At 43.7% G+C, this 144,179-nt stretch overlaps 1 protein-coding gene across 1 annotated transcript; it reads right to left on the bottom strand.

The window, feature by feature from the left end:
• Positions 1-78,726: 78,726 nt before the first annotated feature.
• Ets1 (ETS proto-oncogene 1, transcription factor) lies at positions 78,727-143,110 on the bottom strand. The gene is made up of 8 exons (XM_036193755.1): positions 142,689-143,110; positions 110,803-110,922; positions 109,118-109,318; positions 106,404-106,481; positions 105,246-105,494; positions 100,598-100,858; positions 83,745-83,863; positions 78,727-82,362 (listed from the first exon to the last, which is right to left on the bottom strand). Exons 1-8 carry the CDS (start codon positions 142,768-142,770, stop codon positions 82,147-82,149), a joined length of 1,326 nt encoding a protein of 441 aa, XP_036049648.1. The 5' UTR covers positions 142,771-143,110; the 3' UTR covers positions 78,727-82,146.
• Positions 143,111-144,179: the final 1,069 nt, after the last annotated feature.

Raw genomic sequence — 144,179 nt, 5'->3', positions numbered from 1 at the left:
GCTTGCTGCTTCTGCTGCTCCAGGGTCCTCAGACACACTCTGAGAAAATGAGTCTTCTTGGAAGTCACTCCAGCCCTGCACATGACATCACCACACTCTGAGTTCTGTATCTTTGTCTAATCTCAGCCTTAGTTCTAGTTCAGTTCATTTCTGGAGGAAAATCCAGTATTCGATGCTCCCATAGAGCCTTTGTACTACATGCACAAGTCTACTTACTCCCTCTTTCTTTTTCTTTCTTTTTAATGATTTTTATATTTATTTTACAAGTATGAGTGTTTACTTGAATATAGGTAGGTATGGATGTCTGTGCACTATGTTTGTGCTTGAAGAGACCAGAAGAAGGTATTGGATCCCTTAGGACTGAAGTTCAGACTTGTTTGCTGCCATATAAGTGATAAGATATTTCTTTACTTCTTTGTAAGTTGCTTTTGTGTAAAGGTACACTCCATAAAAACAGGGTCCAGGAACACACAATGAACTATATATATATGGTTCATTTACATTTATATATATATATATATTTACACATATGTAATTATATGTATGTATCACATAGGCATGATGTACATATATTATAATATACAATAATATACACATAATGAGCAGTAACTTTCATGCTATAAACAAACACAGCTGCAGTTCCCTGAGATAATAAATATATTCTGGTGTTGACAATATACTAAAGCTCACATACAGGGACAAATTCTCCACAGTCTTTCACAAGTGCTGGGCGAGCCGTAATAATGCTGAAACAGCTCTGTCCTGTCTGCCTGCATTTGTGAACATCAGGCAGGCACACAGTTCCTTTCCCACTGCCCTCCCTCTCGTTTTACAGCCTTGTTTAGATTGGAGTTCTGGTGAAACAGAGGCCTAGTGCAGTGACCCTGCTCCGTACCTGCAGTCACCCTGCCCTTCTTATCTACAGCACTGTGTTTTCAATCTCCACAAGACTGGCAATATTTTCCCACCGGCCATGGAATGAGAAAAACAGCTCAGTGAAAAGTGATCCGAGTTCAGCACAGTCTGCCCTGACAGGAACTGCCAGCAACGGCAGACAACCTGAGCATCTGCACTCTGGATATTTTCCCTCCTTAAAGTCAGACTGACTCCTGACTCTGGCCCCAGCCTTCGTGCCTGCACTATGCCCCATCCTTCCCACCTTCCCACTCACCCCTCTTTCTTCTGGTGCATTAATTCATATAACATGCATGTTAATCATCTGTGAGGCTGGATGCTGAGGACAGAAAAGCTAACACACAATCCTTCCGCTGTTGCTGCCTAGACTGAGCTCTATCTCTTCCAAGCAGCCTCTCAGGTGTTCACAGCGCCACCTCTCACTTCTGGCCTTCCACGGCAGTTCCTGTGCACCACAGTTTAGCTTGCCGTCATCTCTTTCATGTATGCTACGGTTTCATGGTTTCGTGTGTGTTATTTGTAGCTTCTCAATTGTTTTGGCACTCTTCTCTTTTTCTTTGTTCCTTTTGGAGGCAAGATTTCTATGTGTAGTCCTGTGTAGCCCTGGCTGTCAGGAAACTCACTCTATAGACCAGGTTGGCCTTGAATTTACAGAGATCCGCCTGCCTCTGCCTCTGGAGTGCTGGGATGAAAGGTGTGTGCCGCCACTGCCAGGCTAAGGAAACTTCTAAACTGAAAGACCACACCCATTGTTCCTGAAATATTTCCTTAATGACCCCTAAAATAACCACAAAAGGGGTCCCTGACCTACCTACCCAATACTTCTTGGTCATTAATTTTGTTGTGATTTCCTGATACAAGCTTCTGGCTGGCCTGGAATTCACTCTGTAGACCAGGAGATCTGCTTCTTGAGTGGTAAGACCGAAGGCGAGTGCTACCATGTATGTGCAGTATGGTGTTTTGTTTTGTTTTGTTTTTTGTTTGTTTGTTTGTTTGGTTGGTTGGGGTTTTGTTGTTGTTGTTTTCTGTTGTTCAATATGAGTCATTCGGAATGAAGGTTGCTTTGGTCTCAAATAAAGGCTCCTCAGGAAAAAAAGAGGAAGAAAATTGTATTCTATCTCTCTTTTGCTATAAACAATTCAGAATGTCCCATCAACTCTGACCCACATGATTGAGTTGGGGAAGTAGAGGCAGCAGTGGCAAGAACACACAGCTGACAGAGTTCTAATGTCAGGAAGCGTCTCTGGGCTCTGCCAGTTTGAAGACTAATGAATCTAGCAGGTTGAGTTCCTTTGCCACATGTGTGCTCTGACATTCCAAGACCCGGAGGTCAGGATGAGCCCATGTGAGCGGCCTGCTGTCACTTGAGAGTGACAAAAGCCAGCCAGACTGCAGAAGCTGGCCAGGGGCAGGACCAAGTTTCTTGGGGGTCTGGTCAGGCATCAGAGAGAGGCCCGGAATGGGATTGGAAGAAGAAAGGAGGCCTCTCTGTCTTGACCCTGAGTGGGAACAAGGTGAAAGGGGGGATGCCTGGGCCAAGGCAGTGACCCAGGAGACCTGAGCAGAAGTAAAAACAGATGCGAAACAGAAGCTGTCCATGTCCGGGGAACATGGGGTCTGCCCTGAAGGAGATGACCCTGAGGAAGATACACTTTTGTTGATGTGTCTTGCTGGAACTGGCACTCAACAATGAAAGCTGGACAGCCACAGGCCTGGAGAGCTGCCCAGAGCACACAAAACACTTTGTCCCTCTAAGTGAACAGGGAAAGGAAGGAATGCACCCTGTACTGTGGAGCCTGGAGGAGTGGCCCTTCCCATCACTCATCCACTTGACACACAGACACCATGCTCATTATCCACGCCAGGTCCTAGAGACTCAAATTATGCCAGACACACTCTTTGGCCTCAGATTGCATATTAATCACCCATCCCAGTGCTAATCCAAGAACTCAAAGTCACCATCACTGTCTCCTGTGTGCGGATGATAATGTAGGTTGGAGCAGGGGGTTGAACCTCTGCCAGGGGAGCCAAAGCAGCCTGACCTCAGCCCCAGATGATCCCATCCTTTGAATTTCTTGATAACGGGTCACAGACTAAGTTTTGCTTCTGGGCAGTAGAAGGGCATCAGGCAACTTCTAAGAAACACAAGGATCCCACTGAAAGGCCTGCAGGCCTTCTTTTCTGTTTTTTCTCCTTACACCAACCCACACAGCCATTCCTGGGCAGGCACACCCCTGAACTCAGTGTTCCTTCTATAAAAAAAAAAATCCTCACCAGATGTGACTGTTGATTCCCAAGGCCCCCAAGAGATACCCCAGCTCTCATGCCAAAATCAGCAGAGTATTCCCAGCTGGGATCTAGGGGGATCTGAATGTGGAGCCTTAGTGTTTAAAATATGTATTTCCAGTGCACTATCTCATAATCCCCATGTAATGACCCCCATGGTGATGAGGAAATTGAGGTTAAAAGAGTTGAAGTTGTTTACTCCAGAGCCGCTACACAATTAAGTAACAAAGTTCATTATCAAATGGAGGCTGGATCCCTCTCATGTCTCCATCTGTAGGCACACTTAGTTCTTCCTTGGGCTGCTTTCTTTGCTCTGGAGAACCTCTACAGATTGCCAGTGAAATACCACTGCAAAACCACCTCTGTGAAGCCTTTTGTGAACGTCTTTTCCTCCAATGAGTTATTCTTCAGTTCAGAGGACCCTCCTCGTCTGATAGAAGTATACTGGCCGAAGCATCTTTGAACACACAGATATGCTATCTTTAGTTTCACATGACCGTCCACTTCACCACTGCATGTGTGTGTGTGTGTGTGTGTGTGTGTGTGTGTGTGTGTGTGTGTGTGTATTTTGTCTGTACTTTTTTTTTCTACCCTAGGATCTAGTCCCCAAGGCAGATACACAACTAGTGCTTAATAAGCATTTCTGGAATCCAGGTCCCTTCTGCTCCAAATCCCAGGTACTTTCCACTAATAGCAGATTTCCTTCCTATTCCCTACAACCCCTCAATAGTTGAGCTAGATCAAATAGAAACCCTTATTTATGAGGTATACATTGAAACTGGGTAACAAATTCCTTACATACTCTATTTTCCTACACCTCCATACTCATGAAAAGTTTAACTTATAAATTAGGCCTACTAACAATACTAACTAATAGCAAAAAAAAAAAAAAGACTAATAATAACAATAGACTACAATAGATGCTATTTTAAACATATGAATTGTTTGTTTACTTCTAGGAACTTTCCATTTAGTCATTTTGGACCTTGGTTGATTACAAGTGACTTAAACTTTCAAAAGCAAAGTGTGGATAAGGAGGGACTCCTGAATTCATTCTTACCGACATCACTCATCAGCCCAAGTACAATTGTGTCTTCTCCCCAGGGACTTCTTTAACACATGAGGGCCTTGGTGAAAACTTAAATAGAAAACAGCATAACAACATTCCCAATGTCACACACTGTATATTAACTTCATTAACAGAAATATTGACCACTATATGTTCTGTGTCATCTGCCTCCATGAAAAGTTTTAAGGCCCCCCAATGAAACTCAGAATGCTCATCCTCCAATGATTCCTGCAGCAGAGCAATAAAGGATGAGGAGAGAGCACCCTACTTTTCCCTACTTCTGCCCTGTCTCCCTGGTCCAAAAGTTAAGCTCCACTTACCAGCCTGCCCCTGTGAAGAACAGTACCCTGGCCACCCTTGATGCCTATGAGGTGTACGTGATCTACCTCCCAGGGAAAACACTCTAGGAAGAAGCCTGGAGACACCCTAGAAATATGCCAGCAGCCATCTGGACAAGGAATTCTGCGATCACAAGTACCCAAAGTGTGACTTGGAAAATGTAGCTGGCCGGAGTTCCTGGAAGATAATCAGATCTGGTCTGTGAAGCCATACCGTTGCCAACCCTGGGGTGTGCTGACTTCCCTTTCTCTTAAATTCACAGTCCAGCCAAAGCCAATCTCATTTGGACGTAACCAGCAAGGTATGGCTCACACTCTTGCTTCGCTTATGATGGAGCTGAATTCTTACAATTTCCCCATTCCTATTGTCCCCATGATCCAGCCTGTTTGTCCGGGGGGCTGCGTGAGGAAAACGCTGGTTAGATTCCGTTTATCTCACTGTCCCCTGTTGCTGAGATAGTAGATCTGAGGAGAGAGGGAATGTCAAGTACCAGCAGCCTGGGCCTGCAGTCTGGTTTTCCACTGTTTTCCCTGATAAAAGAAAAGAGAAGGGGAGGGGAGCAGTGAAAAACCAAACCAAACAAAATATATGTTTCTATCCTTGCCTCTGAGTTTCCATTTGGTTTGGGGGCAAAAGGCAAAGAAAGCACTATGAATTCAGTCATCAACATGGTGAAAAACCAGCTGCGCAGGGCTCCGGGTGCCCTTTGGCGCTGCCTCCAAGTTAACAACAACAACAAAAAATTGTTTAACCCCCTTCCTGACAAATCATATGTAAAGTTCAGGAGAGTTCTTCTTGACATAGACTAAAAACAAGTGTCGGCAGTGACTCTATGGAGTGGACACGGGGCTGAGTGTGGGCTGGGCCTCCCTCTAGTTGGACCATCGTTCTTCTCCGCCTTCCGTCTAGAGCCAACAAAGCAGGACATGGGAGAGATGCACCCAACGTGAATAGGAATGGAAGCCGTGAGCAGTTCACTCCAGAATGCACTTATCTCCTGAACATTCTCCCAAGCACCCCGAGCTTCCTGTTACAACTTAATTGTTCTGTTGAATTCACTGGATTGTTTTTAAAACATATTTTGAAACTTTCACTAACCAAACTCCTAAGACTTTGCCAACCTCTGAGTCATTTTTGGTCAGATGGTCACTGCTGAGATCTTAGAGACCAATTCCCTTCCCTTGTGAACAGCAGCTCTAAAAGATATTTGTGGGGTGCTGCCTGTAGTCTCTCAGTCATATCAGAACATTCTAAATCAGTCCATGAATGTGAGAAGATCAAAATGGAAACGTGGATGATTTTACAAAATGACTACGTTGCTTTTTGGCTGCCTCTTGCTTTCCTGTGGACGGTCCTTTAGTTCGGCTTGGACACAGTGAGGGCCCCTTCCTTTGCCACAGTTTCCTCAGACAGACAAAGGCTGTAGATGTCCTCATTTGGACACTCAAAATTTGCTGTCACGTCCTCCTTCAATATCTGAGTGTCCTCATCTGTTCCATTGCTGCCTTGACGATGGACTTGCTAAGAGGAGCTCCTGATTCTCAAAACATCGGTTTCTTCTTCTGGGGGTGGAGCTGATTTGAAGGGAAATGAATCTTCTATCTGCAGAAGTTCTTGTTCACTGGTCCGGGTACAAAAGAAAGCAGAAGATGGGCACAAGAAGAACTGATTGACAAGTAGTAGTAGGTTAGTTCCTAGGCCAGGCCAGTTTGGGGATTGCTAGAATATTTCTTAGAGAAATTAACGTCACAACTATTTAAAACAATGACTCCTAAAATACCTTGTATCTTTTGACTATGTTATATCACAGAGCAGGAGGTAGAGGTAGAGGGGGGGTATTCATAATAAGGAAACTGAAATTTGAGTTGGGTCTGGAAAATATATTTTTCTACAATTGTATGTCTACAGTTAGATAATAGGAATATAGCCAGGAGAAATAACTTGACCCAGGAACAGAGAGGCAGCAACAGTTGAGCTATTATTAAGAGAGAAAATAAGTAGAATTTTATGAAATTCAAATCTTGTCTTTCACCAAGCCATAACTTATATGAAAAGAAGTTGTATAGGTGTTTTTGCTCATTATACAATCCCTCCTACTGAATCTAAGTAATTAAAAATTCTGTTTGCTATGCCCAGCCCTGGCTGTTCTCTTCCTCCCAAAATGACTTTTCGTATGTGCAGTCACACACACACACACACACACACACACACACACACACACACACCAGTCTGACATTATTTACTAGTATATTGAGTTCTTTGGCCATATTAAGAGAGAAGTTTCCTGAGGATAGAGGACAGCAAGCATCTCTTATCCAACTCAATCAGCTCAATCAGCTTCATGTACAAGTATATTTGTAATAAATATTTGGTCTCTGGAAGGGAATGAGATCAATGGGTAGGGTTACAACAATGTATATAAAAAACTTTCCTCAAAACATCTTAGATTTATATTCACAACTTTATTCCCAAATACAAAGAAAATGTGGGAAGGTGGGATAATTCAATGTCTAAATGCAAGGGCATATGAAGGAAAATAAGAAATATTTAGTGTCTATTGAATACTTATACTTTACTTATACGCGTTTCATTTTATTTACCTGAGAAATCTCTCATATACTATTCAAGAACACTTAGGTTCATAAAGGTACAGTTCCTTCAAAAGATACACAGATGCCAAGTCTGCAGGGTTCCAGCATCTTCAATGTCCCAGCCTCTGAGTTTTGCTCAAATGCTTCCTAGGAATCTGAGTCATGTTTCATTTTACTAAAATGAAATTCCAAAAGTGCTCTTTTAAAATGAAACGTTTTCTCTCCATTCACAAGAAGGGAAAAGAGAAAGAGAGAGAGGAGAGAAAACTTCCTCTGACCAATGGAAAAATAATCCAAAGCTCGACTTGCTGGCAAGGGGCCCAATGGTGTAGGCCAGGCTGTGAAAGAGAAGGAGACAGATTCTCATGGAAAGCAACCACTCCACCCACTCATATTTGTGTTTCTCTGAGGTTAACCCAGGGCCCCACCACTGCCGCCTGCACATCGCTTCAGTGACTGTTCCCACCATCAGCATGCAGATAGTGGAGGGTGGAGGCATTAGAATCTTATCACCCCTATTAAAAGATAAAACCCCCAACTCAAACCTTATCAATATAAGCTTCATGCACACCAGTCAGTGCTTACAAGGGAAGCAGACAGCATGTTTCTGATCATGGTTCAAGTGGGATCCAGGCAGCATTTGCCCAGCCAGCATGGCCTTGAAAGAGCTAATTAAAACCAGAGCAGACTGCTTTGTTTTGATACTAGCCAGACCTTCTTTTGAGGAAATATATGGTAATAAAATGGATGAAATGGGGGGGGGGTAAAAAGAATTAAATCAGCAATCTTTTTTCAGAGTCGACCAAATGTTTTGTGAAAAATCCTTGTTGCTTCTCCATAGATGGTTTACAGTCAATTTGTTATCCCAGCCCTCGGTGCTCATCTTCCATTCACTCATTCGTTCATTCATTCACTCATTCACTCACTCATTCACTCACTCTTTCACTCACTCTTTCACTCAATGAGTAGTTTTGGAATGCCTCCAAAACGTTGTCCTCTATTAGTCACTGAAATAGAAACTTCCGTTAAACAGAGTCCCTCTTCCTAAGGACAGGAGAGGACCGAGGGAGCTTAGGAGAATACTTTGGACAGAGACTATCCTACCCTTCAAGCTTCAGCTCACTCCACAGGTGCTCTTCTCTCTCCACACACACTATGCTTTACAATCATGTTAGTGACTCACAACCTCACAATTGCCCACCCTTCCCCTTGCCAGCAGGGATTCTTCACTTTCTTCTTTTGATATACGCCTGCTCTTCTGTTCTCTCTTCCATTCAATTCTCACCCATCCTTTGAGATTCTCAGGTGTCGATTTACTCAAAAGCCAACAATAATATCTTCCCCACTGTGAGTTATATGCTGTCCAATCCCTGTGAACCCCTCAAATTCCAAAGACCTAAGATTACATTGTAATTTTCTGTACATTTTCCTCCTCTGCTATACCAAGAAAGCTAAGAAAGAAATAGACCATGTTACAATTATTTTGCCACTTACCATAGTATACAGCATAATAGGTATTCAACAAAAGTAAGAGAAAGGGCCTATTTTTGTGCAAAGTATGACAGATGCAGTGGAGGAGGAGGTCAGCTTGGAGAACGAGGACTAGAAAAAAAACCAGAGAAGCCTTTATAGAAAAGACACTGATGGAAATCTTGAAGAATTGGTATGAAAACTTAGTTCGCTCCAAGGGAGTCTTCCTGGGGGAACAAACCACTCTTAAGAGTAGGCCTATGTCTAGCAGTAGATGGCCAACACAAAATGAACTCAGCAGCATCTTTAGAGGTTCCTTGTCTCAAATGTTGTGTCAGGGCATGTTTTTCTGACCTGACAGTTCCTTTGAGTATGTACCATGGTTTCTAGTATTGTATTTTAATGTTTCCTGTGTGTGAACATGTGTGTTTCTCTTCTGTCTATATGTTTCTTGTGACATTTCTTTGGTTCTTTTCTTCTTTTAGTTTAGTTTTAGTTTGTTTAGTCCTATTCCAAGTTGTTTGTTTTGTTTTATCTTATTTTATGTTATTATTATTATTTCTTAGATGTCTGTTTGTTTTTTAAAGAGAGACAGAGAGGCTGTGGATCTGGAAGGGAGAGAAGTAGGAAGGAACTAGGAGGAGTTGAGAGATGGGAAACCATACTCAGAATATACATCATAGAAAAAAATCCATTTAAAATAAAAGAAAAAGAAGATGGGAGAATAAGCAAATTAAATCAAATTAAAAGAATTAGCATAAGAGGTCAGAAAGCAGATTTCAGCTGTCACAGCTGGCTGTGCTCTGGGGTTAGTGCTGCTCTAAACCTACAGTAGAGAAGCTGTTCCTCTTCTTGTAGGGGACAATGGCTAATACAGGACTCAAAACTGCTCAAAGTGTGGAGAATCAGTGACTATGGAACCTTTGCTCTAAATGGAACATCTCTATGCCCCTCTTCTACCATGAGGCTCCAGGAACATCATGGAAGAGGCGACAGAAAGAATGTGAGAGCCAGAGGTTAGGGAGGAGTGCTGCAAAAGAGTGTCCTCTGAGCATCACACCCTTGTGCTCATGAACTCACTGCAGCTATAGTCACCTGCAAAAGACTTGCACAAGGTTCCAGCAGTTACCACTTCATTACAATAGGGGAGGATCTTATGAGGCCCCACCCCTCACTGAAGAGCTATGAGGGTTGTTTTTTCAAGAAAAGAGATCAAAGAAGGAGAGGGATAATTGGGAAAGAGGGTTGCCACAAGAGTGGCAGGGAGAAAGAGGGTAATAAAAGGGTGAAAAGGGCCCAAACGGCGTATTCGTATATGAAATTGTCAAAGAATAAAATAAAATAAGAACACAATACACACTACTAAAATAAAAAAAAAAGAATTAGTGACTTCACAGATGTACAAATTCAAGAAAAAAGCATTTCCAGGCAAAGGAACCAGGAGATGCAAAATCAAAAAGAAGAAATGAGCATTCAAAGGAGTGTCAGTATCGTGACACAGCTGGAGTATAGGTTTGCTGTGTCAAGTTGCCTGGGATAATGGCCAGTACAAATTATTTCTGGGTATGAGGGTGTTTCTGGGCAAGATTGACATTAATTCAGCAAACTGTTTGCAGAATGTCTAACCTTGCCAGTGCAGCCAGGCATCATCCCATCCACTGAGACTTCTGTAGAACAAAAAGGCAGAGGGAAAGCCAACCGCCCTCTCAACTTCTCCAGATCCTCAGGCCTTTGGACTGTGAAACTTGACTCTGAATCTCATCTCCATCCCAGGTCTCAGGACTTCAGAGTCAGACATGCTTTGCAGATCTCTAGATTACATAAGGTATATGCTGGCATACATGTCATAATACACCCATTTTATTGATCTCCATATATTCCATTGCTTCCCTTTCTTTGGAGACATCTGACTGATAAGTGCATAAGTCATCAAGTGGTTAAATATCAAAAGATGAGGTTGAAGCAATCTACGTGGAGTTGGCCAGGGGCTTTGTACACAAATAGAAGTTTGTCTTGATCTGAGAGATATGCAGTGAAGGCCATATTATTTATTTTCTCTCACTGAAAGTATCTGCACATAAGATAATTCTCTCAAGACACTAAAACCACAACACAGTATGAATAGTAACTGTAGTGTTGCACACCAAATCTGCATGATTTCACATTGATCAGTGGCTTTTTTCATATCTCTTCTTGATTCTAACAACATAGGTCATGGAGGAACTTAGAAAACAGCAAACAAGCAAAAATCAGTTTTTAGATAGTGGCTCATCAGATCCTTCATTCTTTGCGCAAGCATGTTTCAAAAATAATTATCTTTACTGGTCATTCCTGTGTGTGTGTGTGTGTGTGTGTGTGTGTGTGTGTGTGTGTGTGTGAGAGAGAGAGAGAGAGAGAGAGAGAGAGAGAGAGAGAGAGAGAGAGAGGCCTAGTTAAGCTAACCAGGCCATTGAAAACCCACACTCTCTGGATCCCTAGTCTTATCATTTGTTTTCACTAATATATATTTTTATTTTTTTTATTATTATTAAATTTTATAATTTAATTTAATTTTAAATATCAGCCACAGATTCTCCTGTCCTCCTTCCTCCTGTCCTTCCCCCAATCCACTCCCCATTCCCATCTTCTCCAGGGCAAGGACTCCCCTGGAGATTCAGCTCAGCTTGGTAGATTCAGTCCAGGCAGGTCCAGTCCCCTCCTCCCTTCACCCAGGCTGAGGAAAGTGTCTCAGCATAGGCCCCAGGCTCCAAAAAGGCAGCTCGTACACTAAGGACAGGTCCTGGTCTACTGCCTGGGAGCCTCCCAAACAGTTCAAGCCAATCAACTGTCTCACTTATCCAGAGGGCCTGATCCAGTTGAGGGCTTCTCAGCTATTGGTTCATAGTTCATGTGTTTGGCTATTTGTCCCTGTGCTTTTTCCAATCATGGTCTCAATATCTCTTGCTCATACAGTGCCTCTTCTCTCTCGATGATTGGACTCCCAGAGCCCCACCTTGGGCCTGGCTGTGGATCTCTGCATCTGCTTCCATCAGTCACCGGATGAGAGTTCTATCATGACAGTAGGGTGTTTGGCCATCTGATCACCAGACTAGGTCAGTTTGGGCTTTCTCTTGACCATGGCCAGTAGTCTACAGTGGAGGTATCTTTGTGGATTTCTGGGGACCTCTCTAGCACTTTGCTTCTTCCTATTCTCATGTGGTCTTCATTTATCATGGTCTGTTATTCCTTGTTCTCCCTCTCTGTTCTTGATCCAGCTGGGATCTCCTGCTCCCCTAAACTCTCTTTCCCTCAACCCTTGCCCTTCATTACCTCCACCCTCAAGTCCAGTTTGCTCATGTAGATCTCATCCATTTCTCTGTCGTTGGGGGATCCCTGTGTTTTTCTTAGGGTCCTGTTTTCTAGGTAGCCTTCCTGGAGTTGTGAGTAGCAGTCTAGTCATCCTTTGTTTTATATCTTGTTTTCACTAATATATTATTTATTTAAAATTATATGCTTCAAAATCTTGCAAAGTGACACATTCTTCTCTGGCTTGCCTTTTGTTCTCAAACTCCATTTATCACAATCCATTTGAAAGAATAAGAGACTGCATGAGACAGACATCAAAGTCACCATCAGTAAATGTCATCCTGGTAAATGAAAGATGGACATACTTTCAAGAGAGATGTGAGTCCCTCTGCCGTGTTGGTGAAGAACATTAGACAAACAAATCCTTGGGGAAAGCATGGAGGTGTGGGGCTGGGCACAGTCTGCTAATGTGGTGACCACTGATGGACAGCAGCCAGCTGGCAGCAGAGGCTCAGGTCTAGAGGGAGCAAATGCTCACACTCCATTTGAACTCTGCAGGGACATCCAGCTCATTGTGTTGTCACAGGCACGGCTAATCAAGTCTTTCTCTGCTGGCTGAACTTTCAACACGTCTTCCATTGGTGATTTCTCACTCAGTCTTCCGGTTAGGATTGCTCAACATACTTGTGATATTCTGGCATCTTGAAAACCAATCCGAATAAATAATCATATGTTTATAAGACTAATTGTAGGAGTCATTAGAGAAATGAATGTGGACAAAAATCCGAGTGAGATACCATTTCATTTTCACTAGAATTACTGGAATGGAAAGTTCAGATAATGAGTTTTGCTGAGGTGGGGTAGAGAAACTGCAGCCATCATACATCATCAACAGTAATGCAAAATGAGGGAAATAATTAGGAAAAATCTGCAAGATCCTCAGAAGTTTGAGTCGACTTCTAAAATGATCCAACGATTAGGTAAATCCCTAAGAGAAGTAAAAACCTACAGAGGAAATGCTGAAACCAAGAAAATTTAAGAGATACACAGTGAAAAATTTGGGTGAAAACAAAACCATACACACACACACACACACACACACACACACACACACACACACGTGCGCACACCAGCACGCACACAGGCACACACATAAGCTTTTATCCTTTCTCAGAACTTTTGTTTACATTATATCATAATGCCATGTTAAGCAGTTTTCTGAGACATAAATAAGGACCTGTAATGTGACAAACCACCAAATAAACTATCACCAAAGACCTAAAGGTGATATTAATGATGCAAGTAACTTATGAAATTTGATTCAAAACCTCCAAATCGGTTTCTTCACAAACTGCTGTGTTTACCTAAGAAAAGTTTACCAGGTTTGGCAAGCTTACTAAATATTTTGTATGATTCTCTGGGTAGCTTCAAGAAACTCTGATCCAAGTCATAAAGAGCTAAATAAAAATAAAAGAAGAAGAAAGAAAGGAAGGAAGGAAGGAAGGAAGGAAGGAAGGAAGGAAGGAAGGAAGGAAAGAAAGAAAGAAAGAAAGAAAGAAAGAAAGAAAGAAAGAAAGAAAGAAAGAAAGACAATTCAGTAAACAGTTCTGATCACACACATGGACCACTGAGTGCAGCATAAACCAAAATCTGATTGGTTGACTCAGATTGATGTCATTTCCATGAATCAAAACTAAGAATCCCTGAAAGAAGCTAGGCACAATGGTGCATGCCTTTAATACCAATAATAGAGAGGCAGAGGCAGTGGATCTCTACATATTCAAGGCCAGTCTGGTCTACATGGTGAATTCCAGGCCAACTAGGGATACACAATGAGAACCTGTCTCAATACAAACAAGCAAGCAAACAAAAAAGAATTCTCAAAAGACCCAGACCAAAGTTCAAAATCAATCAGAAGGACACTTGTAGAGAGCTGTCTCCCTGGTGTTCCAAGATCCCAGTCAGCTCTCAGAACAGCCTGCTTTGGTTAGAACAACATGTGTCTTGGATTTTCCACTGGCCCTGTTTATACATATTCCTCCAGAATATTTATTATAGCGTCCCGCCTTGTAGTCAGAAGGTTTCTGCTTTGAACAGTGAGTTATAAAATGGTTAGCCTAGTCATATGGACTATGCTCGCACATTTAACATTCAACACACAGTGAGCTGTTTTCACACAGGCCTGTGCTCAAGATTTAAAAGTGAGTGTTAAGCAAACCCAGTTCCATTCTACCAAAGGCATTGCAATTCAAGTAACAAAAATCTGTGTGGCTCTCAGCCTCACTCTGGAGCAGACACTGGATGATTTCAGAAGAATTATTTAGCCTCTTGGATCTATTCATATTAACTAAGAAATGGAAATATTTGTTGGAGTCTCACAAGGTGGGAAATAATGACCTATGGAATCATTAGACCAGAGCATTAGGTAGAAACTGAGTAAATAAGTAAATACTGACTAGGATGATAACCAGTTGATGGTTGTCCAAATAAAGATAAGTTGCCTTTAATTCCCACCTCTAACTCATCTTGTTTGGATTGAGTCAACAGACTGAAACTGAAATTGCATGCTGTATTTTTTTATTGTGTTTTGTTGCACAAAGACTGTCTCTAACACTAAAGGTGTGTTTACATAGTCCATATCACTGCAAATAGCACTTAGTCAGTATAACATGCCCTCACAAAAAATATGCCTTTAGCATAATGCACATACATATATATATATATATATATATATATATATATATATATATATATATATACTTGGCCCATATTTTGTATATACACACACAAATACACACATACATGTCACTCTCACTTACCGTTAAGTTTTTGATCTTGAATGATGTCAGTTGTATAAACAAATGTAGAATCAATTAACTTTTGGCAAGTATAACGTATCTTGGTGTCTGGGATGAGTAGCTGGTCACCATTCATTCTTCATTACAACCCAGTGTACTGAATATTCTAGTTCTCTTCAGGCAGGTGAGCTAACTAAGTTTAGAAATAAGACAAATTACCCAATGACACAGCAATCATAAAGGAACTAAGTCAAGTTTGAACTCCAAGCCAACACCACAAGTTCACTGTTTACAAGCTATGCCAGCCACATGGCTGCTGAGAACAGCATCTACAATGAGGTAGCCACCAGATGAACTATGCATATTTTTCATATTGAAATAGTTAAACCTCTTGTTATAAGAATGCTCTGTAATAAAAAGATGCTTTCTTCTCCATGTACTATTCTATTGCAGATCTTCAGAAGCCTGGATCTATTTTTAATTCTTTATGTTTTTCTGGTGACTAAATTCCTATATAATTAAAAGAAGAAAAGCAAGAAAAAAGAAGGCAAATATTCCTTGGAATTTCTTTCATGCTCTGTTCCCAGCCTGTGTGTGTATTTCTTGGTGTGTTTTTCAAAGGTTGCATTGACTCAGCAACAGGCTAGCCAATTCCGTGACAGCTCATCTCTGGTTTCTATTAACTGTGATTAATGTCAGGGATTGTGTTTATGCTCTGAGTCTACACACCAGTTAGGGGCTCAGGGAATTTGGTTCCGGCTTGTATTTAAAAAAAAAAAAAAAAAGTATGGGGGCGGGATGTGTGGACCAGAAGGAGCCAAGCAAGGAGGCCAGAGCTTTGGAACTTGTACTAGCAGTGATGGGAAGGATGATGGGCAGCAGGAAGAGGGATACTTCAATCCTGAATTCTCCATGCAAAGTGTACCCTTCCCTGCTCTTGATGCCTGCCAGACTCTATCCTGGACACTCTTAAAAACTGATAGAAGTATGAGGTAAAAGCTGTGCCCTTGCCAGATCAGCAGGAGGTCACCACAATCATTCAATTAATAAATAAAACCCTCTGCAATCCAAGGGTTCATTAGAATCAACACTCAGAGTGGGAGGATAGGGTGTTAGGGGATAAATGAATTGCTGAGAGACTGCTTGGAAGGGCACCAAGCTTTGGGACTGTTTTCTCAGGACTGGATTTATTTAATAATTAAATCTTGAGGTTGGTATAGACCTTGCAGGTCACCTAGTCAAGCCTCCACTCCATGTTTGAGTGTCTTGTAGCACATCTCACCAAAGATCATGTCTGGTTAATTTCAGGCATGAAGGACTCATCACTTCCTAAGGTATCACAGTCAATTTTGAGGCATCTCTAACTACTGGACAAACCGTCATTCATGTATTTGATAAATATTTATTAAATGCTAAGTGCCCCAGCTCTATTCATAATGGGAAAAAAATAAATAAACAACAGAAAACAAAATTCCCTATAATTTTGGAGTTTCCTTTCCTAACATTAAGCCCCAATATTGCTCTTACAGCTCTTCTTCATCCCCACTAAACTGCTTGTGAGCCACTGAGTTCTTTCAGTGGCTGTGGAAAAAGTCCTTATTATTGTCTTATGTAAGTATCAGAAGACAATGAACAGGAGGACTCTTTTTGGTCCTGTCTTTTCATTTCCCCCAGTTTTCCTTAGTTACCTGTTTTTGAGGTTCTTGGCTACCCTGGCTCCCGTGTGTGTGTGTGTGTGTGTGTGTGTGTGTGTGTGTGTGTGTAAAAATACTATGATTTGTTGAAGTTCCTTTTAAAATTCAGTGCTAAACAATTAGTAAGATCTTCCAAATGAGTTCTGACCAAAACAGAACACAGCAGGATGGTCGGTGCCTGCTCTGGTTCTTAGGTGTCCAATAGTGCAATGCAAGTCTACCATGTTGTTCTGACACCACCCATCACTACTGACTCATATGGCGCTCTCTGCTTGCTTTTCCAACCTTGTGATGCTAAAATACTTACTCAAGTTGGAAATAGGTCCACATTAGCCATTAGCTGGCAACAACCAAAGCATGTTTGAGAAGCTCTTGAAAGAAAAAAAATTGGGATTCCTTGAAAAGGTGAAATTTTTATCATCCTAAAGACAAGTGTGCCAAGAGCCCAGCAGTATTCTCCACTGAGTAAAAAGTCAAGGATCCTAATAAAAATGTGAAGTTTGTGCCTCAGCTGGTGCGTCTGGAGAAAATAAAGCAAAGGTAGCTGCATCTGACATAGAGCCTATAATAATTAAGCTAAAAACATCTTGAGTATTATTTGCAATCAGCCTTTTATATGCATGAATTCCACATCCACTAATGAGGATAGAAAACATGCCAAAAAATACTGCATCTGTACTGAACATGTGCAGATATTTCTATTGTCATCCTTCCCTAAACAATACCCCATAACAAGTATTTACATAGTACTTATATCAGATTATATATTTCAAGGAATCTGTGAGACAAAACATGCAAGACAAAAGGATTGTGTGAGGCATATGCAAATACAGTGCCATCTTCTATAAGGGACTTGAACATATGTGGGTTTTAGTATCAGCTGGAGATCCCGAACCAATTCTCCAGACACAGTGAGTGACAACTGCATGTCACTTCATTCCATCTTCACAACATTTTGAGGGCTCTGCAGTATCTTAATTTGGGGGTTGAACAAAAATAACACAAACAGTAATATCTTCATGTTCAGATATATTTTAAAGGTAAAATAATTCAGGTTAGTGGGCTTGAAAGCCTATATACCTGACCACAATCATCATATGATTTCCCATCTCTCTTGCTAGATGAGAATAATGCGCTTTAAGAGGGAAGGAGACACACCCAAATACATTATTCCTGCCAAATTCTCTTGGAAAAGTTCATTGCTAAACAAACTTTTAAATAAGCCAAAAAAAAAAAAAAAAAGGAAGGTGCTCCAGAGTCCATTTGTTCTGGAGCCACCTCTCTCTCAGGCTCTGGGGAGTAGCTAAGCTCTCTAAGATCCTGACAGGAAAGGTCCTCCTGATTCCAACCTGCAGAATTATGATTATGCCAACCTTAGAAATCAATGGATGCCAGAGAGACGGCTCAGTGGTTGAGAGTATTTGCTGTGTGTACAAGCAGGGGAAGCTGATTGGAATCCCAACACCCATGTAAATATCTGGGTATGGCTCACTTGCCTGCAACCTCAGCACCACAGTAGGCAGACACAAAAAAAGCCAAAAACAGAATCCCTCTTGTTTTCTCTCTGTTTATAGGAAGCTGTTTCTTTCTCTCCATTTATTTCCTATTCATGAGACCTCATGTTGCCTTTCTTTTTATCATGTTGATTCTGTCTCTGTCTCTCCATCCTATACTCACTATGTATTTACAAGGAAATAATTAGACCATAGAACAATAAATTAGAATTAGACATTTTCTGGAAGTTTTGTATTTGATTTACCAAGATGCCCTATGACCAAATCACTGCCTATAGGTGTATGTTATGAATAGATAAACAGCACCAGGTTTCTCAAGCACTTAAAAGTTTAGATAAATTTTCTACTTTCTTTTCTCTTTTATATCTAATTAAATGGAGGATTCAAGGACCTTTCTTAAAGTGTGTCTGCTGTCCCAATACAGGCAACATTCAACATTCACTGGACTCAATAGGGTATAGAAAAGATAACATGATGTTGGAGGGGAGATGTATTTGGGGGATCCCAGGGGGAGTGGAAGAAAGGGAATGGAGAGTAGATATGTTCAAGATATATTCTAAAAAATGCATGAAATTTTCAAAGAAAGGAAAAAATTTAAATTTCAAAAAAAAAAAAAAAACAGACTTCAGAAAGCTAGGTTTTTAAATAAATGTGGATCTGAATTAAATTCATGTCCCCAAAGAGTTGGTACCACAGATATTGACTTATGCAGTATTTTTATATCCTTGGGTTAAACATTAGATACAGAGCTGTAATCTTATGGTGCTGATCTATCACTGTCAAAGTCCCTAAAACATAATGATAAAATGGATTAAATATAATTCCTATAGAGGTCTATAACCACTGACTCATAAATTCACTCAGAGAATCAATGTGTTTTTCCACTCAAAATTTCTCCAGTTTATGTCTAAGTTAGATGGTAAAAATGCTCTTTTTTATTATTTTATAATTAATTTAATTTTACATATCAGCCATGGATTTCCCTCTTCCCATCCCCCAGCCTTCCCGCCCCCAATCCACCCCCATTCACACCTCCTCTAAGGCAAGGTCTCCCCTGGGGATTCAGCTCAACCTGGTAGATTCAGTTGAGGCAGGTCTAGTCCCCTCCTCCTTGCACCAAGGCTGAGCAAAATGTCTCAGCATAGGCCTGAGGTTCCAAAAAGTCAGCTCATGCACTAAGGATAGGTCCCAGTCCTACTGCCTGGGGGCCTCCTAAATAGTTCAAGCTAACCAACTGTGTCACTTATCCAGAGAGCCTGATCCAGTTCCATGGTGGCTCCTCAGCTATTGGTTCACAGTTCATGTGTTTCCACTAGTTTGGCTATTTGCCCCGGTGCTTTTTCCAATCATGGTCTCAATATCTCTTGCTCATATAATCACTCCTCTCTCTCTCTAGATTGGACTACTGGAGCTCCACCTAGGACTTGGCCTTGGATCTCTGCATCTGCTTCCATCAGTCACTGGATGAGAGTTCTATCATGACAGTTAGGGTGTTTGGCCATCCGATCACCAGAGTAGGTCAGTTTGGGCTTTCTCTTGACCATGGCCAGTAGTCTACAGTGGACGTATCTCTGTGGATTTCTGGGGATCTCTCTAGCACTCTGCTTCTTCCTATTCCCATGGGGTCTTCATTCATCATGGTATCTCCCTCCCCATTCTCCCACTCTGTTCTTGATCCAGCTAGGATCTCCCGCTCCCCTAAGCTCTCTTTCCCCCGACCCTTGCCCTCTATTATCCCCCCACCCTCAGTTTGCTCATGTAGAGCTCATCCATTTCTCTGTTGTTGGGCAATCCCTTTGTCTTTCTTAGGGTCCTCTTGACTAGGTAGCCTCCCTGGAGTTGTGAGATGCAGTCTGGTTATCCTTTTCTTTACATCTAGTATTCACTTATGAGTGAGTACATACCATGTTTGTCTTTCTGAGTCTGGGTTACCTCAAGCAGTATGTTTTTTTTTTTTTTTTTCCTAGTTCCATCCATTTGCCTGCAAGCCTCATGATGTCATCGATTTTCTCTGCTGAGTTGTACTCCATTGTGTATATGACCACATTTTCTTTATCCATTCTTCAGTTGAAGGGCATCTAGGTTGTTTCCAGGTTCTAGCTATTACAAATAATGCTGCTATGAACATAGTTGAGCATGTGTCCTTGTCTATGATTGAGCATTCCTTGGGTATATGCTCTTAACATGGCCGGGCAGTAGTGGCGCACGCCTTTAACCCCAGCACTCAGGAGGCAGAGCCAAGTGGATCTCTGTAAATTTGAGGCAAGTCTGATCTACAGAGCAAGATCCAGGACAGGCACCAAAACTATACAGAGAAACCTTGTCTCAAAACAAAACAAAACAAACAAAAGCATTCTTAACTATCTTGAAAATAGCATTATAAATCATCCTTTAGAGTCCTAATCCAAGGAACAGGCCTCATACAGGACGAAATAGCCATGGGAAGTTCACTGCAGACCCAAAAACCTGCTGGTTCCTGCAAAGACCACTTAGTGCTGGCAGACTTGCAGATAATCTTCGAGCAGGAGACAGGTGTCTTCAAGGCTTCATCAGAATTCAGTCTGGTCTGAGAAGCACAGTTGATGATTACAGCCAGGAGGTGATCAAGTAACTCACAGCTGGTTTCAGCTGGAGTCATCCAGAACTTGCACCTATAATCAACAGAGCTCAAGTTTACTGCAAGGTAAGAATGGACAGATCAAGAAGCTATAAGAGGCCTTGTGACAAGTGTTGTGAGAAATGGACAAAGAACAAGAAGAGGAACTTTCAAAGTCAGTTCTGGACAAAAACGATTGAGAAAACAACAGGTCTTGAGTGACAGACTGGTTTTAGAATACTGCGTAATGGAGAAGGCCGCTCCGTGCAGACAGCGACTGAACTGTGTAAAACGTCTAAAGAGTTAAAGAATGTACAAGGGGTGTGAGGAGATGACAGGACCAAGTATAGATCACTCCACAGACTGGATTAAAGTTTATTCCATGTGCACGTTTTTAAAGCACAGTATTTTGTTGGTTTTTACCTTTTATTTGCTTTTTAATGTGCAGGCATGTTTTGCCTACATGTATTTCTGGACACCATGTGTGTGTCTGGTACTCTCCCAGACCAAAAGAGGTGGTTAGATCCCATAGAGCTGGAGTTACAGACAGTTGTGAGCCACCATGTGCAATCTGGTGTTAAACCAGGTCCTCTGCAGTAGCATCCAATGCTCTTAACTGCTGAGCCATCTCTCTAGCTTCAAAGGTTCAATTTTTAAAAATAATCTTCCTATATAGAGGACATACAGAATTAGACGTATAAATCTTCTTCCTCCTTTTTGGGCCACTGGAAGAAAGAGAATATGCTTTATAGTTTCCATATCTTCAGAACATCAAGAACAGAATCTGGTTTAGGGAAAACTATCAGTAAAATCTAGCAACCATGGGTCTCAGCAATTTGAAGATAATAAAAGCACGAGTCTAGTCTTTACAACTAGTGGAAAAGGCAGAGTCAAAAACAGATGAGGGGCTGGGGAGATTCCTCAGTAGTTAAGAATGCTTGTGTATGAGGACAGAGTTCAGATCTCCAGGACCCTATAAATTCTGATTGAGTATGTATCAGCCTGTCTGTAATTCCAGCTGATTAGAGAAACTAGACATATTGAAGCACTCTGGGTATGATTGAGAGAGTCTGACTCAATGAATATTGTAGAAGAGACATCAAGGATGATTCTAGACATAGGCTGTGTGGCCTATGTCTGTATATACACACTCCCACACATGCAAGCCTGCACACTCACACCACACACACACACACACACACACACACACATACACACACACACACACACACACACACACACACACACACACACACACAATATCAGGTAGGGGGAGACAGACGAGTTCAATGTCATTAGAAAACGATAGCATTATTCACTGGATGCTTGAAGCATGGAGGGGCACTAAATATTTATGCTCAACAAATAGTTGTGGCCTGAGTGTGTGGGAGTGTCTGGGGATCTAAGGCTGGCATGCGACACACAAATAACGAGTGTGATGGTGAAGAGACCACCTAGAATCACTGCGTTTATGAGATCCCTTGGCCCTACTGTTGTTTAGCTCTAAGAATCCCAGCTAGCAAAACTTCTCAGAATGTTTTGTTTTGTTTTACAATGTTGGGAACTAAATGAACATATTTTCTAAGTTTAAATGCTGAGGACCTAGCTTTAAGCTGAGTGCTCTTAGTACTTCTCTGGTCCTCCTGTTCCCGTTCCTGTTGCCGGTGTGTCCTGGAGTATAGTAAGTGTTCTATAAACTTCCAAGCACCAACCACTTCTCTTTCACAGAACAGAAGGGGGGGGGGGCTCACTGAGAAGACCTCAGACTGTCCACCTGCAGCAGCCTCACCTGGTCATTACAGAGACTCTGCCCTCTGGCAAGACTCTAAGAGCTTGCTCTGTACCCTTAGACAGCTATGCCCCCGTCTCCCACTGCTCCTGGCTCACAAGAGAAAGAGACTTCTGTGCTGTGTCTCCTGTTATCTGGTCTGTTTTAAAAAATGAGTGTAGAATAGCCAAAACCTCCCTCCAGGGGAAGCCCTCATGGGCTATTTTAATTGTGTGATGAATGGAGCCCTGCTGAACTACCTTCATAAATCAACTGGATAGTGCTTGGTATTTCAGAATAGAACACGAAGTCAGAGACAGGGGCTCTGAACATCACCTTAAAAGACAGAAAGGAAAAGGGAAGAGAGAGACAAAGAGAGACAGAGAGAGACAGAGAGAGACAGAGAGAGACAGAGAGAGAGAACCACAATGAAGCCTCAGAAAGAGACTTAAGACTTAACTGGCTGCCCCCACCCCCTCAAAAAAATGGAGAGGCATAGAAACTTCTTTCTCAGACCCTGGTTATTGTTGGCAAGCATCAGGGGACCTCCCATGATGTCCACCAGAAAAAATAAAAAGGATGAGAGTTCTCTGGTGTTTTCTTTTTAATTAGGGTTATTTATAGGGTTGAGATTGCTGTGTGTATATGTGTGCATTTCCCTTCCCCGTGGTCATCGTCAGCTCTTTTGGCTACCCCGTTACAGAAACAGAAACACAACCTCCTCACTTCTGGTGAGAGCTCCCCTGAGAAGTCAGCAGCCTCTGCTGAGTCAGGTAGATGTTGAGCTGAGTCTTAAGAAGCAAGATCCTAGGACTCTTGCCTCTTTTGACCCAGGCAAGAATGAACTGTGGACCTGTCTTGGATGCCTCTGTGAAGGAAGTCTCTTGAGTCTGCCTGGACTGTGATTCCAGGAATCTCAAGAGACAGGGCAAAGACTGCACAGAAGTCTCCCAATGAAGCAGCAGAGCCTGGAAACTAAAGGAAACACCTGTGAGCAAAGCTACTCAATGCTGAGGTCCCCTCCCAGGTTCTCCAAATTCGAAGGAAGGAAGGAGGAAGCCCTGGGTGGGGGAGGGGTGCTACAGCTGACTACAAGGAGATGGAAGCACAGGCTGTGAGTCCTGTTGGAGGGAAAGCCTGGGCAGGTCACTTCACTTCTCTGGACCCTGGTCTGTCTGTCTTCTCTCTCTCTCTCTCTCTCTCTCTCTCTCTCTCTCTCTCTCTCTCTCTCTTCCTCCCTCCCTCCCTCCCTCCTTCTCTTTCTATTTCAGTGCTTCTCTGTGTAGCCCTAGCTGTCCTGGAACTCACTCTGTAGACCAGGCTGGCCTTGAACTCACAGAGATCTACCTGCCTCTGCCTCCCGAGTGCTGGGATTAAAGGTATGCGCCACGGGTCTCTTTAGCTGTAAATTGAAGCTGCTCGAACTCATGCACATCAGGAGTATTTGGTGTTCTGTGACTCAAGGAGATCTGTGAAGAATATTCTGGCTCACATGCTATTTCTTCTGAGCATTCTCAGCCCAGGCTTTAGATTTCTCAGGAGCCCTATGCCCAGCAGCCTATCGAGAGGTGCATGCTTCTAAGAACCGGGAGAGAGGAAGCAATAGTGCCCTGTGATTCTGTTCTGCTCACATGTTCTGCAAATGTGAAGACACTCTGGAGAGGGCCCCCTACACACCTCTGTCCATTAGCTAACAAATACTTTCTCTTGCCTCAAAGTGAAAAAAACACATATTGCCACAGCAATTGTCTATTTTTAAGGCTTCATAGACAAGGCTTCATGTATAATGATTTCTTCTCAGTGAGATTTGATTGTTGGTCATTTACCCAAACCATTAGGGTAAAAATCATAAAGATGGAGTGAGAAGGTGGTGTGGTCATCTACATGAAAAAGTCCTGGGGTCCACATAGCATAATGGCTTCTTTTCCACATCCTAATCTTGATCATCTTGGTTGTTTAACAGCCTCTAGGGTTGGGGATTTAGCTGAGTGGTAGAGCGCTTGCCTAGCAAGCACAAGGCCCTGGGTTCGATCCTCAGCTCAAAAAAACAAAACAAAACAAACAAACAAACAGCTTCTAAATGCCACTTGGGCAGCAGTGGACAGGAAGAAGAAAGGTGAATGATCAGAGTGGAAGGATCTCAGTCAGAAGTCCTTGCCTCCTTTACGGTCCCCACCTGGCCCCTCTCTCTTTCCCCTCTTGTGTGGCTCTCCCAGAACCTCTTAGCTAGCACACCGTCCATTCCGTTTCTAAGCAATCATTTTCCAAAGCAGACAGATATGTCGACTCCATATACTTACACAGACTACACGTTTCTCACTACCCTGTCAACTGTAGGCAGAACTTCATTCTGTTTGCTTCCTTCAAGCTCTTCCAAAGAGAAAGATGATGCAATAGAGGCAGACTACCTTTCCAGAGACCAGACAACCAACAACTGAGTGTTCTGATGTGGAACAAGGCTGTGGAGATGTTGAAGAAAGATCAGGAAGTCAGCTGTTAATCTACTCATATGAACTGCATGTACAGCTTTTTGTGAGGTACGGAGAGCCCCCTAACTCCCGATGTCATTCCCCAGGAACTTGTCCTTGCCTGCCAGTGTGCTTCAGGCCCTTGCTAACTTGGCTGTGGTCCCCATATGCTGAGAAAGTCATTCTGGAAGAGGGGAGCTGTTATCAATGCCTCAATTTGCATACTCATCAATTTCAAAGTCACAGCCCACCCTACTCTGACAGATGTTGTCTGACCCCAAACAATTTAGGGACCCACACTGGCATGGCATTTTGCATCCCCCCCAAAAAAAAACCCATGAAAATAAAATCCCTCATCTTTGAAAGATTTGCTCAAACAACCTCACAGTAATTTTTCAACCATTAGTCCATAGAAAGCTTACAAATCCCTTCTGACACTAGAGAAGGTCATTAATGATAAGAACTACACAAAGGAATTCAGTACTAAAACTCTGGAATTTGACCCAAATTTTAACACTTGGCAGCCTGGTTTCATTTAAGGTCAGCCTTATGTTTTTTGGATTATCTTTCAACTCGCCTGATATGAGAATGGTTCCTTTATTTAGCCAAACAGATGGAAGAGCTTTATTCCAAAAAGCACAGAAATTCACTGTCTATACATATCTAGAGACTCCTGTTCCCAGACAAGTGACCCCTGAACACCACACTAATACTCTGAACAGAAGATCTGAGCAGAAACTCCATTGCCTTTCCCCATCTAGAACAGTTCTAGAATGTGCCCTGGGGCATTTCCACCCCAAAACCTCTGTTTATGTTTTCTATACTTTTGACTCCCAGGAAGTTGGGTGTTCCATTCACCCCTCCCTATTCATAACACAGATTTCTATTAACATATATTCTTCTTTTTCCAACCCCCTTTGCTCAAGACTTCCTATATTTCTATGTCCACATCTGGCATAAGCAAGACTTTTTAAATTTGTCACTTCCTAGTTTTCTAGAAGAGGACAGATTCTGCCAATTCTGGCGATTCCCCTCATTTTTTCTGTCACTGCCTCAGAAGAGCAAAGTTTAGGGAAATATTAACAAATCGCTTTTGCTAACCCTAAATTAGCAAGAAGATCCGCTCCATGAACTAATGTCGTTCCAAGCTGTCTCCATAATGCTTCTGTCTGATTTCACTTCACCCACATGTGAGTACTTTCTGGTTTTTAGCTTCTTTGCTTCTGTGTTAACATCTGTCCTTGATCTGTTACCCTACGTCCATCCTAGCTTTCGATCTCTACAGAAGGGTGAGGCGGTGAGATGAAGGGAGGGGTAAGGTAAGGTGGTGAGATGAAGGGAGGGGTGAGGTAAGGTGGTGAGATGAAGGGAGGGGTGAGGCAAAGGGTAGGCAGTCATTAAAAGAGTTCCCCGGCTTATTTTTCCACTAGCTTCCTGTTCTCTGGGAATCTTATATCTTCTGAGATACCTTGCTACCAAAGGGGAGTAACGTTAAACACTCAGTCTGTGACTCAGCCCCTCCACTTCATGTTTCGTGACTTTATGACTGCTTGAGACACGGTACACTCATTCTTCTATTCTTAACCAAAATACTAAACTGTTGCTTAGATCTGGGCCCAAGTCCAACCATTGAGAGATAAAGAACTTACTTGAAAGATATGTGAGTCAGCATCTAATAGAAGATGATAGCATTATTTCTCACCATGTAAGTCATATCCCGTTCTCGCTAGCTATGATTATATTAATAATCTCTGGCAAATGAGATAACTTCTAATGCTCAGCTTACTTCAAGACAAAAATATTAGATACATCTACCTTAATGTAATTTTTTAGAGTGGCAATGCTGTTGAGATTATAATGGCATTTTGTCTGTGGAATGCTATAGCCATTCAAGTGAATTTTCCTAATCTTTCATTTTCATTTAGTCCCCTTTATACCATCACTTGGTCACAATGGCCACCTCACAATGACCTATTATCACTTACAAAACCAAATATGATCTGGTATCTGTCTATATCTACATCTCCTGCTGTCCTTCAGCTCTTGGTCATATTTTTGTCAAGAATATAAAATGTTCTTCCCTATCATAATCCCTAATAATATTCACACATAATCATGCTTTCACCTGGAGGCCTCTACATCCCCCTGAAAATTTAAGATATCTTGGGCTCAATGAGATGCTTTATTTCCTCAAAGAAGCCCCTCTGTGAGCACAGACTAATCCACAGGTTAGTGAACATCTGTAGCCTTGTCTCCCTCTACCCATCTACTTCTTAGTAGATGTGTTCCATCCTTTCCAGAGAATTATTCACCCACCCTTATGTGAGGCAGGCCTATGCCAACCAGTGATTGGCACAGGGATCATTTCATGACTCAATTGTGCCTTGTCTGAGAATGCTAAAGTGTAGATTCTTTATTTTCTATCCAGATTAGAGTTGAAGCCTAAGATCGGGAGCTACCAAGTCTCCTGGAGCTCCCTGAAAACAGTGAATAGCCCATAGCACGAAGCAATGAAGTAGAGAAAAAGCAACTGTAGTCAGAGTAAAGTGGGGCTCACAGTTACCGCCTAATGTGGCCAAAGACATCAACTTAGTAATAGTGTAAGCAAGCAAAGTCCACTTTATTTTTAACTCAACTAGTTCATTTTGGATTTCCTCCCACTGCACTCTCTGTGAGTGAGGGTCTGTGTCTTCTTGCATTTGGCAGTCACCCTGGGGTATGCATTTGTTCAATTTATAACTTGCACTATCGAGCATATGATTGCTTCTCCAGTTTCTAGGACATTGTAAGCATATTGTAAAGTGTCAGTAAATACTTCTGAGTGAAAGCAAGATGAAGGGGTGGGACACTCTGAGATTCCAACAGCCATCACGTGTTTCCATTCCAAGGGCCTGGTCTAAAACATGAGACTGGTTCTGTAACTCATTAGACATTATGCTCTGTAGTGCAAAGTGTTGTGTTAGGGGTATTCTCATTTTTCCTCTACTCCCTCAGCCCCCAGAAGAGTAACATTTATGTGTCAGTCTTGGCTACGTGTGTCACCATGGAGATCAGCAAACTCTTCACCATACCACCTCCAGTACACATGACTTTCAAGTCATCTGTGCATCAGTGGGACAGGAATCACTCATGAAATAAAGACTCTTGTGTGACCTTCATACTTAAGCCATATTGCCCCACAGCTTCACTGAAAATCATGGAGAAGTTTAATCGTCAGTGTGTTTACCAAACTCAGTTGATTCAAAGCTAAGGCAGGGGGGAAAACCGGGAGTGCTATTTAGTTTCCTTCTGAAACCAGTTTTTTTCAAGGCTAGAAGCTTTTAGACATCAGTAAGAATTTAAATTAGGAAAACTAAACTCAACTTGTAGCTGATGAGTTTCAGTGGAGCCTCAGTTGCAGGCTTTAGGCTATAAAATTCAGCAACTGTAATATTATGGTGTTTTGACCTCACACCAGGGGACTGGTTTCTAGAGTTGTATGGTTGGTTTTTAACTAGCTCAGCCAGCAAAAGCAGGTGCGACCTGCAAGCTTTAGAAGAAAACCATAAGGAATTTTGGTCTTTGTGGGCCACTGTAGTTTATGGAAGCTTTCTTTGCAGGTGAGTAGCTTTTCCTAACATTCACAAACCTCAGCATAATGACGGATAAACAGGGATGTAGGGTGACTTGGTACACACATGTCATCAGTACTTGTTCTGACAAGATTCAACCAAAGGAAAAAGATTTCCAATCACTGGGCTGTAGACACTGTGGCTGACAGGAAAGAGGGGAAGTCCTGTAGAGAGGGTATATGCAAGTAGTTCACTGGTTCAAATAAGTTTCTACATGGAGAAAGTCAATGTGGACTTTAAACTTCAAATGTCCCTGCTGTCTGTGTGTGCCATGGACCCCTATCATGTGAGGTGCCTGCTTTCATCTGTAAGCCAGGGACAATCCTATATCAAATATACATAATTTTGTTCATTATTGCTACTTCTTTGAATGTCTTTCAGATTCAAGGGAAGGAAATGTGAATGGAATAACTTTGAATTTATCTGACTAATCTACAGATCCTTCTAGATCTTTTGGGCCACCAACTAGCTCCCAAATCATAACACAGAAACTTATTATTAGTTTTGAATCTTCAGCCTTAGCTCAGGTCTTATTTTAATCTGTTTATCTTTATCTACATTTTGCTGTGGAGCTTTTTACTTTTCTTTCTTTCTGGATATCTTACTTCCCTGCTGTCTCTATGTCTGGCTGGCAGCTGCCTGGCTCCTGATCATAGCTTGTCCCTCTTTTTCTCCCTTGTTTTTCCCTCCTCCTTCTTCTCTCTCACTCCTCCAGCCTAGATTTCTGTCTCCCTGCCAGCCCCACCTCTCCCTCTCCTCCCTAGCTATTGACTGTTCAGCTTTTTATTAGACCAGTTAGGTGCCTTAGGCAGGCAAGGTGAAATAAATGCAACACATCTTTCCATACTTACACAAATGTGGCACAAACAAATATAATACATCTTTACACTATTAACAAAGGCAGCAGGAAACACTCTAACACACCTTCACATAGTTAAAGTAATATTCTACAACAGATCCTAGAGTCATCAAGTCACCTCAGTTAATGATGAAGTATTGAAAAAATAATTTTAGACTTTGGAGTCATAAACTGCCCTCTTCTCCCCCTCCCCTCCCCACCAAAAAAGAATAGCATTTTAAGAAACAGTGAAGAAAGAGAATATAGCATGGATATTCTTTTATATCACAGATGAAACACACACAAAATTAGTGTTATCCAATATGCTAGAAAATAACATTAAATATTTATATAAAAAATTCTTGTTGGTAGCTAATGAATGCCAAGAGTGGGAGAAATAGTCTTCCCCAGGAAGAGTACACAAGTTGATTATCCAAAACCAAATGGCCAGCTCTGAATACATGCATATAAATAACATAATACAGACTAAGCAGGTTACATCTAGGAATATGTATGTATATACATGTATGCATGTAGTAACAATTATTGAAACAGAGTATGGATGTGTAAGAGAACAAGGAATGTAGCTGGAGTTTTCTCCAGTCCCACCCGGGGCCTGCAGCCACTCAGACTCAAATAAACACACAGAGGCTTATATTCATTAAAACTGTATGGCTTAATGGTTCAGGCTTCTATTGACCAGCTCTTACACTTAAATTAACCCATAATTCTTATTTATGTTTAGCCACATGGCTTAATACCTTTTCTCAGTTCTGCCTTCACATCTTGCTTCCTCTGTGTCTGGCTGGTGACTCCTGACTCAGCCTTCCTGTTCCCAGAATTTTCCTCTCTGCTTGTCATGCCTATACTTCCTGCCTGGCTACTGGCCAGTCATCATTTTGTTTATCAACCAATCATAACACATTCACAGCATACAGAAAGACATCCCCAGCAAAGGAGGGGTACATTGGAGATTTGGGAGGGAAGAAAGAAAAGGGAGAAATGTTGTAATTATATTACAATCTCAAAAAATTTTTTTAAAAGTTTACTCTTTAGGAATGAAGTCTGTGTGTAAAGTCCAAGAGGATCCTAGTATTCTATAGAGAGGGAAAACATAATGCATTTGGATCAAATGAATAGGATAGAGCAAGGAAGTACTTCTTAAATTTTATGAAGAGAAAAATATTCAAAAGTGTGGGCAGCATTTCCTGTCTCTATCATAGGAAAGCATTGTTCCAGAGACCCTCCCAAGGAGTCTTCAGTTTTCTTGGACAAGTTGGTTTTACTTGTACAATTTCATTAGCATGTAGACATCAAGCTGAATTGCGTATTCTGATCTCATAAAAACAGATAATCCCAAAGGCAACAGTTTTGTTGTGCTATAGATGATTGGTCATTTGTTACCTAGTGTAATAGTTTTTTAATGCCTCAAACACATCTGGTTCCTCAAAGGAGATCTCACTGAGGTGCTGTATAGACCAGCCTTCCTGATTAAACATGACCTCATGAAACTGCATCTTTTGGATATAATTGTTTAAGCCCAAGAATATGTTTTCTGGGTTTCCACAATGATTCCTAAATGGTGTCTACAACTTCTATAACTTCATCTGTCCTGACTTTTCTCTCTGAGTTGGTAGTTTTTTTCTTCCGTTTCTCCAGTGGGCCAGCTTTGGTTCTGGGAGTGCTTTGGGAAAGTGGTATTGATCTCTAAAGTGAAAGGGCAATGGAGATCCTGGTCTGTTAATTTTTGCTTGTCCCTATATCCAATTGTGACCTCTGATAAGTAAATGTGTGTGTTCTGCAGAGAAGATAAAACCTATGAGATCTGAGTGCAATGAGTAGCTGTGAACTTGTGTCCAGGCTAACATTCCAGAACTGAAATCATGGGCTCCTTCATATAAGCAAGAAAAGTTTTTATCTTTCAGCTCTTGAAGTATATTTTAAAACTTAGATCAAGAAAATGTGATGTGTGTTTAATGGAATACTATATATACAGCCAGAAAATACATGGAATTCTGGCATTTGCAGCAACACAGATGGAATTGGATGTTATGTTAAACATAAAGGCCAAATATAAAGACAAATACAGCATGTTCTCACTTATATGTAAAAGTTTAATATTTGATCTTCAAGAAGGAAGTAGAATAAGGGTTACCAGAGTCTTCAAAGGGAGAGATAAAGAGAGGAACTTTACTAATATAGGGGTACAATGGGATATGAGAAATAAGTTCTAGTATTTTATACCATAAAACAACTGTGGTGTATATTAGTTAATTATTTAAAACAGCTCATAGAGAGGAGTCTTGAATGTTCACAGTACAATGATAGATCTCTGAACTGATAGGCCAGTTACCCTGATCTGATTCTTATATGCTGCTCACATGTATTATTGAACCATTTTATCATACTTCATAAACTGTGTACTTTGCACATATTTAAAATAGATGAAGTCTTTTAAAATAAAAAAGCCTCTTCCTAATTGGTTTATAAGTAATAACTATTTATATAAATCAAATATTTTACAGAATTTAGAGTATTTTACTAGAAAATTAGAAGACTAGAGCTAATATTTTTAATATATTTATAAGTGAATAAAGTGTCCTATTTGGCTGGGCGGTGGTGGTGCACGCCTTTAATCCCAGGACTCGGGAGGCAGAGGCAAGTAAGTGAGTTCCAGGAAAGGCACAAAGCTACACAGAGAAACCTATCTTAAAAAAAAAAAAAAAGAATCCTATTTGTCACAACTGCCAGCTTGGAAGAATTTTTATGTTAAGGTTCAAGTTTACATAATTAAAGTGAGTCTTTAAGTAGGTCAAACTGATTTAGTCATTTTGCTTGAAGATAACCTATAAAATTCCCCCTATTTTAATACTACCAAGAAGAGTTCAAGGATGTATCTTATTTTCATAAGATCTTAGTATGTCCTGAATTTATTCTATTGGCTTATTCATCAAATTAGCTAACATTACTACCATAAAATCACTAAGTATAAAAAAACTTTAAATGTGGATTTGATTAAGTATAAATTTAACAAAATTTTAATATATTTATAATGTTTCAGGCCAAGATCCATACTTGACATGAATTTGCACAGAGTAATTAATTAATTAGTAGTCTTAAGATGTCTGTATAATACTAAAACAATGATCACAATATGTATGTGTGTGTGTGTGTGTGTGTGTGTGTGTGTGTGTGTGTGTGTGTATTTTCGTTTCATATTTTACATGTCATGAAATAATCATACTTTCAAGTTAGGTGAATGAACATGTTTGTTCTTCCCAGATTAGAAAGGTATAAGAGGGTTTGTGCTGTCTAGTTTTATCTCACTTTGACCCAAAATGGAGTTACTTGGTGAGAGGGATTTTCAATTGACAAAATACCCCTACCAGACTGGCCTGTGGGCAAGCCTATGGTGCATTTTCTTGATTGATGATTGATATAGGAGGGCCCAGCTCATTGTGGATAGAGCCATCCCTGGACTGGTGGTCCTGAGTTCAGTAGGCAAGCAGGCTAAGCAAGGCATGAGGAGCAAGCCAGTACACAACACAATGCCCCATGGCCTCCATAACTAAGACAGTGCTGTGTTATTATAGCAGGCAGTGGTGTATGTATTTGTGTGTGTGTGTGTGTGTGTGTGTGTGTGTGTGTGTGTGTGTGTGTGTGTTTGATGTTCTTGCAAGTTTATTTAAATGTTATGCATGGGCAATTATCAATTAGTTCCCAGTTTGTTCTATGAATGTCAAATTTGGTTAATTTAGTCACTAATTATAGTTGCTACAGATGATTAATGCTATACTGGCACACATAGTAACTAGTTTCTGAAATATGCTGTGTTTATTTCAATGTTTTACCATCAGTGTGAATAACAGGCTGTCAAGGGATTTGAATGTGCAAGAATCCTCAAAGAATCAACAGGATATGGTATGTATATCTACATATACATACAAATATGTTTTATGTTTTCTTATCATACAAACATCAGAATGAATGCAGTAGATGACTCAGTGGTAGAACTGCTTGTTGTGCAAGTGTGAGGACCTGAGATCAAATCCCCAAAACCCATGTAAAAATCTATGTGCAGAGTGTGTGCATCTACAACCTCAGCTCTCCCATGGAGAGATGAAAGATAGAGACAAAAGAATTCCTGGAAGTGTGAAGGCCAGCTAGCTCATCCTATGCATCAGATAAAAGGGAAAATCGCTCTCTCAAACAAGGTATGAGTGAGGGCCGAATTTGCCTTCTGAGTTCCACACACAGACCACAGCATACAATGTATGTGTGTGCCCCCATTCATGAGCATGAATGCACACACACACACACACACACACACACACACACACACACACACAAACACACACACACACCACACACCACACACACAACCAAAATCCATGAAAAAATTTTTTTCTAAGCTAAGTTCACTCACTTTTCCAAAATATGACAGAGGATAGTGAAAGCAAACCCTAAAAGTATAATGGGAACTGATATACTGACAAAGTTGTAAAGAATTCTAAAAAGTTAATTTTGTGAGTCTTGTTTTAAAATATTGCAAATTTCAATCTGTCAAAATATAAAATATTTTAAAACTTTAATGAAGTTTGCCATGTTGCTAGGTATGTTCATAAAACAATTGTTAAAGGCTGAGTGTATCAAATATTGGGCCACAGAAAAACTAGACTTTGGCTTTTACTGTTAAATCATGATTGATCTTGAAGGACTTTATTGCTGGAAAAATGTAGCTGGAAGATTTCCTATGTCCTGCCCAGTCCTGCAGCCACTCAGACACAACAGTAAACACAGAGAGGCTTATATAAATTATGAACTGGATGGCCTTTGACTCAAGCTTCTTGCAAGCTAGCTCCTATATCCTGAATTAACCCATTTCTATTAATCTACCTATCACCACATATTCCATAGCTTTACCTGCATCTCATTACATGTTGTTCCTCAGGCAGCTGGCTCACCTTTTCCCTTCTGCCTTTCTTCTTCCTGTCTATCTTCTTGATTTTCTGCCTGTCTCTAAGCTGCCTTGCCATAGGTCAATACAGCTTTATTTATCAACCAATCAGAGCAACACATATTCACAGCATACAGAAAGACATCTCACAGCAGGACTTAGTTGCCTCTTAGCAGTGGTTAGCAAATGTTTGTTTGTTTGCTGTTTGTTCATTCGTTCGGTTGGTTGATTAGTTGGTTGGTTGATTGGTTTTTAACCACCTGAGAAATGTACTCAGAGAGCAGAAATACAATAGTCCTTATAATTGTTTCTTCCTCTATGTCTATTAAAAATGTTACCATTATGGCCAGGCCTGAGCCAGTGGAGGACACAGATGGCTCCCCTATACCTCATGGTCTGGCGAGGGGAGCACAATAAACCAGGAGCCACTCAGCACTTTCTAGAGCTGAGCTGGCAGTTGAGCACCATCATGCCATGCACTACCAGTGTTTTCTAGTCCTGACTCACGAGAAAAGAAAAGCAACAGCTCTGTGCCATGTCTGTGCCAGACAAGACTCAGCCAAGTGCCACCCGTGACTCAATCAGGAATCCTGGCACCAAGTTGTTGGGCACCATTATGGTGAGCAAGTACAGGGTATGGAAATGGAAGAGAGAGAGAACAGTTCATGGGCTGGAGATAAAGGCAGATCTGGAGAGGTGAGAGTGCTAGCCACCTGAGTCCAAGGTGAGGTCCAGGTCTACCCCATTGCCAAGGGTCAGGTCTTGGTACCAGGTCCAGAAGAAGCCAAGGGGGTCTGTGTTGATGTTTGTGGCTCCTGTCGACACTGAGGGTCCTGCAGAGGCCAGTAATCTCAGCTGCCATCTGGGGCCATGTTGCTCTCCAAGGGCCAGACTCTCTTGGGGGCCATGCAGATCCAGATGGCCTGCACTGCCACCTGGGACTATGGTGACATCTGGACCTGGGTCATGACCATGTCTGGGTCCTTCATCCTGCCTGCCTCAGCTGGGGTCTGTGTTGATGTCTTTGGCCTATGATGCCACCAAAGGCCACAAGATACCTAGGGTCTGGACCACAACCTGTGACCATGTTGGTGTCTGAGGGCTGTACTGTCACCAGAGCCAAGCTGATTTGGGTGGCCAGCACTGTCTTCTGAGGCCATGATATAATTTGGGCCAGGGCTGCTGCCAAGAGCCATGTCTGGGTCCATGACCCTACTACCACAGCCAGGGTCTATGTATGTAGCTCCTGATATTATCTAAAGACACACTGATGCTGATGCCAGGGGTCTGGGCTACCACCTGGGGCCATTTTGGTGTCCAAGGGCCACACTGCCATAGGGGCCATGCCAACTATGGCCATGAGGGAAAGCTAGCAGGCCGAACAGACTAGCTACCACCCCTGCACCGAACCAAGGCTATGGATTGGCCTACCCCAACATCCACCTCATCTATGTTGGGCCATAGGAGTATGTGAAGGAGACTAACCTACAGATCCAAAACTGCAGGATCTCTAGGGCACTGCAGGATAACAACAGGCATGCCAAGAGGAGCCAAAGTGAGAGCCCATTACCAGTGGTGTAGCAGAAGCCAGAAGCCTTGAGCCAGACCAGTGACTGTGGCAATGATCATTTCCAAGTAAAGATGAATGGACTAAAGGGTAAACTGTGTGGCTCAATGGGCCATACTACAGCTTCCATGAAGAGTTTCTTCTTCCTTTTTTTTTTGTTTGTTTGTTTGTTTTGGTTTTGTTTTTTCTTTTAAAATCTTGTTTTGTTTCGGGGAGATTGCAAGGGCAGACGGCGTATGTGAAGAGTTGGGGAGAAAAGTAGGGTTAGAAAACATGATGTTCAATCTATAAAGAATCAATAAAAATTATTTTTAAAAAAACTTTACCATTATGCTGAATGATAAGCAGTCAGGTTAAAAAAGCAACAGAGGGTGTGTGTAAGGAACACTTGCCATTCCACAATTTTCCATGTGATCCTGGAGGCTGCAATCCCCACTCTGCAGGCTAGGCAGGCAATCTGGAGATACAGGATGAAGTCAGGCTGTTTGTCAGATTTTCACTGAGTGGATGTGACCCTGGCTCATTGTGGTAAACAATCTGATTTATGCAAAAAGTTCTCATCCAAAAACGCCCTCCAAAAATGTCCAGGATTAAGCTTAACCAAATATCTACATAGTGTGAGCCAGACAAGTTGATCTATATATTCAGCCACTCATTGTTTTAGGGCATTTATGAACTTATTCTACTCTGAAGATTTTGAATTTGTTTTCTGATATCATATCCCAAATTTGAGAGGGCTGAAAATTATACTAAAACTATCTGAGATTTCCCAAAAAGCTGTATGCAATTTTGAAGACTTTTCTTTCACTTTATAACTATTAAAAAATAGTAGAAGTTAATGGGTGTGTTTGTTATTGGCTGTGCTTAATTAGTGGTATTTTGAGAGCTGCATGTAAGGATCTGTGAAATAAGTTGGCAAAATGTCATTAAAATAAGTGTTGAAGTTGGATGTGGTGGTACACACCTATAATCCCAGCATTAGGAAAACTGAGACAGGAAGACCAGGAGCTTGAAGCCAGCCTGGCATACGCAGCTAGATTCTATCTCAGAACAAACCAATAAACACACATTCAGAGACTGGTCCTTTTATGGACAAGAGATTCCTGGAGATGTCCAGGTATCTTAACTTTCAGCTGTACATTCTTGCCTCAGCAGAAATTCCAAGCAGACCCTCAGAAAATTGTTATGTATTATCCCCAATAGAGACCTCTGTTTGATGTCACTGGTAAGTTTAATAAATTAGTCTCCCAGTCTACAGCTAATTCAATCTTATCTACAAATGTTTTCCTCTTTCCAGGCCTGCGTACTAGAAAGCTGGGAGCCCTTCTTGTCCTTAACAAAGAGCTGTCTCAGGAGTTTCGGGTAAGGACTGGAGCAGCACTTTGAACTGTTGATGTGTGAAGTAGACACCCAGAAATACCGGCTTCAGAACACAGTACTCACAAAACTTAGTTGTGAGCCTACCGTGGGGCTGGGTGGGGATTTCCAGGAATTGCCTTAGTTCCAAAGCAGATTATTTCATGAGCATAGACTTTATATCCAACAGTACAGGAAGTGATTACATGGACAGAATGAACTGATATAGGTGATTTTCCTGTGACTGTTTCCTATGCAACTTTTACTATTCAGTATTTTGCTGAAAGTAAGAGGAAGACCTTTTTACTCTTCTTTTTACTCAAAGTTTCAATTTAGTAAACTATGTGTCTGCAAGCTGAAATTGAACATATAAATGGTGGGAGAATCACACTGACCACTCAGAAATGTCTCTCAGGGATGGCACACCACTTGGTCTCTGTCAAAGCTTGGTCAGCTCTGATAAATGAACACCCAGGCTGAACATCTCCAACTTCAAAACAACAAAATATGAAATTTTTGAATCCAGAATTTGGGGGAGGTATGGCTCCTACCTGATACCATAAATAGAAAACTGCACACTTTTTTTTCAAGACAGGGTTTTTCTGTGTAGCTTTGTGGGAAATTGCACACTTTTAAATGTTGTTGAATACCCTAAGTTATTCTAAATATTGTGTAAAATCATCCTCAGGTCAGTATATAGGGTGTACATGGAACATAATTAATTTTGTGTTTAGATTTGAGGCCCATCCTCAAGATATTTTATGAAGTATAATCTAAATTTGAAAAGTATGAAACCTGAAATACTTTCAAGTATTTTAGATGGTAGATACCAAGCCTGGATACTGATAAGTATATCAAAATGTGAAAGTTGCTATAGATCATATGCCAATGGATGGTCATGACTTTGTTTCAATAAAACTTCATTTATAAAGAGAAGTGACAAGCCCGATTTGACCTAGTTGGTCAGTTTGTCAGCACCTAACCCAAAGCATCCTGAAGGTTCTCTAACTATTACCCTGGGATCTTAATTATTCTAGAAGCAACTTTATCTCCAAGTCTAATTTATATCAGGCATACACTTTTTAAAATAATTTTTAAAGGATCTTTCGTTGGGTGCAGCACTTCTTCTTTCTGTCTAATTGGACGTTTTATCTCCAGCAGCACCAGCCATCTTCACCCAAGTTAGAATTAATTACCAGAGAAACATAGGAGCCAGACAGGTGGGATCAAAATGTCAGTGTTATTACAGATAGATTTCTGGGAGGAGTGCAGCTGTTTGTAGCCAAACAGGCTTGCTAATACTTCATTTTGAATTAGGCAGGCCCGCTCATCCAGTCACAGGCACATCTGGACACAGGCTTCACCATGTGGAGCTATGTCTTCAAAAGACAGAGTGCAAGGTACAAGAATATGTGTGTTCTGTAGGACTGTCTCAGGAAAGGAAGAAGGAGGAGCTGAATCATGAACAGCCAAGCCTGTTTCCCAAGTTATCAATTAGAGAAAAGGCATTCCTCTTTCCCTTGGGAGTTTTGAGAGACCAAGAGTGTTTCTGTGTTCAAGATTTGTCCATGATGAAATAGAAACCAGGAAAAATAGGAAAGGTTTTCCCTCCACATCGACATAACCTCTGGTCTTACAACCTGATCAAAATGGTCAGTGATCCCTCATCCCTCAAAAGCCCAATTCTGATATCTCAATCCAGCATGAAGGATGCTTTACTGTTCTGTCTGGATCTAACCTGCTTATCCCTCTGCCAATTCTTCCTTGCCAATTCCAAGAGAATCACTCAGATTGCTGCCTCCTTGTCTTTTTGCCCCTGCCATTACTTCCACGTAGAAGGTACTTCTTAATTTTCTTGTTTAATCCATATCTACCATTTAGGGTGTGGTCCCATCCCTGGTGAAAACTCTGATCACTCAGGTTTTCAAGATCCTTTTTCTTAAACTCCCAAGACATTAAGGGTCTGACCCTCTTACTAGGCATTTACAGTTTATGTTGCTAATTAATCTTCACAATTATATTCTATCCACAGATTTAGAAAGTTGTTTTGTTAATTCTGTGAGGCTCAGAAATATTTACTATTATTCTCAAAGCAACTGGTACAACTATTACTCATAACATAAGTGCTCGGACATTTGCCCTTCCATTATTCTTGAAAATAAAGCTACTATAAGAATTTCTCACTAGTACAGACCATGTCCACCAGTGAAAATTAACAAGGGTTGATTCCATTCAGAACCGCTCTCCTTGGAACATCACGAAATCAGATTTTAGATGGGTAGTTCCTCATCCTGTTGAAATGCAGGTGTCCTGGCTTCCCCTTCACATCTTCTCTTAGTAGCTCTGACTTCCAGGTTACTCACTTGCAGAAACAGAGTTGTAGCACTCAGAGGCTCTGCCTCCCATCTGCCAGTCTACTGACTCTTTGGATAGAATGCCAACAGCGTCCAGAAGTGCCAGAACTCCTTTGCAGACAGTATAGATCACCTCAAATTATGTGACTCCATAAAAGGCTAATGTCAGTTACTCAGAAATATTTTTTATTTTTCTCTTTACATCAGGAGTTGGGTGCAGATGTGACACCACTCTGGCAAAAGAGCTTTGTGAATTTGAGAAGAATCTGACATTGTCACAGTATGAAGCTGTATCTACTGTCATTTCTGTAATGGCCAAGAATGTTGAGTGCCCTGTCATGCACAGGAGGAGGATCCCAGGCAAGTGCTTATGCATGTTTGTTCAGACATTCTTGTGGGTAAAAACTTAAATTATTTGGGCTCCAGACTTAATTTCATTTACATAAAAACACCTGGAACGTGATTTTTGTATGTTGTGCAGTTTTGGGCAGTTGGAATTTTTTAAGTATGACTGCTAGGTAAATCATGGGAAGGGTATAATTTGTCTTGAATGAAAATTTCAGTACTGCATTAATCATTCTGAAAAATTATACTGTCAATGGCAGTACCATTTTAATAGCCATTGCAACATACCCATTGGCTGTGGACTTGTAACCTCAAGCGATTCTTCTGAGAAGCATGTTCAAGGAACTTCTTTCCTTTAGCTGGGTTGAAGTCACTCTACCTCCCTACTGTTGTAAACACTGAGGACAATCCAGTCACATTTGTCATTTTTTCTATTATGTTCATCTACAATTTTAGATTATTTGCCTATGTCTCGGCTTATAAATGACAAACAACTTCTGAGCTAGGATTGTACCTTGTTCAAGTTGTACCTTAAGAATCTTGAGATTCTCTTGGACATCACCAACTCCAAAGAGGGCTTCTCACACCTGATATTGGAGGCTTTGTTACATGGTCTGTGGCTCTTGTGGGGAGCATTGTGAGCCCAGATGGGAAAATGTCACTTAAATTCTAAGTTCAAAAGGCCTCAGCTCTACATGAGAGCACTACTGGCAAGTAAGGAAGGTTGAGAGTGGGCAAAACAGTCTTCCTCAGGGAATAACACATCAATTGGTTGTCTGATACCAAATGGTCAGCTCTGAAAACATACTTTGAGTAACCTGTAGTTCTGTCAAGAAAAAAGAAAAAAAAAGCTGGAACCATGAAGATGACGGGATCAGAATTGATAAAATCTCATCAGGTGCTTCCAATGCACAACCAAAGTTGAAACCCTGTCATAAGACAGACACAAAACCAAAGACGTTGTTCTCCTTTTGTTCCCCTGAGAGACAATAATAGATTGAATTAGTGTACATGTGCATGAATGAAGGCATAAATGGTGTGAGTGAATGGATTCATGAATAAAGGAGTTCACTAGAGAAAAGAATGTGTAAAAATGGACCTCAAGTAAAGGCTTAGGGTCATCTATCCGATGACAGTGCCACTGCTTACTTACTAGATGGGTGGCTGACAGCATTATGTCATCTCGTTGAGCCTTGGGCTCTTGATTTGCAAAACAGAGATAGCAGCAATTCCCGCCCAGCCATGTGCTAGAGGAACAAGCGAGGTAACTGCCCTGAGCACTCAGTGTCGGGCTGGGCAACTGAAAGGTTCTTGGTAAATATCAAATCCTGGTCTTATGGTTGAAAAGAGCATGCCCTGGGCACTGCACTATCTCCTGTACTATGAGTTATTATTCCCCTTTTTGTCCCAGAAGCAAGCTCCATTATAATCCCAGCCCTGTTCTGTGGCCAGGACTATGCTCATGTGGTAGCGATTAAGCCAAAGCTCAAGCTGGGACCAGATATTGTTCTTTTTTTTTTTTCTTGGCTTGCCATCCATCCTCCTCAGGTCTGCCTGATGCTGTCATCTTGGCTCAGCTCATCTGGGGGAGGACAGGGAGAGGCCAGACAGCCGTGAATCTTGCTGTCTGCTCACACATGTTCACAGTCTAGGGAAGACTAGGCAGAGCTCTGGGGGGTGGAGAGTGCAAGGCTCAGTAGCCGAGCCTGGTGTACTCAGGCTGTCTGACCCTCTGCAGACAGTAAAGCCTGGGCTTCTCTGGCAGAATCCTGTGAAACTTCTGGGTGAGAACACAGAGGAAAAGGAGGGTGCTGGAGCCAGGGCCAGGGCTGTGTCTGTCCTGGAAAGCAAGGGAGAGTGCAGGTCTCAAGTGGGAAAGGACCTTGTGTTGTGACTGGGGGTGGGGGACATATTGTCTAAACTGGATTCTATACTTTAAGAATGCCTATCCGGAGGACAGAATAGCAACATGCCTGAGTGGTGGGTGACAGGGCTTGTCCTTGAGTGGTGAAATGAGAATATCACGTGTGTCAGGAGACTCTCCCACAGTCACAATGAGTCAGTGAGCTGCTTGCTGCTCTCGAGAATGCTACACTCCAGTTCTAGAGAACTGATCCCAATTTACTCCACTTAGAAACACACACACACTGCGTGTCCCGAACAACTTCCTGGACTGGTCCTCTTGCCTTTTTTTCCTGTCAGCTCTTGCCCGTTGAGATTCCCCACACCTATGCCTTCAGGAGTTCTTCCTGTGATGTAAGAGATGAGTTGAATCTTAAGAAAATCACTTAGCAGGGCAGCCTCGGCCATGCCATTTAGCTCAAGTTCATCATCAGTAAAATGAAGAAGAAGGTGGGGTAGTAGTGCCCCTTATTGGGGCTCTATTCAAAGACTAAAAAATGTGTGCCTAAAACCACAGGTAGTGCCGAACCCCACATGCAAGCCCTACAATACATTGAGAGTCTGGTAACCATGATGACTAGTCAGTAATGGGCTAGTAGCATATACAGCATGGTTACATTGACCAAAGGAAAATTTATGATCCAGGGCAGGAAGCAAATAAGGAGGGATAATGCTACTTAGGATGGTGTGCTCTCTAAATTTTGTTTGTTTCAAGAATTGTCCACTTAATATTTTTGGATCATAGGTAACTGAAACTGTGGAAAACAGAACATTTGATGGAAAGGACTCCTATATGTCTAGCATAGATGTGTTGTAACAATTAAGTGAGATACTATATGCAAAGTACTTAGCACACCTCTAAACATAAGAGCTACTAGAAAAACTGTTCTGATTCTGGTCTGTCCAGTCACCATGCACGAGGTGCTAACTGAAATCCCTAAACTTTGGGTTTTACCTGATAAATAAAAAGATGAAATGAAAATTAAGCTAAATGTTAAAACAGGCCCTCCTGGTTTTATAGAATTTGCCTTGGTGTAATTGCATGTCAGGCCTCTAATGGAACTGCTGATGGCTCTAAGCAGGGCTCTGAAGCCAGACATCAGCCTGCCCTTCTCGCCTACGTGCAGCTGTGTGACTTGGGGAGGATCCTCGCTGAGGGCTTCTCATCTGTCACTGGGTAGCAATATAGAACATACACAGCTGACATGCAGATAGATAGCAATCCACAAATCACACAACACATACCCAAGAGCAGTCATGGGATCCACTCCCCACTCTTCCCAGGAGCCAATTAGACACAACCCCTGGCCATTCTGTATAAGGCAGAAGCTCTTCTCCATCCCTCAGACAAGCACACCTGCTCTCTCTGACCTCCATGTCCACTTTTCTCCATCTTCCTTGTGTGCCGGGAGTAGCACAGGTGCTTTCAGTATTTTGCCTGTCCTCAGGACTGACACCCCAGAAGGACAGGTGGGTTGCAGGTGTTCTCACTGCTCTGTTCACACCTGACATGCACAGGCACCCCAGAGACTTGGATATCAACAAATAAAAAAACAACTGGATTCACTAATTAACATTTCAAGGGAAACATAGTTATTGGGAAACACAAATAGATTGACGCTACAGTTACATACAGAGAGAAGATCTAAGGCTGGTCTCTGTCAATTTCTCCCTAATATAACATCAGCTAATAATTTTCTCTCTGAGATGGTTTTTCTGTCTCTAAAATGGAAAGAAAATCCTCTACCAAGTTTCCCTGAAATAGCTACTTGATGGGCAGCTTTTAAACATGAAGCTTATTTGCTTCCAGGATTATAAATCACTGTACAAAGATGTAATATTGCCATTGCCTTTTAAATAACAGCGTTTTATTACCTGGGTCACACCCTGATAGGGAAAAAAATGTGTGCACGAAAACAGGGTATTTCTTTTGGGATCCACAACTAGGTTTAAAACTTGATGTTTTGTCCTGCCCTGCCCAGCAGGCCCTCACTAGATTGGCACAGCTCTCAAAGCTGCCCAGGATGTTGAGGGTGGCTCTAACTTGCCAGGCCACTCTCTCAAGCGGGACGTCCTGGCATAACCAGCCTGGACCTAGCCAAGACTGAGTAATGAGATACAGAGCCTGTCGCCGGGTGAAGCAGCATTTGCGTCAGGAGTTGTCACTTTCCAGCGGTTGCCTGGTGACCCTCATGGAAAATGAGCTGTGGCAGACCATACCACAGAAACCACTCCCTCAGCTGGCCAGCTTGTTGGAAAGCCAAGTGCCATGGGAGGAAGGGATGCCCCTAGAAAAGATGTCCCCGAGGCACCCTTTAGTATGTAGGTGGGGGCAGGGGTGGGGAGGAAGAGAAGTGTGGGGAACATGGGCTGTTCTTGAAGGCAGGGTGGGCCCAGCACCGTAGTTAATGCCTACCCCCAGCCTCAGTCTTAGGAAACAGGAGCACGCATTCCACCAGTAGATTATAACCCATAGCTCCAAACACATGCCGATGTGTCCAAAGTTGTTTGAGTTGCTGCTTCCAGTAAATGGCAGTTGTCACAGAGAGGAAAGGCTAAGCAGACAGGGGTGAAGACACTTGCCCAGGGGAAGGAGACATGCCTGAGACAGGAAGATTTTTCTGGCAGTGTGGCTGTAGGAAAGAACACTAGCAGTGTGACCACGGTTGGTTGGGAAAATGGATAGAAAGCCTTGTCGATGGAAAAACAAACCGTGCCGTGTATTTCAAAGAAGTGGAGCAGCAAGCACAAGCTGAAATGCCGGGTGATCAAAAGTGTGCAGAAGCATCGGGGGCTGGACAGGCTGTTATGGCTCTCCCATCATGTCTCACCTAATCTAAGATCATTAGAATAATAACGACAGGCTGTCAATGCACTTGCTCCAGATATGAAGGCATTCATACTCAGAGAGACTAAACAGCTTGTCTGAAATCACACAGCTACACAGAGTGAAGACTAAATGATAGTCCTGCATTTTGGGGTCTAAGGACAATTCCACTCACATCCTTGGAGGAAGACTTGTCCACCACCACACCCACCTTCTGTCTCTATTCTACTGTTTACCTACACCACACACATTGTCTTCCACTTTACATGCCTTCCTTCTCTAGTCTACTGCTTACCTATACTGCACAGAGTGTAGGCTTCCTACAACTCTGATGAGTCCAGAGCTAATTTTACTGACTTGTGGGATTATTTATTCATCCAGTGCCCACTTTTTGAGTACCTACAGAATCCCCACCATCAAGTTAGGTGCTGAAGAAAATGAACATGGAGATTTATCCCACTCTTCAAGGAAGGTGGAACTATTTAATTCTTGAAAAGAAATCCATGGACTAATGTAACTGCTTAGCAAATAAGGTGCCCAAAATACCTACCCTTTAAAGAGAGTCTCTATTAAGGCTCCTGCTGTGCTTAGAAGAAACATGGCCTCCTTGTTCTTCCTTTCTGCTCTATTCAAATGCCTGCCCAAGTAGTATGCCAGTAATCTTTCCAATCCCATCAATGATGAGGGTCTGTCCAATTAAATTATAAGGTTACAAAAATTAATGAAGTAACTTTGTGTTAATTTGTATGTAGATGTGGCTAATAGAAACTTTTGATGCCAATATTTCAGTGGGATTGTAACTAGCACTTACATAATGACCCATGAGCACTGGCAAGGTGGAGATCACAGCTGAGGTGGATAATATTCAGGGGGTGGGGAGAGAGGGTCTGGCAGAGCCTCACCTTCCCTGTCTGCCTCCAGGCCCCAGAGTTGGAACAGCCTTCAGGCTTCTGGGTGCTTCGTTTCACTTGTACTTGGCTGAAGCCAGTTTCCTGTTTCTAAGAAAAGACTGCTTGGATGTCTCAGGAGGTCCCTTGGACAGCAGATCCTGCTGGCCTCAGAGAGAAGCCTGATTTGGGGGAAGGGCAAGTAGCCATCTGGGGAGGATTTGTCCTCATTAACCCTCTCCAGCCCAAAGAGTTCCTGAGGCTCACACTATGAAGCGTTTACAAATATTTGTGAGGTTGGATGAAAAATGAAGTTTACATCTGGACCAAATAGGCCTGAGCTATTTGAAGAACATCTGGATTTGCTAAGCCTAAATAAAAGACTGATAGGCTAAGGAACACAGAAAGGGGCCCCTGTGTGCAGTCCCCTGGACCCTGCACAGAGACTCAGCCAGGGTGCTATACACAGCTCTCTTCAGCGCTGCCTTCCTGCTTCCAGTCCCAATTCTCACCAACCGTTTTTCCAGTGGTATCACAGGCTGTTGCCATGGAGACAGCTGTTGTGGCAAACAGAACTGTCCCATCTTTGCCCTATGGTTTGCAAACTGTGGCAGAATGTGGACAGAAGCCACAGCATGGCCACAGGCCTCAGTGAGACACTCTGGGGAGCCACTTGATGGGAATGGAAAACCCCAAAGGAGAGTGGAACACAGCCTCCTGAGGCAGCCAGCCCCAGCCAGGCCTTCAAGCCTAGGGCAAGAAACAGCTGCCTAGCACCCGCCCACTGGAAACCAGCCTCCATCCTGGTGGAGTCCTCTGTAGCCCAACTCACTGGTGAGCGCCATTACCAGCATTCCTTGCCGTGGCTTACAATGGCTTTGGGTGGAAAGAACACAAGTTCTGAGAGCTGAGCCCCAGCTTTGGAATCTCAGCCCTGGGTCCAAATGCTGGTTCCTACCTCACTGCATGCTGACTTTGCATAGAAGCTACTCAGACTCCCTAAAACCCCAGCACCCTCATTAAAAGCCCCTCATTATACCGCTAGTTTCTTTTTGTTGTTGTTTTGGTTTTGTTTGTTTGTTTGTTTTTGTTTTTCAAGACAGGGTTACTCTGTGTAGCTTTGCGCCTTTCCTGGAACTCACTTTGGAGACCAGGCAGGCCTTGAACTCACAGAGATCCGCCTGCCTCTGCCTCCCGAGCGCTGGGATTAAAGGCCTGCGCCACCACCTGACAGCTTGTTTCATCCTGTGACCTATTGTAGGTAGAATCTCATCGCTACTCCTGCCTGACTCAATTTTTCTCCACCAGTGACCGAAGTGTCATTTTTAAAAGAGAAATCCATCACTGCTTCCTGATTGAAGCCCCCCAGTGACTCTCCACCCACCAGGAATGAGATCTACCCACACTATCTGGTGGGCCTGGCACCTCAGCCACTCACAGATCTCCCTGACCAAAGCCTTTGTGACCTTACCATTGCTTCCACCTTGTCACCACTAGAGATGTGTTATAAAAATCACCTTCTCAGAAGGGAGCCATCCATCTGAAACTTCTGCCTTCCCCTCACAATGCCCAATTCTGGCTTTCTGTATGTTTATGGATGTCTGAAGTTATCCTCATTATTTTCATGCTTTTTTTTTCCTTTCTCCCCTGGAGGAGTAGGCCCATGTTTGTTTATAGAGAGTTCCTACAGCTACAGAACTCTCTACAGCAGAGTTCCGACACACAGTAGGCACTATGTTCATGTATTTATATTGATATTGTTGTATGTTCTATTAAGGTATTTAATTCACTACCTATTAAATAAATATTAGTTGTTATATTATTAAGTAATGATGTACTGCATTTGTTTGACCATGATTATCTTCATATTTTATATTAAAATACTTCATTGCATTTCACATGCATCTTGACATGAATGACCTTACTTGAGTCTTATAGCTGGTATACAAAGTGGCAAGCACTATGTGTGTGTGTGTGTGTGTGTGTTTCCATGTATGCACATTGAGAAGGGTTATATGCAGCTGCCAGAGGGCCATGCTGTGTGTCTTCCTTGTTCCTTCTCTACCTTATTATTTTTTTGAGGCAGAGTCTCTCTTTGGACCAAGAGCTCAGCATCTAGCTAGGATGGCTGGCCAACATGCTCCATCAAGCTGCCTGTCTCTGCTTCCACAGTGCTGGAATTACAAGTGAACCATAGTGCCTAGCTTTGGCACTCTTATTTTTGATTGGGAGGTGAGGGTCTTGGCAACCTGCTGAACTATGAACCAGGCCTTTGAACGAGACCAGCGCTCTGTAGGACTCTACTTCAGAGCACATGGAGTTTCCAAGCAGAAAACAAACATTCCTGTCCACTTTAGGAGTCCCTTGGAAAGTATAGTAAGTGGGGTCCTACCCAAGCTTTATGTCGCACAGGGGAAGCAGAGCCACTCAGTCCCTCGGGAGCCTGCATGGCCTGTAGCTTTGTGCAGCACTGTTTCTGCCTGCTGTCATCTTGGCTGAGGCATCTTCTAGTAGTGTGGGAGACACAGATTCCCCCCACAAAGCTGCTGCCTCTCATACATACAGGCTTCCCCATCCCCTGGCCAGAATTTGGCTGGAAGTTGTAAAGAAGATATGCAAACCACACTTTTCCCTGAAATTCAGAGCTTCCCTAATGCCCACTGCTGTGCTGAGAGGGTTTAGAATGCCTTCACACACTCATGTTTTTGTCTTCCTTCCAAGAGTCAACAAGGATTCTTCCTGCAAAGGTAGAGCATGGTATATGGCCCAGATGGGTCAGTTCTGCAGCCCTGAAGCAACTTTCTATGTTCAGAGCACACAGCTCAAGCACAATGGAGAATGTCAGGCCCCTGAAAATGGGTTGTCCCCTAGGACTTATCTTGTCAGGTTCTCAGCATATGGAGACAGGATCCAGACCCCTCTAGCTGAGTGGTATAGTCCTAGCATATACTCTTCAATTGCCTTGGAGAAGTTACTGCTGGCCTTAGCCATGCTTATCTTGATGATCTCTCCGTCATATGTGTCCAAGTGGGTGGGAGAGTGGAAGAGATGGAATTGGCAGTCCTCTCCTCTCCCTGCTTTCAATTTGCTCAGAGGTCATATCCTGGCAATCTTGACAACATTCATATTCTTTAAGACATTTCTGCTGGGCAATAGTTTTCAGGTTCACCCTTTCCTTCTCCAACCCACATCTAGCCACAGACATGGGAATAACATTCCGTTGCCAGTAGCTTTTCTTGGGGTGATGGAAGAAAGTTACAAAGTAGTCATTTCCTGGAGAACTGTCCACTCTGGACTCCGAGCAGCAACTGTGCTTCCCAGTTCTAGTAGCAAGGAGGAATCAAATGTTACTCCAAGGAGACTGTAGGCTGTGTTAACTTATATCTTAAGGATGTCTCTAGAGAAGCAACAAACGCATGGGATAAGAATAGACTGCAGTCAGTCAGTCTGGAGTAAACTCAGGCACAGGGTGTAGATTTGAGCAGGTTGTTTAGCAGGCTCCCTTGCCTCACATGCAAAGTGGGGGTAATAAAAGCACATCCTTCTTCGAAGAATCTCTTGAGAATTAAATGGCACAGGTAGCCCATGCCATCAGGGCAGTGCCTAGCACACAGCAAGGTCTCCACATAGGTTAGATATTACTGTTGCTGTTATTTTCATGGTTATCACTCAGTCAATTGGATAATAGAACTGGATCCAACAGGTTGTGCATCTCTGTTGAATCCATAATCAATATCACCCCAAAATTCAATTTGCATTGGATCTCTGGGGTGCTTGATACAACTCTCCTAAGGAAAACTACTGGCAGGTACAATAAGTTGTCCTAATAACAAAGTTTTACTTTATAAAAAACTTTGGGGAAATTCCTTGACATTATCATAATTTGAATCAATTCCCTCTTAATGGAAATCTTAACTTTTATCCATAGTAAGGAGGATGGAGGCTGTCTGTTCCATTCTGCTTGGACACACAGCTGTCTTTATACTCCTTCGGATTTTGCTGTCAAGCATTGCCCTCTACACCTGACTCTGTCAGTATATGTCCAAGGCATTCCCATAGTAGTTGCACAGACAAATTTATTCTTCAGGTTAAGTGGAAGTTTGAGTAGGCTGGCAAGATGGTTCAACAAGTAAAGGTACTTGCCAACAAACCTGTTGACCTGAGTTAAATGCCCAGAATCCACACGGTAGGAGAGAATGGACTCCCACAAATTGGCCTCTGACTTCCACATATGACACCTGGCATCACCTTGGTGTGTGTGTGGGGGGGGGGGGTTGGTGTGTGTGTGTGTGTGTGTGTGTGTGTGTGTGTGTGTGTGTGTGTGAAATGCAGGCACACACACATATTTTAAATGGAAGCTTTAGAATAAACACAGAGAGGAAGAGGTCCTGCCTCAGAATCTAGGCACATGTAGAGAAGACACTTGCAAAATGGGAAGCTGGAATCCTGGCTTGTCAAGATGGGTCTCCATTTCAAATAATCTGCTATTCTCATAAACTTCCATCATTTTCTGGAAACCACATTTCCCAGGATGTTGTACATGACACAGAAATCCTTTCCATATCATGTGAGTCTCAAAGTTGGTCTGTTAAATTGTGCAAAGGATTTGTGGAAATATCCCTAGACTCAAAACCAGTTCTGTATTCATAGTAGGACTTAAATGGGCCAAGAAACACAGCTAATACTCAAAGCCAAGCCCTACACCTCAAAGGCTTACCCAAGATGATTCCAAACTGCCCGGAAGAACCAGTACAGCCTCAAGTTCCAGTAAAAGAAACTCTCCCAAGAACGATCAAGTCCATGAGAGTCACTATTTCCCACTAACACATGTCACCATAAAGTCCACCTAACCCCAGCACAGTGCCCTTTGAGTTATAAAGTCTGGTGATACAAGAGCTGAGTGTTAAGCAAGCTATGAAAGGCTGTGGCATCTGTGAGCTCAGGCTCTCTGCTATCTCTACCAATGCTAACTGATTCATGTGTAATTTCCTCTGCTTATAGACCCACACCTCTTACTCTGGCTGTCCCTGAATGCAGGACCCCAAAGTGCATGGTTAAATAGAAAGCGGCTTACACAAAAGGAGACATTGTTACTGAAAAAAATCAGTTTTACCACTAACCCCACTAGAGCCATCTAGAAGATGGCATTTCCTAACACTTAATTTTTATGGTCTTACAGCCTCCCTCGCCTAGCGCAGCTCCAGTGCGGCCACAACTGCCAAGTCTTTTGGGCGTCTACTCCCTGACCCTATTTACTTTCATGTGAGGTCTGTGGGTGGCAAGTGCAGAGGAGGAGCCTTGGGCCTGATCTGGGCTCTGCCCAGACTTTCTCATGGAGGGACTGTCTTTAGTGGGCCTGGACAGAGGAGCGTGGAGAGATCTGCCAGGCTCAGACACTTGACTTCTATCAAGAGCCACAGCGAAGGCTCTGAGCCAGCACCTTGGCACAAAGGGATGAATACACACACACACACACACACACACACACACACACACACATGCACGCATATACTTATCCCCCCATCCCCCACCCCCACCAGCTCCCCGCACATCACATAGAACTATCCCAAGCTGGGCTTGCCTTCTTAGCCCTCACTAGCCTCTGCTAGACTTGGCTTTCCCAGTGAAAAATGAGCCCTAAGGCCCTAGAGCCTTCCCCATGATTTCCTGAGAACGTTGCTTCCACATGGTTTCCCCGCTGCAGCCTGCCCCAAGAGTCAGAGGGAGGAAGAAGAAGAAAATCATAAATGGATTGTCAGATGGGAAACAGATGTCCTGAGCCCCCGCTGGAAGGGAACTCTCTCCATGAGATTAGAAGTCAGGGGCCCCAAGGAGCAGTCCCTGGCCTTACCTGCATTTCACTGCCCCCAACTCTTCTTCCACCTGTGTCCTCCTGGCACCTTGCCATGTAGGTGTCTACTTGGCTGACTCTTTTGTTTCTGATTTTACCAAGATAAATGAATGCTAGGTACTCTCCCACAGGCACGTTAGACACAGCTACTTCTGTCTAGTTGCTCAGGTGGTAGAGGAAATAAAGATGTAGGGAGAATGAAGACATGTCTGTCCAAGGACTAAAGCCAGGTGCTTTGACCTGTAGAGGTCAGGAGCACATGATGGAGTAAAGCTTCTTTCCATAATCAGGAACAAAAGAGAGAGGAAGAAGCCCCGGAGGCATGATGCCTTTGAGGGCACACCTGTAATACCCGAAGACCTTCTGCCCACCCAGCTCCTAAGGATTATACAACCTCCCTGTAGTGTATACTTGGGGGGGGGGTCAAGTGTTATTAATACTGACAATTATTAATAATACACGAACCTAATAATACATGAACCTCCAGGACATTCAAAGTTTGAACTATAACAATGTGTTTTCTCAAAGGCATTAAAAGCCAGGCATAGTGGCTCACCACGTAATCCCAACACTCATGAAGCTGAGGCAGGAGGATCACTGAAAGTTTAAGACCAGCCTAGGCAATAATAGGGAGAAAGACCCTAGCTCAAAAAAATTTAATAATTAAATATGTTTTTTTGTTTGTTTGTTTCTGTTTTTGTTTTTTGTTTAATGTTTATTAAACAAAGTTTAGGACCCTCTGGGTACTCAAACACTATTTTTTATCAAAATTTATAACCACTGTAGTTAGCAATGATTCACAAAATACAGTGTCTTAGGTGTTGAAGCAGGTATATGGACCACAGGGCAGTTAATCTTTTCCATACTTTCAGGTGCCCAAACTGCAATCTTAGGCACCATGTGGGCCCTCCAACCTCCCTTATCCCTTGCCTTCACACTGAACACTACATCTTACAAGTTTGACTGCTCTAGGATCCAGTGGGCCTCTCTGTGCCTCAACCAGTCACTTCTCACATAGATTAATCACAGCCTACCTTGGGCCTCCAACCTTCCCCACGCTCCAAAAACCAGCGTCTTGCTGCTGCCTACATCACTTATTTGACACTTTTTTTTTTTTTAAGTTTCAGTTCATTGTACTGTGGAAAAGTAAAATTCTTTAATGCCACAGAGTTTTCTGTGTTCTGATTCTTATTTGCCTGTCCAGTTCCAGTTCTAGTCTTCTCAATCCAGAGAAGACACAATCTTCTAAGAAAATCACATACTCCATCTGCTCTGTCAGGGACAGTTCCTCTGTGCTGCTCACTAGCACACTTCTATTTCTTTACTAACAGTGTGTGTGTGTGTGTGTGTGTGTGTGTGTGTGTTGTTTTATTTTTCAAACAGAGACTCTTGTATCTCTGGCCAGGCTCAAACTACTCACCACATATCTGAGAATGACCTTCATCTTCAGGTCCTCTGCCTCTACCTCCTGAGTGCTAGGATTCTAGTTGGGTGACACTACACATGACTGGTTTGATGCTGAGAATCGAACTCGGGGCTTTGTATTTCCCAGCAACCACTGTACCAAATGAGCTAGATCCCCTGAACCTCCACTCAGAGCTCTCACATTGCCTCTTCTGTGAATCTTCCCATTCTTCCCCCTTTCAGTCATTTGAATGCTTCATTTATCACCGTGGAGAACAGGAAAAGGTTTCCAGGAACCACACCTTAGTGCCACCTCTTCCTACCTATCCAAGGACTGAAGCCCAAAAGGTCAGGAGCACATGATGGAGTAAAGCTTCTTTCCAGAATCAGTAACAAAGGAGAGAGGAAGAAGCCCCGGATACACGATGCCTTTGAAGGACACCTGTAATGCCCAAAGACCTCTGCCCACCCAGCTCCTAAGGATTATACAACCTCCCTCTTCCAACCTCTTAAAAACAGACCAAAAATTAAAGCAGATGGCAATACAAAAGCATTAACCTTAGAATAGATAAAACTTGTCTACTAGCAACAAGTTTGTACTGATGTGGACCCAGATGAGGGAACTCTTTCATAATGACACAGAATTAGGCTAGCATCCTTGTCAGGCAGACTAAGATAAGGCAGCATCATATCCCTGACTTGGGGCTCTACACCAACATGTAATTCATAGTGTGGACTGAAAGGATCATGAATCCATTTAAGCAGGACTCATCTCCTCCTGCAATATTTGCTTCTATTATTCCTTAGAGCGTAGCCAAAAGGAAGCAGGGAGAGGCTGGGGGTATTTCACCGATGGAGCCCTTCCTTCTTAACACCAAGAGTAAAGAAAAATCACCACTTCTTTCCCCTATGGTCACGTACATATTATCACTTTTAGTTCATCTATATAGCCTTCTCTTTGATTTTCATGAGAATAAAAGCAACCTGCAAGTAGAAGTGATGCTTTTTCATTCTGTCTAATCATCCAACCCAAGTATAACCAAATAATGTACATGTGATACAAGGCAGGGATTCAAGCTCTTTGCTCAGTGATGAAGAGTGAAGAACCAAGGTCTGTTTGCTTGGTAAGGAACTATTACATCAAAAGTGAAAGAAAAGGAAACATGCAGGTAAAGGAATGTACAGGAAAGGGTATGTTTGAGCCAGGTGTTGGCATAGGTGCAGACTCTGACCATACAGTAGGCCCTGGCTACGCCATGCTCACACACATGAGAAGGAGACTATTTCTATAGTTTAGGCCGATGGTGACAGCAGTTTCAGAACCTGGATGCCAGAGGCTGTGCAGCAAGTCTCTGTATAAAGGGAATTCTTCATGAAAGGAATACACATTGTGAGGGAAGAGACAGACTGAGTCCAGTGCCTTTTTTCTACCCAGAATACTTAATAAAAACATCAGTGTAGTGGGTAGCCACTCCAGCTTTGACCTGGAAGTTCCAACCCCCATTGAGGCTTCGGTAATGGTCACGCCTACAAAGCGGGGCTGAGAGAGGATGCTGAAGACCCAAGTTCTGGATGCCAGGGCTCTTGGTTCCAGGACCCTGGATGCTGGAGGTAGACTGAGCAGAGTTCTCCAGAGAACACCACCGGACTGCGACACACCTTTCCCAGACCCTGCAACCTAACTATCTATTCATTTGTAAGTTACGCCACTAAATAAACCTCCCTTTTAACTATGTGGAGTGGCCTTAATAATTTCATCAATATATCAGAAAGTCAGCCAGCCCAAACTCTCCTTGAGTTTGATGTTTTCCTTGAGTTTACTTTATTAGTGATGTAGGGATAATATTTCAAGCTATCAGGAATCCTCTTGAGGCCCCATGTGCTCACTCTTCACCTCCCTAAAACGTTATCACTACGAGCATCCAAACTCATATCAGGAGAGACACTGGGAGCTTCTGTCACTAAGGCATCAGGGATCTGGAGTTCATAAGCCTGGACATCAGAGGAATCCCAAGCTGCCTGCCTGGATCAGATTCTGGGGAGGCAGCACAATTTTACATTTAGAGGCAAGTTGAGAAAGTGGAACACTTCCTTTCTCATCTGCTTTATTTTCATTTTCAGCTTTTTTTATAATAAAGTAAAATGAAAAGTTCAACACAAAATGATGCCTTATTTCCCCAGAAAAATCTTGCTTGAATCTAACGTTCACCAAAAATGTACTAAATCCGTTCCAAATACTGAGTCTTAATAACATTTGCATTTCTTTCTGTGATGTTTTGGTTGCTTCTGTGAGGGCCAGGTACAAAATTTTTCTCCTAAAACTTTTTTTTTAGAACAACACTGTCCATACAGAGGAGCCCATAGCTGTTCATGGTTCCTACTTCTGCTCCGCTCTTTCCTAAGTGGTCCAGAGAAGGGATCTGTCCCACTGGAACAATTTGGAATTGGAGATAAGAGAATGTTTGTCGAGTAAATATGAGATCTAAACTTGCGCTACAGAGCTCCCATCTGTTGTCTTCATCTGGAACAGACAACAGACATAGATAGAGAGCCAGGAGGGGGACGAACAGCTGTGGACATGATGGAAAGCCTACAGAAGGATCAGAGCAAGCAAGGAAGGGGAGCATCCAAGATGGTATCTCAATATTTGGGCTATAATCATTGTAAGAACTGTGCTTCTGAGACTGAAGAGTCCATGGGCCCTAGGGGAGTTTACTACTAAACCAATGTAATTTCTAACTGTATTCTGAATACTTACTTATACCCACAGAAAATTTATATCTCATCCCTCATCAAAGAAGCTTCCTTTTGCCACAGATGGAGACTATTACAGAGATTCATGACTGTTCAAAATGTCAAAATGACATTGGGGTGCCTAACTCCAATTGATATGTCTACAGTACAATCCCCACACCCAAGTTCAGAGATCATGATGGAAGTGGGGGTAGGCAGAGATGGTAAGAGCCAGAGGACCAGTATAACTGGTTCAAGGTAGTATCTTCTAGACACGACGGGAGAGTCACATCCATGAAATCTCAACTATGTGGTTGCCCAAACAAGATCTACACAATGACATGCAAACACAGATGATAGAAATTTCACAAGGTTCTACTGCTAGATGAAGAGCTACTGACTATCAGTGCTTGCTCAGAGAAGAAGAATTAAGTTTTCTCTGAGGATGAGCTCCCCAAGTCATTCATTCCCAAGTGGTTAGTCCTAGATACATGCACACAGAAGCAACACTAAATAGAGTCAGTAGGGTGTGTGTGTGTGTGTGTGTGTGTGTGTGTGTGTGTGTGTGTGTGTGTGTTCATAACATTAGTAATCTAAAAATAAGTCATGAATGTGAAAGGGACTTGTTGGGGACAGGATGAGTTGGAGTGGCGGAAGGGTGGAGACAATTGATACAAATATGTACTCAGTCCTGAAATTCTAACAAAAAGCAATTCTGTTACTGTCTTAGTTAGGGTTTCTATTACTGTGGTAAAACAACACGACCCACACAATTTGGGGGGGGGGCGCTATTTCACCTTTCAGCTTACAAGTCCATCACTGAGGGAACTAAGGGCAGGAACTGGAACAGAAGCCGTGGAGGAGTGATGTTACTGGCTTGTTCCCCATGGTTTGCTCAACCCGTTTCCTTATACAACTCAGGATTACCTACCTCACCCACCACCACTCCCTGCTCAGTGAGCTTTACCCTCCCACATCAATCATCAATCAAGACAATACCCCACAGGCTTACCCACAGCCTAGTCTAGGGTCGGGGTGGGGGTTTCTCGATCAATGTTCCCTTTTCCTCAGTGACTCTAGCTTGGGTCAATTTGACATAAAACTAGGCAGCACAGCCACTGACACACAGAAGTTAGGAAAGGGATACTAATTTTGGAAATTATTATTAAAAAACATGAAATGCTTATGAAAGGGTTCTCAGCCTGAGAGGTGACGGCAGCTGTTCCAGTCTGAGGTCACCAAAAGTAGAACAAAGCAGTCACTCCTGTAAAAAGAATAGAGTTGGGGAGGGGACAGAGTTAAGGATGTAGTGCTCTACTTTAGGAAATAGAAGACACAACATTAATTCTCCTCCAATATTTTACTAACCTAAATTTAATATTACTGTAGGAAGACTTGGACCAAACCAAACAGGTTGGAATGAAGTTAGTTTATTTGGTAACATCTGCTCACATATACCCTGAGTGGAAATGGAGAAGATTTGGGAATAAAACACAGCAAGGAGCATTAAAAGTGTCATGGGCATGAACTTTGACCTAGTGGACTGGTTAGTTCCAGGAGTTGCCTCTGCTCTGAACACTGCCTTCCCACTCAGGAGAGAAGCCTGCAGGCCTTGGGAGTGGATGTCTCTCTCACAGACACAGCTGTATGGTGTGGAGTCGGAATAGTGACCTTTCCTGTGGGACTTTTAAACTGTCACCAAAGGAGGGAGAGTCATCCCCTTGCTATGCGGCTGCACCCATGAGGCATGAATTGTGACTGCCCTAGGGCCATGTAGCCTGTCATTTGTAACAAGAACAACATTGGGAGTTTGCCTGCAGAGAGAAGGAAGAATGTGACAGAGTCTCAAAGGGAGAAACAGAAAGTGGAGAGGAAGGTCCCATTGTGCTTCAGTCCCTCGGTCTTTCACAGAGCAGCTGCCTTCTTGAACATGGCAGGAGCCGGTCCCTCACCCCTGGAGTCCAAAACTATGCTTTTACTCCAGAAGAATGCAAATTATTCCCTACTGTTTGCAGCTAAGTAAATCTTGATGTTAATCTCTTTTTTATGATATAGCATCAGGAAGAAGATACTTGCAGAATTCACAGTTATGTATGTAAAGAAAGTAGAACGTGGAATTGTGATAAGCAGCCAACATATCGAATGAGAGCAACCAATGTAAATTTAGTAAGGATAGATCCAGGCAGCACTAACAGGTTACTACTGCTAGCAAATTTTTACTTAATATTTAATTTATACTGAGATGGTCTTATGCCTTACTCACTTTATTTGTATAACCCTCATGGACCCCCACACTATGGGTGCTATAAATTTAAGATGATCGTGTAAGGGTTGGGCATAGCGCCTTCCAAATAGCAGAAATTAAAAACAAAATTCCTATCACCATTTTGATTTTTCAATCAAAGCCAAGTTTTACAGATAAAACTTTCAAGAGTGTTACTCGATAAGTGTAGTTTGAAATATCTAATGTTTGGGAAAGTGTGATAATCAGAACACATACATACCCTTTCCTCACTACTTCCTTGACAGAAAACATAAGACAATAACAGCAAGATCAAGTTCAGGAATTAATAGTTATTTATGACATGAAAACCTAAGGAAAAATAATTTTCAACAAATTCTGCTTAAGTTATAGTACAAACTAGATGCAGACAGTCTACAAGCACAAGCATGCAAACTTACCTTTTTATAAATAACAGCACAGATAGCTTCAGCAGTTTCTACCAAGCTTCTCCTCTTAGCTATGGGGAAGCTTAGTGGCCAACTCTGGATTCCTTTCTTCCTCTGCCCCTGGGCTGCCTCCCTGTCCAGTAATGATCATTACCAACAAGCATTAAGATGATCATCTCTCCGACTAAGCCCTTACTTACTGCTTGCAGAAGGTTTGAGGTGAGGACCCAAAAGCAAGGTAGATTTTTTTATTCTCATAAGCTAATGTGCAAATTTGAGTAAATGCTGGCACATAGTAATACTTCCCCCAGAACTCAGTACTCAGCCTGTAACTGTGAATGCTGCAACTCAGAGTTAGAAGTGTTCTGTTTTTGTTGTTTTTTTTCTAGACTCCAATAGTGTGTAAGATATTCCTCATTTACCCCAAAATTGCTACTCAGTTCTATAAGCTGTGAAAAAGTGTTGCTCTGATTGGTTGATAAATAAATCTGTTTGGCCAATGGTGAGGTAAAATAAGGTTATGTGGGACATTCTAACTGGAGAAATAAAAGAAAAGAGAGCAGAGGAGACACTGAGAGCCAACACCAAGAGGAGCAAGATGTAAAGTTACTGGTAAGCCACAAGCCGTGTGGCAAAGTATAGATTTATAGAAATGAGTTAATTTAAGATGTAAGAGCGAGCTAGCAAGAAGCTTGTCATGGCCATAGTTTAAAAATAATATAAATCTCTGTGTGTTTATTTGGGTCCAAGTGACTGCAGGACTGGCGGGTAAGAGAGATTTGTCCTGACCGTGGGGCTGCAGAGCTGAGCAGTACCAGAGAAAACTTACAGCTACATAGTTCCCATTTATTTATTATAAAACCTACATGGCCACCACAGGCCAGATTTCTAAAACAGCATAATTATTGATTGCTTGGGACATTTTGGTTTTTATTTTCCACCTATGGGTTATAAAAAGATACTTTTGAACTCATAAAGTAGCATGCAAATGAGGTGTTAATGCGCCATTATTTTAAGCAAATGGAAGTCATATTTTTCTATCATCACATTAAATACATTTCTTTTCTTTCATTACTAGGTGACTTTTGTCACTTTTTTGTTTTGTTTTGTTTTTGTTTTTGTTGTTTTTCAAGACAGCATTTCTCTGTTTAGTCCTTGGTGTCCTGGAACTCACGTAGTAGACCAGGCTGGCCTCAAACTCAGAGATCTGCCTACCTTTGCCTTCCAAGTGCTGGGACTAAAGGTGTGTGCCACCACAGCCCAGCTTTGTCACTGTTTTCTAATGGTGTATTGAATCATTGTAAGATCATCACTAAGAATCTACCTCACTCTTGGTTATTCAGGTCATATCCAAAAATTATCACAGCCCTATCTCCTGTAAGGAGAGGAGAGAGAAAGAATGGAAGAAATAAGACACACATGGTTATAGAGGCAAAACAATCTCTGTGAGTTCAAGGCTGGCCTGGCCTACACAGGGAGTTCCAGGACAGCCAAGATGGTATGTTTTTTATGACAAGAAACTCAGAGAATGTTTTTAGAACTAAGGAATTAGTTGGCTATAGGGTACCAGGTCCCCATCTAAAAATTAACTTTATGCTTATATGCTATCTGTGAATAAAAAGCAAATTGTTCCAAAGTTCTACCTACAATGTTGTCACAATATAGAAAGTACATAATAATAAACACAGCAAAGTGTCCAGGAATTCTATACTGAAAGGAGTAAAATATTCCTCAGAAAAATTCAAAGAGAAGAATAAATGGTAATGTAAACCATGTTTGTGGGGAGAAAGACTAAATATTGTGAAGATAATAATTCTAGACTTACCTGTAGATCTAATGCAATGTTCATATAAATCCCACATGGCTCGCCTATGAAAATTCCTACACAATTTAAAGTTAGTACAAATGAAAAGGAACAAAGCAGTTTTCATTTTAAAAAGAAACAGTGCACAGAAAGGTAAGGCTTATCCTGACTAATTTTAATTACAAGGCATATTTGAGGATAATGGTAAACAGTGTGTTTTGGAACTAGTGACAAGTCTTTCAGAGGGTCATGTAGATAAATTGACTAGAGTGAAATTGAAGATTCAGAAATAGAAATCATGTTTTTCCAATTGTCACTTGACAAGTATGCTAAATAATATTGTGGGGAATTCTTTTCAACAAATAATAGTACAACTATCAAACATAACTGTGCAAAAAGTAAAGTTTGGCCAATATTGGGTAAGACACAGAACTCAAAGTGATCACGTACCTGAATGGACTGAATGGAACAGTATCAAATTAATGTTAGTAAATATAGGACAAGATCTTTGGGTTAGGGAAGATTTCCAACACAACACCAAAAACCTAAGCCACTTAAGGGGGGAAAGTAGTTACTCCCCACCAAAAGAAAAGATCTATTCTTCAAAAGATACCACTGTGAAAATGAAAAGCAGTCTGGTACAGTACTGTACGTCTGCAGTTCCCATTTGAGACAAGGGGAGTACAGATTTTAAGGCTACCCTAGGTTACCATCGTGAAACTGATTGTGTGTGCATGTGTGTGTGTGTATGTGTGTGTGTGTGTGTGTGTGTGTGTGTATGAGAGAGAGAGAGTTCAGTTCAGACTGTAAATAATATATTCAAACTCATATATTTGACCAATACGATCAAACAAAAGCTCAAACAACAACAAAACAAGTCTTTTATTCAAAACCCCTCAAGGACTTTAAAACAAGAGGAAGAGAAACACAGTAAGAAGATGGCGGAAGAGTCACATACTGTCTTAGCCTTGTGTTACTACAATGAAATTCCTAAAGCATTCAACATGTAAAGAGAAAAGATTTGTTTAGTTTATGGTTCTGCAAGTCCAAGATGAGGCGATCCCATTGCTTGGGTCATTTGGTGAGGCAATGCCTCCTAGCAGGAGCCTGAGATGGGGCTGTTTCTGAGTCAGGAAGCAGAATGGGATGAAAGGGAACTGGGAAGCACAGTGCCCTTTGATGGCATGCCTGCCTCCAGAGACCTCTCTCAAGCTCCGCCTCCTAAAAGTTCCATCACCTCCCATTAGTACCACCCTGGGTACCAACCTTTAATACAGGGACCTTTTGAGGACACTCATCCTAACCATAGCAGACAGAAGAATACTTACAAATCCCCCACCAGCTTCCAAAGAAATGTCAGCTAGTATTAGTCATTAGGGAAATGCAACTTAAAACCACGGGGCTGCCTGTTATATTCACTAGGGTGTCTAAATAAAAGAAGGTCTTATCAGGGTTGGCAATGAGAAGAGACAACTGGAGCTCTCAGACACTGCTGAGCACAAGGCAGCTTGGACTTCCCACAGAAAAGTGTGTAATGCTTCTTAAGAGACGACTGCACTCTCCCAACAGTGTCTAGCCAACGTGTCTGTGACAAACATAGCAGACAAATCTCAATAGAGAAACATCCTAGTCAAATCACGCCCCTCAAAAGAGTCACCGTCATCAGCACCAAGAAAACCAGCTGGTTCCACGGGCAGAAGTGCTTGCTGCCAACCTGATAGCTTGAGTTCGAGCCCCAAGAAGGGGAGAAGCAACTGTTCCAAATTGTCCCTTGACCTCTATTCACCCTCTGCAGCACACATGCGCTCTCTCACACACACACATGCATCAATAAATTTGTAAGTATTTAGATGGAGAAAACCTAAGCAATCATCACAACTACAGGGATCTAGGAAAACAGGCAATGAGATGACCCAGCTAGGAACCTGAAACAAAAAGGATATTCAATAAAAAAGGCAATGTGAGGAAAGCACCTCAGGTCCTGAGAAAGTATCAGTACTAGTTCACTAATTGTAGGACACACCATAGGATAGTAATAACTGTTTTAAAAAGGAAAAACTAAACATGTGTGGGCTATTAGTATTCTCTTTCAGCTTTCCTATAAAATTTTAAAATATTTCAAAAATGAAAACACAATGTGAAAATAAAAGCTGAACACCCATTCCCCTCACTACTCGGGCATTTTATTCCCACGTGCTAACCCCAGGGAAACAAACACCCAGGTTTGTAAAAAGACATTTTTCTGAGTTTTTAAAGCAGCTTTCATTTGTAATGAGAAAAGTTGGGGCAAATTAGAAATAGCCCACAAAACTCAAGGATTTAAAACCATGTTATGACTTAGTAAAGAGGTGAAGATGGTTTGCTGCATATGCCTGTGGACCTGAATTCAAATCCCCAGGGCCAAAGTAAACGCTCCATTGTAATCCAAGTGCTGTAGGGGGCTGGAGACATGAGGGTCACTGAAGCTGGCTGCCTGCCAGCCTAGCTCCAGGCTCCTATGATAAAGGAGTAAGGTAGAGGGGTAGAGCAGGACACCCAGTGTCCGCCTCGGGACTCTGTACACTTGTGCTTGGGTGTACATACCCACATATACACATACACATAAACCGCACTTATACTTACCCAAAAATAAATAAATAAACATGAAAAATCACCGTGTAGCCACACAATAGAATATGTCTTGTTAATAAATAAAAGAACAGATTGTTGACAGGGTAGTAAGAGTTATTCTAACACAAGCGCAGCTCAGATCGTTACTCGAAGGAAAAAGATCCAAACGGAAGACTATGAGGTTCAAGGTTCGCTCATACAAATCCCTAGAACACTCAAAGCGATCCTCCCTGTCAGAAACTGCTGAGAACAGGTGATGAGGAGAATCTGGGGCATGGGATGGGAAGTGGCTACTTACATAAGGTTTGAGCAAACTTTGGGTTGTGTATTCCTTCGCTTTGGTATAGTTTCATAGTTTACATGGTATCAGACCCTCTCGAAGGGTAATTGTAATTTGTATAGTGGATTACATGTTAATTATACTTCAGTGCAATGCTTTGATTTTTATTTAAAAGGAGCAAAGGGGAAAAGAGCTATCTAGATGCAAAAGAATGACATGAGGATGTGAGAGCTTGCTTGCGTGACAGCGATCCATTCTTACTCTTCATTTGTCATTAGTAAGTCTAGACCAGTGAAAGACAAAGTGAAATCAGAATTAAGTAGGATCGTTTAGGACCCATTTTTTAAACAAGGTGGTGAAATTCGTGCTCTCCGTTGTAAAGCAAGAATCTGCTAAGATCCGCTGTGTGTAAACAGTTTACTTTAAGCAATTACTTTTTCCTTGTAGTGGTTATGGGTTTCCTGGCCATTCACATTCTAATTCCAGGACCTCAAAACCCAGGAAAACAGGACTGTGTTTTGTTGCCACTGGAAATAGAGAAGTTTGTGGCCTAGGAATGACTCAGGCTCATGGTCTCGACCTTGTTAGCACGGGACATCAACCAATTGAGCTCATCTGCCACTGGAAATGTGACAAAGGAGCTGTACCAAGGCCCAGCTCAGGTACACTCAGCTGCACCCATGTGAAATGCACAATTGGACCAGCTTTCATGAATGTGTAGGGCTAACCCATTGCCACCATCAAGACAAACATTTTAGTCAACTGCAAAAGCTTCCTCATGCCCCTTTGTCACCCTTACCTCCTTTGTGGTCTTTTTAAATTTTATTTATTATTAATGTGTTGTGCATGGGGAGAGGGTGGCTGGGACGCTTGCTGGGACACAGGTGTGGAAGTCAGATGACAACTTTGTGGAGTCATTGCTCTCCTTTGGCCTGTTCGAGGGACTGAACTCAGGGTGTCTGTCTCATCCTGCATGCGTTTCACCTACTAAGCCGTCTTGCTATTGAGTTTTTGTTTTTAAGCAATCTACTATCATTCACTTTGGTCTGAGGAGTTTTTAAAGGTCTTCTGTTTGTTCCATCTGTTATTTGTTCCCCCATCCTGTCTCTTTGTGTTTTCTTTTTAATCACAGTTTTCATAAAATCATACCACTGGCACATGCTATCAAACCCGACATCAGCCTCCGCCTGGCCCTGACACTTGAACTTTGTCCGCCTGTTTCCATACACTTTATTCGGCCCGTGTAATCAGCCTATATAATGCCTGCTATCCTGTTTGCTTTAAATGCTCAGTTGTCTTTTAAAGGGATTTAAATGAAAAGAAAAATGTTTACTTACATAATGACTGTTTCCAAGGCTCTTAATTACATCATGTACATTCTTATTTCCATCTGCTGTTGCTCTTTGGCTAAAGGACAGCCTTTACCATCTCCTATTGTGCCAGGCTGCCAATGCCAAGATCTTTCAATAAATGCCACCTAAAGGAGCCTTTTCTTTGAAAGATATTTTCACAGGATACAGAACTCCAGACTGAATGTTGTTTTTTGTTTTTTATTTTGTACACTATTTTCCTAGTGCCTTGTGTCCAGTGAGGGATTGTTTTCTTACTTTCTGTATATGATGTGTCCTCTGCTCTGGCTCCGTGTGTTCTCATGCAGGCATGCCATAGTGCCTGTGCAGAGTTCAGAGTTTTGCTTTGTAAGTCTCCTTCTCTCCACTCTCACGTGGGTCCTGAGGGTCCAGCTTCAGCTCTCAGGCTTACAGAGCAAGTGTCTGTACCCTCTGAGCCAGTGGTTCTCCACCTTCCTAAGGCTGCAAACTTTAAAACAGTTCCTCACGCTGCGGTGACCCCCAACCATAAAATTATTTTCCTTGCTATTTTATAACTGTAAATTTGCAACTGAGTGGTATTTCAGTTCCTAAGACCAGAAGACATGCCTGTTTTTCTGATGGTCATTAGCCACGGGCTGAGAACTGCTGTAGTCTGAGCCATCTCATTGGCCCCTCTAGATACTGGTTTTAACAGTCATTTATTCTGGGGGGTGGGAGGCAGCGTACAAATGCTTCAGTGTACATGTAGGTGTCAGAGGACACCTTGTAGATTCTTTTCCCTCCTTCTGCCATGTGAGTCCTGGGAATCAAGCTTGACTTGTTTAGAGGAAGCCTTCTAGTCCACTGAGCCATCTTGCTGGCTTCTCCCTAGCTACTTGTAAGAGCTGTGCTTCCCTTTCAGTTCGGAGCCATTTGATTTCAGTGCTCCTTGGTATAATTGTGTCATGCTTCCTAGGCTTCAGATTTATTGGATCTGTGGGTTGACAGTTCTAATCAAATTTGGAATAATTGAAGCCATTAGTAATTCTTCAATATTTCTTAGTCATACTCCATACTATTTCTCAAACTCCATTTCCATATCTCCAGATACTTCAACTTGCCCACAGTCCAAGACACTCCACACTTCTGGTTTTGCTTTGCAGTCTCTCTTCTATAAATGATTATTCAGGGCATTTTCTGTTGCCACATCTTCAAATTCACTAATCTTTTCCAGTGTAGAGCCTGTAGTCATCAATCCCACTTACTGCTTTTCATCTCATATACAATGCTCTCTCTCTAGAGTTTTTATTTAGATTCTTTATGCTTCTCACACACTCAGTCTTTCCTTGGCTTCTTAAACACGTGAAGTTACTGTTTCAGCACCTATATTGCTAATGCTTCATCTGTGGCATTTCTCAGAAACTTCTGGGTAAATGATTCTTCTTCTCTAGTGTGGCTCATATTTTCCTGCTTCTGTATATGCCTGGTATTTCTCTATTGGATGTCACACAATGTAGGCTTTCTGGATATTTTTATATTCCTAAAAATACTCTTGAGCTCACTCGGGGATAGTGTGGCTTTTCTGGATCCTGCTTTGAAGCTATTAAGGCAGGGGTGGAACAACAGTGGTCGAGGGCTAATTTGACTCCATTACTGATGCAGAACCTTTCCCACACTTTCTCCAGTGATGTGTGACTTAGGCAGTTCATACACAGGCAAAACAAACCTTGGAGAACAGCACTCACAGTACTATTGGACTGTAGGAGGTGGATATGAGGACTTTCTGGAGTGCACCTTATATAAACATATTCGTCAAAACACATCAAGTTGGTGGACCTGCTGCTTTTACGTCTCTTTGATGGTAAAGAGATCTCATCTTGGTAGACACCATGTGAAAGCAGAGCCACTCACCTTCTGGCTGGCAAGCAAAGTGGAGAGACAGGGTAAAATCAAGGTCCCACAATCCCTCTTGGTGGTCTACCCCCAGTGTCCTAAAGACTTCTCACTGGGAGCTACCCACTAGTGGGTATACCACTTTCCAGTGGTGCCATATGGGAATGTAAGCCTTTGGAAAATATTTATGATCCAAACTGTAGTAACTATTTCCTTAATTGCACGTATATTTAATGAAACTACTTGGGGATGCCCTATCTGATAGACTGGATGCAAAAAATAGAACTAATATTTCATGATCCTTTGCCATGATCCAGACCCTTAAAGGTTACTTTATTACATTATCTTATTTGGCAATATCTACTCTGTGAAGCTAAGTATTAGCTCCTCATTTGCAAGGTGAAAATGGTAGGCACTATGTGTCCAAGATTCCCCAGGTTGGTGTTAGGTCTAAGCCTTCTAAGGTCATTTTTTTTTTTTTTTTTTTTTTAAAGAGACCTAACTTCCCAAGGATGGAGTTTTTTGGAAGCTAAAGAATGCTTGTCAGGATGGCAGAGACACTGGTATTATTGAACTGGATATTGGATTCTTCAAACAGCAGAGCAAATGGTCCTAGCGCCCATGCCACACACCACTGGGAGTTCATCTGAGCCTCAAGGAAGTCTTAGATGAGACAAGCAAAGTGGTTCAGATAAAATGAAAAGACCCTGCATGGTAATAAGAGGAAGGAATGCGTCACTACTTGCTTGTGCCCCGGAGGAAGGTTGTAAAAAACAAGGGCTACTTTGTCCTTAAACACAGTAACAACCAAGGAGGCCAGGGTCAAGACTGTCAGGTTACAGAATGGAGTGTATTACCTCTATCAGCTCCTCCAGTTCAGGCAAGCCTGACTCACAGGTTGGTCACCTGTCTGGTATAGACTGTGGAGAACACAGCAGTGAGGTCATCCAGAGAGCCATGAGCCAAGCACTGTTTCCCTGAATTGCGTTCAGATCATATCCTCTAGCCACAACAGCTCACAGTCACCTTTGCTGGAAGCTGCTCCTGTGTGAATGAATCTTCTGTAATTATCCATAACATGGTCCTCATGCAGTAACAGCCCCCCTTACCTTCTCTCGCTTCACCCAGTGCAGAACTGAAAGTGAAACATTCACTATCCAGTAACTTGGAAAGTTTCTCTGGACCCCAAAGAGCAACCCAAGGGCTACCTGAAAGGAGAGAGTGGCACTAAGATTAAGACTTCAGTCTCAGGCTGTGTTTAAAATGAAGGGTTTGGAGAATAAACTCTTGCCGCACCCTACCCCACCCTACCCTACCCTGCCCTACCCAACCCCTACGTGCAAGCTGGTCCTGGTTAGAGCATACTTTCATCAGCTAATATAAATCTTTGCTTGAGCAACAATATGGCCAAGAGGTGGTAGGAATGGAGGTTGTTTCTTATGCTTAGGGTCATCATCCTCATCTCCTATCATTGTACATGGAATGAAGGCCAGGGGGAAAAATCAGATGAACTGAAGTCTACACTATTTGACCCCCAGCCCCATATACATAATGCCTTTCTTTTTTTAAGAAGAAACGGAGGGAGGAAAAGAGAAGAGAAGGGGGCAGAGAATAGAGGGGAAGGAAAGAGGAGGGGAGAGGAGAGTGACAAGAAGGCAAGGAAGGGAAGGAGAAAAGACAGGAAGGGGAAATGGGAAGGGAGAAGAGAGGAGAGGGAGGGGAAGGCTGTCTGAAGTGGGCTCTGGACTAAAACCAGAGTGTAACCATTTTTTGCAGACTTATAACAAAGTCTCCAAGAAGGTCTACCCAACATGTTTTTTTTGTTTTTGTTTTTGTTTTTTTTTTTGCTTGTGTGTACACACACCCACACCCACACACACTCCACCTTTCAACTTTTCATTTTAGGGCCAAGAACAGCCTAGCAGTGATGTGAATTAGCACATCTGATTTTTGTAGGAAATGCACTCCCATCTCAAGCACATGATCATTCCCAGCATCTCCTCAGGAGCCTCTGATCCTCCTTGATAGATTTGTGAGTTTTGTGTGCCATTGTCCTTTGGCGGAAATTGAGGCCCACAGAAATTAGACGGCTCTCAAAACCCACATATTAAACTGAGTATGTAAACTCTACTTGGGTAGAAGAGTTAGAATTGAGTTCTAATCTTTTCAGGGTTGGATGTGGTGGGCTGTTCCCAGCACGACCAGAAATCTTCAGGGTCTCCAACAACTACTCAAATGTTTTTTTCCTAGCAACTGTAATTGCTTTCCATCACTATGACAACATATTTTGTGGGTATAAAATATGAGTGTGTGGGAGGAAAGGTTTATTGGGACCCATGGTTTCAGAGTCCTCAGTCCATCAGTGTGGGAGAGCAAGGCAGATAGGACAGCTCCCATCACAGCAGCTAGAAGAGCAGGAAAGCAAGAAAGTGAGGAGGAGAGGGAGGGAGGGAAGGGAGAGATGCTCCTGTGTTCCAGCTCCCTCTTTTATCCCCTTCTATTCCATCAGGGGCTCTTAACCACATTGAGAGCAACCCGACCACCTCCCCCCCCCCACCCCCCTTCACAAACATACCAAGAGCTGTGATTACTAATCTTCTAGGCATCTGTCAACCCTATCAGGTTGGCAATTAAGACTGATTATCACAACAGTCATCTCCAGATGTCTCTGACAATATTTTTCCTTTGGTAAATCTCTTTAAGCGCCATTGCCAAAGCACAAACATTATTATCTACTTATAATTTTTATGCACCAATCAATGTCAGATAGCATTACCAACACACACCCTGGAGTATCAATCATCAGTAATGATAATGGATATTGTGGTGGTAAGAACAAGAATGGCCCCCATAGGCTCATATCTTTGAATGTTTGGCCATCAGGGAGTGGCATTACTTGAGAGGGATTAGGTGTGGCTTTGGGGGAAGACTCATGTCTCATTGGGGGTTTCAGAAGCCCAAGCCAGTCCCAGTGTCTTCCTCTTCCTGTGCCTGCAGATCTGGATGTAGAACTCTCAGCTACTTCTCTAGCACCATGTCTTCTTGTGTGCTACCATGCTCCCTGTAGTGCTGACAATGGGCTGAACCTCTGAAACTGTAAGCCAGTCCCAAATTAATGTTTTCCTTTATAAGCATTGCCATGGTCATGACATCTCTACACAGAAATACAACACTGACTGAGACAGCCAAGAATCACAGATAGGGAAAGTTCTGGCAATTTGGAAAAGTTTGAGGCTAAATCTTGTCAATGTAATTAAGTCATTGTTAATTTACTTACAATACATTAATGATAATTTGCTTCAGGGCAGAAAAGGCACTAGAACTCTTTCTTCATCTTATTGTGTATGTAGTGTCTATAATCTATGCTTTCATTTGCTGGAGACATGTAAGCCATGTGTCCATTTCCTGAAGATTATCTGGATAAAGTTACCTCATCTGGTTTGTAAATCACCTATAGAAACCTAAGAACATTGTATTATGCTGAAAAGAAAAACAAGGGTACCAATGTGGGTCCCCACCCACACACTCATGATCCCCACTTTCCCTCAGGACACTTTGTATATATGCAAATGACCCAGAAAGCCAGACTAAGGGAGAAGTGATATGTATTTTCAATATGAGTACAGAAAGGGTCTTTTCTGGTATTACGTTAAAAATGAATTTAAATAGAGGTTCTACTGGTTTTCTCCATGATGGCTGGAGTGAACACTTGCCCCTTTGGTGACCCTTGCCCTGAAGGATGATTGTGTTACTCCCCAAAGAGACCCTGTTTGGACACAGGGCACCATGTGTAAAATGAGAAGAGCAAGCCAGTGAAGACTTGGAGGGACAGCGTGTGAGCAGGTGAAGAGGACAGGAAGTTACTCCCCCCACACCCGCCACTGCCACCACAGCTGCCACTACCACCCAGGAGGTCACAGTGTGCTCTCAGTTCTGGACAAGAAGCAAGACTTGACAGATCCAGACCACATCATGGGGGGACTGTGCAGTCTCTACAGGTTCCCAGCCTGTGTCTTGGGGCTTCAATCTTTTTGAGTCTTGGTCTTTCTGAGGCTGCCCTCCTAAATTCTTAAGAACCAGGATAAATGAAAACACTCCTCAGACCACAAGGAGCCCTTACGGTTTGTTTTCCAAGATGTAAGAGAAAGGCATTTCAGCCCTTCCGCAGATAAAAATAACTTGTCGTTGATTTTGAAATCCCTTTCATTTGTCTCCCACAGCCCAATGTCATACAATGGCACTTTGTGTGTGAGCCTTCCTAGTGGGCCAGCCTCCCCCTTCCCTCTGCCTGCCAACAGCAGGAGGCCAGCAGAGACCTTGGAGCCCTGTGCCATCGTGGGAGAGGACTTTGGGCTGCCCAACGTTGCTGTTGGACATGATTCAGAAGGCCGGGCTGGGTGGGGGGAGCCTAGAGAAGAAAACAGAGTAGGGAGTAGTGGAAAATGCTGAGTCCCAGAGTTGGCAAGCGCAGTGTTGGGAGCTGCCCACCTGCAGCTGAAGTGACCTGCTGAATGTCTGGGTGCTTGTGGCCACGCCCAAGGGCTGGAAGGAGGGGCAGACCCTCCTCTCTCTGCAGAGAGACCTTCTAAAGTCCACATCCCATTCGTTCAGAGAGAACATGGCTCCCCGAAGAGAGGGAAGGCTTCCTATGCATAGCTTCTGCTATGCTGAGCCACTTCCTTGTAGATAGCTCTCACTCCATGTCCAGAGCTGACATGGACCAGCTGGCAACCACCATATCACTCCTGTGAGGTCATTATCATCAGTCCTATTTCAGAGATGAAGAAACGGAGGCACAGAGAACATAAGCAGCTTGTCTGGTCCCACAGGTCACAAAAGACATGGCCTGGAGTTAAAACCATGGGGTCCAGCTCCCTAATACATAGCCTTCCATGTGACTGTCTCTTTTTTTTTTTTTTTTTTTTTTTGACTTCTCAAACTTTCTATCTAGAAATGCAAGGTGTAAGACACGAGGAGAGAAAAAGCAAGATGGAGAATAAACAGAGTGGATTTAAAAGGGAGAGTGAAAATTACCAACAACTAGAATTCTACAGAGTCTCTAAAAGCAGGAGGATGTTAGCACAGAGGAAGGACTGTGAGAGCAAATATAAAGATGGCAAATACTCTGTTTTGGAGGGAACTCAGAGATACCTGACCTGGTCTCAGTGCTGCTCAGAGACACCAGCTCTTCTTCATGTCCCCAGTAGGATTCTGGAAATATGCTCGGGTTCACTCTCCAAACATGGCTGGGCAGCTCCCTGTGTGGCTGGAGGAGCAGAAGTCGAAGCTGAGAAGTGAACCTCCACCTTCTCCTGTTCTTCTGATTGCAGCCTGGGTGGAGGAGGCACCAGGGCTGGCACAGGGTGGTAGTACCCTTATGAGAAGACGCAGCCCATTCTGAGAGGAGGAAAGAAGGGGTTGGTTCTTTGTTGGGTGCAATTGAATGGACAAGTTTCCCAACCTTTGCTAAATCCACAGGATGACTTTGGAACCAGCTCTTTGGCCAGTCACCAGTAAGCAATATGACTAAAGTCTCCTAGAAATCGTAATTTCTGTGGATTGGTCATTTACCCCTAATGTTCTTTCCAGATCTAAAAACCTTCTTCTGATGATAGTAGAACCCAAGGAGAGGGATGGCACTGCCATCTTTACATGCCTCTTGTGGCCAGAGTTCTACCACAGTGCTCACCATCTCCACAGCAACCCATCACCAGGGCATGCACCTCAACCTCAGTGGCATTCTGGCATGCCTACCTCTCTTCTAATGAGCCAGCTAGGTTTCTAGCCCAACTCTCTCCTGCAGCCTGTCCCCTCTGATCTGACATTTAGAGTTAGAGTGACTTTTCTAGGCACAGGGCAGGACATGTGGCTAAGGCAGCAGGAAGAGAGCCAAGACGCTACCTTGTGCTTCACTGAGTCCATCACACAGGATCAGCTCCGGCCCATCTCTTCTGAACTCAAACCTCTACCTCTTCAACATCTTCTCTGTCCTCCCAACTTCTGGTTTCTCTCCCAGGTTGTCTGTTTTCTCTCTGCTTCAATCTCTTCCATGCCCACTGACCTGGATTCTCCTTCACATCCTATCAGGCCATTCAGGTTCCTTTTCTTGGTGTCAAATTGTAATGCTAATCTCATTGGAGAGAAATTCTCCCTTTGTGCCTAACCCTTAATTTACAAAAAGTAGACTAAATGAATAAGTGATGTTTATTTTCTTCTTATGGCCTCCCCAAGCACAAGCCAGTGTCAGCCACAGAGCAGACGATCAGTGAGTGTTGATTTTAGGAATACATTGTGGCATTATTGCTAAGGATGGCTTCTAGCTACAATATCTGACAGACCTAGAGGCCCTGCAATTTTGCTTTTCACATACCGAGATATAGAAGGTCTTCCCTCCACCCAGGGGTCCACCTCTCTCAGTTTCTCATTCCTTAGGTAAACCTCAGCATTTAGTAGAATATTGAATCCAACAGAGTTAATACAAATAATTATCAGGATTGACACTAAATCCTCTAGGGATGAGCTTAAGCCAGGATACATTACCTGGAAATTGATAAGAGTCAACCAAGTGTGAGACTAGAGACACGGGGAAAATCGGCTTTGTAGTCTAGTACTGTTCTGTCACTAATGGGGTGATTGTTGGGGGACACAAGTCATGTGTCCTCCCTGCTCTCTCAATTCATGAGTGCCTTATTGACGAGATTGTATAGTGTCAGTTTAAGGTCCCTTTGGACTCTAAAACTGTAGAATCTTAGAGTTCCGGCATTTTCTCCTCAACCCATCATCCCTCTAGGAGTGTGGAACTTGGGGCCTGAGATCTGCATGTACCCTAGAATAACTATGAATGTGCCCCATTCCAAAAATCATTTGTTTAAAATAGTCTGAAATTTGGGGGGATTTTTTTTTTTGTAATTTGATTTTTCTTTTTTATAACTTGATTGACCATGAGCTTTGTAGATAACAAGGTTGTGATAAAAAAAAAAAATTTCCAAAGATTAGACAAACCTACATGGCTTAGCCATTGCTGAGTTTACCAAGGAGACCTTGCAAATTACTATGGAAGAGAAAGGAGCTGCCAGAAGCAGCCACCCAGGATGATGCCAGGGCACTAGGATGATCCCACATTTCCTAAATCATGTAATAGCCCTTTGGTTTTAATTTTGTCTTTGTTGGCTAGGCTTCAGGACTTGGGTCATCACTTACAGTAACAAAGAGAAGACTATTTGGAATTTGCAGTCAGAGTTCTGATGTGGGATTTCAAGGAGGCTACACACACATTGGTTCCTAGAGCAATGAACATGTGCCACCATCATCATGCAGGTGACACACTTGAATTCTCTGGTGCTCTATGATAAAAAAAAAAAACAAAAAAACAATAAAACAAAAGCTCTTTCACTCCCTCCTCCCCAAGTAACCTCTTGTGCTAACTTGGTTGCAGGTGGCGTGTTTGCTTAGCACCCATTTCAACTTTTTTATCATTCCAGGTGGGTGTTCTTCTGGTGGGCTGGTGTGGTGGTTTGAATAAAAACTCCCCCCATAGGGAGTGGAACTATGAGGAGGTGTGGCCTTATTGGGGTGGGTGTGGTTTTATTGGAGGAGGTATGTCATTAGCAGGTAGGCTTTGAGGTCTCAGAAGCTCAAACCAACTTTCTTCTCAATGCCTGCCGATCCCGATGTAGAACTCTCAGCTCTTCTCCAGCACCATGTGTGTCTGCACACCGCCATGCTTCCTGCCATGATGATAATAGACTAAGCCTCTGAAACTGTAAGCCAGCTGCCAGTGAAATGTTTTCCTTTATAATAGCTGCCGTGGTCAGGGTGTCTCTTCACAGCAATAGAAACCCTAACAAAGTCAGCCTGTAATGCCAGCATGAGAAGCCAGAGAGTCAATCACCTGTACCAGACCAGACGGGCTACCTAGTAAAATCTTTCTTAAAATATTTTTTAAAAATACACAAAAGGCACACAAGATCAGAAAGCAGGGGTGGAGGATGCTTGAAATTCCCCTCACAGGCTGCAGAAGCAGGTAGGATGTTTGGAGGCCAGAATGAAGGACACCTATTTTGAATCCCTTGGACACCAGGGCTCAGATGTACATCACTGTCTTGAAAACTTGGCTACAAAGCAGATATCTACATAAATATCTATTACTCCGAACACCAGTCATTGTCTATCATCTACCTAAGATGCATATATACTAGTACACAAAATATATATACAGACATGTCTATATGTCCCCAATTAAAGGACTGTCTTCATTTGTATATTGTGCCCTGGATTTGTGAACCTTCTGTTTCCATGGAAGTCAGAAAACTTGGAACAAGACTGATCTAAATGACACCTTGGAAGACAGATGGGGTCTCAACTCAGTCGTTATTAGGAATAAGTTTGGGGTTGGACTGTACTGTTTCTTTTCTTCCTTCCTCCCTTTCTTCAGAGTCTGGACCTTGCACATGGTAGACAAGTGCTCTATCACTGAGCTACATCCTTGGCTCTGTGTTGACCTTGCAGTCTCAGAGGTCTAGGAGGCCAGCTACCCCTTCTTAGGAACACTGCACAAGTTCCACCAAAGTATATAGGAAGTTCCAGTGCCATCTGTCCTCTGTAGTTTGGAGGAGTCTTGCCTCAACAAGGCAATCTCAGAGGAAGCCAATGGTGACATTGGTGTTGTGGGCCTGTGAATTCTGGTCCCACAAATATATCTGCTCTCTTGTCATATCCAGATAGACCTTGGGAACAGATCCTGAAGAGTCGGCTGCAGTTTCCCATTTGCTTATACAAAGGTTACAGTGGTCTGCATTGACTCAGACCCAATGGCTCAAGCTGATAGTGTCAAGCAGGGGACACAGAAGAGACACTGGCCATCTCTTGACCTTAGTAATTGCCACAAGTGGCTGCTGAAAATTCCCTTGCCTCTCTACGCCATATCACAGGGAGTGACCAGCACCAACTCAACTTCAAAGTTCTGTGAAATGCTGTGGCCAAGAGTATCAGAGCCTGACAGACAGTGATGAGAGATTAGAGACAGCTCTGTAAACTCCCTGCAGGCTTTGGGAATTGGGAAACGTGTCACAAGACCTGGCCATTGCAGATTTCCTCTTGTTGCTGTGGGCAGATGGTCATTGCTATCATTACTTTGGACGTCAGCGCATAGAGATACGCCAGGCAATTGAAAAGAGTGGTTTTCCCAGGACAGATGAATTTGTCAGGAAAATGGAAACAAAGGAGGGGACTAGGACATTCAGTAAAACAGGAAATGACATTGACCCAAAGTCAGAGGCTGGGTCTGCTTTATCCCCTAACCTGGGTTTTGAGCTCTCAATCAATGGGTGTGACTCCCAATTTAGCCTTGTGATTTTTCACCGGTTGCTCAAAAAGTGCTGTAATTAGACCCCTGGAGTAACTGTCTCATTACAACAGGCCTCAAGAAAGTATTCTTTACCGTGTTATTCATTGCTCTGAGGACCATGTGGATTCTTATAACAAGGAGGGATCCCTTTGGGTGGTAAGCAACCAACAGTAAGCTCAGCCAAGATGGGACCAAGGAGCTAGGGCTGGTCCTAGAGCCAGCTTCCAGGTGAGCCAAGCATCCTCTCCATCTGAAACAGAGAAGAGATTGTACAAGCAGACCACATCACAAACCACCTCCAAGGCAGACTCTACAGAAAGGGAGAGGTCAGGGAGGATGCTGAAGGGTGAAAATCATCCTTACTGAAAGCAGACTTTGTCCCCTTCCATGGTGAGAGGATGAAGTGTACCTCTTAGTTCCAGGACTATGGCTCCCGCAGATGGTGAGCCATCACCCTGTGTCCTCAAAGGAAGCGTTTCAAGTTCTATGGCAACCACATGGCATAATGAAAAGAAGGACTTAGAGGTCAGACTCTGATGACCCGAATGACCTTCTGCACTCTCTTCCACTAGAGTTTCTTGAATTCAATAAGCTTCGTGTCAGATAAACATGGACTGAGGATAGATACCTAAGAGCCATAAACTAACATTCTACCAGGAATAAGCAAGCATGTAGATGCAGGGGGATGGCCCTCTGGGGATAAAATAGGAGATTCCCATTCATCTAAGGGAGATAGCTCATTCAGTGCCCATGCAGAGCTCCTACTTATGTCAGGAGGATATTCATTGGATTGTGCAAATGGGTTCCACACTTTGAAGGACGAATGAACCATCTCAGTCATGGGATGTTGTTGTGGAATCACTCACTAGCTTATAAATTCTCCCTTATTTTGCCCCCAAAAAATCACAATCTGTTTTCAGGTGAAAACAGTTATACTATGCTGGAAAAATCTTGCTATGGTTTGGATATAGTTTGAATCTGTCTAAAAAAGAATCATGGGCTAGAGGTTTAATCCTCAGTTTGGTGGTGGAGCTTTAAGAGATGAAGTCTAGTGGAAAGTGGTTAGGTCCAGAGGGCATGGCCCTCAGAAGGGATTCATGATGGTCTTGAAAAATTAGTTAGTTCTGATGAGTTATTAAGAAAATAGTAATCCGGGGCTGGAAAGATAGCTCAGTGGTTAAGAGCACTGGCTGCTCTTCCAGAGATCCTGAGTTTAGTTCCCAGCATCCACATGGCAGCTCACAACCATCCATAATTAGATATGGTGCCCTATTCTGGCCTGCAGGGATACATACAGGCAGAACACTGTATACATAATAAATAAATATCTTTAAGAAAGAAAGAAAGGAAGGAAGGAAGGAAGGAAGGAAGGAAGGAAGGAAGGAAGGAAGAAAGGAAGAAAGAAAGAAAGAAAGAAAGAAAGAAAGAAAGAAAGAAAGAAAGAAAGAAAGAAAGAAAGAAAGAAAATAGTAATCCTGGCTCTGGATCCCTGGGACATTCTATATCATCAGATATGGGTCTTTCTGTCTATGCCCTCCCAACATGATGCCACCTACCATCAGGTCCTCCCCAGAGGTCAAATACATAAGGCCATTAATCTTGGACTTTGCTGTCTAAAACTATAAACTAAAGAAAACTCTTTTCTCTAACTCTTACCTCAGTTATTCTGTTAGAGCTACAGAAAACAGATTGACTGATATCTGTTGATCAATTCAGAGAAAGGAAGCATGTTCAGAGCTTTGTTCTGGTAATTTGCTATATGTCATGATAATAAGGCTTCAAAACTCTTGGCACATCTTATCCAGCCACCTTCTGAAGCATGTCAAGCCTGTGTCTCGCTACCTTCTTTGGAATGACTCCTCTTTCTCCATTCCCTTTTACCTTTCCTGGCCCATCCCTCCCAATCCTGCCATCGTGCTCTCTTATTCCTGTTTCCCTCTACAATGGCTTCAGTGCACAGTCTCACTGGTGACATCAAGAGAACACCAGGGTCCAACTGCCTGAGAATCCCTCTTTGGAAATGCAGCTGTAGAAAGGATTAAGCTGACGTCATTCATGTGTGCCTTATACTGTTCACTGTGGGGAGCATGTAGTCAGATACTCTGAGAAATAATGTAAACTTGGAACATTTTGCCCAAAGCCTTGACTGAAGCTGGAATCCATTCTCTGTGAACTATTTATTCAGGGACAGAAGATCTCAGATGTGGCTTCAGGTTGGCTTGGAAGTAGTGCCTTTGCCCAGGTTTGCAGCTTTTCAGCACAAAATTTGAGGACCTCAAACCCCCCTCCGAAAAATCTGTCCATCTGTGGTGGTAGCTTTACCAGGTTCCCAAGGCCACAGCCATTCTCCTGGCCAGCTGGGCTCCCTGACCACTAGACCACACAGTCCGTGTTTAACGTGTGCTCAGCAAACCTCAAGTTCCAGGACCGAAGAAACAGATTTTCCAAAAACAGAGTTCTCTTTGTGAACAATTCAGCAAAAATTCTCCTTCCAGCTGTGAGTTTGGATTCATGTTGCAAATGATGGTGTTAATTAAAAACATCCACCTTCTTCAGTTTCAACACGAAAGAGCAGCATGTAGAATGCAGCCCTAAGCAGTCTTCTCCCAGAAACACTTAGAAGCACATATTCTACTCATAACACAGGTTGGAGGGGTCCTAACAGACATTATAATTCTTGATTCCCAGTCCCAGTGGGAGGGTTAGGGCCAAAGAGATGGATATGATTAAGTCCAAATTGCCAAAGAGCACAGCTACCATCAGAAGGAACCAAAACACTGTTGTCTGTCTATATTAATATCAGGAACTGTATGTAGCTATACTCCAACAGCTACCTGTTAAAATACTGTTGTCTGTCTATATTAATATCAGGAACTGTATATTAGCATCAGGAACTCGATCTAGCTGGACTCCAACAGCTACCTGTTAAAACACTGTTGTCTGTCTATATTAACATCAGGAACTGTACCTACCTGGACTCCAATGGATACCTGTTAAAACACTGTTGTATGTCTACATTAATATCAGGAACTGTATCTAGCTAGACTCCAAAGGCTACCTGTTAAGTCATTACAATTTTTCTTCACATGGTTCTTAGTCCTTCAGAAATGAACAAATGAGGTTTGACAAAGCAGGGTGCATGCACAAAGGATGAAATAAACAACAAAGGTAATCACTGCAACGTTAAGACTGGACTGTACCCCTATATCTCTAACCTTTTATTAGTCAATCTTTATCTAAAATGATCCCAAGCTGCAGGATCTGAGGAACTAAACTGTATTTCTTCTGTGCTTTTCTCTGGTTGATTAATTTCTCCTAATTTTCCCATGATGTAGACAGTAAAGAATCAAGCCAGAGCCACCTCATTATGAATGAATTTCTTTGTTTCTTTAATTTCACACAGTTTAAAATACAATATGAAATCAGGCTACAGTATATAAAAAACTTTCCAGCAAAATGATGTGCCAGCATCAGCTACTAAAAGAAACAAACAAAAAATTCCCCCATAAGAATTTTTTTGCATTTGTTTAAAAAAAAACAAAACCATATAAGACACTCACACAGCTACATCTCTAAGCTACCTCAGTTCTGATTGTTAAAAAGCACCTGCTTTTCCTTTTTAAATCTTGCTTTTAAATTTTCAGCATTTAAAAAATATAAATTATATGAAAATACAAGTTGGAAAATAGTCAAACACAATATAACATCTTTTTCACCCCAATAATTCTCATCTTAAAAAAAAGTATTCTTAAAAAAATTCAATAACTGAGGCAGTATTCCTGATAGAGATAATTTCATTTTAACATATATACTTCATATATGTATTTGTATACATATATTTGTGGTTCCTTGAAACGTCTTTGGAATGTACGTAAGAGTTCAACAAATTTATATAGACCCCAACAGAGAAAGCAGCATGCACAGCATGACTCGAAGAGAGAAGGAATGGTTTCACCATGAAGGTTAATGCTTTAAAACCCAGAGTGTCGGCCTCCAAAGTGAGGGAGAGCGCCTCTGATCTAGAAATGCTTCCGCTAATCTCCATGGCCACAAAACCAGAGCTCCATGGAGAGAGTTCCCTCTTCCCGGACTCTGAGCCAAAAGGCCACACACAGGTTAAAGCATCTCTCTGGGAAAACTAGAGTGTCACCCAGCTAGATCAGATTTGTTCATCCTTCCTCTGAAGTTAACGTGTTTTTAAAGAGCATCAATGCAACAATGCTGCTACATTTCCAGTGTATAAACCACCCATCACTCTTCCTGGATGGTCTCTGGCCTTTGGACAAAAGGACAAAAAGCATCTGGCCAGATGGGTAACAAAGCTGTCTGACTAATATACTATCTACAATCCTGAAAATGGTGGACCTAGGGAGAAGGGACATCTTGGCAAGTCAGCAAGCTAAGGAGTGCAAGGAGGCACTTTCTCACATCTCATCTGCCATGGGGACTGCAGGCATTAGACTCACAGAAGGAGAGTTCTCAGCATGAATTGAATAGGAGAGGAGGATTATTTGGGAAAAATGACTGTTTAAAGCCCTGTTGCAAACAGCAAGCAATGATATCAGCCCTGGCTGTACTCTTTCACCATTATAGAAATGTGGACAAACCTAAGTAGAAAATTCAGTATTAAATCAGCTGCAGTTTTACACAAGTGCATACACACACACACACACACACACACACACACACACACACACACACACACTGCCAGTGCCCAACAAAGATCACATAATATAAAACAACATCATCCAAATGATCCCACCTAATACTCCCTGAGCAGCTCCTAAATATTTTGAGAGCTTCATTAAAGGCACTGCATCTGTAAGATCAAAGTATATCGCTGGGATGTTCTGCCTTTGCTTCCCTGTGGAGGATGCTCCAGTTAATCAGTACGGAACATCCATGGACAAGAGTTGTGTTCTTAATAATTCAGAGTCTGCAAGAGAATCTGGGAGTCAGCCATCAACTCTCAGGAAGATGACACAAGGTAGTTACAACTTTCATTTTCATAGTGAAATCCCCCAAAAGAGTCAGCCTGGAGATGCCCATCTCCATCAATTACCTCTTTTCTCTCATGGACATCCACTATCATTGTCTTAACCAGGGAAGTGTACAGTGGAAGGGATTCTAATGCTACCAGGCATGTTTGCTTGTTTGTTTTTAACCCCCAACACCTTCTTTTCAGGTCTCCCTTCCAAGGGGAGGAAGATGATTGCCTCAATTAACTCTTCGAATTTAAGCTTTGAAGGAACTAAAAACCTATTTAAACATCATGGACCACTTTCTTTTCCTCACCAAGCTCCTTCCCTTGTATCTTCTCCTTTAAGTCATTCTTTTCTGCAGTTGACCTTCCCTTGCCTTCTGCCAAGGCACCAGGTCAAGCTGCAGCTTCCAGCACTCTCTACCACTTCCTCTGCGTGCAGCCCCACCTGAAGTCCTACCTGACAAGCTCCTATTCTTCAAAGGAAAGCCTCTTCCCAAAGGAGGCCAAGTCACGTGCTACTGAAATACTCTCTGAATTTCCATGGCTTCTGAACCTAGCAAGTCTGTACTCTTGGATTCATGTCGTGATGTCTGAAATTACACTTTCACTCACCTATCAGAAAGCATTGCATTCCACTCTACAGAAAAATGAGGTTGGGGGCAAAAGGGGGTAACAATGTGGGATGCCAGGAAAATAAGACATGGAGGAGAAAGTGTAGAGTGTTCATTTGAAATGGCATGCATTCAGGGCTTACTTAAGACCTGAGGGGTAATGCCCATTCGAACAGTTTTTATTCTGAGTCATCTCGGTTTCAGGTAGAGATTTAATCAAAAACCAGGTTAATCTTCCTCCTTCAGTATCCTTTCCAAGACTTTAACATGGCTCCTATGCTGACAACAGTCCCCAATCAGAGCTGCAAAATACATTCAGTGCAAAGACTTAATGCCCCTTAGCTACACTAAGTCCAAAGCCTGACAGTCCTCTAAATGACAAGGGACGTGAAAATTTTATTCAAACTGCAGGTATAATTCACACGCACGGTTCCCCTGCTCCCAAATCAGTATTCATTTCCTTCAGCTAAGTCAGGTGAGTTTGGGGTCTCTGATCTCAGTACAGAGCTTTGATTTTCTGATGCGGTCTATATAAATGGTTGCCTTTCACTGTGACAGAATCCTCAGCCAGCAAATAAGAACAAACTCACAATACTGCAATACTGAGACCACCTTAGAGCTTAAGACATTTTTTTTAAGAAAAAAAAAAAATACTGGCACAAAATTTAATAAAATAAACTTTAACATAAAAACAGTTTTGGACCCCCTCCACTGAAGTCCATCTTTGTTTCAAAAAGTAGAAAGGTTAATAATTCTTGTTTTTAGTAAACCCCTGAAGAAAATGTTTTATCCCACCCTCCAAATGTATTGACTTTAGTCAATCCCCTTACTGGTGGTGTGACAAGTCCTCCTGCTATTAAATCCATAACTCAAAATGGACTTTTTTCTTAGACTTGTTTTAATGACTGGACACATTAGTCTCTTCCTCCTGCAAACCAGGTCCATCAAACTTCTGAGAAGACCTTTTTCTCTCTCCTGAAAAATCTGCTCAGGAGCTTCTTGCCCCACCCACCCCAGAGGTCCTGACTTTCTCTTTCCAGCCTCACCAATGGCCAATGGAATACAGCTGCAGCTCCCTTAGCTCCCACCCCTGAATGTGAAAATGAGTTCTGGAAAATAAAACATAGAATAACAACTAAAAATTAAGAGTCCAGCCAACGCGGTTGTTTTCCAAAATGTCTCAGCAGGGTTCCCCCAGTCCCTTCTGTGTCCATCACTCGTCAGCATCTGGCTTCACATCCAGCATGGCGTGCAGTTCCTCGGGAGTGTATCCCAGCAGACTCTGCAGGTCACAGACGAAGCGGTACACGTAGCGCTTACCCGCTGTCTTGTGGATGATATTTTTGTCGTAATAGTAGCGAAGGCCACGGCTCAGTTTCTCGTAATTCATCTTAGGTTTGTTTTTCCTCTTCCCCCATCTCCTGGCCACCTGAAATAAAATTAAATAGAAGTAGGTAAAAGTCTGTAGGGTAATACTAGAATACAGTGAATACACCTCTACACATCCATCATGATTCATGACAGTCGAATAAAAATGCTCAGAAATTTGTGTGTGTACACAGTTCTGAGTTAGTCCCTCTGAATTTCATTTTTATTCTTAAGAATATTCTGCATTGTTCATAGTAACTGTATGTGGAATGTACACTACGAAGCTGTGGAAATTCAGAGAATATTTCAGCGAAATGTGGACATTAAAATGCCACATTTAGTGCCTATGCATTGTGTAATGATCAGATCGGGTTAAATGGTATGTCTCTAACTTCAGACATTTACCATTACTTTCTGGGGACCATTCAAAATAACTCCCATTGGCTCCTTTGAAACAGCTGATGACTGTGTTACAGCCACCATACAATGCTGCAGAAGCTCTAAACTTCTCTCTTTCCATAACAGCATCCTTGGTTCAGCAGCCACTGTCTCTCTGTCCCCTGCCACTCCTCTTGCTCATGCGCTGATAATCATTATTTTATTCCCTACTTCTATGGGACCCATAATTCAGTTTCTAAACTTAAGTGAGAATATGTGCTGCCTCTCTGAGGCCAGCATATTCCTCTTAATAGAATGCTGGCCCCTTCCATACAGGTTGCTGCAACAGAATTTCTAAGTTCTAGTTTCCAAGTGTTGTACTTGATTTAATTATTTAAACTGATGAAATCATTAAACTACTTGATTTTGAAGGAAAAAGAAGAGCCACGGGACAGATGTGCCTCTAGTTCAAATCATAAGCAGGTGTCCTTAATGTGAAAGCATAACACTGGACAGGAAAGTATGGAGGGGTGGGGTGGGAGAGCTGCCACCCCTGCATTCACCAGCAGAAAGCATCCTTTCCATCCCAGGGTGCAAATACTTTCTCATGTCTGTCAGAAGAAACACCTCCTCTCTCCTATCCATGCATCTCCGGCACTGGAGTCAGGTGCAGCACAGATCAACCACTTAGTAGTAAGCACTCTGGGACAAAAGGATGGAAAAGTGAATGAAGTACATTCATCTTGCAAGGCCTCTCAAATTCACAGCGCCAGCCACTAGCAAGAGGGTGAGTCACAGAAGGTGTGTCTACAGATGAAGGGCCAACTGTGTACCAGGAATTTATATGTGTAGCAGTTCGTCCCAGAAAGCCAATGGACAGTGTACCCATCTCCGTTCTGCCAGCGAGGGAACTGAAGCTCAGGCACGCTGCATCCTTAGGTCTTGGGTACACCATCAGCAAGAAGTAGCAGAGCGGAACTTGTGATCCAGGCCCACAGGATCACAATCCCAGGGTTTTCTCTCACCCTTCCTCAGCCTGGGACTCCCAAGTCACTCATTTCTTACCTCATCGGGGTCAGAAAGCTTGAATTCCCAGCCATCTCCTGTCCAGCTGATGAAAGACTGGCAAGACTTATCAGTGAGTAATTCCAGAAGAAACTGCCACAGCTGGATCGGCCCACTGCCTGCAAGCACAAGGCATGGTGGATCATTAACAACACATACTCAAGGCTCGCAGCAGCCTGCCCCACTGTGCGGCAGCCTCACACCCCTCTCAGCCTGTCTAGACAGGAGCAAACTGAGGTCAGCCTCAGCACAAACACTGGAGCAAGTACTCTGTGAGCTCAAAGAAAGTGAAGATCTTCCTTCCAGAAGAAACCAGGAGACTCACAAGACATATTCTATCACTTGCCCGTTCTTAATTAATTTCAGGGTCACCCTCTTTTAATTGCTATGCAAGATCTGGAAAAAAAAATACAGTCTGTCTTTGGAGATGTCCTAAGGAAGTATCATCTTTGCTGCTTGTTTATTTGGTATGGGAGAAGTACTCACTATGTAGCCCTGGCTGGCCTGGACCTTGTTATGTAGAGGGCTGGCCTCAAATTCAGAGATCCACCTGCCTCTGCCTCCTTAGTGCTGGGATTAAAGTTGGGTGCCACCACATTTGGCAGTATTTTATATTTTATGTGCCTTTAAATACTAAGTCAATACATTTGCCTTAGAAGAAAGGAAAGTCTTTGCCAGGTCCAGGCAGAACTCAAAGCTCAAAGCTTCCGGCCCTGACCTGTGATGAAGAAGGTTCTGTCTCTGTGCTCACATCCTCTCATGAGGAACAGGCACTTGATGCCCTTCAGTTGTGATGGTTTTCTCTACCATGGCTCCACTCCTGGCACGTTTGTGGGAGCCCATTTCCAGGTTTCCTAGTGGCTTTACCCAGCAGATCTGCATAGAGAGGATGACTTCTCTATGGACCACAGGCCTGAGTGCAGGTGTCTGAGATGGTCTGCACTTGGCTGTGTTGGGGGGAGGTCTTTTGCTCCACCCCTTGGCGTCTCTATAAATACGCTGGGGCAGAGACAGTCGGGGCCTGTTGGACTAGGTTCCAGGCCCTCTTGAGGCTATCCTGTATTTTCTATCTTTATCTTCCCCCTCTAATCCTTCTATCTAATATTTCCTGTTGCTCCCACTCAAGAGCACTCTGGGGAAATGTGGGGGTGGTGGGTACTCCCCTACACAAACGTTCAGGCCAGAACTAAGAAAGGAACGCATTGCCACTATGTAAGGAATCAGCTTGCCACCCAAGGGATCCTCAGAGGTCAGATGAGGACTGCCCTGTATTGTATTCACAGGATTAGTTCTCATTGTACCCACCCCCTCTGTCTCTGTCTGTCTCTCTGTCTCTCTGTCTCTCTCTGTCTCTCTCTGTCTCTCTCTCTGTCTCTGTCTCTGTCTCTCTCTTTCTGTGTGTGTGTGTGTGTGTGTGTGTGTGTGTGTGTGCATTCCTGTCTCTCCTCCTATCTATATGTACAAGAACGTAACTCTAGAAAGTCTAGTGTATCCTAACAGTCAAATCTCTTATTCTAAAGGATTTAATCTACAAGTCTTCCTTGCAGGTTATCTTCCTATTATGAAATGACAAGAAATCAATCCTATCTAATCTATGGGCATGGGTAGATAAAAAATTATCAGTTCACCTGTCAGCACCTCTTGCTAAATTCTACACTGCACCTTATGACATTAATATTCTCATACCTAAACTTAAACATTTTAAATGTGTCTGCCCTAAAGTAAAATCAGAATCAAGAGCAAACAGGCTTCAGAATTGTCTCCATCAAAAGAGATGTGTTTATGCCCTGTGAGGCCCACCTCTCACTCTATCTGATGCCCTGTGAGGCCCACCTCTCACTCTATCTCACACTCCTTCAAGGTATACTAGGTGTGGGACTCAGGCAGCCCTATTCTTTCTAAGCTACTGGTACTCAGAAAAGTAACGTGACTTTGCTCCAAGTCAGACTCAAAATACCAGGGAAGCCTTTCTCAACACCGAAGGAGAAAGCATGTAGGGCCAGACACCACCATGTGCAGCTGAAGGAGCTCAGTCTCTCCTTGGCACACACATGCTGCACATGGTAAATGAACCAGCTCTTCCTCACCACACTGAGAACGTACCTTTGGCTCTGTGAAGCCATCTTGCAAGACATATAGCTAAGAAGAAAAGCATTTAGCAAATGCCTTCCAAGCCAATGAATTATCTGAAGAAACAACCCAGAGCACCATAAAGCCTTCACTCACTCCATATATATATATATATATATATATATATATATATATATATATATATATATATATATATATATATATATGTTTGTAAGCATCCACTTAGTATACAACTCAGATACATGTTCAGAGATCTTGGGAGTCGAGTTAAGTCTGCAGCCACAGGAAGCTAAACATGGCAAATGAGAGACCCACTGAGAAGTCTTTCTCAGTGACCTAGGAGCTAAGAAAGCAAACTGTCCTTGAGAAATGAACTGTAATAGCCCCAATGTCAATTATAAGTTTCCCAGTGATGCTCAGAAATCTTATACAACCAGCAGTATCCCTGAGTCAGATACAGTAAGGCTGACATGAGAGTTCTTTGATTACTCTGTATCCTCTGTATCAATACTATAGACCTCGTAAATAAGAAAACCCCTAAGGAAATGGGAGCCATAGTTCACTGAGGCCTTCACAACATGAGACACATTTATGCCTTACTGTCTACTTCTGAATTCTCAGTGACTCTATGGGATAGATGCTGTTATTAATCTGTTAATTTCTACCATTTTTCAGCAGAAAGATGTGTATCTAACTTGGATAAAGCCATTCAGATGAGAAATAGAATACCTAGGTCAATACCTCAGATTCTTCAACATATTGTCCAAACCAAAAGCCATGGACCTAACTAAACTGACTGCCTGATTTCAGTGAACCAAGTGCTAAATGGATCTAGCTTTCAGGAGTCACCTTCCTTGTCTCTTCCAGGATCTTGAGAGACATATCACCTACTAATTTGGGTATCCAACCCAACAAGTGATACTATCAGCCTAGTCAGGACCCCTGCTAAGTTTTACAGTAGTAGAATCTCTCTCAAACTCTCTTAAAAATCTCTCTCAGAGAGAAGCTAATATCAAGCTGAGGAGAGGGAAGGAAAGATGGTAAGACCCAGGCAGGTCCCAGTCACTGACCAGTGTAGCAAGCATACTGGCAGGTCCTAGAAAGGAAGGCTCAGGAGTCTAGCACAGCCCCTCCCCTTAAGGCTGGGACATAAAAAGGGACTTCAAATCATATCATCAGCACCAACCAGCTCAGGCGACAGAAGTGATTTTCCTACAGTGTTACCTAAATTTCAATACCAAAGAACTCCCTAATACAGCCTATGAGTATCTGCCCACTGATGTCTGAATACGACTGGGGACAGGTGAATCCTTGCTGGAGATGATTTTTTTTTTCCTCACTGTGAGTTTTATTATGTTCAGAGGGAACATAAAAAAAAAAAAAAAAAAAAAAAAAAAAAAAAGGGTTAGTTCTGGGCACTGGTAACCCAAGTCCCAGTGTCATCTACTCTTGAAGTCTTTTACTCCACATCCACTAAAAAGAAATAGGATCTAAACAGGGAGAGCAGATGCCCAAGGAGAGGCACTTGAATGGGAAGAAATGTCTCTGATTTGATTTCCAAGACAGTTGAGAGAGGAGCCATGCCAGAGCAAGCCTATTCCTGGGATGCTTACAGAAAACTCAGGTTAGCCGATGCATGCCTTCTGACAGCCCACAGGCATTCAGGTGTGCTAGCATACACCTGTGTGTGATCCCAGCACTCAGGAGGCAGAATCAGGAGAAGTGAGAGTTCAAGGCCAGCCTGGTCTACCTAGCTGGACTCCTCCCCTACCCACCAAAAAGAGAGGGATAAGAACCTACACTGTTGTACCCAATGAGACAATTGCATGGTTCCTCTTAAAAGTCAACTTCCCCGCTGGTGCGTTTCACTGGCTTGTACACATCTCCCTTCTGTTGGAGGGAGCAACAGCAAGAGGAAGGGCACAGAACTGTGGCTTCCGGGTTCTCTCATTCCTCAATGGTGTCACAAGGACCTTGTTCCTACAGCAACACATCAGCCTCTCTCACTTCACTTCTGGAGGGAAAACTGGGTCCACACGGAGGGAGGCAAAGCAGAGAGGCAGCCCTGGGGCTGCAAAGCTCACCAGCTTTGCCTAGCTGCCAGCCGCATCCAAGTCCACACCCCAGACTCATGAAGGAGACTTGCGGTCCCTGTTACAGGTCTCCTGAGGACATTTCTGGACTGCTTAGTATAGACCTGTTCACACCCTCAGGCTCCAGCCTCCTTCCTTTGCCCTAGCTCCAACATGCTCTGAAATTTCAAAGCTTCCTCAACTCTCCCTCCACCTTCCCCTCTTCAATCCCACCTCCCCCACCCCGCTTCCCAAATGGGTTTATAGTTCCAGCAAGCCTCTGTCCCCCAGAGCAGAAACTGGTAGTAAGAATAGTGCCAGTCATAGGGAAGGGGAGCTCACATGTTAAATGTGACTCACAACGGCAGGCCTGTCTGGGGCCCCAAGGCAGTCAACGGCACCCTTCACCATGCTGCCCTGCGGTGTCACACATCAGGAATCCAGTGGCATCACTGGGAAAGTATGCTGCTCCAGTGGAGCTCGGAGCCACAACAACAGAGGGGCCCCTGTTAGAAGGAGGTTCCAAGGCGGGGCATGAAGGAGCACAGTGCACACCCCCCCCACAGCCCTGCTCCCATCTTGCTCCCATCGCCTGAGTCAACTTCATACCCTCTGCTCTACCCTCTTCCAGCCACCCAAGTTAGGGAATTTCCTCTGCCTGCTTTGGCTTCTCAGCCTCAAGATGAAAGGAAAGATGACAGACAGGGCGGGCAGTCCTAGTGTGCAGAGCATGATCCAGACTTGGAGGAAGCACATGGAGGGCCTGGGCAAGTGGACAAAGAACACCAACCACACTGTCCTCCAGGGAACCCCAGAGAGGTCACAAATCAGAGGAGCTTCACTTACACTCTTGTCAGCTCTGGTCCTGTTTTAGGTCCCTTGTCTTTTATCTAGAAAGAGCAAGGCCTCCCACCTATGTCAATGAGGACTGGTTACTGAGGTCTCCTGCTTTTTGGTCACTGACTCTGAGGCTAAAAAAATCGAAGTGAGCTAGAAATATACTGTGATTAAAGTGTGTCCTGTGCATGTGTGCACGCCATGTGCTTGGCTTGTTTGGCTATAGTTTGCTGTTTGTCTTCAGTTATTGTTGTTTATGGAATTGGAGACTAAACCTAGTGTCCTGCACATGCCAGGCAAGTTTTCTAAGACTGAGCCACCGTGCCCTCTGCTATGTACTTACTCATCTATTTATAGATGTATGCAGGAATTTTGAGACAGGCTCTCACTAAAGTTGCTCAGGCTGGCCTAAAATCTTGCAATCTTCTTGTCTCATCCCCTGCATAGTTGAGTGTCACCATCATTCCTTTTGTTCTCTAGGTCTGCAGACCACCTGCCCATGGCAGTGACCTCAAAGCTGGCAAAGGGGAGTGAGGACTAGACTTCAGGTTCCGCTACCCCGTCCTCATTTCCCCTCAACCATCGTTCACATCTATCACCTGTGCCCTAGTAAGAGGCTAACACAAGACAGCTGAGGTCATACACATGGAGTCAACATTATGCAGCTGCTGTCCTGGCAGGCTGCTCATATTTTCACTATGGTTTCCTTTTAAACACTGTGTACGTGTGTGTAAGGGGTATTGCACATGTGTGTGCACACATATGTGGATGATAGGTGACAGGCTCAGGTATCACACTTACAAAAGCCATCCACCCTCTTTGAGACAGGGTCTGCACTGGTCTAGAGCTCACCAATTAGGCTAGACTACCTGGCCAGAGAGCTCCATGGTCTCGCTGTCTTCTCCTCCCCAGCACTGGGATGTCAGATGTGCATCACCATGGGATGCTTTTTAAGTAGGTGTTAGAGATCTGGAGATCAAACTCAGTTCCTCATGTTTGGGAAGCAAGCACCACCTGAGCCATCTGCCCATCTCCCCAGCCTCTTTCATGATGGTTTCTAACACCAAGACTTTGTGGTTTGCTCAAAGTCCACCTCTCTCTCATCATGGGAATATATGCTCCCAGGAAAGTCCCTGTTCTCATTCCTGAATTCTAAGACAACACCTCACCAGCACACGTCTCCCAGACATCAACTCTAGCAATGTGCTTTGTGGAATGCCTCCAGTTTTGTCTCCTTATGTTTGTGGTACCTGGCATGGTACCTCAACATTTAATGGATGGTTTTACCAAAACCATCATCCTAAAAAGAAAGAAAGAAAGGAAGGAAGGAAGGAAGGAAGGAAGGAAGGAAGGAAGGAGAGAGAGAGAGAAAGAGAGAGGGGGAAGGGAGGGAGGGAGGGAGGGAGAGAGAGAGAGAGAGAGAGAGAAAAAGAAAGAAAGAAAGAAAGAAAGAAAGAAAGAAAGAAAGAAAGAAAGAAAGAAAAGGAGAAAGAAAGAAAAAGAGAGAGAGAGAAAAGAAACCCACACAGGTTTGAAAGGTGACTAAAGGCCTCTGTCTATTAAATTATGTTTAGGACCAAAATATGGGTGACACCCAGGCTATGTTGCATCAACACACTCCCAAAATAAAACAACCGCACCTCTTGTCCTTAGGGGCTCATGCTGCTCTAAGAAGTTGAAGTCCTTTAGCTCTACTCTGAAATTCAAATTGAATACCTCAGTGTGGGTAGGACGGCATATTTATTTTAACCTATGAAACTCTCATGGTTGATCAGCCTTGCAGTGGGGCTGACTCTGCCCTGAGATCACACATCTGGCAGGTGGCCCTAAAACAGCGAATAAGCCTGGCTGGCCCCTCCCTTCCAGCCAGGTGTCTCTGCCCACAGCCAACGGTGACAGCAAACAGAATACCAGAGTCCGGAAATGACCCGTCTGCTCGGCGTATCCTCCCTTTTTACACCCCCCAAGGAGCACCTGTCCTCCAAGGGGGGGGTGGGTGACTTTAGAGTCTCACACACCCTTCTAAGTCACAGACAACTCCAGAATCTTACTGTTTCCATTAAGTCATCGTGTTGAGGGGCCAATTAAATAGAAATCACCCAATAGTTTCTCGCCAAGAATCGGACGGAAGCTGCACAAGGCTGTTTCAGGACGGCATTGCTCTGTCTGGGGTTTGGCACTCTAGGCCTGGAAAGAACGTTGAAGGGAAGGATGAGTTGATATTCCAACTCCGTTTTACGCCTTGAGCTGTCACCTCCTGTTTCTTCTGAGTTACCCTACGCTTTTCTGGTGCCATTCTTCTGTCCCACCTCACCTCTAACAAGACCCAAATATGGTGTGTTCTACAGCCTACCCCAAATACCTTGGTTAACTAAGTCCCTGCTATGTACACTCTATAAATATGTTCCTGTGTTGATGCCTAGGAACTCAAGAGTGGTGAATGGAATATGAGGTCTACCAAGAGACCCATTAATATTTGATAAGCACAATGATGGGAAAAATAATCCAGAAACCTGCATCCATTTATTGCTGAGATAACCAGCATCTACAATGGAACAGAGTTGGAAAACAGATCTCAAACAGATTAAAACCAGCTTCTGAGTGTCCAGTTCAGGTCTATCATATGTCTGCCCCCTCGCCAGCCATACACACACACACTGCTGCTCCAATAGGGGGAGTATTTCAAAACACTTAAAAAAAAAATGGCAGGCAGGCAATGAAGGACTGAGAAGTCACAGCATCCTAGAAAATCTCTCTCTCTCTCTCACTCACAAACACACACACACACACACACACACACACACACCCCAACCATAAGGAAGCCTCCGTAGGGAGTGACCCCTACAGATCTTTGATTTGATTTTACTTCTTCCTAGCTCGAATGAAATACGATGCAACTCCAACTCCCTGGGCTTTGTTTTCCTGTTCTTAAAATGGAAATAGTAATTCCTGCTTGTCTTTCATTTGCAGGTGTATAAATTAGGCGTTTATTAGAGAAACCCTGGGAAGTAAGGAAGAGAGCGAGAACACTACAGAATCCACCCTGAGAGTGGAGCCAACTGGGCACAACAATAATGAACACTGGAAGCATGCGGAAAAGTGTAAGACGGCAGGAAAAGCTACCGCAGAAACAGAATTTTCAAAGAAATAACTGTGAACTCCCTAGACAAAATTTAACAATGCTTTCAAAATGACATCAACCTTTCATATGGCAACTTTGAAAAGGCAGAAACTCTGAGATTTTTTTAAGCCAATCATAGAAATACAATTTTTAAAATATTTTAACAGACTAACCCCCTGAAGATTTTTTTTAAGTTCAGGATGAGAATGAAACCCTTCCTCTAATTAAAAATTGGTAGACACCAGAAGAGGCAGCAGAGCTGACTGCTTTGCAAGTGAAGGCATTACAAACCATGCTGGCTGGGGAACCTGGGTCCCAGATAGAAGAAGGCCCTCTTTCCCACACTGCTTTTCCCCTAATCGTTCATGCTCTGGCCCAAGCCCCTGCCACCTTACCCAGTGTCCCCACAAACACGGTCCACCAACACTAACTGCGAAGTGCAGTGCCCTGTCTAGCCACCAAGGCCTAGGCAAGCTGGCCAAGTGCAGTGGGCAGCAACTGACCAGCAGGGCTGCCCACCTGACACAGATTTCAGTGAGACTCGCTAGGCTGGGCTGACTTGGGTTGGAGAAGGCAGTTACACATTTTTAATGGGGGATGAAAGACCTTTGTTTTTTTTTCTGAGGCTCGCACACCTGCAGGTGTTCAAGTGTCCACACGTGGGGGCAGCAGGGGGAGAGACCAGACTGTTCCATTCTCTTAAAAGGGCTGCCTCCATTTAGATCAGTGGTTCTCAACCTTCCTAATGTTGTTTAATACATTTAAACAGCCTAATACAGTCCCTTGTGTTGTGGTGACCCTCCCCCATCATAAAATTATTTCATTACTACTTCATACCTGTAAAGTTGTTACTGTTGTGATCATAATGTAGATACCTGATAGGCGACCCCTGTGGGGGGTCACGTCTCACTGGTTGAAAGCTGCTGATTCCGATGCAGCCACCTCTTTCCCCTAAGCCCACCCCACACCACGTGCAGCCTAACTTGCATGTGAACTTGAGCAGACAGCCAGTGAGCCTCAAGTCAGGAAGTGGGTTCTTTATAACCTTTTCCTCCTGGTGTTTTCTAGGGAACAGACCTTTGAAGAAGCTACCATAGAGGGCCAGGGAGAGAATTGTTCTAAAACAACGGACTATTGTTTTTCTAACCGGTGTAAATACCTTAAAGGGAACACTTTGCTCTGGGTACCTAGGCAAGCAAACAAAAGAAAGATGGGTAGACTGCTTAGAGGTATGAGCCTAGGCCTCCAGACTCAGAAAAGTAACTCTGGAAGTGCACCTCTAGGACTGATTTAACTTTGGAGGAGAGGTTACCTGGCATCTTACAAATGAAGAACATTGCCAGTCTGGCCCACTGTAACTCTTGGGAAGGTATTCTATCCTATGTGAGCATTAGCTCTTACAAGCCCTTAGGCACCAACTGATCTCTGAACATCCTTCAAGCGTAGGGCAATGTAGCTAGGTTGGGTTGGAACATGAAACAGAATATTAAGGGCTGCATGGAGCTACAGAAAGAAAAAAAAAAAAAAACTCTTAGTTCACCATAATGCAGTGAGCTGAAAGTGTCCTGCCTACACCTTTGAAGAACTGGGGCCAGAGAAGGAGCCTGGAGAGGCCTTCACAAGAAACTGCTCCACCCAGCCTGAATGTCAAACTCCTCCACATAGCTTGTGTCCTGCCACCCTCTTAAACACCTTGGGTACCACCCTCCTCTCAGAGTCTAAACTTTCGAATTCAGTCATCCTAGGAGAACTTTCACTCTATCTATCAGGAAGATGTGAGTCACACCACTGGGTTAATTACAGCCAACATTATGCACAGAACCCCAAAGCCCATTGTGGGCCACTAGGAACATAGAGACACATGATCATGAGTTGTGCCTTACATTAGGCCAGACAGGCAGGCTGTGCTAGCTTACTGAGATGTCACATTGTGGGTCAGGTCCAATGTGCCTATCACACGAACTGCTGCTCAGTGTCCTACTGCAGGGGATATAACAGACCTCCTCTACCATGTCCATACAGGGGTCAGGTTTTCCGAGGACTGTTACAGCCACAGACAGAGCATAGCAAGGGACATATAGTCCCAGACCTAGACCACACAGGTCTTTCCACTGGGCAGCTGTGACCAAAAGACTCCCTACCAGCTTGGCTGAACCATCCAGAGGCTGAGACACAGAGCAGAGCAGAGCCACTTCCTACCCAACCTCCTTCTGTCCAGGCCCACAGCTTGTTCTGAAGGCTTCCCTGACTCCTCCCTTGCTCCTTCTGTGTCTTTGGAGATGCTCCCACACACATTGCTTGCATAGCTAACCATCTCTTTCTATCATCTTCTCACTATTTTGGATACTTTCTTAATTGCTAGCTAGACAATGTGAAAACTTTGAGAAGCATCTTATGTGCTCTGTGGCTTTGGTCTAGACATTCCCCTTTCCCCTCAAAATCAATCCCACACTTGTACAATGAGAAAAACAGAAGCTTCCTTGAATGCCTTTTATGAAAAGTTAACAAATGTTACTATAGGAAAGAGCCCAGGACATAATAGGTACTTAACACAGGCAGCAGCCTGGGCTGCATGTCAGATGGGACCTAACTGACATTATTAAAGGTCTTGCTTTGTCTTGTGATACTGTCACTAATTGCTGGAATTCCATAAGTGAAATATATCTCCTGACCTCAAAGAACTAAAATTATACTGCAAAGATGAAAGGGTAAGATAAGAGATTAATATGGAGTAGGAATGAGCTGTCAATTTGGGTGTTCTTCCTGGGTACCCATCACTGTTCTGCGTGATTCCATGAACTCACTAATTCTCACCTATCTATGAGATGGGAACTATTATTACTACCATTTTTTAGACAAAGAAAAGGGGGCACAGAGTTGCAAAATTTCCCAGTGTCCTACAGCTGGGCAGTAGCAGAGCCCAAGTCCATGCTACAGTCCCTACAGGTTATAGCCTCATGGGGAAGCAGCCTGGAGTGGCCAGCCTCTCACTTGTCTAAACTAGACTTCATTGTAAAGGCATTTTTGAATGGCAGATGGGATGCTGATCTCACTGAAGCCATGGCATCAAGTAAATCTCACTTTGGGTGTGAGTGCATGCAGGAGTAGGGTGCTTTTCTGGACTCAAGCCTCTGTGCTGAAGAGCAAGCAGTTTCTCCACAGCCAAGACAGAAGGGCACCGCAGGGAAAAGCAGACCCTACAGGGCAGAGCTGGAGAATCTGGGACATGTCAGAGGTGATGGGGACTTTCCAGGACCATTGCACAAAGGCAGCCAGGGCTTGTGTGGATGTCTCACAGCATGCTGGCTACATTTTGCTCAATGGAAACATCCTGCTTCAAAGGCAAAAAGGTGGAGTTTCACACTGGAGTCAGTGTGGAATTCCCAAGCAGACACCACCCAATTCCATCATGCATAGTGCGAGTTTGTTAAAGAAACAGTGATCCCCAGATAGTGAGACTCAGAGACTTCTCTGAATCAGACAGAGGAGCTGCTCCCGAAACGGAAGGGTCAACCTGTTATCCAGAATGCAGACAGGTCTCAGAGAGGTGCAAATATGCCGTGGGTTCAGACAGACTAGAAAGCCACTCCAAGGGGAGCTTGCACAGTTTTAGCCCAAGGCTTTGAGGGAACTCAGCCAATCCTGGCCTTCAAGACTATGAGCAAATGTAAGGAACCCCTCTTCCCACAAAATTTTAAGACATTCAGAAACAAAAAGTTAACAACCGTGTGGCCAAACTCTCCAACCATAGGAATGCTTCTCCTGGTGGAGAATGATTAACTGTCACCACACTAATCAGTGAAGAGGCAGAAGCGGTGAAACGACATGGCAGGCTGCAGAGACCTGCTCCCCTCCCACCCAGTTCAGTTTTTCTCTGGGAATTTTCCTCCCTAGTACTCCAAAGTAATTCTCCATTGACCGATAACTGAACAGCAGGCTAACGAACCCAGGTCTCTACTGAGACTCAAATCCAGCACACATGAGCCCCTGCGACCTGCACAATCACTAAGAATCCCACTGGCCTCAGGACTGCTGTTGAGCAGGAAGACCCCTTTCGCTTTCCTGTGACCTGAGACCAAGAGGGAACATAGTCTCTGCCCTTCTTGTTCCTTGCCTCCTCCCTCCCAGTAGAGATACTGCCCAGGGAGACTCCACACTCAGACTGTGCTGCTGGCTTTGGCAAACCCCTGAGCTAGCTCCAGCCTTGCCAGATTCAGGGAGCTCAGAGAAGTCACTACCGAGTGCCTCTGGCTTCTAGAAATGTGGCTAATGCTCAAAGTGAGTAACTAAGGACTCTTCCCACTCTGAAAAGGATCTCAATGCTAGACATCTCTCACTGTCTTTTGCCAGAAGTATTTGCATGGAGAGACTCCACCAAGACCCTAGTACAGGGTAATGTGTTTTGAAAGCTCTACCTTGGCTAACCTGTGTTTGGAATATCTGAGCTCTGCACAGATGCCTGCTACATTATGAACTCAGCAACCTGTCTCCATTTTTCTCATTGCTAACTTGGGCTTTCCCAAGACTGTCACCATTCCATGCCCTAGTAAGTACAGATTATTTTTCCACTCAGTTTTCTTCAGAAGAATGTGAGTGCAGGTACTAAGCCCAACTCACAGGCCATGCCCTGAACAGAGGGGCTTGGCAGGCCTTCCTTCTGTAATCACGTTGTTTATTTCCTCAAATGTGTTTTGCTACTGCACCCTAAAACTCAACTGCAATGAGACCTCAGGGGTTCTGAGCTTGACCCGGGGTTTTCTTACTGTGTGAATTTAGACTAACTCTCCTGTCACCTATGAAATGGACAGAATAGAATTAATTCTGACCAAGGAAATTTAAGGGGATCTACAGGAGGATAGACATATGGGGCAGCTTTTCCTCTAGGTCTTATTCTTTTTGGTGAGATATCACACACACACACACACACACACACACACACACACACGAGAGAGAGAGAGAGAGAGAGAGAGAGAGAGAGAGAGAGAGAGAGAATACAAAACATCCTTTTATGATCATTAATGAATGATTTGGAGCATAGTCTTTTCCAGGCTCTGGGTGAAAAAGACTTACTTCCTCCATGATTAGAGCTTAGTGGGTGATGAAATACCCAGACACAGATTGCCAGCAAATCAACTGAATATCACCTGCAGCAGGGATAGGAATGGACCCTTATCTGTGGCTGTGACTAGGAATATGGAATGAAGTTCAGTAACTGTGATTCACAGGCCAGGAACTCTGTACTGAAGCTACAGCCAACTCTACCCCTCCCCCATACCTTCAGCCACATGTATGAAGTGTTAATTAGTGATAGGAGGCCACCTGGGACGTAATCCCTCTGTGAAGGACATGGAGGTACCCAGGGAGTGTTCCCATGCCTTAACATGAAGAACAGTGGTGCGTTCAAGCAAGACATGCAGCACTGAATTCATTTAGGAGCTACTTTCTTACAGAGCAAAATTACCTGACCTTGGATAAAGCATGTTCTTTGTGCTCAGTTTCACCATCTCTAAAATGGGGTTAGAAGAACCCAGAGGGAAGGCGACTTCGACTTAACAATCCAGTATATTATCTTAACCCTACATTAAAACTGAAATCAAGATGCCTACACCCAAATCAATTAATTAAACAAACGAATGGTAGACACTGTGCTAGACATAGGAGGGAAGGACCCATAATCATAACAAATGATTTCAGCATGCAAGCACAGACTGAGTGCTCAGCATTTTTCTGAGGTCTATAAGGTATATAGACAACAGTGGGCTGGTTGCTCTCTGACTGGGTTGTACTTAGAAAGGGTTCAGAATGTATCTATGAAGGAGAGAAAATGGAGCTTTCTGATGGTATCAGTTTGATAACCGTAAGCAGCAAGGTAAGGAGGTGCATTCTGGCGGAAGGCAACATTGCATTTGATGTGTTCTTCACTCAGTTAACAGGCAGGCTTTCAGGCCATGTTATCTGCCCCCACATCTCGACCTAATTTAACAAGTTGCCATGGGAGCCCAGTAAAGGCTGATGCAATTTTCTTATCTTTGAAGGAAGAATGTAACTGTGCAAGAGAATGTGAAAATTTAGTTTCTAACTGATTTCCACACTTACAGTGCAGTAACTAAGATATCACAGAAAGAAGGAGAATGTATTACTGTGGAGATGATACGGGCAGAAACCTCAGCCCCTAGTCTAGGGCAGGAAGCTACATCCTCTTCTCAGCTAGGTGCATCTAAGCACATGCATGTAGTGCAGGTCAGGCAGTCATGATGCAGAAGGGTCCTAGTGTAGGTCACACACCAGCAGCAGCAATTGGATTTTAGGACAGAAAAGGGAAGACCGGAGACAGAAAACGATTTTTATAAACATGACCAAAGTATTGCCAACAGTTACACAGTGGTTCCCACTTTTCAAAGTACTTTTCAAATGTCAGCTCATCCTCCCACACCTTCATTAAGCCAGACACCCATTTGTAGACACTCTAGCCATCACCTCAGGTAAGAGCCAAGGCAGGATGGGTGTATTCCATCCCTGTTTCTGAAATGAGGAGGGGCCATAAGGCCACTGGATCCAAGAACCTGTGTGGAGGCAGGAAGTATTCTGCAAAGGCAGGGCCCATGGGAAAAGACACCGAAATGTGGTCTGCTCACACACACCTAACAAATCCTATCCTTTATTTGGACCACAGCAACAAGAGAGTCCACTTCAAGTCTAAAGACTTTTAGAATAAATTGGACAAGACAGGAAGAAGCCCCTGGGCGGTTTGACCCACACCCAGTTGGGGCTCATTTGCTGAAATAATCAATTTGTTACAAGTAGGGGTTTCTTCTCACCATGTCTAGCACAATGTCTAGCACTCATTTAATTAATTGATTTGGTTCAATTGCATTTTCACACATCTCTTGCTGTCAAGATAAGGGTGAACAGTTCTACTTCACTAAAGTAGAAAAAGGTACAAGGTAAATTTGCCTAAAATCACACAGTGTGTTAGAGGTGGGAGGGGCTTAGAGGACTTCTGTTTTCTGGGTATTGTTCTCACCACCATTTGAGTCTGAAAAAGTTAAATCCACAATTGTAAAGAAACAGAAACTAAACATGCAGAGGCTTTAAAAATAATGCTTTTTTTCTTCAATTTGAAGAGTTTAGTCTTTGAGAAAGCTAAGTGATAATCACTTTCCTATCTCCTCTACTTACTGAATGTTTTAATCCTTTATCCCATTGGAGAGGGAGGGAAGGAGGGAGGGAGGAAGGAGGGAGGGAGGGAGGGAGGGAGGGAGGGAGCCCACTAAACAATACCCAGACAAGAACACTGCCAATCATTTGAGCTCTACCCCAGCCTGTCTTTCTCTTCCCTTCTAAGCATCCCTTCCCCTACATCCAGCTGGAGAGAGTCTGGTCCCAAATCCAGGATCTGCCATTCTTGTATACCTTGAAAGATCTCCTGGAATTTTTCTAATCTCAAATATCTTCAATAAAAATTACTAAACCTCACAATAATCTACTCTCCAGAGATAGAAAAAAAAATCCTCTTGAAATGTAGCAAGTTTCTCACCTACTAATAGCTCCAAAAAAGACTTGGAAGTGTTTCAAAAGAACACGGATCTTCAAGTGTGTCTGTGGCTCCTGACTCTACATATGGTCCTTGCTGCCACTCTCAATCATAGACATATTTCCTGAACACTGTTGATGCAGTATTACCATAGGGGTCTTTGTGGAATGCAATATAGAGAATATATTCTTGGTCTTTGAAGAAGTAATTTTTCTAAGTACATGAATTTTGTTCTTGAAGATCAGTTAATTTTTTCAGAAAAATCCCAAGACTACCCTAGCACATATTTGGCATCAGACAGATTAGACCACATCCGATGCTTGTCTTCAGTCACCCAGAGCCCTCAGCTGCCCAGGTGAAGGGCAGTGTAAGAGGACAGCTGCTAAAGCATGCCTGAATGGCCAAGTGTAACCAAGGCTCTTCTCTGACACATGTTGTAAACCTTGATAGCACTGCAATCTTACAGAAAGGACCTGATGCTTAGCACATCACTTAGTGCTCTTGGATTTTTCTCAGACAAACTATTCCAAGGCTCCTGGGTTGAATAACATATGTACTGCTGCCTATATGAACAGTGAACTGCCTTGCTGTACTATCGGATTCTCTATCAAAGTTCATTCTCTGGGCTCTTTCTGAAATCACCACTATTCTAATTAGAGCTTTCATACCTGGAAGAAAGCCAACCATAAAGCTAAGTTCTTGTTGTCCTTGTTGTTTTTTAAGTGATTTACTACGGAAATTCAGAACGGATCTGGACAGGGCATTGAACACTGTTCCGACATTCCAACAGCAAGCTGCTATGATAACCATACTGTGAAACTTTTGCAGCATGCTGGCCACTGAACTCTTTCTTTAAGAAAGCCAGCTTCTAGTTTTATATTTGGAGTGGTCTCCCCAGAGCAGACCAGCAAAAGTCCCTCAATACCAGCCATGTGGCAGTTTCCAGAAACTCCAGATATGGAAAAAAGTTCAAAAGTTAAATTTTCTACCACCCTTAAAAATGAACCCTTGAGATACGATTGTCTTCCAAAACTCGGTAGTTGTTCACAAGCAGACTGGCTTGAGACTGAAGACCCTTCAGAGACATCAACTTCACAAAAAGAAAGAAGGACACCCTTGGGTCTCTGTGCCGTCTGTACACCTGACTTGGCCCACAGAAACATGCAAATAGCCACCTAGACAGGGGCCGGGTGCCTACCTGTGTAGCCAGCCAGCGCAGCAGCGGGGATGACAGGCTTGTCCTTGTTGAGGTCAGCACGGTCACGCACATAGTCCTTGAAGGTGCCCTTGGGCTTGTGGCTGGGCAGGGCAGCGGGATAATCCTCAGAGTCGAAGCTGTCATAGGAGGGGACACGCTGCAGGCTGTTGTAAGATGACTGGCTGCTCCAGGACTGGGTGAGGCGGTCACAACTATCGTAGCTCTCTATGCTCTCAAAAGAGTCCTGGCCCCCGAGTTTACCTGGAGGTAAAGGAGGAGGTGGGAGGAGGGCAGGGAGGAGGGGTTGGGAAAAAACAACTGTAAAAACCCTCTTCTGGAGGACAGATGGCTAATCAGATCTGTAGAGGGATGAAGGAAGAGAGGGCCCAGGAATACAGTCCCCAGAAGTCAGGAGTCTACACTAGGGAGCAGGGGATTGGCCTGGCCACAACCTTAGGATGCTGCCACAGCCTGGGTCACAGTTCCTAGCATAGAGACCTGAAATCAGGTTCGGTTCCTCTGATCTGTCATGTGGATACAATAGTACTGGAACCTCGAGAATACTAAAGCCAGAACTGTAGAAACCTGGCATGTTACTTGTCATGAGAGTCCTGGTTAATATATTAGACTTAATGGATTAATGAAAAACAAACAGAACACTGTCAGATTGAATCTCCTTTTTTTTTTTCAGTTCCAGCCAATGAAATGATAAGACTCCATTAGACTAAGAGCAGATTGGCCTTCCTTGACCTTAGAACTAAAGTATTACTTTTTTAAGCATTTTTTCCCCAAATACTAAGTGATTCCTTTATGCCCTCTCAAATAGAGAAAGAAATTATGGGATGCCTTCAAGGAGAGCAAAACAAAGCCAACAAAGCTCACATCATTCTTCTAGATAGAAAACCGTACTGCTTATCCTCACGAGCACAGTTTAGTACTTCAAGTTCATGCTCCACGAGCAGCAAAAGGGAAGGAAGGGGAGCTAAGGCCCACAGCAGGGTCAGAAGCCCTCCACTCCATGAGCTGCTTAAGGCATTCTCAACTGACCACAAGATCATGCAAGTTCATTCATTTCCCAGACCAGGTTCTAAACAGCTGCGTGGTTGTGCAATCATTCTTGGAGAAATTTCCATTGGCAAAAATGCCATTAAAAGAGGGGCTTATAAGAAAAGCTTAAGAGGAAAATAAATACACTGAAGATCTAAGAAGATTCCCGGGAATATTTTTCTTATGTTCCATGTTCAGCGACTGTTCAGGCAACTGGGGGCAGATCTCAGGAAACAGGATGGCCACTTCTATCCAGCACAAGCCAAAAGATGGAAAGATGTGACCAATGTGTCTGCAGAAATACCTCCAAATCAATTCCCATTGTACAAAGCTGGCTAAATCCTGAAGTAAACATGCCTTGTACAACCATACCTGGCATACCTCCTTCTTCATGATAGTGAGGATTGATAAGGAAAATAAAATTCAAGCATAAGCAGCTATCCAAATCAAAGTTAAATACATGGGAAAGACATGGTTTTCAAAAGAAGAAAAAATTGAGCCCAAATCAAACAAGTACTTCTGGCATACCCCACCGCTGTGGACATTCAACCCTCTGTTCCCTCCTGTAATGCTGAAGACAGAAAGTTCATATCTCACTGCTGTCTGCTCATCTGTTCACAGGAAGGAAACCTCCAGAAGACAAACCAGAGCCTGAGGAGTGATCGGCCCAGCCTGCCCAGCCAGTACCACACTAGACCCTTCCCATTACTACTTTTTAAAGTCACATGAAATGTCTCAGGAAAGCAGCCCAGGAACAGAACACCACAGCCTTTTTTAGCAGGACAGAAATCTAAGTGTCTCACAAAAAGGCGCTTTCTCACACCAGCTATGGATGTTAACTGTCATTTGATTGCTCTGGCACAAATAGAACAAAAGCCTAAGAAAGGAAATGTATATTTTCAAGAAGGATGCCCTGCCCATCGAGTCATCGGAATGCAGGTATTCTCTGTGCTGGAGCCCCCTGCGATTCCTCTTCTCAGCCATTTTGGAGGGCCAGGACTAAAAGCCGCATTTAGCAAAAGTGCTAAAGTAGGCGTCCCTGCTCTCCCGTGGCCTCACCAGATGCCACTCAGTGCAGACTGTGGTTTAGAGCAGAGAAGCAGCTTTCGCTTCACTTCTATTTCACAACCCTGGAGCTGGAAGCCTTCCTTAACCGGTATTTTCTCCAAAACATCGGCCGAATCCAACAGGATTAGCTACTCAGTTCTGCTTCTGTGTTCAACCAGGGAGGCGAGCACGCCCCAAGACGAGCATTGACCATCTTTTCTGAGAAATGCCTCAGCAAGGTCCTTCCTCAGCTGATTGATTCAACTCCACAGCACTCTGAACAGTAGACGGGTAGCCTCACAGCCACCCACAGAAAAGACTCACACAAAGACCAGCCTTAGAGCCCAAATAAGTGGACAGAGAAGTACTTTGTATACTATCACACAGAATCTGAACACTGCGTTTATTAATAGTCAGCTAACAGTAATGTCTTTAGTCTAGACCAATCACAACACTCAGAATCAAGGGCCCTTTGGCCAGCCATGTTACAGTACATCTACCATGCAGCAAGCAGGCCTGCACAAGCTGCTCTTCCCCTTAAGGCTATGGCCTGAGCTTGAAGGAGATGAGTGACAGAGGAGCCACAAAGGAACACCTGATGTCCTTTAGTAAGTATAAGTTTGGTTTTTTTAATCGCTAGTTAGGGTTTGAAGGGGTAGTGAGGACCCAAGAACCAAGAAAAGGGAAGGGAGAGAGGGACATTTACACAAATGCAAAACCAGCCACAATTGTAAAACAATATGATTGCAGATCTACCCAGATTTACAGCATAGCTGAACCCCAAACCCACAGCCCCATCTCCTTAAATATACACAGAGCCCACCCCCTAAGGAAGAAAATGGCTCTAAGGCTTCAAGCTTCTTGACAAGAAGTGTGCAGATGAATACAGTTGTGAGTGTGCATTTAAATAGACACATACCCCAAAATAAAAGACAGACAGAAAGGGGAAGACAGACGTGGTCCCACCCATTCCCTTTGGTGTGAAACACAAACAACCTAGGAGTCTAAGAAGGACGATTCAGGTTCTGGTTTCGCAGGGACTTTCCCTGTTGCAAGGCCAGTTAGCTATCCTAAGCTTTGCTGGGAGGAAGTGTGAGCCTGAATACTTGAAGAGCATGACAGTAGGTATGGTTTACAATGGCCACAGGCTAACTCCTTTTGGCTCTCATCCTTTTGGAGAGCTCTGAACAGTAACACAGGGAGTCATTCAGTGAGCAGGAATCACTACCCTCCTCTTGCTCATAATACTTCCCCATTTACCCACTAGGAAAGGCATCTTTAGCTTTTCAGAAACTAGTGGGCTCTTCCTGGATGAAGAAGCCCCTCCTAACAGACAACACTTTTCTCAACAACAAAACAATCTGAACGCACTGCTCCTAGTGGTCAAATGTTTGTGTGGCCCCATCTTAAATATCAGGTATCGTCTACCTTTGGGGCATCAGGTCAGTCAGACCTATTTTGAAACATTGACTTCACTGCCCAAGAATGTTTTATCATTATTATAATAGCCTTGTCAACAAGAGCACCTTCTTTTGGAAGCCTCTTGACCTTCTATCCCCTGGTCCCTTAGCTAAATACACACTTTCACCACACTGTTGATGACCAGCTCCAAATAAACCACTGGTTAACCATCTTGTATCTTCCCAAACCAAAGAAGTCACAAGTGGCTAAGTTCCCAGGATGAACAGCAAGGGTTATCCCAGGTACCAAGTCAGGTTCTACAGTGTGGCCCAGGTGTACCCTGAGAGGAACACCAAGGCACACATCAACTTTCAAGAAGATTATGATCTCAAACAAAATTCCCTTAATAAAACTGTAGCCTACTTTTCAAAATCCACCTAGAAGTAGTACACAGGCAAACGTTTTACCCCAATAACTCATTTGATTGTTAGTCTGCTGTACTTAGTTCCAGCAGGACGGCCAAGCTCTTTGCCATCTGTTGTGGAATATTTGTGGACTGTGTGAAGATGTGTTGCTGTGATTGGTGTAATAAAAAGCTGAATGGCCATTAAGCTCAGTGGTAGATCGCTTGCCTAGCAAGCGCAAGGCCCTGGGTTCGATCCTCAGCTCAAAAAAAAGCTGAATGGCCAATTGCTAGGCAGGAGAGATAGGTAGGACTTCCAGGAAAAAGAGAAGAACTCAGGATGATTCTAGGAGCTTAAGAGAAACACTAATGAGACATGGAGGGAGCCAGACATATCGAATGAAACAAAGGTAAAAAGCCACTGGGCAAAGTGTAGATTAATGTAAATTGGTAATTTATGTTGTAAGAGTTAGTGGCACAGGCCTAAGCTAAGGCCGAGCTTTCATAATTAATAATAAGTCTCCATGTTGTTACTTGGGGTTGGTGGCAGAAAAGGAAGTATGACTACAGCCAGCATGTTGTATAAGGCTGAAATGCCACGGTAAAAAGGTCTTATTATCTACACACTCAAATCAGAAAGGCTGAGGCTGATGAAAACTGGACTGATAAATGAGTCAATAGGACCTGAAAAACGCATAAAGTGAGGTCATTCTTGTACACCCAAGGAATTTGAAAGTAAATTTGACCTACCACGACTGGCCCTCCCCATGCACATGTTGTCTGGAGTTAACACTTCTTGCTTGATGGTAAAGTAGTCTGTCTGCAAGGTGTCTGTCTGGAGAGGGTCGCGGAGAATGACAGAAGGGTAGTCGTTCTCATACTTGAGAGACAGGAGTTCCTCTGAGCTGATGGGATGCAGTGTCTGATAGGACTCTGTGATGAAGCTGGGCTCTGAGAACTCTGAGGGAGGAACGCACTGAGCATGCTCGATACCATAGCCTAGAGAAGGAGAATGTTTACAATTGATTAATTGATTGATTGATTGATTGATACCTAAAGGAAGCAATTCTTACTACCTATCAAGGCCCCACCACATGATATGAACTGCCTCTCTTAAAGAACAAAAGGAGAGTAAGTCAGAAGGACTTGACTTCAACCTGGATCCTCAACTTACTATACCTTCCTCTTTGGTCTTAATTTACTTGTCTGTAAAATAAGGTTGATGAAGTCTTCCTTGGAGCAATGTGATGAAGAGTAAATCAGACTGTGTATGCACAATGTCTGCAACATTTGTGACACTCTTGATAAGCTCTTGATATCTAGTGAATGTAGTGCTTAAACTGGAATAAGAACTATAATAAATAAAAAAATAAAAATGATATCACACCTGTTTAACACTACCTTTGAAGGAAGAACCACCAAAGAAGCCCAATGGTATTCTTTTTATCTAGCCACCTCAATGGTGCTCTAAGGTATCTTACACTAAAGAAGAGATGGCTTTACTGTCTGTACTAGAGTGTGATGCTAGATGGGCCGCTCTTCCAGAAGGATCCCATAGCAAATGCTGTCATCCTCAATAGTAGACAAGGAAAGCATGTGGGACAAAATCAAATCCCTAACCCAACCCTATCCCAACACTATCACATATGGGATTAAATAAGATCAAAATCTAGCCTGAGTGTATTCCTTTCCAGTTGCAGGACCTTTGTAGACTGGTAAACACACATATAAGCTGAATGCTTTTATTTTGTGAAAAGTCATACAAGAATTTTAACAAAGCAGAATATGATTAAGAAAATATTACTTTCTATAAAATTATTATTAAATAATCTGAGACTGACTAAGCCTTTCCAAGTTCCCCACCACAAAGAGCCAAGAGACAGAAGGAGAGTGGGAGATGACACTTACTAATGAAGTAATCCGAGGTATAACGGGATTCTGGATAGGTAGGGTTGACTCCATTAACCTGATATGGTTTCACATCCTCTGTAAGAAACACACCAGGGAATGAAATAAGAGTAACATGCAAGCAATACTTGGCCTAAAGGATCTTGGACACACGAGGACCCCAATGACCTCAACCTTTTTTTTTTCTAAGACATCTTCAAGCACATTAGAGGAGTTGGTGTCTTAGTTGCCTGACTGGGGCCTTGTATCAGGATGAGATCACAAAAGTATGGCTGAGTTTATCATCTCAGTGGCTATGAAATGAGATTTACTACTGTCTTGGAAGGAGACCCAGTGGATAATGACTAAGGGCTGGGGAAATGGGCAGCCCTCATTTGTGATGTCTTGGTATTTCCCTTCAGAGAGCTGCGTCTTCAGGCCTGTCTGGGGACGGCTCAAGGACCTTGATCAGTGCTTACCACTCAAACTGATAAAAAACATTTCAGAAACAGTCAGTCTTTAGGCGAGTAGATTTTTGTATCCCCTACTTTTTGCAGATGTCTGGGGTTTTTTTTTCTGTGTTTTCCTCATTGTTCTTGGAATTCAAGTTCAGGCCCAGACAGGAAGCGGGACATTGGTAAGGTGACTCCCTTCATTGAGCCATGAAGACTTGTGTAAAGTAAGAGCAGTAACATATCTCAGCCACCTCAATGCCAACTTCCTTGGGACCCAGAAAGGAATGCAGAGCAAGCATAGTGGAGAACAGAACTGTCATGGTAGGCTCAGGATCAGCTGGCTACTCTAGAATCAAATGCAGTAGCTGTTGACACTTTACAGAGCCTGGCTGTACTTCACTGCAAAAATCAATTGTAAAGAGAAACAACTGATATGGGTTTTTCCTCAGGTATCTGCTAGCCTGCTGAGAGCAAAGGCTGATGGGAAAACAAGTTTATGCCTGCACTCAAAAAAAAAAAAAAAAAGTTCCCAGTTGAGATAAAATGATTAAACTCTGCTTGCAAAGCTTATCAGATGGAAACATCCCCTCCACCTTTGGCCTACAACTCCACCCAAGACAGCTATGTTCTCTGGCGGCCATGCTGCTCAGATGTGATCACAGACTGGATACTGGCCTGAGCACAAATATTCTGAATAGCTCTTCAGATATATGAATCCACAGAAAGACAGTGTTACTGCCTTGAGCAATGGGACACCGGCTGGGATGACAAGACTTGCCTTCTCAAATATACTCAATTCCATCCAGCTTTGCTTCAATTCCCTAACGGTACTCCACAGCATAACATAGATGACAGTCTAATCCTATCTTAGAGATGGAAGCCCACAGTCCCACAGCAAGAAAAAAGGATGGGAAGCGAAATTTAAAAAGATTCAGAAGTAAGTAAAGTTCAAAGTGCTGATCACAAATGGGGGATAATTCCAAGAGGAAATGTAGTTCACAGCACTTTAAAACCAAGGATATGAATATACCATGACCAGTGGCAGACTGAGACTACCCCAAGCTCCTGGTACATCCACAGTGGGAATCCATTTCAGTTCAGAGAAGTTTGTATTAACGGACTATGTTTGGTTTCACAGTCTGGTATGACCTGCTGTTGTATTCCAAAGCCAGCAGTTAAACCAGCTCTGCGAGGAGCCTACCACATCTTCCTCTTCCTCTTACGAAGAGCTCACTCATGTCAGTGCCTAAGGGTCAGCACCGGTGTGTTACTAAGGCTGTTGTCCACTCCTCAGTAGCAGCTGCCACAGGAGGAACCCCCACGTACCTGACTGTTCATCCACTGCTCATTTTCAACAAGAAGGAATGCACATCACACTTCCATGCCTAGAGGAATGCAACCGTGGTCTCTCCTCTGCCCTGAGAGTAGGGCTTGCTCTTACACAAAGGAAGGTATTATATGGACTGAGCTGTGGGCCCTGCCCCCAGTGGCTCAGCCTAGAGCTGGGGGCCTGGTGACCACAGGGAAAGGGTGGGCCTGGTTACAGAGGGCAGCAGGCTTCTAGGCTTACAGTCAGCTCTAGGGCACTGCTGACTGCTGGTAACTATAATTTATTTTAAGAAGAAATTTAGAAAAATAAGTGCAGAAACACCCAAGTTTGCCGCCTGCTGCTGTTTCTATACTCAGCCAGGGCTACGGGACATGAGTCACTTGGTCCAAAAAGGTTAGAAGAGGCCGAGAGAGGAGGCTGTGTCATTCCAAGGTTGCAACACCACGTCCTGATATAACCCCAGTTTTGGCTCCGAGTGTAAAAGGTATTCTACACTACCATAATCCCAAGCCAGTAAGTGGCAGAGAAACCTGTCTTGCTAATAAGATTGGGGAAGCTGTACTCTCCTGTTACCAGAGAGTACACACCATAGATCAAGGGGAGTACATATTAAGGTTACTGGGGGGGGGGGACGACATCTTAATCCAGGTTTTGGCTGTGGGAGCTATTTCAAAAATAACTTGGATCGTATTTTTTCATATAAGATGCAGAAGAACAACCTTGCTAAAAATTAAAATATGAACTCCTAATGCACAGGAAAAAAAAAATAAACCAGCATGTATTTAGCTCTTGCTTTGTGCCAGGCTCTATGCCAAACACATCCCCATAGACCATCTATGCCAAGGCTGAACACCCACATACAAAGGCTTGGGCGTCTCACTGTTGGACAGGGTTTTCTCCTGCTCTTAGAGAAACCCCACACAACCCCCTCCCAGTTTTCACACATTTACCTTTCTGCAGGATCTCTAGATGCTCCCACAGGATGTCCCCCACAAAGTCTGGAGCCAGCTCCAGGAAGCACTCTTTACCCAGGGCACACAATGCCGCTCCATCCATACAGAACTTCTGGAAGTCCACACCTTTCAGGCTGAACTCATTGACAGCCCACATCACCCAATCCCGAACATGGGTTTCTGTCCACTGCCGGGGGTCTGAGAAGAGAGATCAAATGAGGATGCAGGAGGTCAGGCTGGGGAAAAGACAGTGAAGGGATGGAACAAGGATGCTAGTGACCCTCAGACCCAGCGAGCAGCTTCCTGTGATGACCAACTTTCCAGCACCTCTCATATACTTCTCCCCACACGCAGCATCCCACCTGCCCTTTTTTGCCAGGGAGGAGGAGCTGTGGTCAGCCAACAATATTTCCCTGCTTTCATTCAAGCCAAGATTTCCACTGATCTCCTCTCTCATCTTTATTTCCATTAAAATTTTTAAAAGTCCCTGATAAAGGAATGTGCCTTCCTTGTGATAGTAACAATGTAAAGTGTTTTCCACAAACAGCACATGCCTCTGTCTGCTCTCAACTCTCCAATACACTTGAGGTTTTTATACTGGAATATTTTTTTATTCTAGCCACTTAGGTTTTACAATAATCACCACAATTAGCAATGGTAAGTCATTCAAGTGTCATTATTAGTGACAACATCAGAAAAATGCCCTGCAAAGTTTGTACCCTCCACAGGCCCTACTTTGAATAGCAGTGATGACATATAATCTGAATACATGACCTAAGGTTTGACAGAGCTGTACCCACCGAGGACACAAAAGGGACTCAGATGACAGCAGGCTGCAGTGGCTACAAAACTGAATCCAAAAGGTAACTTCATGAGATGCTAGAACACTCAGGGTTCAAGTTATTTTGCTCTGCCTCTGGTCCTCAAACAATGCTTGGGATTGTTCTCCACCCAGGTTTGGTGAAAAATTGCAAACAGAAGAAAAAAAATGTACCAATACACTCCAAAAATCTAACGGAAGCTCCAGTCTGGCCGTGCTGGAAGTCTTTTAACCAGTAGTGGAAGAGACATGATTCACAGACAGCCTCCCTTCAACTTTCTTAACAACAATAAAAGCCTTCCTGCTCTTGACTATTCAAGACATGTTCCTAGGTGAACCTGACAATTCTCAGCTCACTTCTTTCTGTCAACTCCAGACCCTTTCCATTCTCAGTAAACCCAAGGCACAAGTATATTCTGCCCAAGTACATGGAAGAGAACAGAGCGTACATATAAAGCATCACAGCACCTGGGATTCATCCATGGTAGCCCAGATTGACCTTAAAAATAAAATTTTCCAAACTTATCTGCAAGTTGGAATTGTTTGAGGAGTTTACAAGATAAAAATGTCAGGAGCTGTTAAGACTGGATTGGGCTAGTCTGGGGGCCTACCTGGACGTTCTCAAAGGTCCAGAGAGTCCAATGTACAGACAGGTCAGGAAACACTGTCCTAAGACCAAAGATGGTGATGACAAGCTGGGAAAGGGTGTATCTTCAGTGCCCATGTTTCATGGATGTCTGCACTAGCCCATCACTTCTGATTCCAGTGTTGCTAATCTAAGCCAGCCCCGCTACAGGAGAGCCAATGAGCCTTCCCTGAGGATCTGCCCCAATTGACCAGTTTTCCCACTGTAAAAGTGTACCTTTTGGGATTCCCAGTCGCTGCTGTTCTTTTGTGAAGCCACTGAAAGTAGCTTTCAATGCTTGGGACATCATTTCTTTGCTGCTTGGAGTTAACAGTGGGACATCTGCACATTCCATATCTGTAAGGAAAAACAAAACGGCATATGAAACACAAAAACCACACAGGTAATTAACGACTCACAAAGGATGAGAGGGTGTGAATGAATCAGAGAATGCAAGCTGAGAAAGAACCATGTTAATGTCCTCATCACAGCAGGTAAAATTGAAGGGGTTTTCCACAATATGCTAGGCCCCTTTAGGGAAAAAAAAAACAAACCTGTGTCTTGCTTACAATGCTCTGTACCCTGATGAACAAAATATGCTTATTCTTTCTTCTGATCTCTACTATCCATGGCCCCCATTTATCCTTCTTATTCACTGAAACCATTTGTGTTACTACATATTTTCAGTTACCTCTGAAAAGAAGAAACAATATTCTTCATGCACCCAAAAATTGCTTGGTGCTTGAAATATGCAAGGGATGGAAATAGCACAGAACAAAGAATGCCAGGGGACATAGGGACAGCTTACCAAGACAGGTTATTACAGTGGATCCAGTTAACAAAGATCTGTAGACACAAATGTTTAAATACAACATCACCACAGGCTCCAAAGGAGACGACTGCACACTAGCCTAGAACAGGAACTGCTACAAGTCCAGAGGATCAGGAAAAACTTGCCATAGTTGATGTGAGATCTGAGGGACTCTCAGAAATTAGGGAAGAAAAGGATTCTCTAGCCTACCTGTCCTTAGTGTGGTGCCCCAAGCAGCATATCTGCCTGGCCTGGAAATGATCAGACACACATTTTCAGTTTCATTAAAAACCTGACAGCTTGTCTGCTTTTCAACATAAAATCCAGTGGTAAACACTGAACTTGAGCAACACACTCTCAGGCACAGCACAAAGGAAGGGCATGAGATGAGAGGCATCAAAAGACGAAAGCAGGGCTTCTTCGCCTCCTTGGTTAGGTTTATGCCAAAGTGTTTTGTGTTTATTTCTTATTTTTTCACACCACTGTGAATGGGATTCTTTCCCTGATTTATTATTTCCTCAGTGCTTTTGTCACTGGTATAGACAGGCTACTGATTTTGGGGAACAAGGTGTAATGGTAATTTTGAATCCTGTCACTTTGCCGGAAAGCTAATTGGTTAGGGATTTTCTGTTTATGTACAGTATCATATCACCCACAAACAGGGACACTTTGACTTCTTTTCCTATTTGTATCCCTTTTATTTCCTTTTGTGTGGTCAAATAAGACTTTGAGCACTATGCTAAGTAGAGACAGAGTAGAGATAGAGGACAGTCCTGTCACCACACTTCTTGGTTGAGCAATGTAGAGAAATCAAGCTAAAACAGAGCTAGACTCGTTCTCCCCTCCAGCTAGTCTTTATAGTCCTAAAAAGTGCTGTGCAGACTGCTATAGAAAAGGCAGCAATGGCCTTACACAGGTGTGGTCCCTACAAGCTACAAGTCAAGATGTGCTCTCTTGTGCAACAGTGGTGCTACCGTTTATGGGGTAACCAACTCTTCTCTGATTTTGATGATGCTCCACAGGACAGCATCCATGCCCAGTACAGTAAGCCCTACAAAATCCCATGGATGGGAGGTCTTAGGCTGTAGTGGATAACTGGATACTGTTGTTTAGCTAAATTGGTATAGTATCAAACTGCCTTCTAGATATTTATGTTTATGTTCAACAACAAATGCTACTCCCATCCTTAACCAGAGAAGTCTCTTCTGCAGTAAATGGTAGTGAAAGAAGAGACTCACAGCTACACAAGGTGCTGAGAGGAAGTGACAAATGAATGTCAGTCCTGAACAACACATTTATACCATCCCCTCCAAGGTACAGGGGACAAAGTAGGAGAGGGGGCAGAAGCAGTGTAAGAGGTAGAGGACACAGAGACTTGTTACAAAGTATCTTCTGAGGAAGGCACATCATTGTAATCTCAAACACACAGCAGCTGTGGAGGCCTACTCTGGGTCTGCATAAGACTAAGTTCCTCAACAGCCCAGCATGGATGAGAGAGAGGCTTAGGGAGCCCTACCCTTCACTGTGAATTATTTGCTAGATAGATTCAGGCAGATGGGGTGTCACTGTCTTAGTCATGTACCCAGTGGTGACCCCACCAGGCTCCAATGGATAGTTCCAAACCAAAGGTCACACAGATGGCCCTGGTTAAACTAATTGAGTCACAAAACAAAAGTGAAAGTCACATGTAGGAAAGAGACTGTGGGGAGGATTTACAGGAATGGTAGGGAGATAAGAGGGGAGTAATCAGAATACAGAGAAAGGGGGTGGGGATTTTCAAAGAACAAACTTAATTTTTCAAGTTACAGAAAAGGAGGGGGGAAAACTTGCAACAAAAAAAAGATGGACGACTGTCGAATCAGAGTGATCAGGAGGGCAGCTGTGTGACATGACGCTGAAGAGCTAAGTGAAGACAATGTTAAAGACTAGGTCACTTTATCCTGAGGACAATAGAAAGCCGCCCAAGTTTAGCCAGAGCAATGGCCTCCCTGCACTTAGTCTGTAAAGGATGGTTTAGGTGCGCCTGAGTGCACGTAGGGGTACTGGTAAGAAAGTGGTAGCGTTTGTTCTGCTGAGAGATGGTAGTGGCTTTGACGAGGAAAGCACTGACGCAGCTAAGATAGGCAGGCAAGCCTGAAGTGTACACAGGAAGTCCCCATTTATGACTGATGTAGGAAGGAAAGGACAGTGGGGTATCAAATCCTGCAGACCGCCAGTATCATCAGTTGCCAGACCCCACACAGTTTTACACTCCCACACTTGGAGGCCCTGTTCCCAGTATGAGTACATGCACACAGCCAACATCAAGCATCTTCTAAATGCATCCGGAGTCAATTTCTCCCCAAAGCCAAACCCTCCTAGCTTTTCTGTGACTTTCTGCACCGACTATCTTCACTGTCATGAGTTTTAGCAGCCTGGACTGTCAGTGTGCCCACATGCAGAAACTGGTGTCAGATGACTGAGTTCCAGAAGAGGACACTACAGAAGTTCCTCCGCTAGTTGGAAGGAAGGAGGAGGAGAGGGAGTGAGAGAAGGAAGGAGGAAGGTAGTCCCTGAAAACATACAAGAGAAACGATGAGAATTAGTGACCTCCATGAAAAGGAGCCACTACACTGCTTCTGAATGTCAAAAGGAGCAGAGACAACACTGTAGGGCTGAGGACAGCTTCCAGCCATCAGCCATGCTCTCAGAGAGCAGCCCAGTGACTGGCCTCTCCTAAGAAGAAAGCAGTTCCCTTGAGCTCCACTCCTAGGCCCTGCCAGTGACAAGGACTCTCAAGTCCCAGGGAGTGTTTGAATTGCCTTGGAACATTCCAGAAAAAGAAAAAAATTCTAAAAGGGAAGAATCAGCATACCTCCAGGAAGGTTGACAAAATGATGGAAAAATCCCAGATTTGGGAATTTAAAAAAAAAAAAAAGGCTCAGGGAAAGGATAGTTGTTGATTACATAATATCCAGCCCTTCAAACAATGGAATAATCATCAAATGAGTCATTAAGAAACACACCAATGCTGCCCATTCGTCCTTATTTCACTAATCTAAGAACGGCTAAGTGACATAGACTGTCTCCCCCTCGGAGCACAAGTCAATTTTACTCCAGAGAATGAGGCCCTTTAGTTAAGCAGGGAGCATGCCTTGGGAGTAGGGAAAACTCTGACATCCCAGGATGCTAGCACAAAGCTAAACATACAAGTCAATCAGCACATACTTTGTGAATTCAGTATTTCTAAGTTGAATCAACTTTGTTGCTTTTGCTCCCATCCGTTCTAAATTTGGGAACTTGAACAGGGTGGGCTTTGCTCTCTGTCTTTGTTCCCTCCCTCAGAGTGAAACTTCAAGAGAAGGACTTTACTGATAGTGGAAACCGGCTGGGGCCACATGTGGAAAATGCAGGCCAAGGCTAACAGAGTGTCTGTGGGGCTACCATACGCTGAACCCAAATGAACCTGGAAGGGTGGCCCCACATTATCTTCTAAAGATGAAAGCTGGGGCAATGTGATACCCTCCTGAGAAGACAGCGAGAGCAAGGACTCCTGAAGAGAGTTCCCTGAGGCTGCATCCTCTAGCTACAGCACTCTGGCAGTCTTCTCTGACCAGGAGTACTAAGTGGGTGCTTTTCCATGCACGTTTCTGCTTCCTGTTGGTGTAGCAAGCATTTCCATATTCTCACTTTTTTTTTTCTCTAATGGAAGCATCTGGAACCACTTTGGCTTGTCCACCTCAAGGTCACCTCTCAAAGTCTAGTTCACATGCAGCTACCTGGTTCTGACCCTCTTGTAGTGAGATCTGAGCTCTGGGTCTCCTGGGAAGATCTCCCAAGCCAGTTAGAGAAAATGATCCCCACATCTGAGACACTTGCAGTGGGATGTGAGCCCCAGCAGGAACCACTGTCACTGTGCTTGGACCCAGAGGCTGTAAAAAGAAAGCTGGGACTTTTCTGTATTTGTAAAGTTCAAGATTGGACTTCAAAAAAACCAGATCCTTCCTTTACATAAGTGAACAGCTGGCTGGGTTGTATTTTCAGTAGTGTGGACATTGCATTTAAACAATGATCAATAGCCGGGCATGGTGGTGCACACCTTTAATCCCAGCACTTGGGAGGCAGAGGCAGGTGGATCTCTGTGAGTTTGAGGCCAGCCTGGTCTACAAAGTGAGTTCTGGGACAATCAAGGGTGTTGCCTGTCTGGAAGGGGAAAAGGAGGATATGTTAAGCTTGTTACTTAAAAGACCAGTGCAAAAGGTCCCTCGATATTATCTGTGATTGTGTAAATTCTGGTAATTACTCATATCAATGATGATGATGATGATGAAATCATTAGGCAGGTGGAGAACCTGACACGGTTTAGGAAAGCAGACATTACTACTGTTCCTAAATTTATCTCATAACTGTAATATTTTGCATTATTACAGATACTTTCTAATCTTAGAAGCAGCATCTGGACATTAATCAGTACCTCTATAAACACTAACTAACTGCATTTCCTAGAAAAATACTGAGATTACCTTTGTGGTAATAATTACAGTATCTTAAAATCAAATAAAGGTGTCTCAAAATGCAGAGAACCTAACTTGAAGACCCCTGGAGACTCTCAGCACAATGCATAGAAATTAGAGTCATATATTAGACTTGTCTACCAATTGTTCCGCAGGACCCTATAACCTCTGCAATATCATTTATAGGACCTACCCTGTATTTCTGAGAAGACAGTGGTACAGAAGCCAGTGAGTAGAAACCCATGCCAAGATGTACAATGTGAAGACAAAGGCAGGCAGGACAGCTCTCCTAGACATACTGAGCCAGGAGCATTCTGAATGCAGGGAAAGACCAGCCTGTGTTTCAATGTGGCCCACCCTTGACAACCCTAGACCATTTCAAGTGAAATGTAAAACAAGCATTTCTATTGCATTTGTGTGTTAGTCAAAGTTAAGGGCTGTTCAGTTTCCAAGAACCCTTCAAGGGTGTCTCATGTGTCTTTTTCTACCATTCTTTGGAGTTCTCTAAAACAGAATTGCTCATACCAAATATGTCACAAAGAACTGAACTTGAGGTAGCTTTTCCTCAGCAAGATGTTGTAGGCTAAGGGCCTTACAGAACTACAAGTTCTTTCTCCTGCTGTCCTCAACAAATGATGTAAAATTGACAACATCTGGAATCCACCAGTAAGATGGTGAGGGACAGAACCCAAGACAAGAAATCCTAGATGAGCATCCAGTGTTGTGTGAATGCTACACTGGGACACACTCTAGCACTTGACAATGATCCCAGTCCTGTGTTGGCTCCTGCCATAAACGGAGCAGCAGGAGAGGGAGAAGGGAAAACTACCTCATGGTTCGCCAAGACCCTGTTCATAGGCCCTTTCTCCACATCCCCACAGGGTAACAGTCCTGGGGGTGGCTGGAAGGTGCTGCAGGGTTCCCATTTTGTAAATATGGAAAACAAGACTCCAAAGGGTCTCAGCATACAGTCTGAGAACAGGACGGACCAACTAGGGCCAGAGACAGCCTTCCACTCTTGAAAATCTGGGGTCTTCCTGCTCAATTCCACTACCAGTGCAAACAGGTTGCATAAATACAATCAAGAGAAGTAAAAATTTAGAAGCTGAAAGAGACCAGATTTATTTTTGTTTGGAAATTAGATAAATTTGAGTTATTTAAGCAATTAAAACTATCCGAAGACACTGCATTTCATACAGGTAACCACAAAAGATATTATGGAAACCTTTTTGCATCATCTACCGCTTTTCTTCCCCTTCCCTGGGACTAAGGGAAGGCTTCCTTCCTTCCTTCCTCATGAAGCACACAGGCTAAACAGCAACGTGGCTCCTCCCCGTCTGTCTTCACCTCCGAGTCACCCTAATGGGTTGCTGGACATCTAACAGAAAACTAATTAGTTACACTAAGATTTGCTGAAATTTTTCTCAGAGTAAACAGAAATGGCGAAGAAGCCTTCTGGCTTACATGGAGATGAAGGAAACAAACAAACAAACAAAAGAATGCCCAAATGCAAAGATAGCATTCTAAAGACGAGGGACAAAAAGAGAGCGAGAGACATGCACATGGCTGACTGGCCTTCTTGATCAGAATCTGTGGATCCTGCTGTCACCTTCTCCAGTAGGCAACTCACACTAGGTAAGCTACTTACTCAGTTCATCTCTAAAAGCAGTTCCATGAAGAGGTAGGCCCCTATAACTGGGTTTTACAATTTTGATCTGATCATTTGCAAACATCATAGTGTAATGAACCCTTACTTCATATCCCTGTCTCCCTCCCCCGACACATACACAATAAAGATAATCCAAGCAACAACTCATTTCACCTACTAATATTCTCTTGTCTTGAGGATTTGAGATAAATAAGTATTATAGTATGAAAGTTTAAGAGACAGGTAAACCTGAAGCCAAAGAAAATGGGGCTTGAAATTATCTTGCCTGGTACTTACATCAGGTCTACATTTCATTGATTGGCCCACTTGAACCACAGAACTACTGTTAAGGCAACAACATCATGACTGAGAAATTGGCACAGGGGAGCAGAGAGAAATGCCTTCAGATCAGGATAGAAAGCCAACCTGAGACTGAAGTTATCATTGCGAACAGCTCACAGCCTTGTGAACTTTCAACTGTAATGAAGAGCACACAAAGAAACGTTGATGTTCTGACAAACACCAAAAGGGCAATTTCAAAGAGTCATAGTCAAGTTGCCTAGAACAAGGCCCAGTGTAGGAGAGTAACGCACGGGAGAATGGCTGTGGCCAGAGGGGCTGCAAGCTGCTACTGGCTTCTAAAGGACATACCCAGTAAAGGGGCCAACCATCCCAGAATGGGAATCTCACACCATAGACTAGAAGCAGAGTTAAAGGGAGCAACTCCTTCTATTTTGCACTTGGGCCCACTCACAGGCACTAGAACCTGGGCAGACATGACTTCAATCCTAGGGGCAGGTTAATGCAAAGATGAGAAGTAAGAGTTCTTCTGCAGTCCCAGGCTCAGGTTTCATTAATGAAGTGATGTGCCAAAGCAATAAATGGGCATCCACATGGGGTCCACCCAGGCCAACCATGCCGTGCATCATTGTTCCAAACCATGGATCCGCACGAGAAATGGAACAGATTCTCATCAGGTAGGAAAACAAACAACTGAGTGTGTGTCCTTCTCCTCTACACAAACCTCCAGCAGGCATCAGCCAGTAAAAACTAATCCAAAGAAGGTAGAAAGAAGCTGTACAGAAAATCCCCAATTCACCCTCCAGTGACCTGGCTGCCCCCAAAAAATGTAAGTCAGTCTCAGATTACAGCATCTCTCTGTGCCAATGCACACAGCCACCAGGGAGCACACACTGGGTACAACGTGCCAACTCAAAGGTAGATGCCTCTTCTCGAGAAAAACTGCCCTGGGACAAAAGAGAGGGTCTCCTAAAGGGCAAAGAGTTCTCCAAGCTGCTCTGAGCCTGAGAAAGCAGTGTGCAGAGTCCACGAGGCACAGTGAACATCTGTAGGAAATGACCTCAGACTCCCTCCCCCCTTTCCTTCACCCATCCCCTGCCCTATCCCCCAAAAGGAGTTTTAACACATTATTACCACCGAAGTCCTGAGGATTTGGTGAGTCACCAGGCTCACACATGGTTCCAATGAGCCCTTGACCATTACATGGTAGGGAAGCAGGAAAAACAAATGAAAGCAGTTGTAATTCGGCAGCACCAGAGTCCAGACCTGCCAGACAAAAGGGATTGCAGGCATGTTCCCAAATGCGTTCAGGCACCTGACATGCAAAAGCTATTCTTAATCACTGGATTTATTTCTTTCCAAGCCCCTCCACCATCCTCCACCTCAGCATATGTATAGGAAGGCACAGCAGGACCCAAATCAATTCCAGGTGTTCAGGGAAACCCAGAAAGGCTCTTCCGTTCCAGCATAGAAGGCAGAAAGTAGAACCGGCCCCTGAGCCCTGCAGATCTTATTCTGTTCCCTAGGACAGCTCAAGTCTCCCTCCTAAAACCCCCAAGGAGGAAATATGAATGAAAATGGCCTGCTAGAAGGCCTTTGAAACACATCTTCTCTAGCAGCCCCAGCATGTAAAGGCCCAAGAAATGGTCTCAAGACAGAGATCTGACTCTTCATTTTTTTTCCCTCATTTTCATAGTTGTGTACATCTGGGAGGTTATCAGATTCCTGAAAATTGTTGTCCTTTTAAGCACTGTAAATAAAATCCATGCATTATCTGACATCACAGGTTGCCCCAGTTCAACTAAGACACCATTGATTATTGTTGATTATCTCTCATGTCCCACCAGGCGCTGGCATTTCCACATGTCTGTCCCATAATCTTCATGGCAGAGCACACCCCAGAGGGAGAGCAAGCTCGGGGAGAATTGTTTTCACCTGAATCTCTCTCTCCCCACCTCGCTGAAGGAACAGAGAAATGTCTTATTTATTCTGCATCTTGTAATCCAACCTGCGAGGGGGGGAATCCTTTTGGTAGCCATCACCTAAAATATGTTTGCCATGACAACACTTCAGAGCTACACAAATCCTATGGCTCTTTAGTTTTTAAAGGAGTCCGTCCCATGAGTACCACTTTAGAATCAATAGGACACAAAGAAAATGTATAGTTCTGTACTCAAAGCTCTTTCCTATACATAAAGACTTTCTGAAACCCCAAATAAACTATATTAGTTATTTATGGGCCTTTAACTCAATGATTCCCCCATGGTTTAAGGGAACATCTGGCAGGTAAAAGGTGTAGCTCATTGGCAGAAGGCATATACCGAGGCCTGGATTCCAGTCCTACTACCCTGTGGCAGAGTTCTACACAAGGACCACTTGGACAGAATGTGGAAGTCCTTAGGTGACCACTTTCAGCTATTTACAAGGTGTTCACACACATCAATGCATTTCCATCCTAGATGACATTGTGGCTCACCACACAATATACCTGTGTATGTCCGTAAAGACCCAGGACAGTGTGATCCCTTTGTCCTGAGAAGCACAGTCCCAGGCTCTAGTCTCCACAGAAGTCATAAGTAGATGTGCCCGAATGTGCACACAGCCATGCTGCACACCGATGACTCTCATCTTATGGCTTCTGGCTTTGCAGCGATAGGACTGGAACCCAGGCATTGTTCAAGCGAGGCAAGCGCTCTTCCAACAACCCCAGCCCCCCACTCCTTATACTTCTGATAGCACTGGTCTGAGCGTTAGCTAAAACACTCATAACAGGGTCATCAGGCTCTTATAACAGCATGACATAGAATAACCCCGCTCAAAATGATGGAAACTCTCTGACTTTCTACATCTTGTTAGTATCCCAGCAAGGGATACTACCTCCGGTTGGTTGCCTAGGGTTTACTTCTGAGCCTTTATGGCCTCCTCCTCTGCCATCCCAAGAGGGTTCCTAGGATAATCAACTTATTGTAATTTCACTGCTTCCCACCTATAATTCCCATCACTGCTTTTTAAGCAGAATTTCACACTTTCATTGAGTGTGTTCTCAAATGCCTTCGTATTATCCTTCCCTCCATTCCTCAGGTGAGTTGACTGAGGCTCACAAAGGCCGCTCCGCTTAATTCACTTCCGTGGCCAACAGGAAAGCGACAGAACCAGAAACTCAGGTCCAGATCCTTAGACACGAAAGGTTGGACAGGCTAGCCACAAGGCTGGAGGGTGCTTCTGCTCACTCGTGTAGAGCTCTTTCTGGAGAAGGGTGGCCCTCACTCTCGGAGAGGGCAGGCAGCAGCTGCAACACAGGGTTCCAGGTGCCGCTGCGCCACTGCACCACCGCCCCACCCTCCCGGGACTGACCTGCTCCTGGCTCAGAACCTCCATGGTACTTCCCTGGAGGGGGGAGGGGCGGGGAGAACATCTATGAAGAAAAGGGGGCCCAGGGACCTCTCCATCCCCAGGAAAGTAGATCCAGAAGAAGTAAAGGATGAAGCGTTTTCTCCATGGCAAAGAAAAATCTGGGCAAACAAATGGAGCAAAGCCCGTTTATTTAGGCTGGAAGAGGTAAAGTTTTTCTGCACTTTTGAACTGTTTTCTCAAGGCCTGCCTCTCCCTCCCACGCAGGAAACAAACACAGAGCCAGGCCTCTTCCACTGAACGCTCAGTGGCACAGAGCTAGCTGGGGACAGGGATGATGTTCTGAGAGATGAACTGGGGGCTTGCCTGGGAGGAGACAGCAGGAGAGGAGGCAGAGGAGACAGCAAGGAGGACTGGGCCAGGAGAGAGAGAGGCAGAAGGCCAAGAGGAAGGGGCTTTAGAGATGCAGTGACTTACTCCAATAATGATGTTCAGAAAGGAACGTTTTCCATGAAGCTTGAAAGGAAATTCTCTCCCCGTTTTCTTATTTATTTAGAGATTATATAAATACATTTTCAAACCCCCTCCCCCTAAAAAGGACAGTTTTCCAGTGGGGGGAGGGGAGCCTTGTTTGAGATGAAAGCCAGTCTTCAAAATCCCTCAGAGGAAGCCAAAACCCGGCATGTCTTGGTGCTACAGAAAGAAAAACAAAGTAGACATTCTTCCTGTGTTCTGAGGCTTTTTTATGCAGATGTGTTTTTCTTTTAATAAATAAATCTGGACGGAGAAGGAAAATGCATATTCACACACATTCACACAGTACAACTGTCTGTATCCAAACCAGAAAAACTGTGACCAAAGAAATGAGTCCGTAAGTGCATTTTCTCAGTAGAGGAGACAGAGCCGCTCAACATGGCGCCACCATCATGTGGCAGCAGACGGTCCACATGTTCGGAACGAAGCCTCTCAGACTGACAAAGGCCTGATGGTCACAGGAAAGGCAGGACCTGGGCAAAACTCGCATTCTGACTCGGCTGTGTCCTATTGTGAACCTTCCAATTTCATTACTAAGCTATGATGGTTATGCAAAGAGTGATCAGACCCATTGTGTTAAAAGACGCCTGCTGAGGTGTTGTGTCCTTCAGACTGCAGTACAAATCCTTTTCCATCTGGCCATTTTTCAACTGTTATCCTTCCCCATTGCTAACCCCTCTGTCCAGTTTTAAAAGTCCCTGTTTACTGCAATCATTCACGGTGGCCTCGAGGTCCGCCTCAAAGCAATCATGCATGCCTGAACCCTGGTTCCCTAGAAAACATCATAAATCTGCACAGAGAACTCCCTGCTTTTTGATGGTAAACTGAGACCAGTGAGATGATTGTCTCAAAGCAAGAACACTGGCAACTGTCCGGCAAAAGCCAATCTATACTGCCAGCTCCATACCAACTCATATGGAGTCAATCCCACACCTAGGGCCTGACACTTATTGGCTTCAAAGTAGGACTTCACATTTATCTACATCAAACTTCACTGTTTTGATCCATAATTCCCCATGTAAAAATCTTTATAACATGAATTTGTACACACCTTATTAGCCAGCTATCCCAGCCTTTGCACCATCTGCAGCTTACTAAGAATGCTCTCTACATCTTTCTCTATCCTAAGTCTCAACTGGAAAAAAAAAGGCAATAGCCAAGTACTGAGTGCTGTAATGTAACAGCACAGACCATGCATTACTCTGACACAGGCACATTAATCAAACCCCTGTGGGGACAGTTGTTCAACCCCTTACAAATCCTCCTGATTCCACTATCAACACATCCACATATCTTTGTCTTGACCACAAATATATCAAGGAAAGACTCAGACAAAAGCACTTGCTGGCGTCAAAATAGGAGGCTTAGAATTCAGCTGATCTACACTGTAGGCTGATTCTCCCCTAGCACCGGACAAGCACAAATGAAAACAGCCAGGCTGAAATTCAGACTTCTGCACACTAAGAGAGAGAGGTGGGGGGGGGGGGGCAGGAGCAATGGGGGGGAAGCGGGGGCGGGGGGGTAGGCTTCTGCACCAGAAACAATGGGCAGTCAGAAAACAATGGCTGCAGACAAAGTCTTGGTCTATTTATATCTGCCCCTGTGAGTCCCAGACAGGAGGAACTGGAAGTCTGCCCTGTATGCATAGCTCCAACTGGACCAGAGCTGGGAGGAAGATGAGGTCACCACGAAGGCTGCCTGCTGACGAATGAGCTATGCTTTTGCTCATACTGTTCCTTCTCAATCTAATAGGTCTGTAGCCAAGTGGAGAACTTGCATGCCCTCTCTAGTCCCCTCTGAGATGGGTAGACCTGAAAGGCAATTAAGGCCTCTGTCTACACTGTTCAAGCAAGGTGGGGATGCCAAGGACAAATCAACCAGACCATAGAGGTCGAAGCTATGGCTCCTGGGGCAACAGTCTTATCAGGTCCGTTCATTCCACATGGCTAGTACAAAAGAGCTTTTCTGCAGGAAAGTTCCATAGCTTACTTCTTTGGAGTTGAATAAAGGGACCAACAGACAGGCCTGAGAGTGTATCTCAAGGCTGGAACACTTGTCCAGCATGTGTTCTGTCTGGGATCAGCCCAGCACCACTGCCACGGAGAGAACAAGAGGCCAAGAGCAGAAACACACAGACACAAAGAAGGTAAAGATCTTTCCTTCCCTTGTATTGCTTTGTCTTCTTTCTGGAAGTTCATCTTTTGTTCTAACCTGCCTTCGTATTGTGATAATTCATTTTAATCCCTTCCTATTAAGTTTCTTATATTCCTCCCACCAGCTTACTGAAATGGCCACCAGTGGTCAGATTGGCCTGCATAGAAAACAACTTACAATGAATCCAGGCTCAGAAAAGCAGAAAGATGTAGGGAAAGAGCCCCCCACCCCAACCTGCAGTGAGTCCCTCCCTGAGAGCTGTCACTCTGCTGCCTATCCCTTTTATGCATGTCACCTATAGCTTTGGAGACTAACAGGCAACCAATAGTCAGCAACTGGACCCACGGGATTCAGCCCTACCAATCCTAAGCACAGAGCTAGATTTTTCCTAAAGGCAAGAGATTTGGGAGCCAGTACAGAGATCCTCAGGTAATGTCAGTACAGAGATCCTCAGGTAATGATGTCAGCTTTTCACTTCTGCCTCTGAGTTTCCAGGAGTAACTTCCTTCCTTAGATCAGTAAAAAGAAGTCCAAGTAAGGTAATTCTCCTCCTGTTTATTTAAATGAAAATGAATATTAGGCACAGAGCAGACGAGGCATGATGTTGCTGGAGCCAACCAACCCAGTGGATAGTTAAAGGCTCTACTGTGTTCCTTCCCAGCCTCTTCATTCACAAGTGCATGAGGCAAGATGCTCCCTCCCAGTGCAGGGCACCCAGAGGGCACACAATTAAGCTGAGCTACCAAAATAACTGAGATACCATGTACAAGGCCACAACTAGCAAACAATTCAGTCAGTCAGTACAGACGGTGAAGACAAAAACCCAGCCGAAGACCACCTTAAAATACACCAGACAGTGGATGCTGAAGTGGGTGCGTGGTGGAGCATGTGATCTGATCCCGGATTTCGTTCAAACCCTGCTTCCTTCGTTTCTCTCCACCCATCTTCCCTACAGGCAAAACAGCCCCTTCTTTCCAAAGGCCCTGCTGACTCATCCCAGTGTAATTCAAAAGAGCCACATGGGAGCCACATGGTAGGAGTGGGAGAAGGCTGAGAAACACGCATTCATAGTATTCATACCCGAAGCAAGGCTGACATCAGAGAAGATGCGAAAATTCCCACCCAATGCTTGTTCAGTAAGTACGTGAGACAGCCCCTCCCCTCAGCCTACACACCAGCAGAAGGCACCAGCAACCAGTGGCCTTGCCCCACACTGGAACATCTGGAGCTTACAGCCTCAGGCTTTGTTATGTTCAACAATTCACAGAATAAAGGCCCTGCTCAGTCCTGTAAATCCCAATGTATGTCTCTAATGAGCCAGACCTTTAGGACTCAGGCATTTCAGTAATAATTTTAGAGTCAGTCCCTGCTAAAGTCTCCTGAGTTGCTAGGGAGTTAAAGACCCAGAGATAAGCTTTGAAGAGAGTGTAGTTATTCCCCTTATACCCTTAGGTTCCCAGCTAACCCTGTCATCTGGCCTTCTCCACGGTTGGTGCAGATCTACTTAACTATACTTTGGGCCCTGTATCTCTTCAGCTTTGGCTGAAGGCTCACCCATGCATCCTGCCTGAGCTTTCACCCCTCCCTTGTCCTGTTCCTCTATATGCCCTCGCTCTGGCTATGTGAAGCCTCGGCTGCAGCCAAGAAGCAGAAAAGAATTTACAGAATTTGCTATAAAACCTTAACAACTCCTTGGAGGGAGGTTCTCCCTCCTGGCGACCAGACATAATTATAAGATGAATGAAAGGGAAGCTGCCAGTGGAGGAGGAGCTGCAGAGCTGTCCCTGGCCAAGGGTCCCACGCTAGTCCTGGAAGAATCAGGAGGACCTTTCTTTTCCTAATGGGGAAATGAAGCCCAGGAGGTGACCTACACTTAATTTAGTCACCTGGTTACTAATTCGAGACCTTTTGACCCCCTGCCCAGTATTTTTCCCATCTACATCACCACTGTTTACTCACTGCCATAGACTGGGAGAAAAGAGTCTCCTCTGTGCTTTCCTGCCATCAAGTCCTGGAGCATCATTCTGGATTAACATTATTCCTCCCCAGGTTCTTCAGAATCCCCAAGGGACAACTATCCAACATGCCAACATTTATGCAAAAGGTACAACGTAGTGTGAGTCCTGTGTTACCTGCTACCACTATAGCTTACAAGGGCTGAGTGACAGCCAGCAGACTGTAGACATTCCCATCGAGAGAGTGATCTCTATTGTATATCAGCAATCATTAAGCAAGCAGCCTTTGGTGCCATGACACTAGATTGTGCCCCAGCTCTGAAAACCGAGGGTGCCATTCTTATCAAACCAGAGGCAGTGAAAATATCAGTTAATGTTTGAGCTGCAGATCTGCATCTAAAAACCACTGGAAGGAAGAGAGCCAAGAGTCACTGGGCCATTTGATGCCTCTCCAACATTACCATTTCAGTTCTTCTGTGGTGCCCAACAGTGACCAAGGTACAGTGAATATCAAGGAGACAGAACACTATCGAGGACACCAAGTCCAAGTACAGGTTTATGAAGTGAACTTCCAGCTAATGAATGAAGCTGTCTGTCTCAGTCCAAAGGGCCTGAAGCCTTGGAGCAATTCTAGTACCTTTCTTCCTAAAAGCAAACACATTTGGAGTACTGGACCTACAGTTCTAAGGAATGTTATATCTCTCCGGGTTGACACCTTGAGCTATCCAGGTTTCTTCCCTCTGGGTCTCTCCTAACAGCCCTATGCACCCAGAGTTCAGCATAATGACAATCGCACTTCTGCCTCCAAGTCTTGCCCACACAGGCCCAGAGCAGACAGCCAGGGGCGCCTCTAGCAACAAACCCAGGAGCTGGCCCAGTCGCCAGGCAGACCCAATCTTCAGATCAATGGGCTAGGCGGACCAATAGGTGGGGAGCAGAGAAGAACTGATCAATGATAAGGGGCCGCAGCTGAAGCCACTCTCCATCTGCCTGAGTCAGGTGGGAAAAAGAGGCCTGGATGCACAGCCCTCATCCGATGTTAATAACTGGCTCTGCCTCATCAGGAAGCCATTAGGAAATTGCAGCCACCACAACCCAAGCTCCCAGGGCCTATGTCTGTAGGCAGCTGGTGAAAGCGCTCATTACCTCCGCCCAGCAGTACCGAGCGGGCGGGCGTACTCTACAGAGGAGCCTAAGCAAGCCAGCCTGCGGAGAAGAGCAGAGCTTGAGTGCTGGAGAGAGGCAATTGGAAAGTAGGTCCCTGGAGATGAGAAGATGGGAGAACTCAGTCAAGCGTGTGCTTTGAGAACTCCTTGGGAAGCTGTCAATATTGGATGACATGTCTTCATTCCATGGGCATCCACAGTAGGCTGTGGGCATGCATGAAGTTTGTTTGGGGACACCAAAAGCATTTTGAAATGAGGCACTTGTGATGATTACACAACTCTGTGAATGTATTAAAAGCCACTGAGCTTCTGTTATATTAATTCTATCTGAAGAAATAAGATAGGTACTGGACCCAGAGGGCAATGGGAATACCTTGATCACTAACAGCCATAGACCCTCCACTTGAAGTTCCCTTTCTAGTGAGACAAACCTATGCTGTTAAATATACAAAGTACAGTACACACTCCCAACTCCAGAGAGCCAAGACTCTGCAGAGAGCCCAATGTGGATAGATTCCAGAAGCTTTGGGAAGGGAGAGAAGAGGGGTCCTGCAGATGTCCTGGGATGGAAGGGAACAAAGGTGACAAGTGTGATACCAATTACTGAGAAGGGAAGACAGAGAGAGGCTGGGGCTTCCCACACCCACCTCTGACATATGGAAATGCTTCAGATGGCAGACAGACTGTGCGTGCCTCCCTGAGACACTGTGGGAGAAGCTGGGCAAGGTTCATTTCCAGAACAGACACCTGGTGTCGGCGACTTCTGGGAACACGTATGTAGAGGCCTCAGACTCCATGGGGGATAAAAACAAAACTCTTGACTCCCTAGTCAAGTGGTTCTCAACTTGTGGGTCACAACCCCTTTGGCAAACCTCTCTCTCTCTGAAAATATTTATGTTACAATTATTAACAGTAGCAAAATTACAGTTATGAAGTATCAATGAAATAATTTTATGGTTGGAGGTCATTACAACATGAAGAACTGTGTTAAAGGGACGCAGCATTAGGAAGGTTGAGAACCACTCAGCTGATCCCAAGTCACACCCCTGCCCTCACTTAAAGACCCTCAGAAGGAAGTGTATCTTACACTCTGGTCCCCACCCCTGGCTGAAGGTTTCTCTCCCAGCCCCTAGGAGGTAACAGAAGAAGGGCAGAGAGGATGGATCTCAGGAAAACAGACATCAAGAGAGCATAGCATCCCAAGACAGGGAACCAAGGAAGGCCCAGTCACAACTCAGTGACAGCAAGATCATTTGAGAACATTTTCTAGCTGGATAATGAGTTCTGTTCCCTGGAATGTCCCAAGACAACACTGATTGGTTCCCTGGCCCTTACTCAGATGGTACAGGGCACCCACCCTTGATGAGTAAAGCAGGGGATAGAGACAGGACAGGAATCAAGAGGACAAGGAAGGACTCTGGAGTTCAGGGAACATATGATATGAAATTCAGAGGACAGAGAAAGAGGGAGGGAGGGAGGGAGAGAGGGAGGGAGGGAGGGAGGGAGGGAGGAAGGGAGGAAGGTGAAGGGAGGGAGGGGGAGGGAGGGAGAGAGAGAGAGAGAGAGAGAGAGAGAGAGAGAGAGAGAGAGAGAGAGAGAGAGAGAACGTGTGCGTAAGAAATAATTTTCTGAGCCCTCCACACCCTCCAGTTGGGATAGAGCCCTGCGTTGGCCACAGGCTCATTGCTGCTTTATAATATACTGAATTAGTCACTGGATTAGCAGGCACATTTACACACACTGGCACACAGCTGTTTAAAGGCACATGATCCCTTTTCTTGGTGCCAGATTCTGGCTGTAAATCATCTGCTGCAATCATCAACTAGCGCAGCCCAGAGGTGCATGGGTTTTAGGGAAAGTCAGGATGAACTAGGGCAGTCCAACAGGTGCCTGCCTGGGAAGAGGAGGGAGAACCCCGAGGACAGACAGCCAGGGGGGCTGCTTTTGTGTCTTGAAAAGTTTGCCAGGTAGATTCATTGCCTACACCTTCACACATGCACCTATGACGAGGGGTAGCCTGGCTCAACAAGTGACCCAGACCCTTTGCTGGGGTTTCTGGTAGTAGTTTTTTCTCCTTAAGCCTCATGGTCTAGGTTACCTCGCCACAAAAAAAGGCAGGAGCTGCAGAGCAAAGAGGAGGGCTTCATTGATGAAAATCATTTGAGCTTTGATAACAAGCATTCTAAAAAGCCTCCTTGTTGAAGTCGGACGAACTGTGTCTGGAAAAAAAAAAAAATGCTTTGGAGCTGGAAACCTGACCAGAGCCTGAACTCAAATATGGTAAGTATGTGAAGAGAGGGGCTGGAAAATGATGTAGCCAGCCACAGGGCTGCTCTGGCTCACTTGGTTAAAGGGGTGTCAAGTGGAAACTTTTCTGTAACCAGGTTAACAGCAACCACAATTTTAACAACCGCTGAAGTAAGAACAGTGTCAGCAGCCAAGTAAAATTGGTACAGAGTTTGGTGGGCCGAGACAATGGCAATACCATTTCCTGAGAGCCTGTGGTGTGGTTTTGGGTGTGGGGGAGGATTCTAGAGGACCTATCTCTAATCCTTGCCATAGCCATGGAAGTGCTTTCTTCTTATCTTCCTTGTGCGGATCAGAAAAGCAAGGTTTGGGGAAGCTAAATCATTTGCCTTAGGACAAATTAGTAACAAACCGGAATGCAAAGCAGGGCTATCTCTCCTGTCTTTACTGAGGAATATGTTCCACCCAAGGGCAGAGATCATTAGTACTGGTAACCTAACTATAAGCCTTTCCTTTTGACTAGTTCTCATCTGCCAATTGGGAAAGGAGAATGGTTTGTAACATATGATTATGATAAGCAACCACAGCGCAACTAAATCCACCTGACAAACTTAAGAGCCCAGCACTAATGACTAAATGAGATGAATCACATTTAGACTCTGTTGGGACAGGAATTGGGGGGAGCTCCACAAATACTCTGAGTAGCTTGTGTGGGAGGAAACAAGTGTGTACCTTGCGCCAGCCTTCGCTAACTCAAATTCCACTTCCTTGGAATTGGTTGAGTTGTAAAAGCACTGGAAATACCACTTTCCTCCGAGGCAAGGCAGCTGGGAGCAACCAGAGCCTTGCTTCATCCTTGCTCGCTCACTGAATGAGCCCACCACCAAGTCCTGGGAAGCCAAGTCAACTCACCAGGGTCCACTCTCCCTGAAACACCACTGCTATTTTCTTCAGTCAGGACCCAAAATCTGCTGGGAGTCTCTGAAATTTCTAAATCATTCTATCAGGCCACCCAGTGCAGAAGATTGTGGGTAAGGGCCAAAGAACTGTCACTAGGATCCCCTAAGAGAGGCCTTAAGTAAAGTGTCATTTTTAAAAAGAGAGACAGAGAAGGACTCCAACTCCTCCTGCTCCGCCTCCTGCTTAAAGAGGTTAACTCCGGGTCCAGCATGTAGATGTTGATTCATTCCATGTGCATGTTTATTTTTCTACAAACATTCCTGTTGCATCAAGTGGCCTCAAGGCCTAAGCTTCTGTCCCCTCCCTGGAAAATTCTCAGGCATGGGGGTGCTTTCACTTCACTCCTCAGTTTCCCAGTCAGCAACATGGGCCCAAACATAAACTCTGTGTGCAAGCTTAGCAAATTTGCTAGGTACCTTTCATTGAACTTGAAAATACATGTGGAGATTTTTCAAACCCATGCCTATGGTAAATATCTATAAATAACTGGAAGATTTTTTTCCTAACCCTGATCATGAGGATCCTACAAGAAAACATAACACACAGAATAAAATCCCAGGAACCAATGATTCTCTGAAGAGTCTTGACAAGGTTTCCCTCCAAATGGGTGTGTTTATGTAAGTTAGGATTTTTGATAATGCTCTAAAAGCAGACCTGTGATTTTGAGCCTCTATGGCCCTGAGCAAATCATTTGAAAATTTCTGAGATTCAGTTTCTTACCTGAGAGGAATGGGGATAGATATATACCTCACAGAGGTGATTAAAGGATGTGACTGTTTGTATAAAGCGCCTTGTGAAGTACCTGAAACATAGTAGGTCCTCTACAAACATTACTTTCATGTCTCTCATCCCTTAGGCCTCAAGTACAGCTATGTGTAGAAAACAATAACACTCAAATGTTTTGTAGAATATTTTATTTCTATCAGGACACAGGGAAAGTGTATGATTGAACTCTTGATCTATATGCAATCAAGGACATGCTTCCTGTACACATACATATGACTCACCTTGGAGAGTTCATTTGTATTGAGCATCACCATTCCATATCACATCTCCCACTAATTTAACAACTCTCCATGCATCATCAGTGACTCTGGCACTTTCTAACTCATTAATTAACTCCACTACTCTCTCTCCCAAAGAGTGACAGCTCACTTAAAGCAGTATCTTCCAAGGAGAATACAGAGACTATGAACAGGTAACAATTACCTGGAGCCCTGGAGTGAAAACAGACTCAGCATCCTGAGTCTCACATCAGGCTACAGAAGGACATGAGAGGATGACCTCTTCAGGCAAAGGAACTGTTGAAGCTAGGCAAGATAAGATCAAGGATTGATCCTTCAGGTCTGCCCTGAGCTACTCTATTCCTAAGTGTGGAGTTTGGGGTGGGTTCTAAGCCGGATACTGATTCATTTTTGAGGAGGGGACTCACCTTATGGATACACTAAGATCTACTTTATACAAGTTCTAAAATTTTCCTACAAGAACTGAGTCCCCAGACTAAAAACTGCCAAACTTAAAAAACCCTCTGTTTCAGCTATAATCCATTGTACCATCCCTCTCTTCCATCCCCACTTCCCTGTGCTCAGTCATCCAGAGAACCCCAGATACTGGAGGCTGCTTAGGATTCATATCCACTTACAAGGAAACAGTAGCAAGCCCAGAATACTTCTCAGACCAAGGGTTTGTCATTTGGCTTGGGAATGCACTGGCTTTCCAGCAAGACCAAAACAAAGCGGGGATGGGAGGATGCTGATTTTTCCTAAGAAGAATAGTATGTTATATTAGGGATCTGATCCAGTCTAACTAATCTGAGTAGACACACACACACACACACACACACACACACACACACACACACACACACATACACCACACCACACCACACCACACCACACCATACCACACCACACCATACCTGGTACCATAGCAAACACCCTCTGTTTTAAATGGAAAGAGTAAATTATTCATCTAGAATGTCATTAATTCTTGTGGGCCTCTTGGGTACAATTCTTTTATATAACATGTACTGTGACATACTCTGTTTTGTTTTGTTTTCTTTCCAGAAGCATACCTCCAGCTGTCTGACCTCACTTGACATAAGCTAAGGCATAGAAAACCAAAGCAAAGCACATTTTAGTTTAATATAGGAAAACAGGGTTGGGGGGTTCTTTTAAAAAAATTACTTCTTAAGGCCCAAGGTCAACCTCTCCCAAAGGAAAAGTGCACACTTGTCCAGTAGCCCATGGAATAATCCATATTTCTTTTTGCTCCTTGACAACTGCCATGCTATTTAGTTTGCCCAGTAGCCTGGTATCCTGAATATCTGTGTCACCCTTCTAGATGTGACAACACAAGGGTCTGGGCAACCTGTCCAAAGCTCTGTAGTGACCAACTATGTGGGACTCATTAAAGATGTATAAAATATGCAGAGGAAGGGTACTTCCAGAAACAAAGGAGGCAGTGGATGCCTTGCTGACATTGCAATCTCGTGCTAGTATTTATTACGGCTATTATGTTCATATTTAAGGGGACTGGCTAAATGAAAATGCCAGGACATCAGACCAAGTCCAGCTCTGGCTCTGTCACTTCTTTGCATGCAACACTGAGAGAACAACTCGGCAACCCTACTGTATACTCCCTTATGCACAAAACATGGCCAACTCCAAAGATCTCTGGGATCTCTAATGGGCAAAGTCATATGTCCAACTTTAACACATTACCACACTAGAGGCAGTATTTCAGCAGACTGCTGAATATGCATAGCAGCCCCAGCTTTCCCTCCAAAGTCAATGCTTAAGGACTTCAGAAAACTGTAAGGACAGCATATACGTAATGGTAGAATTGGCTGCAGATGTAAACAGTGCTTAGCACCTTTATGACAAGGTTTAACACTTGACATCATCATCTGTGAAATGGGAATACATGTTTGACTAGCACAAAATAAGCTAAAACAATGTGGGTCTTCGGCATAAACCTAGCATCCAAAAACTAATAAATAAACAAGCAAACAAACAAACAAAACACAATGCCACTAACAAAACAAAATAGGTAGGAATTAGATGTGCCCACTGATAAGAATTCAATGGCAATCATCTTGTTTTCCTCCCAGATAGACAAGTTGAGCTTAGGCCCTTGTTTCCCAAAGAAGGGTAACTGTGACAGATCTTTCTCAAAATGTAGAAATAACATCAATAAAATGAGATCACAGATAACAAATGTGCGTAGGCGACTCCACAGCCGCAAAGGCAGCCTTTGAGAAGCGAGAGGGTCGGTGTTTACCACACCCAGTGCACAGTTATAGCTTCCTGGATGGCTGGGAAGGCAAAGCAGGTGGCATCTTGTCTGTCCCCAACTCCACCAGGCAGGCCATGCCCATGGAGGGGTCAGCTGGTTGCTGCCCAGGAACCACCTGTGAGGCCCACAAGCAGGCACGGGCCCTTCCCTCTGTGCAAACAAGCAGTAAGGACCTTGACTCACTGGGCTTGTCAGGAATTGGTGCTGAGGTGGCTCACAGCAGAGTACATTCCTGCTGCAGGAGGGGACTGTTTCTCAACAGAACAGAACAACAAGAAGGGGCAGCTTCCACGACAAAAGTCATTACTCAGACCACATGGGCAGCTGCGAGGATACAGCTGGGTTGGCTGCTACACTTACCAGACTCCTAACCTACACCTCTCTTCCTCCAATTCAGACCCCTCACTGGAGCTGCCTTCAGCTGGTCCCATGGCCAAAGCATACGCAGAAAGGAAGTTGTTATGTATTAGGAGACCAAGAGAAGACACGAACAACTCTTGGCCCAGCACTACCCTGAGAGAACAAACTCAGATATGACCACAGATAACTTTGAGCCAGGGCTTAGGAGTGGAGCTTCAGTTAACATGTGGTACTCATGATTGCTCTGAGCAATTCCCACACCAATTCCTAATACCTTTCTGTAACATGCTCTTTACAGAGGTACCCAAAACTCCCCGATTAGCGACTAATCAACAGACATTTGTGTTCTTTACCAGCCTTTACTTCTGCCTAAAATCACAAGACATCAGTGTTAAGAGAAACCTTACAGGTTGTCTTCTCTAGCTAACTTACTTGACTAATGAAGAAAATGCAACTCAGAATAAATGAAGTTATTTTTCCCAAAGTCATACACAGGTACCCAGAATCCTCCTGACTCTGACTTTGTCTCTCTGTTTCTCTTTCTGGTGTTGAGCCTACAAAGTGAACTTCATCTTACATACATGGTACTTAATTCCACTCTGCCAACAGGTCGTGTTCATCAGTCACGATCATTCCCCATTGCATTCTGAACATCAGTAGTACCTGGATGATGTAAGACAACCTATGCACAATTTACAGAATTAACCTAAAACTTAGGCAAAATATCAAGAAAAATAAGAGTCAGCATGCAATCAGTCACAAGAAAGTTTTTCCACTGTAAACTCTCTGTAATGAACTTTCAAATATATACTTTAAAATCAGACCTATCATACATTATTATTATTTTCAATGTGAATGATGGCAATGAATGGCCTTCACTCAACACACACACACACACACACACACACACACACACACACACACACACACATCATTAATTTAAGAATAGATATAAGGCCTGGTACATAATGGGAGCGCCTAGAGCCTTAAAAAAAAATTCATCTACAAACACAAGCGCCTGACTAAGTTATTTTCCATTCTTACCTTAAAAATATGTACCTGATTGATTCTGTCATGTTCTCTGAGGTTTAACGCCTATTCTGATAAACTGATAGAGAGGTTTTAGCAACTAAGAGTGTGAGTGGGAGGGAAAGAAATGAAAAAAAAGAAGTTCAGCCCTCTCCGAAGCCTACTCAGTAACACCGTTCTGTCCTTGAAACTGCCATGCTTTTTAAGTGTTGAATTTTATTTTTATTATTTTAAATTTTGTGTACACGAGAGAGTGTGCACAGGACTGCAGGTGTCTACTGAGGTCAGAGCTGTTGGGGCCCCTTGGAGTTGGAGCTATAGACAGCTGTGAGCCACAAGCTAGGGGTTCTGGGTATCTAGAACTCAGGTCCTCTGCAAGAGAAATATGTTCTCTAAGCACAGACCATCTCTCCAGCCCACCTGCCCTTTCTGGAAGGCAAAGGTCTTTCTGAGATTCCCTATGTCTCTAAGGTCCTGGCATACAACCCACTTCTCTTCACTCTCTGTGATCAATACTTTTCCTTCAAGTCTTTCTTTCATTCCAAATTTGCAACATTGTCATGCTTTTTTATATTAAAAATAATCCTCCCCTTGTTCTAATGGCTCCTTCAAATGCCTCCAAGTGGCACATGGTCTCCAGAAAGCTGGCCCACGAAAGCATTCTACCCAAGAACTATTGAAAAAAGACACTCATCAGGCATAGAAAACACAAGGAGACCTGGACCCCAGCACATCCTCATATCTGGAACATGGGAAAGATAGCATCTAAACTGTCCTGACCAGCCACAGATGCAGGAGTTTAACATGTTTGGAAATGGCATCACAAAGAGAAAGAACAGGCCCAAGGCTGTCCATCACACCATCTGAGACAAGAAGTCCTGGTCTGGTACAATGCTTGGTCCAGAGGAGGATGTTTTTAAAGTCTATGAAATGCCATTTAAATTCCTTTTATTCTTTCATTCTTTTATTAGTTCTTTTGTACTCTTCCTGTCCTCCTTCCTTCTTTCTCATTTTTTAGCCAAAAGGGATGTTGCAATTGAACTCACCGTTCCTCCCCCACCAACAGATGATGGTTTGTGTAGTATTGTTTTGTTTTCATCCACTTTAAAGACACAAAAAGAAAACCCACTTTTTCCGCCTCTTTTTTTTTTTTTTTTTTAACCTCAACATTATAAAAACTCATCTTGGACAAACCCTAAAGCAAAACAAAGTTCTAAGTATCTTCACTAATATAATGATATTTCCTGACCCCAAACTCAAAAGTTAATTTTTCTCGCTCACACACTCACTCCCCCACCTCACACCCACTACCTGCAAAAAGTATACAGCTCCTGTGCAGAACTCTGCAAAACACACTTAATGGCTTATCACCCATAGCTTCTAAAGTTTAAAGCACTCAGTGTGAACTAGTATGAGGTGGTGTCTCAGGTGCTAAGAACATTATGCTTTGCATCAAAGACAAATTTAAAAGTATTAATCTTCACAGTTGAGGGAAATCATGAAACTCTTGATCTAATCCAGTTTGCCTCTTTTGAAGAGTGTAAACCTTAAAATGAGCAATTGACAGAGAATATTCTAGAGAAAAGTCTGGTATAAATTTAGTGCCTAAGTTTGGAGAGGCTCTTCTGATGGGAAGTCCTACTTTGAGTTGTACCATTCTTTTGTGAGTATTACTGAGACATACACTTTCAAAAGTGTCATTTGGATGGTTAGTGATATGATCCTCCTGTCTATACTGCTCCAGGATCTCAGATCCAACTGCCTAAGATCCCCGGAGCTAACTAGATCTAATAACACTGTGACTGTGAGGGCCACTATACATCTCCCTGAAATGGAACAGAAAGCTCCAAAAAGAGGCGTGTGGAATAGTATGTGGAGAAAAAACAAAACAAACAAACAAACAAAAGCCCACCGCATCTGGGGTATCGAGTGACAGGCTTGAACACAAACAGGAGCTGCAGGGAAGAACCTGGCAACAAGATGGTCAAGATGGTAAAAAAAAAAAAAATCACTTCAGACTCGTACTGCAACATGTTAACTGTATCATGGGTCTCTGCCCTTGAAGTCGGGCCTATTTCAACCCTATATACAGATCAATTCCTTTCTGCATAAGGATCACAGAACAGATGGGTATAAGAAAAGGTAACTCAGACAGACACAGGCTTCACAAACACAGTCAAGTGGAAACAGCTTATTGGTGCAATTCGGGAAACATTTACTGAAGCTTTGTAAACAGGTACCCTCAGTCCATCTAAAGAGAAAAGTAGCTAAAGAAGACCATGAGTAAAAACGACAGATTTGGAAACTGCTCTGGCCTTTTCAAGCCTGAATTAAGCAGAGTAGAACAGATATAAGCAACAGGCTGATCTAAAATTCTGCAAACAGAGGCAAATGCTACTTGGGATTCCATCTGAGCAGAGAATACACTATTATGAAACTAATAAATAAAGCAAGGATCCGTCTATTCACATACAAGCTCCTCTTTATGATGGCTGCATGGCCCAAGGATGCTAAGTATTTGGAGAAACACTCCCCCATAATGCAAAGGTAAAGGAATCAATACCTTGACCAGGGATGAGGAACCAGTCTGTCTCTCAATGAGCTCTGTGCTGATGGGGCTGCACTATCTTCCCCCATAGCCACTCTGAACAGTATGCCCTCACAAAGAAACTAGAGTCAAAAATAAATAACTTTTGAGGGGAAAGATAGAAGTTACTTGTTGTGTAGAGAACGAAGGAAATTATCCCCAGCCTCCTTACAAAGTAGAAAATTCAACTTCCACTGCCTTCAGTCTGCCAGTCAACACCGTTCATCATCCAGACTGGAAACATTGGAATTCATTGCAACGCCAGTGACGAAGGAGATAAAATGGCAGAAGCCAGAGGGTCAGGAGCTTGATGGTCCCATCAGACACCAAGGTTAGACGTCTGAAAAATCACTGAAACACAGAATCCTGGTTCTCCTTCACTATCTGAGGTCAGAGTGACTGGAACCTGCAAGCTTCTTCCAAAGGATACACATCTGGATGGCCATGCCTAGGGACGCCCTTTCGCCAAGCTGTCTAGGACACTCAGGTGACATTTCAACTCAGAGGAGTCTTTCAGGGATGGCAAGGAACCCCATGTACTCTCGGAACCTCCAAAGCATCAGCCAGTCCTGTCTTCTATGGTTTAATTTCCAGAGCTGATGACAATAACACAATGTTTTTTGCTTCAGGTAGAAAAAGCCTGCTGCACCTCACCAATGTCTAAGTTTCTAAAGTGTGGCCTTAGAAAAGGTATGTATTTCTATGAATATCACTTTCTCCATCTGAAATACAATGGAATAAATAATATTTCCCCCTGGAATGAGTGTGAATCAGGTGCTTCAGTGTGTGAATGCTGTAGACATACAAAGCACACTCAATACACATTTCACAAACCCCCTACAACAGTCAGCTAACAAGAATCCACCATCAGCAGAAGCTCCTGGAATGCCATCACAGCTACAGTTTTCATGCCGTCTATAATTACGTTGTCACGTGTGCCATTGGGAATTAGCCACCATACTCTGAAACAGGGAGATTCTTTCCTGGAAAATCCTGGCAGCCACTAACCAGCTCTTGCTTTTGCAGAAACTGTGGTGGGGCCCTGAGCAAGCTGGGTTTGAGGAAGTTGACCACGGCTGCTTTGTCTCCTAGAGAGAAGATGTTGCTACAGGGTGGTCTGGCCTCTTTAAGAGGGGGGAAAATGCTACATGGACAAAAAAAAAAAAAAAAAAAAAAAATACAGCAACACAAACCAACCAAAAATGCCAGGAATGCAAGCTCTGCCAACCAAGTAAATAAATAAAATGTGAGATGCTTTATAATAACTGGACAAAAACGCATTTCTCAACCCAGCAGGATGCAAAAAACGTTTACTTTTCCTCCAACTCTGCAATTTCCCCAGTGTCCTTGGATTTGGTAGATTTCCTACTCTGAGGTATCATTGACAGGCTCCATGACCCAAAGGAATATACCACCCTTTAGACCTTGCACAGTGACAGTCAGGCCACCCAGACACTCTGAAAGTGAACTGCTCACCAACCTTGCTGTCTAGAACTCAGAATACAGCCCACTCGTGTGAGATTTCAGGCCAGGAGATCCTTTTCTCTGTTCTACTTTCTTCCCCAAGTGGTAGATTTGGGGCACATATATAAACCAGCCTCCATTCCCTACCAAACCTTCCAAGGTCTTCTGAAAGGTCTACACTAATCCAGGTCTTTGTTGACTTGCTTTTTCATTAACTGCTCAACAGACTCCATTACCAGTCCGGCACTAAGTTAAGATTTTCCACATATTCGGGTTTCATCTTCACCCAAGGATTATTACACTCATTTCACACATCCAGGAGCTGGAGCACAGGGAGATTAAGTTGTCTGCCCAAAGTCATACAGGTCCTAACTGGAGATTCACACCCAGACAAGCTGGCTTCATAGTCCCTGTCTAAAGCACTGGGCTATTTAGTCACTACCAGAGTGTGGTAAGAGGGGATCTAGAAACACGGTGAGCAAGGGATCCTAGCAGCCCGGCAGTGAGCAAGGGATCCTAGCAGCCCAGCAGTGAGCAAGGGATCCTAGTAGCCCGGCAGCTCTCCCCTTTCTTCTCGCATACAGGGACACACACAAAGACTGTCCAAACTAAAAAAGGACAACGCTTTCTCCTATCTTGAAGGACAACAACAGTCCCTGGAAGGTGACATCCTCTATTAATGTGAAATGGAAATAAGAGCTGAACCTTTTAAGTCTTATAAACCAGCAAATGGCCAGGATGAAAACTGTTCCTCTATGGCCACTGTCTTCACCTCAGCATGGAGGTGGAGTGGAATGGGAGGGAGGCAAAAATGGAGTAACGTTTGTTCCCACACCCTGCCTGCATAGCCTCATACCCTGCTCAGAAAGGAACTGGGAACAAGTCAATGCTACCTTTGGTTTAAACTTACATGCGACCTGAGAGAAGTATACAATGAAATAGTATGCCCCACTTTACACTTACAGGGGAAACTGAATGCCAGTGTTATTTGAAAGTATATATTAATTTGCTACTTGATACAGTTCAAATCCTGTCAGCCCTCAATATAAAACCAAAGTGAATAAAGGTTCTCAGTCAAGTCCTGACCACAGAAAGGCTGACAAATGTTCCAGTTCTTCTGGCTCCAATTTGGACCCTCAGACTTCCCACTGTATCTCTTAGAATCTAGGAATCTGTAGAGGGGGCAGAAAGGAAGTTCTGGTTTAATCTCTAAGGTAACATCACACTCCACACCAGTTGTCTCCGCACACAAGAAACTGAGCAATACACTGGGAAAAACAAACAAACAAACCCCATGACAAACACTAAAGTCACACAACGCTATATGCAAAGCCATGTAACTTAAGACACAGGTGTCCTATAGAGGTTGATGGTCCAGGTGAAGCTGTACCTAACAACTTATCCTTCCATTGGTGAGAGCTGGCAGTCCTGGCCAGGGTTGCTTCCATCTTTGCACCTGAAAATGTAAGTCTCCATTGGCGTTTCTCTGCTGAGCTTCCAAAGGTAACTTGGAGTATTACTCACTGTATGATCACCGACAAGAAAGAAACAGGGAATCATCTCTTGTCAGCCATCTCTCGTCAGCCACTGGCTCCGTGGAGAATTTTGCCTAAGTGTCTCAACTTTTCTGTGCCTCTAGTTCCCCATCTGAGGAATGCACATAATATTTACACAAATGCAACTACAACCCAGAAAAAAATTGCTGAAAAATAGTTATAATAATCAACAAATCATTGTTCTTCATTTTCTCTAAGAAAGTACCAGGAAAAAAATCTCATCATAGTAAATGGCAGAAGACACTTCATTTCATAGACCAAATGAAATTTTGTTGCTTTGCTGCACTGAAGGTCATTTATAAAACCTGGTAATTGGCTTGGAAGCTTTTATTTTTATTTTATTTTATTTTATTTTATTTTTTTGAGAACGAATTTCACTATATTGCTCAAATTGGTCTTAAATGCACTGTGTAGCCCAGGTTCACTTCCAACTTGCATTCCTGGAACACCTTTTCTTGTCAAAAAAGCCAGTGTAAAGGTACTTTGTCTAATAAATACTGACGGCAAGCAACATCAGGCCTGCCCAGTTCCATTTTACTGGTGGGACAGCTCAATAAAGTTACTTGCCCACATTTTATTTTTATCAATAACTGAAGTAATAGCATCAAATGCTTTAAAATATCAAATATTTAATATTAAATTACAAAAAAAACCATGCTCCAGCTGTTTGCTATGATCTGAAACATGTGCTGCACGGGGCTCTCATTCACTGCCCGCAGGGAAGTCCCACTGTAGGTATGTGAGCTGACATAATACACATGATGTTTCCCAGATGCCCACATCTGTCTCTCCCCCATAAACACACACAGCACATATAAACAAGCCATTCTTAAGGAAAGGACCTATTAGTTGAGTTTATATCTTCGCTGGGAACTATCCTTTCTCTTCTGCTATATATGGTTTCAATCAATCGTAACACTGAGAACTTCTGGCTCCCTTGAACACTCAAACACAACCTTGACAGCATCGTTTCTACCTGTAGCTCTAAGTGCCTGAGAAGTCTCCACAGCTCTAGGAGAGGCCTCAGTGTGGCTGACTGTCATCATGCCCAGCCAGCTTTTGTACAGCACATTGAATGTCAGAAGACTAGAGGGGATGGGACCCAAATGTCCTTATTAACATTTGGAAGCACGTCAGAATGTCAAAACCTCATCTTGGCTTGTATTGAAAGTTTAAAGAAAAGGTTAACATATGCCATTCATTATGGTAGAGACAAAGGTTGGGGACAGCAACTAACCCTCCTGATAATTAGACCCAATAGAGGTGTGTGTTGTGACAGCTGATTAGTTCCCAAAATGCATCACCTTCTCCCTGTATCTATTTCCTTTAGCCTCCGAAGTCACTCTTCTCTGAGGCCAGCTACAGGCTCCCTAGCCTAAAAGAAGGCACACTCTCTCTCAAACTGTGCTAGCTTCGGGAATCCTGAAGAGTTGACTCCATCTGTTGAGCGCCAAAATTTCCTTCTAAGACAAAATTTGGTGTCTTTACTATCCCTCTCTTCTTTAAATCCTTTAAGCCTGCTAAATGAAACCATGAACCAACGACACTAAGTCACATCTGGTGCTGGGATGCTTTCCTTCTCCTAGGACCTTTGCTACCAGAGGACAAAACATGGCAGAATAGAAAGCCAGTAAAGTTAGTAACCTACATGAACAGGAAGGAATCGGACTTTCTCAGAGTTAAACAGATTAATTTCATTTCTCCTCCCACGACCTCCTCAACCTAGAGAAGAGGAGACTCTAAGGGACTTGTGACTGGGGTGCTCAGGATGCAAGAGTGCTGGAAATGTGCTGGAGGGCCAGGCAGTCAGCCAGATACCCTTTCAGCACTCCACAGGGCCCTCCCATCAAGCTCCAAGTCTGGGGAGATACAGAGTTAGGGGGTGACCTGAGAGGCAGTGTCAGGGCCCCTTGCTAACATAAAGGAAGGTTCTCACTTACGTGGGAAAATTGAAACACCAGAATTAGGGCGCTGGAAATTCTATAAGCTTTTTCCCATTAGTCACAAAAAAAAAAGCAGCTGTGAAAATAAGTACCTACACACACACACACACACACACACACACACACACACACACACACACACACACGTCTCAGGCCACCAACAGTCCTCCTGGCCTCCGCATCCTTGGCTCCTGAGGGAGCAGCATAACCCAGAGGGGAAGTGGAAGGGACCCAGAGCTGGGGTGGGGGCCTCGCTGTCGCCACTCACCCGGGGAGGGGAAAAGCTCCAGATCCACTTTTTCTGTCTTGATGATGGTGAGAGTCGGCTTGAGATCGACGGCCGCCTTCATGGTGCCGGGAGTTGTGGGGGCCCGGCGGGATGAGAGCAAGTTTGTTGTAACTGTTGTTTTGCTTTTTAATGGGGATTCTGAACCCGGGGGAAGGGGACAGGGCGAAGTAGACCTTCTTCCCTAAAAAATCTCAAATTCCCGCTGACTGCCCCGCGGGAAGGTGCGCACCCAGCCCGTCCGCGCGAAGTTGGCACTTGGCAGAGCAGAGAGCGCGCTCGGGTCCCAGCCTCGCCCGCGCCTCGCCCGCTTGCTCCTCGGTCCGGGGCGCTTGCACTGCTGGCCGGCGCTGGCGCTGTGCAGCTCGCCTCCGCTTTAGGGCGTTCCTCACCCGAGCCCAGGCCCTGGGTCCCAGCGTCTGCACTGCCCACTCCGCGGGCCGGCGGGGGCGGGCCGGCGGGGGCGGGGCCTATCGCCCGCAGCCAATCACCGCCCGTCTCCCAAAAGCGAAAGGAAGGGCGGGCGCGCGGGGCTCCGCTGCGCTGCCCCAGCTCCTCCGCACGCAGGGCGAGGGCTTCGGGCCACCGCTGCCTGAGGAAGGCTGGCGCGGGTCGCTGGCGTGCAGGGGCTGCTGCCACGGTCTCGGGAAAGTCCGTCTGATTCTGCACGCATTCTTGAGGGCTTGGTCACCGCTGCGGCCCGCTCCGGTAGCAGCATAGTTTTCCAAGTGCGTGTAACATCATTCATTCACGAAGCTTGACACACAGGACGTGAGGCTTGCTTGGGTGCGCACCGAGGGGCGCGTGCGGGGGATTCCACAGCGGGTGTTCTGGGAGGGCTCCAGCCGCGACATGACTCAGAATCCCACCCTTGGAATGGTTAAGTGACGAGGGCAGCGTTGCTGAACGGAAACCTTAATCAGTTTCACGAACTCAGAACCAAACCTATCAGAGAACCACCCCAAAACTCAAGTCCCAAAGCCCCTGGATTAACCGGGGAGTCCAGAACCCATCACTGAGGTCCTAATCATTCTATTTCTCTAACTGTTGTCACCGTTGGCCGACGCTTTGTCTTTCAAACTCTGCTCTAATTAGAAAAATCCAACATCCTTTTCTATATCACAGCATCCACCAGCACTTTGGTGTGAATCGCTAGGGGTTCGTCACTAGCCCACAGCATCTCACAGTGCACATCCTTGTCATATTTGGGAACTCCCAACACTCCAGATAAAAAGACGAGCCAGGATAATCCATAATTTGCTACTGATAATTAGCTATCATACATCAAGATAGGTGGTACTCATTACCAAATCATCCAGGACATGGTAGTGCATGTTTAGCTGGAGCAAGGCATTGACATCTACCTTTGATTAAAAGACAACATAAATCTTCCTGAGCAACCTCAGGGAAAGCTATTCTTAGTACTGTTTCCTGATTTCTAAGCATGTGATGAACTCCCACCCCTTGCCTGCA

This window comes from Onychomys torridus, chromosome 7 (genome assembly GCF_903995425.1).
Source record: "Onychomys torridus chromosome 7, mOncTor1.1, whole genome shotgun sequence".
Classification (NCBI taxonomy): Eukaryota; Metazoa; Chordata; class Mammalia; order Rodentia; family Cricetidae; genus Onychomys; species Onychomys torridus.
This window is presented reverse-complemented; position numbering and strand designations above follow the sequence as displayed.

Excerpts from the sequence above, each read along its gene's own strand:
- Ets1 (XM_036193755.1), bottom strand. The coding sequence starts at position 142,770 with ATGAAGGCGGCCGTCGATCTCAAGCCGACTCTCACCATCATCAAGACA. Across the intron at positions 110,923-142,688 it reads GGAGCTTTTCCCCTCCCCGG|ATATGGAATGTGCAGATGTC; the intron begins GTGAGTGGCGAC and ends TTTTCCTTACAG. Across the intron at positions 106,482-109,117 it reads TCTAGAGATCCTGCAGAAAG|AGGATGTGAAACCATATCAG; the intron begins GTAAATGTGTGA and ends TGTTTCTTACAG.